The sequence below is a fragment of the Loxodonta africana genome, chromosome 3 (genome assembly GCF_030014295.1).
Source record: "Loxodonta africana isolate mLoxAfr1 chromosome 3, mLoxAfr1.hap2, whole genome shotgun sequence".
NCBI lineage: Eukaryota > Metazoa > Chordata > Mammalia > Proboscidea > Elephantidae > Loxodonta > Loxodonta africana.
This window is the reverse complement of record NC_087344.1, coordinates 23,385,462-23,525,480: the sequence shown is the minus strand read 5'-3', so window position 1 is coordinate 23,525,480 and position 140,019 is coordinate 23,385,462. Positions and strand designations below refer to the sequence as shown.

At 48.9% G+C, this 140,019-nt stretch overlaps 5 protein-coding genes across 7 annotated transcripts in view; 1 reads left to right on the top strand and 4 right to left on the bottom strand.

Moving 5' to 3' along the window:
• The window catches only part of SHFL (shiftless antiviral inhibitor of ribosomal frameshifting), a 4,556-nt gene extending 2,598 nt beyond the window's left edge, over positions 1 to 1,958 (bottom strand). Inside the window, exons 1-3 of the mRNA XM_003413383.4 lie at positions 1,852 to 1,958; positions 1,269 to 1,392; positions 1,038 to 1,087 (exon numbers count right to left, since the gene is read on the bottom strand). Coding sequence (XP_003413431.2) covers positions 1,038 to 1,087; positions 1,269 to 1,392; positions 1,852 to 1,872 — 195 coding nt within the window. The 5' untranslated portion in view covers positions 1,873 to 1,958. The remainder of the gene's footprint in view (positions 1 to 1,037; positions 1,088 to 1,268; positions 1,393 to 1,851) is intronic.
• Positions 1,959 to 30,025: 28,067 nt separating this feature from the next.
• Positions 30,026 to 35,887, bottom strand: LOC135230658 (complement C3-like). Of its 2 annotated transcripts, XM_064280622.1 has the most exons (4): positions 35,304 to 35,887; positions 35,127 to 35,216; positions 34,874 to 35,009; positions 30,026 to 34,253 (listed from the first exon to the last, which is right to left on the bottom strand). In XM_064280622.1, exons 1-4 carry the CDS (start codon positions 35,374 to 35,376, stop codon positions 34,121 to 34,123), a joined length of 432 nt encoding a protein of 143 aa, XP_064136692.1. In that variant the 5' UTR covers positions 35,377 to 35,887; the 3' UTR covers positions 30,026 to 34,120. The 2 variants fall into 2 exon arrangements, with proteins under 2 accessions (XP_064136692.1, XP_064136691.1); XM_064280621.1 differs by having other exon boundaries at positions 35,127 to 35,887.
• On the bottom strand, positions 35,679 to 52,494 carry LOC104846206 (complement C3 alpha chain-like). The gene is made up of 19 exons (XM_064279891.1): positions 52,270 to 52,494; positions 51,886 to 51,971; positions 51,665 to 51,804; positions 50,952 to 51,020; positions 49,888 to 49,939; positions 49,646 to 49,732; positions 47,780 to 47,855; positions 47,308 to 47,476; positions 46,407 to 46,496; positions 46,102 to 46,255; positions 44,789 to 44,961; positions 44,460 to 44,618; positions 41,666 to 41,725; positions 40,425 to 40,515; positions 38,664 to 38,735; positions 37,234 to 37,460; positions 36,823 to 36,909; positions 36,390 to 36,534; positions 35,679 to 35,830 (listed from the first exon to the last, which is right to left on the bottom strand). Exons 1-19 carry the CDS (start codon positions 52,491 to 52,493, stop codon positions 35,679 to 35,681), a joined length of 2,313 nt encoding a protein of 770 aa, XP_064135961.1. The 5' UTR covers position 52,494.
• Positions 52,495 to 71,950: 19,456 nt separating this feature from the next.
• RDH8 (retinol dehydrogenase 8) lies at positions 71,951 to 78,489 on the bottom strand. The gene is made up of 6 exons (XM_003413100.4): positions 78,387 to 78,489; positions 74,876 to 75,037; positions 74,166 to 74,345; positions 73,095 to 73,188; positions 72,349 to 72,532; positions 71,951 to 72,261 (listed from the first exon to the last, which is right to left on the bottom strand). Exons 1-6 carry the CDS (start codon positions 78,487 to 78,489, stop codon positions 72,046 to 72,048), a joined length of 939 nt encoding a protein of 312 aa, XP_003413148.1. The 3' UTR covers positions 71,951 to 72,045.
• A 1,551-nt stretch (positions 78,490 to 80,040) lies between these two features.
• Positions 80,041 to 122,646, top strand: COL5A3 (collagen type V alpha 3 chain). Of its 2 annotated transcripts, XM_064280619.1 has the most exons (67): positions 80,043 to 80,380; positions 84,691 to 84,852; positions 84,936 to 85,125; positions 85,200 to 85,356; positions 86,369 to 86,473; positions 86,820 to 86,966; positions 88,907 to 89,110; positions 89,227 to 89,373; positions 91,237 to 91,284; positions 91,360 to 91,401; positions 91,708 to 91,770; positions 92,303 to 92,377; positions 92,462 to 92,545; positions 92,736 to 92,792; positions 92,885 to 92,938; positions 93,123 to 93,176; positions 93,810 to 93,863; positions 93,947 to 94,000; positions 94,191 to 94,244; positions 94,572 to 94,616; positions 94,717 to 94,770; positions 94,950 to 94,994; positions 95,176 to 95,229; positions 95,386 to 95,430; positions 96,378 to 96,431; positions 96,528 to 96,572; positions 96,718 to 96,771; positions 98,436 to 98,480; positions 98,598 to 98,651; positions 98,782 to 98,889; positions 99,314 to 99,367; positions 103,302 to 103,355; positions 104,419 to 104,463; positions 104,733 to 104,786; positions 104,908 to 104,952; positions 105,347 to 105,400; positions 105,501 to 105,554; positions 105,643 to 105,696; positions 105,821 to 105,928; positions 106,077 to 106,166; positions 106,447 to 106,500; positions 107,799 to 107,906; positions 108,025 to 108,132; positions 108,220 to 108,273; positions 108,855 to 108,908; positions 109,547 to 109,654; positions 109,730 to 109,783; positions 109,980 to 110,033; positions 110,145 to 110,198; positions 110,345 to 110,398; positions 111,063 to 111,170; positions 111,830 to 111,883; positions 112,064 to 112,117; positions 112,351 to 112,404; positions 112,745 to 112,798; positions 112,994 to 113,101; positions 113,269 to 113,322; positions 113,959 to 114,012; positions 114,195 to 114,302; positions 114,622 to 114,675; positions 114,757 to 114,792; positions 115,202 to 115,255; positions 115,895 to 116,114; positions 116,195 to 116,307; positions 116,983 to 117,051; positions 121,350 to 121,589; positions 121,684 to 122,646. In XM_064280619.1, the coding sequence occupies exons 1-67, from the start codon at positions 80,293 to 80,295 to the stop codon at positions 121,828 to 121,830; spliced, it is 5,337 nt and encodes a 1,778-aa protein (XP_064136689.1). In that variant the 5' UTR covers positions 80,043 to 80,292; the 3' UTR covers positions 121,831 to 122,646. The 2 variants fall into 2 exon arrangements, with proteins under 2 accessions (XP_064136690.1, XP_064136689.1); XM_064280620.1 differs by lacking the exon at positions 88,907 to 89,110 and having other exon boundaries at positions 80,041 to 80,380.
• Positions 122,647 to 140,019: the final 17,373 nt, after the last annotated feature.

Here is a 140,019-nt window from a genome sequence, read left to right as displayed (position 1 = left end):
TGTGAGCACCCCATCCCCAGCGCACGTTTGCTGGCATGGTGACAGGTCTGCCTCTGGGGCTGTGCTCCTTTAGCTAAGTGCTTGGGCTCTGGATTCAGACAGACCTAGGTTCAAATCCCAGCTCCACCACTTCCAGCTTTGGAACCCTGGGCCATAATGAGGGGCATCTCAGAGCCCAGGCTCTGGCTCTTAGGTGGTTAGGGTTCAAATCCCAGCTGTTTGCTGTGTGAACCTGGCAAGTGACTTCATCACTCTGTACCTCAGTGTCTTTGTCTGTAAAATGGGGAGGACACCTAATAGGCTCTATCTTGTGGGGTTGTGGGGTTGTTGTGAGATTGTAATCTGTCAACACTTATAAATCCTTCAGCCCCACATATGGGAAGTGCTCCGTCAGTGCCCCCCTTTGCTATTATTTTTATCACTCGTCAACAACTCTACGCCAGGCCTTTCAGCAGGCAAAATCCCCAGTCCACCAGCCACCAAAACCATCTTTCTAAAAGGCAAAGCAGCCAGGTCACACCTGTGCTTCAAAGCCTTTCATTCATTCACTCATTCAACACAGGGGCTCCCTGCTGCACTTCCCCTCCCCCGCCCCCAGTCTGCTCATTCGCAGCCTTTTCAGGTGCCCCTTTCTCACCTTCCAGCCTTTGCTCAGGGCATTCCCTCTTGCGTCCCCTCCGCTTCCCAGGGCTCACTCCTCTCTGTCCTTTAAGACTTGGCATTACCTCCTCCAAGAAGCCTTCCCTGACCTCTAGGGATTTCCCTTATTGACATTAATGCTGGCTCGAGTCACTGCCTACTTTTGTATCTCTCTCTCTCTGATTTAATACAACCAGCATGTATCGAGCACCTCCTGTTTGCCACCTCCCTGGCTGGACGCACAATAGAGAGGTGAATACATGAATGAAGTTGGACCAGGAGTGTGGACCGGCAGTGCCCAGTCCCTCCTGCTCCCTAGGGAGCTCTCCGTGGGTGGGTGGGGGGATCCTCTCTGTTCTCCCTCTTTACCCTGTTCTTGAGGGAAGGGGGCAGGTTACCTGGGCAGGCAGGCCATTACTCAGTTCCTGTCCATCTTTCTGCTTTACCTCTGGTGGAGAGAGAACTCGTAAGTGAAGGGCCCCTGAGGCGCTGTGGGAGTTTCAGGCCCCCAGAGCCCACTGTAGACCTTTCCCGAGGCTGGGGATCCACAGGAGGTGGTCTCAGCGTTTCTTTCCACCCTCGGCGCTCCCACACGCAGCCTTCCAGGCCCGGGACCCCCACCGGCTCACCGTACACGATGGAGCGCCCCACTCCAGTGTGGTCGCTGCCAAACTTCCTCATCAGAGCCCCTGCCTTGCGGGAGGACACCTTCCCATGAAACTTCTCCCGGAGGCGCCGGACGCTCTTCTCCAGCTTGGGCGCGGATAGAGGGGCTCCGATGGGGGAGGAGAGGCGCAAACGCCCCTCCCCCTCCCCCTGGCACCAAGCACCAGGCCTGAACTTGACCCTCGGGTTTGGCCTCTGCCCACCTCCCCCACGGCATTTCCTGGAAAAAGCCAAAGTCCCCACCGGACATTGGGGAATGGAGCGGGGAGGGACTAGGGCAAGCGTCCCACGGTAAGGCGAGGCCGGCCAGGTAACCTCTGGCCTTCGAACCCTGACCCAGCAGCCCCCGCTTTTTCTCGGGGAGGCCGCATTTCGTTCTAGGGTATGTGGGGGATCACTCTCCTTTCCCACAGTGGCGCGCGCCGGCCAGGGGGAAGGTCTGGGCTTATGATGGGGATTCCCGGGAACTGCGAAGCCACCTCCGCACCCCCTGCCCCTCCCCGGCGTTTCTCGCGGGCCCCCGGCGCGGCCGTCGCCATCTCCTACCTCCACACCTTCCTGAGACATGGTGGCGGCGGCGCAGGTCCCCGCGAGGGTCCGCACGCAGCGCCGGCCACCCAGCTACCTGGGCGCGCCCGTCGATCCGGCGGCCGCGCAGGGCAGGGGGCGGTGCCTCGGGCCAGCCCGCCCTTCCTTCCTGGCCCCCTCTTTCGCTTTCGTTTCGGGGGGGCGGGGCGCCTTGGCTCCGCCCCTGTTCCTGCGCCCCAAACCCAGGCGGGCGCCCCTGGTCCGCGCCCTGCAGTGGAGCGCGCAGACCTCGGGTGGAGGGGGGGGGCGGCGCGGCCTCTGCAGTCGGTCACATGTCCCCACGCTGCGCGGGGTCCGCGTCTTCACGTCCCATGTGGGGGCGGGGCTGCATCGGAAAGCCGCTGCAAGTCTCCGCACCTCCACAGCTCGAGGGGACCCATCGGTCGTCACCTTCTTTCCTTTCCTTCCCTCTCTCTCCGGAGGAATCAGGCGCTAATTAGGACCTGGGCCTCTTGGCGCTGAGTTGGTGGACAGGCTATGACCCCTTCCTTGGACCTCAGTTTACACTTCTGTAAAATGGGGATGATGGTAGTGGCTACATTCTGGTGGGGGGTCAGGAGACCTCGGGTAGAGCACTGAGCAGCACCTGGCTTGCTGTGGGCACGCTAATAGTCTTTGAGTCGCGTACTCTGTGCCAGGTACGAAGGGGCGGGTGGGCTACGGGAGGGATACTTGTTAAAAATACAGACCCCTGACCCGTAGCAGCTCTTTGGAATCAGACTATCTGGGGCTCCGGGGCACCTGCATTGTAAATCTGAAGGTCGAGAGCCCTATGGGTCAAGACAATTCTAACCCAGCGCACAGGGGACTGGAGGAGTCCTTAAGAGGGGCTCTGGGCCAGCAGGGGGCGTCAGGGATGGTTTGTCGGAGGAGTTAAGGGTTAGCACAGAGTGCCTGAAGCTTGAGGCCTTAGCTGGTGCCTGAAGTTTGAGGCTGCTCTGTGAATTGCAGGCTGTTTAGCAGCATCCCCGGTCTCTACCCACTTGATGCCAGTAGCATCCTGCCCCAATTGTGACAATCAAAAATGTGTTCAAGCATTGCTAAATGTCCCCTGGAGTGCAAAATTACGTTAGGGTAAACGGCTCCAATTTTTTTTCCCCCGATTTGTACACCCTATCAGGAAAAAGAAAAAGTCCCCGGGTGGTGCAGACTGTTGGGGCTAGTCTCCTAGCCTAAGGGTTAGTAGTTTGAACCTACCCAGCAGCACTGAGGAAGAAAGGGTTGGCAATACGCTTCCATAAAGATTACAGCCAAGACAAATCTATAGAGCAGTTCTACTCTGTAGCACATGGGGTCACCATTAGTTGGAATCCACTCGACGGCATCAAGTGTTGTTTTTTTAAATCAATAAAAATGTCGATTCTCTGTCTCCCATATGGATACTTAATTTATAAATATGTACTAATGTTGTCGTTAGGTGCCATTGAGTCGGTTGCGACTCATAGCGACCCTGTATACAACAGAACAAAACACTGCTCGGTCCTGCACCATTCTCACAGTCGTTGTTATGCTTAAGCCCATTGTTCCAGCCACTGTGTCAGTCCATCTGATTGAGGATCTGTCTCTTTTTTGATAACCCCCTACTTTACCCAGCATGCTTTTCTTCCTCAGGGACTGGTCCCTCCTGACAACATGTCCAAAGCATGTGAGAAGTGCTCTCGCCATCCTTGCTTCTAAGGAGCATTGTGGTTGTACTAATAAATTCTGTATATTAGAAAAAAATGGAGATTTAAGAGTATACGTGTTCTAATGTCTTCTACTTGAACACCAAAAGTTGGTTTGTAGAGTGTGTGTTTCCCACTCTGAAAGCTACCCTGTTAACAATTGCAAGCAATTCATGGTTCTTAGTAGCTGAATAGGATCAGGGAAGACCAACACCACCACCACCACTGCCGTCGAGTCGATTCCGACTCATAGCAACCCTATAGGACAGAGTAGAACTGCCCTGTAGAGTTTCCAAGGAGCGCCTGGTGGATTTGAACTGCTGGAGGGGAAATGATATTTGAGGACAGACCTGAAATTATCAACAAAGCGAAGAGACAACCTACAGATAGGGAGAAAAATTTTGGAAACCATATGTCTGATGAGCGCTTAATATCCAAAATATGCAAAGAACTTGCACAATTTAACAACAAAAAGACAAACGACCCAATTAAAAAATGGGCAAAGGAATTGAACGGACGTTTACCAAAGACAATACGCAAATGGCCAACAAACACATGAAAAGATGCTCGAGGGGAAACCTGAAAGAAGGGAGGGTGGGAGCTATCTGGGAGAAGATAGTTCCAGTCAGTAGAAACAGCACGTGCAAAGGCCCTGGGGTGGGAGCATAGAACTGTTATCACCAGTTCTATTTGTTGTTTATTGCTGCACAACAAATCAACCCAAAACTTAGTGGCTTAAAACAATAAACACATGATCTTATATAGTTTTTGGGGTCAGGAGTATAGGAGTGGCTTAGCTGGGCTCTTCTGGATCAGAGTCTCTCATAAGATTGCAGCCAAGATGTTGACCAGGACTGCAGTCATCGAAGGTTTGACTGGGATTGGAGGATCTGCTTCCAGGGTGACTCACTCACATGGCTGGCAGGCTGGTGCTGGTTGTTGGTGGGAGGGCCCAGAACAAGCATCCAAGAGACGGAAAGCCAGGTGGAAGTTTTTGTGACCTAGTCTTGGAAGTCACATCACATTATCCCACTACATTCTACACCTTAAAAGCGAGTAACTAGATCCAGCACACATTCAATAAATAAAAATAGTTCAGGGAGAGGGAAATAAATACTCCAGCCTCTCTCTCCTCCCACCCTCCCATCTTCTGCTAGATTCTCTTATTGGCTGGACTCAACTGGAAGCCAGAGGGCAAGAGTACCCATTGGTGCGGTCAGCCTCTTAGGACACAGAGCAGAGGAGTGGGCCCCCCTCACTCTTGCCTTATTCACAACAAGTCCCCTCTTGTCTAGGTTAGGAAGGGATCTCTCCAGATTCCAGTTTCCCCTATAACAGGGATTAGGATTTTCCTGGGGTGGGAGGGGTAGGGACAAGGGAAGGTGGGTGAGAGTAGATCTGGAAAGACAAGCAGAAGATGTGACCACATTATTGAATGTTGGCATTTGTAGATCAACAACAACAACAAAAAAAGACAACAAGCATTTCCACCCATCACACGGGGGCGCTGCCTACCCACCCACAGTTCTGTCTGAGCTTTGTGACGGTCTTGGTCTGGGCAGATGTGCCTGGCTTCTGTAGTGAGCATTACTGCATTTTATCTTTTGTTTTTATAAAAGGGTGTGGGAAGGAGAAAATGGAAGCGCTGAGACCAGTGATAAGAAGTGTAGCCTCCAACACTTTAGTATAATTGAGTCAAAGGTAGAATTCATTAGATTTCTCCTTTCAGTTTTCCTCACTCATATCAAGTGCAGGCATGGTATTGGGTACGTCCAAGAATGAGACACTGTTTCTGCCCTCCTGGAGTTCATGGTCTTCGTGGGAAAGAGAAACACGAAGCAGAAGATATTGTAAGTAAATGTTTGATTATATTTGTGATATATACCAAGTGGTAGACTTGTAAGCATTTTAGGAGGTAATACATGATCAAGAACCAATGGTACTGAAGGAAGAAGTCCAAGCTGCACTGAAGGCATTAGCGAAAAACAGGGCTCTAGGAATTGACGGAATGAATACCAATTGAGACGTTTCAACAAACGAACACAGTGCTGGAGGTGCTCACTCATCTGTGCCAAGAAATTTGGAAGACAGCTGCTTGGCCAACCAACTGGAAGAGATGGATGTTTGTGTCCATTCCAAAGAAAGGTGATCCAATTAAATGCGGAAATTATCAAACAATATCATTAATATCACACACAAGTAAAATTTTTCTGAAGATCATTCAAAAGCGGTTGCAGCAGTGTATCAACAGGGAGCTGCCAGAAGTTCAAGCTGCTTTCAGAAGAGGACGTAGAATGAGGGATATCATTGCTGATGTCAGATGGATCTTGGCTGAAAGCAGAAAATACCAGAAAAATGTTTACCTGTATTTTATTGACTATGCAAAGCATTCGACTGTGTGGATCATAACAAATTATGGATAAGATTGGGAATTGAGGAACACTTAATTGTGCACATGAGGAACCTGTACATAGACCAAGAGGCAGACGTTCAAAGAGAACAAGGGGATACTGCATGGTTTATAATCAAGAAGGTTGTGCGTCAGAGTTGTATCCTTTCACCATACCTATTCCATCTGTATGCTGAGCAGATAGTCCAAGAAGCTGCACTGTATGAAGAAGAATGGGGCATCAGGTTTGGTGGAAAACTCATTAACAACCTGCGTTATTTGGATGACACAACCTTGCTGAAAGTGAAGAGGACTTGAAGCACTTACTGATGAAGATCAAAGTCTACAGCTTCAGTACGGATTACACCTCAATATAAAGAAAACAAAAATCCTCACAACTGGACCAATAAGCAATATCATGATAAACAGGGAAAAGATTGAAGTTACCGAGGATTTCATTTTCCTTGGATCCACAATCAATGCCCATGAGCGCAGCAGTCAGGAAATCAAATGACCTATTGCATTGGGCATATCTGCTGCAAAGGACCTCTTTAAAGTGTTAAAAAACAAAAGTGTCACTTTGAGGACTAAGGTGTGCCTGACCCAAGCCATGATATTTTCAATTGTCTTGTATGCATGCGAAAGCTGGACAATGAAAAAGAAAGACTGAAGAAGGAATCGATGCTTTTGAATTATGGTGTTGGCAAAGAATATTGAATATACCATGGACTGCCAGAAGAAAGAAAGAGCAAATCTGTCTTGGAAGAAAATACAGCCAGACTGTGCCTTGGAAGCGAGGATGGCAAGACCTTGTCTCATGTACTTTGGACATGTTGTCAGGAGGGACCACTCCTTGGAGAAGAACATCATGTTTGGTAAAGTAGAGGGTCGGTGAAAAAGAGGAAGACCCTCAACAAGGTGGATTGACACAGTGGCTGCAACAATGAGCTCAAACATAGTAATGATTGTGAGGATGGTGCAGGACCAGGCAGTGTTTCATTCTGTTGTGCATGGGGTTGCTATGATTTGGCACCAACTGGGCAGCACCTAACAAAAATAACAACAATACCAAAATAGACTAATTGAGGATGCCACTAGAGGGGATAGGAAGGATGGAAACCTGACCTGGGCAGGGTGGTCAGGAAGGGCTTCCTGGCATAGTTGCCCTTTGAGCTGAGACCATAACTCTTTGTAAATACCGTGTCAAGTGCTTTAAACTGTGGATCTTATTTAATCCTCACAGCAACTCTTTGAGGCGGGTAATATGATTACCTCCATTTTACAAATGGGAAAACGGGTTTAAAGAACCTGCACAAAGTCCCTCTGAAGAATAAATAGGAGTTACTAGGGTAAAGAAAGTTTCAGGGAGAGACCAGCATGTGCAACGGCCCTGAGGTGAGAAGGGTCTTGGTCCGTTGTAGGATGCGAAAGACCAGTGTGGCTAGGGCTAGCAAACAAAGAGGAGAATGGAGGGTGGGAAAGCTCGTGTTGTGTGTTGACCAGCCAAAAGCAGCAAAACTTGCCCTTCAGCTGGACCCTTTCAGGCTTAACCTGGGCCACCACGTGTTTAATTGTGGAAGAAAAGCACACAGTTGGAGCATGTGTGATTTTCAGAAACTAGCCCATTTTTCTCATAGTTTAACCAAATGAGAAAGATTGGGAATGCCTAGAGCTGGGAAGAAGGTGTGGGGAAATGGGAAATTTTCACATGTTGGAGGGAGGGTCCTTTGATAGAACCTTTGGGGAGGACAATGTGGCAAAATCTACTAAGATCTTAAATGTGCCTACCCCATGACCCATCAGTTCCACCTCCAGAGCTACTCACCCATGGACGCAAAGCTGCATGTGTGCACTGTGCCCTTGTTGAAACTGGCAAGTGTCCATCCAAAGGGGGCTGCTCAAATACATTAAGGGCGTCTTATACAAAGCAGTTATTCAAAAGAATAAGGTAGATCTCTTTGTACCAACATAGGGAGCTGGTCATGATATCTAGATAAACAAAAAAAAAGCCAGTTGCCAAACAATTAGTTTGATCTGTTTTTTTTTTAAACTATTTATACCTTTTCTTCACTTACTATCTCATTATCCGATGTTTCACATTTACAACAATAGTTTAAAAAATCTACCATTTGACTATTTTGTGCTCTCTAACAATGTCCTTTTGAAATTAACAAACACCGAGGTGCAAGGTGAGAGTAATGCTGGCTTTGATGGTTAATGTTATATGTCAACTTGGCTGGGCCATGATTCTCAGTGGTTTAGCAGTTATGTAATGATGTGACTTGGCAGTTATGTAATGATGTAACTTTGGCAGTTATGTAATGATGTAGTCATCCTCCATTTTTGCACAATGCCCTGATCTTTGGAGCCTAACTGTGTTGATGAGGAGAGGTTATATCTATATGTTATTGTTGTTAGTTGCTGTTGAGTTGGCTCCGACTCGTGACAACCCCATGTACAACAGAACCAAACATTGCCCGGTCCTGCACTATCTTCATGGTCATTGGTCCGCTTGAGTCCATATCGCGGCCATTGTGTATTCTGAGTACCTTCCAACCTAGGGGCCTCATCGTCCAGCACTACATTGACAATATTCATCGGCTAATTTTTGGGAAGTGGATCATCAGCCTTTTCCGTCCTAGTCTGTCAGACCCACTGAAACTTGCTCACCTTGGTGACCCTGCTGGAATTTGAAATACCACTGGTATAGCTTCCAGCATCATAGTCACATGAAAGCCAGCAGAGTATGACAAACTGACAGATGAGTGGTGGATCTATACCTCTACCTACATTTGTATCATGAAATGTATGTTGATTTGTGCACAGGAAAAGGTCAGAAGATATATGACTCAGACACTTGTGCGTGTGGATCTCCATAGCACCTTGACTTTCCAGATTGCATATTTCTCTAGCACTTGATTTTTTTTTTTCGCAACAAGCATCCATCACTTTTTTAATCAGAGAAAAGCCCCGATATGCTGACTCTAATTATTTTTTTTTAAATGACACGTATGGAACCGTGGCAATATGTCTCTGACAATGATGCCTAAGAGTTAAGAAGCAATTTGGGATTTTATGATTTGTTTAGTCCTCAGTGGATGAAACATCTTTATAGCATGGAGATCTATCGTCTGAGTTTTCCAGGAAAGCGTTATGTGCAAAAGTTGGGTAACCTGTTTGGGGCTCTGCTCAAAAAAACAATGGGTGAGTGGAGAAATCGTAGTGGCTAAAATACCAGTGGTGAAGACTATTGAATATACCACGGACTGCCAAAAGAACAAACAAATCAATCTTAGAAAAAATACAACCAGAATGTTCTTTCGAAGCGAGGCTCGTGAGACTTCGACTTGCTTACTTTGGACACAGCATCAGGGAAGAGCGATCGCTAGACAAGGACATCATGTTTGGTAAAGTAGAGGGTCAACGAAATGAGGGAAACCCTCACTGAGATGGACTGATACAGGAGCCACAACAATGAACTCAAACATACTGATGATCATGAAAATGGTGCAAGACTGGGCAGTATTTTATTCTGTTATATGTGAGGCCACCGTGAGTTGGAGCCAACTTGACAGCAGCTGTCTAGTTATCCAGTGCTGCCATGTGTATTTGTATATAAATATATATATATAAACAAATACCACAGGTGGGTAGCTTTAACAAACAGAAATTTATTTTCACACAGTTTAGGAAGCCAGAAGTCCGAACTCAGGGTGTGGGCTCTAGGGGAAGGCTTTCTTTCTCTGTCGGCTCTGGGGGAAAGTCCTTGTCTCTTTTCAGCTTCTGTTCCTTGGTTCCTTGGTGATCTTCATGTGGCTTGGCATCTATCTTCCCCCATCTCTGCTTGCTTGCTTGAGCTTAATCTCCTTTATTATATCTCAAAAGAGATTGATTTAAGACACACCCTATGCTAATACTGCCTCATTAACATAACACAGAAAGCCCATTCCCAAATGGGATTATAACCACAGGTATAAAACAAAACCAAACCCACGGGTCGATCATAACAACCCTATAGGACAGAGTAGTACTGCCCCATAGAGCTTCCAAGGAGCACCTGGTGGATTTGAACTGCCGACCTTTTGGTTAGCAGTTGTAGCGCTTAACCACTACACCACCAGGGTTTCCAACCACAGGTATAGGGGTTAGGATTTACAACGTATATTTCCTGGGGACACAATTCAATCCATAATAGGAACTAACAACAACAACAAAAACCCAAAATACCCTGAGTGCATCTGGGGCTTGCCGGCTGCCAGGCTTTCTGGGAGATGTGCCCTGGGCCTTAGCCTATCGAATCATTCTCCAGCCTCTGGTTTAGGGGCCATTGTCTACCTTTATGGATGAGGAAGCTGAGTCTCAGATTAAGCAAATCATGTGGGGCACTCAATTTATAAGTGGCAGAGCCAGGACTTGAACGCAAGGCCAGCTGCCTGCAACACTCCTTCAAGCTGGAATTGAGGTCGAGAGATATAAAGGTCAAGGGGAACGAACGGAACCCTGCGCGGTCTTGCACCATCCCCAGGATTGGTTGCAGATTGGACCAGTGTGAGCCATAGGATTTTGATTGTTTGATTTTTCAGAAGTCAATCACCAGGCCTTTCTTCCTAGTCAGGCTTAGTCTAGAAGCTTCGCTGACACCTGTTCAGCATCATAGCAACATGCAAGCCTTCCACTGGCAGGCAGGTGGTATCTGTGTATGAGGAGCATTGGCCGAGAATCGAAGCCACCTCTCTGGCTTGGAAGGTGAGAATGCTACCACTGGACACCTACGGCTCCCCAGCATGACTGCTAGAAATTAAATGACATATGTGGCTCCCATTACATATCTGCTCTGACTTAAGACCCAAAACTCATTACCACTGAGTTAATGGCGACCCTGTAGGACAGAGCACAACTGCCCTGTAGAGTTTCCAAGTCTGTAATCTTTACGGAAGCAGACTGCAACATCTTTCTCCTGAGGAGCAGTTGGTGGGTTTGAACCACCGACCTTTTGGTTACCAGCTGATCGCTTTAACCACTGCACTGCCAGGGCTCCCTCTGATTGAGGACATACAAGGCAAATAGTAACCCTTCAGTGAATATGTTTTGTCACCACACTACTTTGGTTTATGTTGCTTTTCCTAAGGTGTAGCCTGTGGGGAAACTGTGAAACTATCCTTTGCCTCAACCCCTGCCAGACTGGTTCGGCTGTACTCCTGGCAGCTGAAACACCTACAAAAAAAAAAAAAAAAAAAAAGTTGCCATCGATTCCGACTCCTAGTGACCCTATAGGACAGAGTAGAACTGCCTCATAGAGTTTCCAAGGAGTGCCTGGTGCATTCAAACTGCCGACCTTTTGGTTAGCAGTTGTAGCTCTTAACTACTACGCCAACAGGGTTTCCAAAACACGCACAGTTAATCATTAATCCTGCATTCCATCAGGAACACCAAGGCCCAAAGACTCAGGGAAAGTGTCAGGAAACTGCCAGAGGTGCTGACACAAGACCCTTAGCTCTGGGAGCTGGGGTGGCTGGAGGACTTGCCCTTTTTATATTTGATATTTCCATTTCGTGAATAACTTTCCCCCTCTAAACAGGTCACTGTGTCCTTTCTTTTTCTAATTGCAAAAGTAAAACGTGCTTGTTCTAAAAAAAAAAAAAAGAAGTTAAATATTAAGCAATGTTTGATTTAGAAAGAGGCAGATAAAATGTTAAATTTTAGTATGTGGGCATTGTCTGCAAACATGGAGGAAAGGGGACGCAGGGGCGCAAGCAAACTGTGGACAGTTCTGGTTTCTGGGGAGGGGAGGGGACAGGGTAGAGGCTTGCACTGGGGAAGTGTCACATTTTCTTTTCTCTGTGTCTGCCTTACTTGGATCTTTCTATAAAAATGTCTTCATATATCATTAGAAAATAATAACAAGAATAAAAAGAAGGTGGTGGATGACACCAAATGGTCAAAAATGACTGTAAAGCAAAGATGAGAAAGTTAAGAGGCAGGGAAACTAGAGTACTAGAAATGGTACACCAGAATGGAATGAATGAGAATGAAGGCACATTGTGAAAAATGTAACCAGTATCACTGAATACCTTGTGTACAAATTGTTAAATGGGAACCTAATTTGCTGTGTAAACTTTTGTCTTAAACACAATAAAATATTCTTCAAAAAAAAAGAAGGTGGTGGGACCTCTTCATTGCCCTTGCCCCAGGATAACCCCTGTCAAGTTTGATGTCTAAAATGGGATTGCAACATTCGTGCATCTTATAGGATTAAATGAGTGAATTACACACACAGGATACACCCACTGTGGTGGTTAATTTCATGTGTCAACTTGCCTAAGCTGTGGTTCCCAGTGGTTTGGCTAAACACTAGTCTAGTTGCAGATCCATGATATAATGTAACCTGATCATCTAATCAATCAGTCAGTTGAAAGGGGTGTTTCTTTAGACTGTGTTCTGCCTCCAGACTATAGATATTTTTGCAGAACTCACTTTCTCTTTATTCTGCACTCTATCACCTGACCTATGGATTTTGGACTTGTCAGCCCCCACAATTACGTGAGCCAGTCCCTTAATGTAAATCAATCTCTCTCTCTCTATACATATATAAGCCCACTGCCGTCAAGTTGATTCTGACTCATAGTGACCCTATAGGACTGAGTGTTGTTGTTGTTGTTGTTAGGTGCTGTCAAGTTGGCTCCGACTTAGAGCGACCGTATGTACCACAGAACGAAACACTGCCTGGTCCTGTGTCATCCTTACCATCGTTGTTATGCTTGAACCCATCGTTGCAGCCACTGTGTTAATCCATTTTGTTGAGGATCTGCCTCTTTTCCGCTGACCCTGCACTTTATCAACCATGATGTCCTTCTTCAGGGACTGATCCCTCCTGACTATGTGTCCAAAGTGTGTAAGACACAGTCTTGCCATCCTTGCTTCTAAGGAGCATTTTGGTTGTACTTCTTCCAAAACAGATTTGTTTATTCTTTTGGCAGTCCATGGTATATTCAATATTCTTTGCCAACACCACAATTCAAAGGCGTCAATTCTTCTTCAGTCTTCCTTATTCATTGTCCAGCTTTCACATGCATATGATGTGATTGAAAATACCATGGCTTGAGTCAGGAGCACCTTAGTCTTCAGGGTGACATCTTTGCTATTGGGCTGAGTAGAACTGCCCCATAGGGTTTCCAAGGCTGCAATCTTTATGGAAGCAGACTGCCACGTCTTTCTTTCATGGAGCAACTGAAGAGTTTGAACTGCCCAGCCCAGCGCCTTAACCATTGTGCCACCAGGGCTCCTTCTCTCTCAGTCTCTCTCTACACACACACACACACACAAACACACACACATTTGAACCCACCCAGAGGTGCCTTGGAAGACAGGCCTGGTGGTCTGCTTCTGAAAGGTCATAACCTTGAAAACCTTATGGAGCAGTTCTACTCTGCACACATGGGGTCCCCATGAGTCAAAATCAACTCCTCCGCAACTAACAGCAACAACAGCATATCAATTATATATATATAATCTTAGTCATCTAGTGCTACTATAACAGGAAGACTGCAACTTTTTAACAAAGAGAAATTAATTTTCTCACAGTCTAGTAAGCTACAAGTCCAAATTCAGGATGTCACCTCTGGGGAAGGCTTTCTTTGTCGGCGCTGGAGGAGGTCCTGTCATCAGTCTTCCCTTGGTCTGGGAGCATCTAAACACAGGAACCTTAGGTCCAAAGGAGACGCTCTGCTCCCGGCACTGCTTTCTTGATGGTATGAGGTCCCCTTGTCTCTCTGCTTGCTTCTCTCTTTTATATCTCAAAAGAGATTGGTTTAAGACACTAATATTGTAGATCATATCAATATAACTGCCACTAATCCATCTCATTATATCATTGTGATAGGATTTACCACACATAGGGAAATCACATCAGATGACAAAACTGTAGACAATCATACAGTACTGGGGATCATGACCTAGCCAAGCTGCAGATATTTTGGGGGACACAATTCAATCCATGACATTCCACCCTTTGGTCCCCCAAATTTCACGTTCTTGCCACATGTAAAATACATTCACCCCATCATACAGCAAAAGTCTTAAATCAGCTCCAAGTCCAAAATCAAAAAACTCTTCCTCATCTGTGAAATCTAGAATACAAGTTATCTGCTTCCGAAATACAATGACAGAACAGGCACAAGGTAGACATTTCCATTACAAATGGGAGAAACTGGAGAGAAAGAAGGGATAACAGGCACCAAGCAAGTCAGCAGAACATATTACATTAGCTCTCAAGGTTTTGAAAATAACTGTCTGTTCTCTGAGACAATTTACACCATGGCCCTGCCCTCCAGACTCTAGGAATTGGCCACGCTCTCCGGATTCTGAGTGGAGGCCCCTCAGCCCTGGGCTTCAGCTCTACCTTCCAGACCCACCAGGGCAGCAACTCCGCTCCCTCGGCTTTAGGTGCACCATTCTCCTAGTCTATCTGAGTGGCAACTCCACCCTTAGAAACACCAGAGGCCATGGCTCCACCCTTTGAAACCCCAGAGGTCCTGGCAATACCTTTTGAGACTGAGGCAGCTCGGCTTCCTGTGTTGCTTGTCTCTTCAGCTTGTGCTTCCTGGTTCCTTGGCCTCTCGGCCCCTCAGGCCTCATGCCCACATCTGTTCTGCTGGGGCAAGTGTTCCAAAGCTCTGTAGCTCTACCGATAGGTGCTCAGAAGCACCCCACTCTGCCAGTAAACTTCAGCAGGAACTCACTCAGCTTTCTGGCTCTGTGGATCAGCAAGCCTAGTTCCGCTGATAAGTGCCCAGAGGCACCCCACTCCACCAGGAGGCCTCCTGCACACAGGCACTCAGCTCTCTCGCTCTGTGGGCTGGCTCCAGTGCTGTCTGGTGCTGGTCTCCTGGTTCTGCTGTTGCCAGTTCTCTGCTGCTGCCGGTCCTCTATCCATTCACAGTTTCAAAACCATTTCCACATTTTAGGTATCTGTTAGAGCAGCACCCCACTCCCAGTACCAAATTCTGTCTTAGTCATCTAGTGCTGCTATAACAGAAATACCACAAGTGGATGGCTTTAACAAAGAGAAATTTATTCTCTCACAGCTTATACTCACAGCTTAGTAGGCTACAAATCCAATATCAGGATGTCAGTTCCAGGGTAAGTTTTTCTATCTCTGTCAGCCCTGGAGGAAGGCCCTTATCATCAGTCTTTCCTTGGTCTGGGAGCATCTCAGCACAGGAACCTCAGGTCCAAAGAGACACCCTGCTTCCGGCACTGCTTTCTTGGTGGTATGAGGTGCCCTTGTCTCTCTGCTTGCTTCTCTCTTTTATATCTCAAAAGAGATTGGCTTAAGACACTATCTAATATTGTAGATCTCATCAATATAACTGCTACTAATCCATCTCATTACATCATAGTGGCAGGATTTACAACACATAGGAAAATCACGTCAGATGACAAAACTGTAGACAATCATACAATACTGGGAATCATGACCTAGCCAAGTTGCGGATATTTTTGGAGGACACAATTCAATCCATGAGAACACATAATATTACCATCACATCATTATAGACCTTTGGGTGACTGATAGAAGTTTGCCATATTTGAGTGGAACAGAGAAACTGAGTCTCCTATGACAGTGAAGAGTAAGTTGGGCTCATTGTGGGACTGATCTTAAACACAGAGGGGCTGGACAAGACCCAGGTGGTGGCAGGCTATATTTTCCAAAGAAGGCTACTGGATTTAGTAATGTTTTATAGTTTTCAGTGTCCAAATCTTTCACCTCCCTGGTTAAACTTATTCCTAGGTATTTTATTCTTTGAGATGCTATTGTAAATGGAATTGTTTTAATTTTCTTTTCAGATTGCTCATTGCCGATATGTAAAAACCTATCTGATTTTTGTGTCTTGACCTTGCATCCTGTCACTTTGCTGAATTTATTAGCTCTAGTGGCTCGAGGGCATTGGGTTAGTGGCTTTCTGTGGCTTCTTTGGGATCTTTTATGTATAGAATCATACCATCAGTGAAGAGGGATAGTTTTACTTCTTTTCATATCTTTTATTTCTTTTTTCTAGAGCAGCAAAACCAGAAATAAAATACCTTTTATTTCTTTTTCTTGCCTAATTGCTCTGGCTAGAACTTCTAATACTGTATTGAATAGCAGTGGTGAGAGCAGGCACCCTTGTCTTGCTCCTGATCTTAAAGGGAAAACTCTCAGTCTTTCTCCATTGAGTAAGATGTTACTTATGGGTTTTTCATAAATAATTTTTTCATATTGAGGAATTTCCCTTCTAGTCCTAGCTTGTTGAGTGTTTTTATCATGAGATGGTGTTGGATTTTGTTAAATGCCTTCTCTTTGTTGATTGAGATGATCATGTGGTTCTTTTCCTTTATTCTGTTAATGTAGTATATTAATTTGATTTATTTTCTTGTGTTGAGCCATCCTTTCATTCCTGGGATAAATCATGGTGTATAGTCCTTTACGCATTTGTCAGTTTAAATCATGTAGAGCACAACAACTAGAATTGCAAACCATAAAACTGGCCTTTGTGTTTGCCCATAAAATTACCTTTACCATATTTTTTCTCTTTGCACGACTTCAAGCTGCTGGTTAGTGTCCTTCCTTTTGATCTGAAGGATTAACTTTAGTGTTGCTTACAGAGAAGGTCTGGTCATAACAGACTCTTTCAGCTTTTGTTTATCTGGGAATATGTTTATTTAATCCTCGCTTTTGAAGGACAGTTTGGGTGGATATAAAATTCTCGTTTGACAGTCCTTTCTTTCAGCACTTTAAGCATGTCATTCCACTTTCTTCTGGTCACTAAGGTTTCTGAAGAGGAATTGGCATTTAATCTTAGAAAAGGTTCCTGGTATGTAACTATTTACTTCTTTCCTGATGCTTCTAGGATTCTCTGTTTAGCTTTGGTTTTCAACAGTTTGATTATAAGGTGTCTCAGAATGGATCTCTTTCATTTTAACCTATGTGGAGTTCATTGGGCTTCTTGGATTTGTAGACCTGTCTTTCCGTGAATCTGGAATGTTTTTTGTTATTTTTTCTTCAAATATCCTTTCTGTCTCTTTCTCTCTCTCTTCTCCTTCTGGAATTCCCATGATATGTATGTTTATTAGTTTGGTGAAGTCCCACATTGCATTGGCTTTGTTCAGTTTTATGTTCTGCTACTCTTCAGACTCAAGAATTTTGATTGCCTTAACCCTCTAGTTGGCCAGGTCAAATCTGCTGTTGTGTCTCTCCAATGACTTTTTAAAATTTCGGTTAGGTATTGTATTTTTCAGTTCCAATAGTTCTGTTTGGTTCTTTTCTATAGTTTCTGTCTCTTTATTGAAATTCTCATTTGTTCCTGTAACATTTTTCTGATTTTCAAGTTGTCAGTGTTTTCTTTTAGTTCTGTGAACATATTTAATATTGTTGTTTTAAAGTCTTCTAATCTGTCCATCCTGGAAACCCTGGTGGTGTAGTGGTTAGGTGCTACGGCTGTGAACCAAAGGGTTGGCAGTTCAAATCTGCCAGGCGCTCCTTGGAAACTCTATGGGGCAGTTCTACTCTGTCCTATAGGGTCGCTATGAGTTGGAATCGACTTGACGGCACTGGGTTTGGTTTTTTTGGTTTAATCTGTCCATCAACAACCTGTCTGTCGGCTTGTTGTACTGTGGGGGCTTGTGTGTTGTGGTGATACTGGAAGCTTTGCCACTGGTATTTCAAATACCAGCAGGGTCACCCTTGGAGGACAGGTTTCAGCAGAGCTTCCAGACTAAAGCAGACTAGGAAGAAGGACCAGGCAGTCTACTTATAAAAAAATGGCCAGTGAAAACCTTATGCATAGCAGTGGAGCATTTTCTGATATAGTGCCAGAAGATGAGCCCCTCAGGTTGGGATGTGCTCCAGATACAACTGAGGAGAGCTGCCTCCTCAAAGTAGAGTTGATCTCAATGATGTAGATGAAGTCAAGTTTTTGGAACCTTCATTTGCTGATGTGGCACGACTCAAAATGAGAAGAAACAGCTGCAAACATCCATTAATAATCGAAACGTGGAATGTACAAAGTATGAATCTAGAAAAATTGAAAGTCGTCAAAAATGAAATGGAACACATAAACATTGATATCCTAGGCATTAGTGAGATGAAATGGACTGATACTGACCATTTTGAATCAGACAATTATATGGTTTACTATGCTGGGAATGACAAAATGAAGAGGAATGGCATCACGTTCATCATCAAAAAGAACATTTCAAGGTCAATCCTGAAGTACAATGCTGTCAGTGATAGGATAATACCCATACGCCTACGAGGAAGACCAGTTAATACAACTGTTATTCAAATTTACACTTCAACCACTAAGGCCAAAGATGAGGAGATTGAAGATTTTAACCAACTTCTGCAGTCTGAAATTGATCAAACATGTAATCAGGATGCATTGATAATTACTGGTGATTGGAATGCAAAAGCTGGAAACAAAGAAGGAGGATTGGTAGTCAGAAAATATGGCCTTGGTGATAGAAACGACACCAGAGATCGCATGATAGAATTTTGCAAGACCAATGACTTCATCATTGCAAGTACCTTTTTTCAACAACATAAATGGCAACTATGTGGAAAACACAGGAGTCAAATTGACTGCATATGTGGAAAGAGACAATGGAAAAGCTCAATATTATCAGTCAGAACAAGGCCAGGAGCCGACTGTGGAACAGACTATCAACTGCTCATATGCAAGTTCAAGTTGAAGCTGAATAAAATTAAAACAAGTCCACAATAGCCAAAATATGGCCTTGATTATATCCGAGCTGAATTTAGAGATCATTTCAAAAATAGATTTGACATATCGAACACTAATGACTGGAGACCATATGAGTTGTGGGAGACATCAAGGACATCATATATGAAGAAAGCAAGAGGTTGTTAATAAGATAGGAAAGAAAGAAAAGACCAAAATGGGTGTCAGAAGAGATTCTGAAACTTGCTCTTGAATGTACAGTAGCTAAAGTGAATGGAAGAAATGAAGTAAAAGAGCTGAACAGAAGATTTCAAAGGGCAGGTTGAGAAGAACAAAGTAAAATATTATAATGAAATGTTCACAAAGACCCAGAGTTAGAAAACCAAAAGGGAAGAACACGCTTGGCATTTCTCAAGCTGAAAGAACTGAAGAAAAAGTTCAAGCCTCGAGTTGCCGTTTTGAAGGATTTTATGGGCAAAATATTGAATGACACAGGAAGCATCAAATGCAGATGGAAAAGGATATACAGAGTCACTGGACCATAAAGAATTGTTTGATATTCAACCATTTCAGAAGGTAGCATATGATCAAGAACTGATGGAACTGAAGAAGTCCAAGCTGCACTGAAGGCATGGGCAAAAAAACAAGGCTCCAGGAATTGACAGAATAGCAAAAGAGATGTTTCAACAATTGGATGCAGCACTGGAAGTGCTCACTCATCTATGCCAAGAAATTTGGAAGACACTTACCTGGCCAACCGACTGGAAGAGATCCATATTAGTGCACATTCCAAAGAAAGATGATCCAACAGAATGCAGATATTATTGAGCAATATCATTAATAACACACACAAGTAAAATTTTGCTGAAGATCATTCAAAAGTGGTTGCAACAGTACATGACGGAACTGCCAGAAATTCAAGCTGGATTCAGAAGAGGACATGGAATGAGGGATATCATTGCTGATGTCAAAGGATCTTGGCTGAAAGCAGAGAATACCAGAAAGATGTTTACCTGTGTCTTATTGACTATGCAAAGACATTCGACTGTGTGGATCATAACAAATTATGGATAACGTTGTGAAGACTGGGAATTCCAGAATACTTAATTGTGCTCATGAGGAACTGTACATAGATCAAGAGGCAGTCATTTGAAGAGAACAAGGAGATATTGCATGGCTTAAAATCAAGAAAGGCGTGTGTCATGGTTGCATCCTTTCACCATACTTACTCAATCTGTATGCTGAGCAAATAATCCGAGAAGCTGGACTATATGAAGAAGAATGTGGTATCAGGATTGGTGAAAGACTCATTATCAGCCTGCGATATGCAGATGACACAACTTTGCTTGCTGAAGGTGAAGAGGACTTGAAGTACTTACTGATGAAGATCAAAGAATACAGCCTTCAGTATCAATTGCACCTCAACATAAGAAAACAAAAATCTTATGGACCAAATAAGCAATATGATAAATCGAGAAAAGATTGACATTGCCAGGATTCCATTTTTCTTGGATGCACAATCAACGCCCATGGAAGCAGCAGTTAAGAAATCAAATGAAGCATTTGCATTGGGCAAATCTGCTTCAAAAAAGACGTCTTTAGCGTGTTCAAAAGCAAAGATGTCACTTTGAGGACTAAGGTGTGCCTGACCCAAGCTGCTGTATTTTCAATTGTTTCATATGCATTTGAAAGCTGGACAGTGAATAAGGAAGATGGAAGAATTGATGCTTTTGAATTATGGTGTTGGTGAGGAATATCAAGTATACCCTGGACTGCCAGAAGAACAAACGAGTCTGTCTTGGAAAAAATACAGCCAGAGTGCTCTTTGGAAGTGAAGATGGTGAGACTTCATCTCCCATACTTTGGACATGTTGTCAGGAAGGACCAGTCCCTGGAGAAGGACATCATGCTTGGTGAAGTAGAGGGTCAGCGAAAAAGAGGAAGACCCTTAAGGAGATGGATTGACACAGTGGCTGCAACAATAGGCCTCAAGCATAGTAATGCTTATGAGGATGGTACAGAACCAGGCAGTGTTTCGTTCTGTTGTACATAGGGTCACTATGAGCCAGCACCGACTCCATGGCACCTAACAACAACAATCTGTCCTTTATCTGTGCTTCCATAAGGATAATTTCTATCTCTGCTTTGTTCTTTTGATTGGCTCATCCTTTCCTGTTTCTTTGTATGCCTTGTAAATTTTTTTGTTGTTGTTGAAACTGGAACATTTGAATACTACAATGTAGTAATTCTGGAAGTTGGATTCTTCCCCTTCCCCAGGAGTTGCTCTTTTAAAAAAAATAATTGAAGGCTATACTAGTATGTTTGCTCAGCAGCCTGCCCTAATTATTTCTACTAAGACTGCCCTCCAAAATGTGTGTGGGTACTGAGGACTCTTATGCAGCTCATGCCCAACTAGTGTTTTGAAGGAAGTTTTCTAGCACTTCAGGAAAAAAACCAAAACGCAAAAACCAAAAAACACCTGATTCTCCCACTCCTCAGGGATTGCTATTGTTATTTTCTGAAGGCTGCAGTCAGCTGTTTGTTTTTGCAAAGCATATACTCAATTTTGTTATTTCTGTAATCAGTCAGTGTCCTGACACATCTCACACAAGCAAATGAAGTAAAATAATTGAAAAACAAAGAGCATGCTGGCATTTTAAATCTTCTGGCCAGAAGCTGCTTATGCAAGAGGGCTGAAACTGCTGCAGTGATCTGTAGCCAGTCTCTCAGGGTACTGCCAGACCAGACCGGTCGTGCAAACTGCAACCAAAAAACCTTGGAGGACAAGGTCCCCACTACCCATCCTGGTGCCAGCCAGCTGTTCTAAGAACAATAGCCACTGTCCACATCACCATGGTGGGGCTGAGGAATGAGAGATGCTAGCAGGTTGCGCGCATGGTTCACCTAGGAAAGATCAGTAGCTTGTCCCTTCATCGAGCACTCCCCTGGCTTATTCGAGTGTCTGATCAGGTTCCAGAGTTCCGAAATAATTGGTTTCTATTGCCCTTTCCAGTGCAGTTGTTGTTTTGGTGGAGGGATGGACCCCTAGAACATCCTACTCCAACATTTTTGTCAAATTTCTGTTGTTCCAGGCCACCCAGTTTGTTGTGATTTGTTACGGCATCTCTAGGAAACTCTCACATCATGTGTCAGTACTTCCTTCCTTTTTATGGCTGAATAATATTCCATTGTGTGTGTATACCACAGTTTATCTATTTGTACACTGATGGACATTTGGGCTGTTTCTACCTTTTGGCTATTGTGAATGGTGCTGCTCTGAACATGCATGTACATGTGTTTGTTTGAGTGCCAATTTTCAGTTCTTTGGGGTATATATGTAGGAGTGGAATTGTGAGGTCATATGGTAATTCTATATTTAACTTTTTCAGGAATCGGCACACCTACTCTTAAGTACCTCAGCCAGGAGGAGACCCACATGTCTATCTGCTCATATTCCATTGGCCAGGACCCACCCCATGGCTGCACCCACCTGCAGGGGAGGCTGGGAAATGTCAGGAATCAAGGAATGGGTTAGATGAACACACTCCCTCCCGGGCCCCTGGACCAGCTCCTATCTTTGAATGGGAGGAAGGAGGACCACATGTCGGCCAGCTGGTGGTGGATAACAGCAGCTATATTCAGTTTCTCCATGCTGCTGGGGCAGTGGGTCCATCCACAGATTAGTGTCCCTGTCAGTGGTGGTTCAACCCAGTGGCTGTGGCAGCTGTGTCTTCTCCAGAACTGGTTCTGTGTCTTTGAGACCTGCAGCTTCATGCTCCATCCTCTCAGCACCTCTGTGAGGTCCCAAATATTTGTTTAAAATTTTTTCAAGTACGCTTTATCGAGTTATGTTTTACACATCACAAAAATTATCCATTCCAAGTGTATATGTCAGTGACTTTTAGTAACTTTACTGAGTGGTATAACCATCACCACAACTCAATTTTAGAACATTTTCATCCCCCCAGTAAGAACACTTATGCCCATTGGCAGCCAGTTCCCCCATTCTCACCCCCAGCGTCAGTCAACCGTTAATATACTCTCTGTCTGTAGAGGTTTGCCTTTTCTGGACGTCTCATACAAATGGAATCGTACGATATGTGGTCTCTGAGTATGTCTTCTTTCACTTTAACACAGTGTTTTTGAGGTTCATCATGTCTTAGCATACATCAGTAGTTCATTCCGTTTTACTCCTGAAAAATATTCCATTGTATAGATATATCACATTTTGTCTATTACTCTCAAGTATTCTTTTTTTTTTTTTAAATACACTTTATTTTTTTAGAGCAGTTTTAGGTTTACAGAAAAAAAATGTGCATGAAGTACAGAGAGTTTCCGTATACCCCCCACCCATGCACACAGATTCTCCTGTTAGTAATACATTTGTTACAATCGATGCATTATGGTTAACTCAAGTCCATAGTTTACATTAGGGCTCACTCTTTATGTTGTACAGTCCTATGGGGTTTGAATGCATAGTGTCAAGTTCCACCACTACAGTACCAAGTATTCTTAAATATTTTTTTTTTCTGCTTCAGTCAGGCAAAGTTGGTTTCTGTGACTAAGCTAAGAACCTTTACTAATTAAAAAAAAATTCTATACTGTTCTTGTATGATTGACATGATTTAATAATGAAACAGATGTACAGAGAGAATAGGAGTGGGACATCATGCAGCCCCAGAGAGAACCAAAAAACCAAAAACCCATCGCAGTCAAGTAGATTCCGATTCATAGTGACCCTACAGGACAGAGTAGAGCTGCCCCATAGAGTTTCCAAGGACTGCCTGGTAGATTCGAACTGCGGACCTTTTGGTTAGCAGATGTAGCTCTCAACCACTACACCACCAGGGTTTCTGCCCCAGAGAGAGGACCTATAAATTTTATACAGGTAGGTATGTGTGGCAGGCACCTTTTGGTACCCTGCATCCCATCCCTTGGCCCACCCCAATGTTGGCTGCAGCTGTGATGGACGGTTCCATGCAAGCTCAAACTTACCTCCAGGTCAAAGGCTCCACCTCAAGAATGCATACATTTTTTACTCTCTTCCTCAGGGTCTCCTCAGACCCTAGGAAGTGTTGCTGTTAATGCCCCTGGGGAAAAACCCTCAGCTAATGGCAAACAGGGGCTGTCAGATAAATGCCCAGCCTCCCATCCTTCAGGTGGACGATGCTGGAAGATGTTCTGTTTGCTTCTGGTAGGCTCCAGTGGAACTGACACCATGTTGGCTGTGTCAGTGACTGATCTGGGCTGTCCCTCCTTCCCTGTCCCACTCTCCCTGTTCCTTCGCTCTTGCTTCCTGGGATCACTTAAGCCACTTGCACCCAAGTCCTTGTCTGAGGCTCTGCTTTGGGGGAGCCCAAACTAAGGCAATATATTTATTCGAAAAAATACTGAATTGTGCTACATAATCTTTTCTGAGCCTGAAAAAAAAACCATAAAATATGGTGGAGTAGAAATGTAAACTGCCAATACCCTTTTGGGGATGTAATTTGGTGTCTTCGTTATCTAGTGCTGCTATAACAGAAATACCACGAGTGGATGGCCTTAACAGTTTGTTCTCTTACAGTCTAGGAGGCTAGAAGTCCAAATTCAGGGTCCCAGCTCCAGGGGAAGCTTTCTGTCTGTGGCAGCTCTGGGGGAAGGTCCTTTTTATCAATCTTCCCCGATCTAGGACTTTCTCAGCACAGGGACCCCAGATCCAAAGGATGCAGTCTGCTCCCAGCACTTCTTTCTTGGTGATATGAGATCCTTCTCCTCTCTGCTCATTCTCTCTTTCATATCTCAAAAGAGATTGACTCAAGATACAACCTAATCCTGTAGATTGAGTCCTGCCTCATTAACATCATAGAGGTTAGGATTCACAGCGTTTAGGAAACTGCATCAGATCACAAAACGGAGGGCAACCACACAACATTGGAAATCATGGCCTAGCCAAGTCGACACACATTTTGGGGGTACACAATTCAATCCATACCATTTGGTAATATACATGAAAATTTAAAATCTGCCTACTCAGAGCCAACTCAATGGCCCAAAAAACCTCAAAATTAAACTCTTTGCTGTCAAATTGATTCTGACTCATAGCAACCCTATAGGAGAGAGTAAAACTGCCTCATGGGGTTTCCAAAGAGTGGCTGGTGGATTCAAACTGCGAACCTTTTGGTTAGCAGCCAAGCTCTTAAACACTGTGCCACCAGGGTTCCTCCAATGGCCAAAGATGGAACAATTTGAGCAGGAAGATAGAGTACTATTGGATTATAACCTGAAACATAGAAACATAGAATACATATCCACAAGTCCATACTGATGGAAGCAAATGATTGAATAGATAAATAAATGGGGAGAAGACAAGAATTCCAAATAATGTCTGTAGATACTATGCCCTCAAGAATATAACTCCCCATCCCTTAAGCATGGCTGTGTATAAAGACTTCCTTCCAACTGAATCCAGGACAACTAGATGGTGCCCAGCTACCGCCACTGACAGCTCTTACAGGGATCACAGTAGAGAGTCCCCGGACAGAGCTGGAGAAAAATGTAGAACAAAATTCTAACCCCAAAAGAAAGACCAGACTTGCTGGCCTGACAGAGACTGGAGAAACCCTGAAGAGTATGGCCCCCAGACACCCTTCCAGCTCAGTAACGAGGCTACTCCTGAGGTTTACCCTTCAGTCAAGATTGAAGAGGCCCACGGAACAAAATAAGACTAAATGGGCGTACTAGCCCTGGCACAGAGACTGGAAGGCAGGAGGGAACAGGAAAGCTGGTAATAGGAACCGAGGGTTGAGAAGGGAGAATGTTGACATGTCATGGGGTTGTTAACCAATATCACACAATGATGTGTGTATGAACTGTTTGATGAGAAACTAGTTTGTTCTGTAAACCTTCATCTAAAGTTCAATTAAAAAAAAAAAAGACTTCTTTCAAAGAGGATGGTGTGGAAAGGGGTGGGGTAAGAGTAACTGTTTAAGTAGGACTATACTACACTTTAACAAATGCAGGTTGAACCAGATGATCAAAGTCAACACCAGCAATCATAAATCATGTTGCTAGTATGTGCCTGTAAAAAACAGTGTGGGGGTGGAGTCTGACCTCCTCTAACTTCACAAGGGGGAAGGAGAACCAAGATCAACAGCCCAAGGCTGATTCCTACGATGGGGAGGTCAGACACTCCTTCTCTCTCCGCCGTCTTTACCAATGCCTACGACAACCGCCCCTCCCACCACGCTCTACTTCTCTGCTGAGTTTGATAGTTCATTGCAATGGCCACACAGAACTTACAAAAACTACTCATGATTATGGTGTTTACTAGAGAAGTAATAGTTACAATTCAGGCTCGGGAACATTCAGGATACAGTTCTTCCATCAGGACAGCCTCTTCCCAGCCCTCGGACTCTGCCCAAAGGCACTCAGCTTTCTCGCTCCATGGGCGGGGAAGCTCGCTGTGCAGTCTTTTCTGCCGGTCTCTCCTGCCAGTGCTTCTTGCCATCTTCAGGGTTACAGCTCGCTCTCTTTCTCTTGGTCTCCTGGTTCCAGGAGATTCTCAACACAGGGATCCTGGTCCAAAGGATGTGCTGACCCCTGGTTGTTCTTCACTGGTGATGGGAGGATCACCACTGGATAGATTCCTACGCTCCTCTGGGGTATCTGGGGAAGAGGGGTAGGGGAGGATGCTGGTGCCACTGTACAGTTCTTCCTCACATCACCTAAAATTGCTTTTTTTCCTATTGGATGCTGTGGTTCCAGGACCAGGGATACAACTTCGGATGTAGAAGCAGGGGTGATCCCTAAGCAAGAGATTGTAACTATACTCCTGAACATATATGCCAGAATTCCCAAGGGCCTGATGGGATGGATTGTACTTTTCCTGCATCTGGCACAATTGGGGTTGACAGTGAACACTGCCATATTGCCTAGTGGGTGAGATAGCCCAACTCGGGCTGTAGCTATGTAACCCTACCCAACATGAATGGGAGTTGACTGAGGGGGAAGCACTTGCTAGACTGGACAGCAATCTGGACTAGCACAGCAGCTGAATCTGATGTCCCTTCCCAAGGTGGAAAACTCTGGATAACAATAAATGACAAATGGAAGGAAGGAGAAATAATAGCTGAAGTTAAAGGAATAAATAAATGGGCTACTCAGTGTGGGAAATCTAGCATTATGCACCTACTTTGAGAGAGACTCAGAGCAAGAGAATAATCTTCTCTCAGTTAAATTTTATCAGAGGCCAGAAAGGGTGAAGACAAGACGAACTGTTGGAGAACCTGACCAAATCAGATGGATGCCTGTGGCAGACCTGAATGGCTGGTATCTGAGTAACCTCACCCTTTGGACTCTTGTCCTACTGAAGGACTAATCCTTAATACTGTTTTGGAATGATGAAATGATTGGGAGCAGGAAGTTAATCCTTCAAGTATGAAAGGGTCAATGGTTAGAAGATCCAGAGGGTGGCCTGCAGTACCAAATATGGCCCTTCTAGCCGTGGTCTTTGTGACTCACACAATGATTGAGTGGGACCATGCAAATAAAGTATACGGAACCTGCAGTGGTTGAGGTTATGTGTCAACTTGGCTAGGCCATGACTCCCAATATTGTGTGGTTGTCCTCCATTTTATGTGTTGTGGATCCTGACCTCTACATGTCGATGGGGCAAGATTGGTGTAGGGTGTGTCTTGGGTCACAGCCTTGCAGGATGGCCGGATTCAATCCCACCCTTACTCAAGTTATGCCCTTCCCTGGGATGTGGCCTGCATCTAAGATACTTGTGTGTGTTCCGGCAAGACTCTCTCTTTCTCCGTGTCTGGATCCTGTGCCTGGTTCGTGATCAATTGACCTCTGATTCTTGGGACTTGAGCCAGAGGCCTGCTGTCTGACCTGCTGATTCTGGGATTCACCAGCTTCCATCATCTGATCTGATTAGCCAGCTTCTGCAGCCTTGTGAGCCTGCAGCCTGTGGTCTGAGCTGCCGGTTTGAGTTCATCAGCCCCTGCAGCCACATGGGCCAGGAGAAGCCTAGCCTGACTCTTGGATTTGGGACTTGCCAGCCATCACAACCTCATGAGCCATTTCCTTTATACGGTTTGTGTGTTGTGTGAGATGTTGCAGCGAATTAGGGAACCCAAAGATGGGAGGGAAAGTACTGAGGGGAGAGGGAATAGTGATGTTAGAGATGGTGGATGGCACAGCAGCTTGGAAAGGTTGGGCATTTGGGGCATCTTTAACCTCCACCTCAAAGGAACCAGCTTTGTGCTGATCCTTATCAAAGAAATTATTCATTTAGTACCCTTGATACAGTGTGATGAAAATGTCACTTTATCTCTGGGATCCTCCCCCCAAAACCCCTAGCTCCATAAGTATAATCATGAGAAAAACATCAAACATCAGATAAATTCCAATAAAGGGGCATCCTACAACACACCTGACCAGTACTCCTCAAAACTGTCAAGGGCATCAAAAACAAGGAAAAGTCTGAGAAATTGTCAAAACAGAGAGGAGCCTGAAGAGACCTGTCAACTAAACGTAATGTGTTATCCTGGACGGGACATTGGAACGTTAAAAGCACATTAGGTAAAAAACCAAGGAAATCCAAATAAACTATCAACTTCAATTACTAATGATGTAGCAGAATTGGCTCATTAATTGTAACAAATGTACCGTACTAATATAAGATGCTAATAATAGTGGAAACTCTGCAGGGGTGTATGAGAACTCTCTGTACTATCTTCTCTATTTTTCCATAAATCTAAAACTACTCTAAAAAATAAGGTCTAGAAAGCAACCAAGGTATCTGTCAATAGGTGAATGGATATACAAACTGGGACATCATACAAGGGAATATTATTCAGATAAAAAGAAATGAGCTACCAAGCCACAAAAAGACATGGAGGAACCTTAAATGCATGTGGCTAAGTGAAAGGAGCCAGTCTGAAAATGTTACATACTGTGTGATTTCAACTATATACCATTCTGGAAAAGGCAAGAAGGCCAAAAAGTAGTAAAAAGATCAGTGGTTGCCAGGCGTTCGGTGTGAGGCTGACGGGGGAGGGATGAATACATGAAGCATGGGATTTTTAGGGCAGTGAAACCAGGCTGTAGGATATTGTAATGGCGGGCACACAACATTATGCATTTGTCAAAACCGGTAGAGCTATACAATACAGAGTGAACCCTAATGTAAACTAAGTCTTAGAGACTTTCTTCTAAGGTAGTAACTAAAATAATGTCGATACTAATGCATCAATATTGGTTCATCAGTTGTAACAAATGTATCACACCAATGCAGGATGTTAATAACAGGGGAAACTGTAAAAAGGTGTGGAGTGGAGGGGAGAGGAGGTGCATGGGAACACTCTGTACTTTCTGCTAAGTTTTTATGTAAACCTAAAACCACTCTAAAAATTAGTCTATTAATTGAAAAAAAATCCATTAAAAAAAACAAACCCAGCTTTTGCCCCATGGGACATCTGTGTATGGTGGATGAGTGCATGGAATCTGGAGCCAGACTGCATGTCAGATCCCAGCTCTGTCACTTACTAACGGTGGTGGGCAGCCTCCAAGATTCCTGACTCCTGGTCGTCATGCCGTGTAGTCCCTGCGCACACACCGGATACAGCTGGCTCAGGTGCCCAATAGGATATGTGGAAATGACGGTGTGTGATTTCTGAGGTGAGGTTATAAAAGGTGCTGTGGCTCTTTCCGTGCCCTTTCTCTCAGATTATTCACTCTGGGGAGCACCAACTGCCATATTGTGAGGATGCTCAAGTAGCCCTATGGAGCCACCAAGGGGAGGGACTGAGGTCTCCCACCAACGACCACCACCAACTTGCCAGCCACGTGAATGAGCCACCTTGGAGGTAGATCCTCCAGCCCCTTCCGAGTCTTCAGATGACTGCAAGCAACCCCAGCTGACTGTAACCTCATGTCACTTTAACTCTGGCCTCAGCCTCCCAAAACCCATAGCCCCATAAGTATAATCATAATTCTCTCTCCCCACCTTTCAGAGCCGGATCCACCCAGCTAAGCTTCTCCCAGATTCCTCACCTACCGAAACTTTGAAAGATAATAACTGATTATCGTCTTAAGTCTCTAAATTTTGAGGGTAATTTGTTTCACAGCAGTAGATAACTAACGTACTAACTCTAGCGTAGGCAAATATTTTTCTGTAAAGAACTAGATAATAAATATTGTTAGGCTTTGCAGGCCACATACAGTGTCCATTGCATATTTTTTTTTCCAGCCCTTTAAAAATGTGAAAAACATTCTTAGCTCCAGGTCTGTACAAAAACAGGCCATGAGTCAGCCTGCTTTCCTTCCTCCCTCCCTCCCTGCTTTCCTTCTTTGTGTTAATATTAGACACATATAAAGAGACACATGACAGCCCACTGCAGGAGGAAACACAGTCTCCCAGAGGGGGTCAGATGGTGAGACCACCTGGATATTAAGTGGGGCTTTCTTTGGATACAAAGCCCACTTCAACATTCAACAACCAAAAGGAGGAAATGACAGTTTATCACTTTCAGGTCCTGGAAGGGAGCACTCTCAAGGGCGGCATGCGGAGTTCACATGGGGGCTGGTGAGGGGAGAATCAGAGAGCAAACAGATGGACGTGGGCTCAGCCTTTAATAGGGTCCGAGGGGACAGTATACTTTCTTTCTCAGGCTTAGGAACTATTCTCTAATTTAAAGCAAGCGGTGGGAAACTGGGGGTCTGGGGATGCGAATTTGTCAGAGAGGGCAAGGGCTCCTTTTCTGGATTCCCCGATGTGACAGTTTGGGTGGGGAAAGGCAGAGCCAGTGAGGGCAGACACTGTCTCAGGATGTTATCTGGGATTTTGCATGTCGGTTTGAGTTGATTAGGAAGGCGAGCAGACCTCCTATTTTGAAATAAGTAATATTTAAGCAGAGGCTGGAACAAAAGGAATGTCGAGGCATCAGAAACTGGAGTTCGGGTTCTTTCCTTCCTTTCTCCCTCCCTTCCTCTCTTCCTCCCTCCTGCCTCCCTTCTTCCTTCTTTCCTTCCTTTCTCCCTCCTTCTCTCTCCTTCTTCCCATTGCCCTCATTCTCTTTCATTCATTTAGCAAATTGAGCATCTATTATGTGCCAGACCCTGAGTGAACTGCTGCAATTATGTCCATGACTCAGACAGCCTCCCTGCTTGCCAGAGGCCCCTAGCCCAGTGGGGGAGACAGGCAGCCAAGATGTAAGCAAACAATCTAGTATATACTTCCGTACTGTGACATTTGTTCTGAAGGCAACAGGCAGGTTGCTGGGACACAGAACCTGGGGAAGGGGCTGATCTCCTTTAGTCAGGGTGGTCAGGGAAGGCCTCTCTAAGTGGAGACTTGAAGGATGAGGAGGAAGCAGGAAAGAATGTTCTGGGCAGAGGGAACAGCTTATGCAAAGGCCCAGGGGCAGCAAAGAGCTTGCAGTGTATGAATACCATAGAGTGTAGCTGGATTGGAGTGAGTTGAGGGCGGGGCATGGGATCAGGGAGATGACAGGCAGACAGTGCAGGATCTTGATGGTCACAGCGTCAGAGTGATGGGAGCCAGGGAGTGTTTTGAGTAGGGGGTTGATGACCTGATTTTCTTCTCTGGCTGCTGGATTCTAGCAGCTCCATTCCCTCCCCATGGCCATCTTGCCTGGATCACTGATAGTAAGCCTGTTGTTGTTGTTAGCTGTTGTTGAGTCAGCACCTTACTCATGGTGACCCCGTGTACAATGGGAGTGGGCTGTCATAACCCACAGGGTTTTCATTGGCTGATTAATTGGGAATAGATTGCCAGGCCTTCCTTCCTAGTCTGTCTTAGTCTGGAAGCTCTGCCGAAGTCCCTTCAGCCTCACACAAGCCTCCACTGACAGATGGGTGGTGGCTGCACATGGGGCGTATTGGCCAGGAATTGAACCTGGGTCTCCCACATAGAAGGTGAGAATTCTACCACTGAACCATTCCTGCTAGATAGTAAGGCTTTGTTGTTGTTAGGTGCTGCCGAGTCACTTCCGATTCATAGCAATCCTATGTACAACAGAAAGAAACACTGCCCCACCTGGTGCCATCCTCACAATCATTGCTATGTTGAGCCCGTTGTTGCAGCCACTGTGTCAGTCCATCTCGTTGAGGGTCTTGCTCTTTTTTGCTGACCCTCTACTAAGCATAATGTCCTTCACCAGGGACTGGTGCCTCCTGATAACATGTCCAAAGTACGTGAGATGGTCTGGCTATTCTTGTTTCTAAGGAGCATTCTGGCTGTATTTCTTCCAAGACAGATTTGGTCATTCTTGTGGGAGTCAATATTCTTTGCCAACACCATAATTCAAAGGCATCAATTCTTCAGTCTTTCTTATTTGATGCAGGAAGCATCAAAAGAAAATGAATAGGAAGGCTAATGAACATTTATTGAACACTTCCCATGGACTGGGCACTCACAACAGCTCCAAGGGAAGTAATGTTTGAGATGAGAACACTGAAGCACAGAGAGGTGAGTAACCAGGCTAAGGTAACACAACCAGAAAGAGATGGAGGCAGACTTTGAACCCAGGCAGCCACCACTGTGCTATCCTGTGGCCCCACAGCCTCAGCCTCCTCCCCAGGCTTCCTGCCATCAATTCAGTTTCTATCCTTGAGCCAGTGGGACCTTTCTCCCTCAGGGCTGGTCAGTCTGTTTCCTGCTTAAACACCTTCTGTGGTTCCCTGCTGCCCTTGATAACGGTTAGGCCTTTTCGTCTGGAATACAAAGTTCTTTATGAAGTCAGCCTACCTCATAGCCTCCCCAGCCCCATCTCCCTCTTCCTTTCCCTCACTCACACCCTCAGTTGAAGCCTCTTGGACCCCTTACAATCACTGCAGTCTCCTTGGTGGCTCCAGATCCCCACACGGGCTGCCACCTTGGCTTGGCAGGTCCCCATCCCACAGCCCATGTGGGTAAAACTCATTCATCCTCCCCTGGCCCTCTTGGCCCTCCTGCCACCTGGGCTTCCCCCATCAAAGCTCCCATCACTGCAAGCTCCTTGAAGGCAGGGAACAAGTGTGAGCCTTCAGGGCGAGGTGCGAGTAGGGCGCCAGATGCATTCATTCATTTGGACGTTGGACAGTCATTCCTGAGCACCTTCTGTGCCCCAGCTCCTGCTGTAGGAACTGGGAATACAGTCCTGAACGAGACAGATATGACTCCTGTCTATAAGGAGCTGACTTTCTGGAAACACACATTTAACAATCAATCATTAAGTATGGTGTATGATGTACTTATACATACTATGGAGAGGATAAAGCAGGGCAAGGGGAAAGAGTGATGGGAGGGGGATCTATTTTAGGTACTGTTAAGGTTGCTTGTCAGTTTGGCTGGGCCATGATTCTTAGTGGCTCAGCAGCTATGATACAGTTTGGTAATCCTGTAGTGACGTAGTCACCTCCACGATGAGATTTGATATAATATGATCACCTCCGTGATGGCCATGATGGGATTTGTTGTGAGAAGCCAATCAGCTGAGGGCGGGTTTCCTTGGGAGTGTGCTGCATCCAATATAGATGGACTTTCTGGCAAAGCTTACGGGCTTTTGCTCACTCTGGATGCTGCAGCTGGCCCTTGTTCATCTGACCACTGGTTCTTGGGACTTGAGCTAGCAGTTTACCTGCTGATCTTGCCATTCGTCGGCTGTGATTCATCAGCTTCCACAGCCTGTGAACCTGACCTTCCGATCTTGGATTCGACAGCCTCTGCAGCTACATGAGTCAGAAGCCTCCAGCTTGACCCATGGACTTGGGACCTTCCAGCCTCTACAACCATGTGAGCCATTTCCTTGATATAAATCTCTCTCTCTCTCTCTCTCTATATATATATACATAGATGCTTCACTGGTTTTGCTCCTCTAGAGAACTCAGCCTAAGACAGGTATGTTATTAAAGGTCTCTTTGAGGAGGTGACATTTAAACAGAGCCCAAATAAGGGAAAAGTTTGCATGCTCAGCTGCTAACTGAAAGATTGGAGCTTTGAGTCCACCCAGAGGTACCTCAGAAGAAAGACCTGGCAGTCTACTTCCAAAAAATCAGCCGCTGAAAACCATGTGGAGTGCAATTCTACTCTGACACACGTGGGGTCACCATGAATCAAAATTGACTTGACTGTACTGGTATAAAAGCCAGGGAGATATCTGAGGGAAGCGTGTACCCAGTAGAGGGGACAGTGAGTGCAAAGGCCCTAAGGTGGGAACAGACTTGGGTGTTGGAAGGATACAAAAAAGGCCTGTGTGGCTGGAATGGAGTGAGCGAAGGGGAGAGAGGGAGGAGTCAGGCCCCAGCAGCATCAGGGCAGGTCATGCAGGGGCCCTGCTGAATGCTGGAGCAGAAACCATGTCAGAGTTTGGGTATGATATTCCATGCTCTTTATTTGGGGTCAAACTCAGTGGCCCAGGCCAGCTTGGAGACACTACCCTGAAAGCAGCAGAGGCCTCAGGGTCTCAGGTCTGACAGCCATGGGTGCTCATATATTCCGAAAATCCCTCTAGCTGAGCCAGAAATTCCTTCTTGCCCACATCCTGGTCGGCTGGCCAATGCATAAGGAACGTCTTCTTGCCCAGGACATGGGTGTAACTGTGGGAGGGAGACAGCAAAGAGGGTGAAAAGAACCTGGTGCCCTGGGGGGCTTGGGCACCCACTCTGCCTCGCCCCTCTGCCCTGCTTGGCAGCCTCCCAGAGCCTCGGCCTAGCCATACAGCTCCTACTTGGGCATTAGAAATGGCACCCCTTCCTCCTACTCTTTACTGCCCTCTTGGAAAACTGAGACAGTGAATAAAAAAAAGAAAAACCAAAAAACCCATTGCCTGGAGTCAATTCCGACTCATGAGGACTCCATGTGTTACAGTCGAACTGAGCTCCATAGGGTTTTCTTGGCTGTAATCTACAGAAGCAGATCGCCAGGCCTTTCTTACACAATGCCTCTAGGTGGGTTGGAGCTGCCAACCTTTAGGTTAGCAGCTGAGCGCAAACTTTTTGTGCCACCCAGGGAGAGACCTTAGACAGTGAATACCCACATCTAAAACATCTCCATGTGAATGGTGATCCTTGGAGTTGAACAGTGCACACCCTGCATCTCCATTCAGGGTGGCCCTGACAACCAGGGACCCAGCAGGAACTGAGGAGCCAAGAGCCAGGCCCAGGTATGGAAAGAGGCCCAGGCCTGTGGTCCCAGGGCAGCAGGAGCCCCCACGCACTCAGATCTGACTCGCCACAGGTCTGACGCCTGGCCCATGATGAGGTACGCCTCCTGTTCTTGCAGCCCCAGGGACTCTTGGCAGGTGGCGTGGGAGACAAATTTCTTCATGGTAAGAGGCTGGACAAGGTCTGTGCCTGGAGGAGACCCAGCGTCTGAGCCTGCAGAGGCCTGGCCACTCCTACATTGGGACCCCAGAGGGCAACGCCCCCCCAACCCCCACCACCACCCCCGACGCTGCCACGGGGACATACCACTCTTGATGATGGCTTGGAGCTGCATGTTGTAGTAGACATAGGGGTTGGAGTCGGAAACCTCCACAGACTCCAGCCTGGCCTTGTATACTGGGGGAGGGGCAGGAGGGGCGTGGTTGGCGTCCCGTCTGCGGCCGAGCCTGGGCCTGCTTACCTCCCGGCGCTCCCCACACTCACCGAAGTCCACGCCCGGCTCACAGGCCGCTACTTGGAGCTCCTTCTGCCTCAGCTGGCCCTTCCTTGGTGACATGCACTGTTCTGGGGGATCAGGAGGCCGCTGCCTGGCTGCACTGGGGGCGGGGTTTTCCCCCCCCCCCGGCCCCAGGTCCGCGACTCGCCGGTCTCGGGGACTGGTCTATCTGGTCTGGGGGACTCTAATCCACCCCCCTTCCCTTAGGTCTTTTTCATGGCAGTTTCTCCCATCCTAGGCTCTTTGTGTCTCTCTCCGAGTCTCCGTCTACTTGATCTTGGCCCTCACTAAGTGCGTGTGTTGGTCTCTGTCTCTCGGTGTCTCCTTTTCTCTGTCCCTCTTCGTCTCTGTCTTCCTCTCTGTCAGCTGAGCCCTGAGGGCAGACAGGAAGTGGCCCTGGCGCCCGTGTCCCCGCCAGCCTCACCCTCGGCACATCTGCAGACGTCTTTGTGGCAGATCTTTCGCAGAGACGAGTCCTCCGCGGGGAGGTTGTAGAAGGCGCTGCACCTCAGGGCTGCGATGGGGGTGCGCTGGGTGGGCTTGAGAGCCCGCGTTCCTGGGGACTGGGGGCCTGCCTGGCCCCGCCCCGGCAGTCTCCCCTACCGCTGACTCCGCCCCTCCTGGCCCCGCCCACTTATCCCCCTCCCCCCTCTCGCCCAAGACCTAGGTCCAAGCTCCTTCTTAGCCCCGCCCCGTCCCTGGCCTGGCCCCTCCAGGCCCTTCCAGACCTTTCCCACCGTCTGGTCCCGGCTTCTGCAGTCCACGTCATGCCTGGCCTTGCCGAGACCTCTCCTCGATGGGCACTGCCCCTTCCAAGGCCCCGCCCCTACCCCGCCTCATCCCCAGCAGGCCACGCCTCTCAGCCCCGCCCCAACCTCTTCCTTCTTAGCCCTGCACACCTTGACCCTCTCCCGTCCGAAATGCCCCACCCCTTCAGGCCCCGCCCCCACGGTCCCGCCCCGGTGCCCTTCTACCCCAGTTCTGGCAGCCCTCAGCAACGCCTTGACCCCTCTTCTTAGTCCTTTCCCTCGCTCCCTCCCCCCAAGTCCTGCCCTGTCCCTGGCAGGTCTCACTCCCTCGAGATGCCTCTCCAGCCCCAGGCCCCTGCTCACAAGGCTCATAGTAATCATAGACAGTGACCAGGGCGGCCTGAAGGAGCTCAGCCTGCAGCATCCTGTGAACCCGGAAGCCCAGCACCGTGTCTTCTTCGTGGGAGAGCTGGGGGAGGGGAGTCCTGCCTGAGTTGACCATGGGACGCTGACTCGTGGCACTGACCGCAGGGCATGACCATGGGTATTGGCCACGACCACTTGACTACAGGCATTGGGATGTTAACAAGGCCTCTTACCATGGGGCAATGACTTTAGTTATGGAGAACAGCTGATCTCAGAGGATGTGCCTCTTGTGGGATTGACCCCAGATGACACTACCCAAGGGACTGCCCTCCGATTCCCCGCCCCCTGGGCTGCCCCTAGGCCTCTGCAGAGGGCACAAGGCCTTCCTCACCTTGTCCAGGTAGAGGACCACGGTGCTGTCGCTGGAGCTTGTCTTGGTCTCATACTGGAAGGCGTACATCTCCACATCGCTGGTGAGCTGGGGCAGAGGAGGTGGTTGGGGGTGGGGAGAGACCCTCTGAGGTCCGCAGCCCTAGGAGCTCCAATCAGCATGAAGCAACTCCCAGGACAGACACCAGCTCTCATCCAATGAGCTCCAGTGTTGGGGAAATTGAGGCCCAATCAGGGCAAGGGCTTGGCTAAGATCATGCAGGGAGTCAGCAGAAGTGCCCATGGACCACGAGGCATGAACCCGGAGGCCCTGACATGGGGTAGACACTGCCCTGCACCCGCACAGGAGAGAGGGATGATGTCAGGGCACCCCCGCCCTGGATCACCACTGGGCATGTGGAGCGAGTGTTACCTGCTTGAGGTCATCTTTGTTGGGGTAGAAGCCAGTAAGCAGGGAGACCTCCATCATGGTCATTGTGGCTGCTCGATCACCCAGGAACCTAGGGATTTCACAGTCCCAGTCTCTCTTCCGACTGTCCTTCTGCCTCTCTCCCCAGTGTCCCCACTCTGCTCCCAGCTGCCACCGTCCCTCACCTGAGCTAGTGTAGTAGCCTCCTTCCAGGTGTCCCTGTCTCCACTCTACCCCCAACAGCAGGGAGCTTTAGCAATCACAGATCTGGTGTGTCACCTCCTTTACCAAACTCCTTGTCTCAGGCTGTATACCACTCCACCTCACCGCCTCTCACCCCAGCCTCTATTTGATTTCTCTTAAGTGTCTCTCTCTGTTCTGCCACAGGGCCTTTGCACATGCTCTCCATCAGCTTGGAACCCTTTTCACTCCTTCTTTGCCCTGAAACACCTCTTTATCTTTGCCATCCCAGCTGTCCCATCACTCCCTCTGGGAAGCCTTCACCACCTGTCCACCAGGCCAGTTCCTCTGATTTGCCCTTCCATGCCCTCTCTTTGCCACATTTAACCACAGTCAGATGATTACTTGGTTCTTGTCTGACTCCTCTGCTAGGCTGTGAGCCCAGCCAGAGAAGGGAGGGGCTGCCATGCTCACAGCTACGTCCCAGCTTCTAGAGCAGAGCCTGGCACACAATAGATGCTCAATCTATTCATCATCTTTCTTTCCAGTTGCCCTTGAGTCAACTGTGATTCACAGCAACCTCGTGTGTCAGAGTAGAACTGTGCGCCATAAGGTTTCCGATGACTGATTTTTGGGAAGTGGGTCACCAGGCCTTTCTTCTGAGGCACTGCTGGATGAACTCAAATTTCCAACCTTTCAGTTAGCAGCAGAGCACATTAACCGTTCGTACCCCACCCCACCCCACCCCCCCGCCCCGGGACTCCAGGTGCTCTATATATGTTTGTATCTGGGGCAGACCTGGGCAGGGATGCTTGAGGGACAGAGCTGGACTACGGAGGGAGTGTCTGCAGAAGATCAGGTCTGGGGAGAGCTTTGGGCCTTGGAGCCAGCTCTGGGCCTTTGGGTCACGGAGCATGTTGGTGCATTGGAGGCTGCCATTCTGGGACACATGTGCATGGCAGCACGGGGGACTGGATAGAGGGCAGGATGGGGGATACTCTGGGAAGGCAGGATGGGAGGCAGGATGGAGGGCAGGATGGGGGGCGGGGGGGTACTCTGGGGAGGCAAGATGGGGGCAGGATGGAAGACAAACATGGGAGGGCAGAATTGGGCACGAGATGGGGAGAGGGGGTGGGACAGGGTGGCGGCCTGGGGAGCCCCACACCCCAGGATTAGCTGGTCAGTAACCTCCATTCAGCACACAGGGCGGGCTGCTATGGAGTATGGATAACAGCATTGGGCCCTCCTCTCACCCCGTTCAAGATCCCAGTGTCCCCACCTAGTTTGCATCCGGAGCCGGAAGGTCTCCTCCCCTTTTTTATTCTCTGCAGAGAGAAAGCAAGAGTTTAGAGGCTGGATAGCACAGTGGTTAAGTGCACAGCCCCTGGAGGCAGCTTCCTGGGTTGAAATCCTACCTCTGCTGTGTGATTATGGGCAAGAGGCTTTAACCTCTCTGTTCTTTTGGTTTCTTCATCTGTAAAATGGAGATTACAGCAGTACCAACCCAACAGGGTTGTTGCAAGGATTAAATGAGTTAATATAAGTAAAGCACTTAGCACAGTGCTTGGTCAGTGCTATATAAGTGTTAGTTGTTGTTGTTATTACTATTATGAAGGACTGCGTCCTAAGCCAAAGCCTTGGTCACTTTTAGTCTTTAAAATTCCTGATAAGGCCTATCTTGACCCCCACAGGGAGCTTCCAATGGCAGGGTTCTTTCTCCTTCTTGGTACCCCAGACTGGGAACTCTAGAATGCCACCATCTCTGACCATCTCCACAGCCCCAGCCTGGTCAAGCCCTCATCATTTCTCGCCTGATCCTGTGCAATCAACTCCTCCCTGGTTTCCCAGCTCCACCCTCACCCCCTCACAGTTTGTCTCCTCCACAGCAGCGAGAGGGCGCCTGTGAATATCTGAGCTATGTCACATTTCTCATCTGCTCAGAATACTCCCTGGCTCCCACCTCACTCAGAGCAAAAGCCCAAGTCCTCACTGAAGCCCACACGTCTCCCCTCTAACTGTTTCTCCTACAACTCTCCTTGCTCTTCTGTAGCCACGCTGGCCTTGCTGGTCCTTATGAGCTCGTCCCTGCCACAGGGCTTTTGCACCTGCTGTTCCACCTGCCTGGAATGCTCTTCTCTCAAACCCTTCATGGCTCACTCCCTCACCTTCTTCATGTCTCAGCTGAAATGGCAGCTCTTCGGAGAGCTTCCGCTGCCTTTCCCTGCCTCTCCTCAAGTTTCAGAATCGATGGCAATTTTTTCCCCCTATTTTATTTTGTATGCTACCTATCATCACCTGTATTACACTATATATTTATTTGTTTATAATAAAGATATATTTATGTTATAAATAAATAAAAGCATGAATATAATATATTGTTAGCTGTGTATATTACTGTCTCTCCCTCTAGAATGTGAGCTCCAGGAGAAGGAGGGTATTTTTCTTGTTCGTGCCTGTGTTCCCAGTGCCAAGAAACAGTGCCTGATAAATGCTCAATAAATATTTGTTGAATGGCTGAATAAAGCAATAATAATAATAAAAAACATAGTTGTTTTATTGAATCGACTCTGACTCATGGCAATTCCACGTGTGTCAGTGTAGAGCTGTGCTCCGTAGGAGTTTCAATGGCTGAAATTGGGGAAGTAGATCGCCAGGCCCTTCTTCCGAGGCACCTGTGGATGGACTCAAACTTTCAATCTTGCTGTTAGCAACCGAACGTGTGTGCCATTTACACCAGCCAGAGACTCCGAATAAAGCAATAAGTGTGCATAATGCGTAGCTAAACTAGTGATCGATAGCTAAACGAAAGCTATAAAAAGGAATTGGGTGTTCCAGCTCTAGTGGCACAGTGGTTAAGAGCTTGGCTGCTACCTGAATGTTTGGCAGCTGCTCCATTGGAGAAAGATGCGGTAGTCTGCTTCTGTAAAGATTAAAACCTATGGGGCAGTTCTACTCTGTTTTATAGGGTCGTTATAAGTTGGAATTGACTCGACAACAACAAGGTCTAGGCTTACCTTCTGGGGCACTGTGGAGGGTCACATTCAGGTTGTATTGGTTGCAGGTACGATCCTCAGACTCCAGGATCCTGTGGTACATGGTCAGGATCTTCCCGGGCAGGGAAGGGGGGTGTCAGAGCCCATCCCCACCTTCTCCCCTTCCTCCTCGCTCCAGTCCTTGTGTACCCAGGTCTCTGCCCATGTGAGGAATTCTCAGCGCAGTCTGCCCCTCAATCCCGGCGTGCAGTGGCCAGAATATTCTCTAAAGTCTAGACCAGCTCTGTCTAGTGGAACTTTCCGTGATGATGGACATGGTCTCTATACGTGCTGTCTAGTATGGTAGCCACGAGCCATGTGTGGTTACTGAGCACTCGAAATGTGGCTAGTGTGACTGAGGAACTGGATGTTTTGTTTTATTTCATTTTAACTAATTTAAATTTAAATTTCACTGAGGCACAAGGGAGGGTGTGACTTGCCCAAGGTCGCATAATCAAGTCAGAGTTTCAGCCATGACTCCATATCCTGAACATTGCCAAAAGGCTGCCCTCAGTTTGATTAACAAATGGGCTATCCTCCTGGGCTAGAGGGTCTGGGGCTGGAAGATGTAGCAGGGCTACTGGCTCAAATTTTGGGGGAAGGGAAGAGCTATCATCTGGACCTTGGGAGGCATCTTGCAGGGAGAGTCTTCTCCTGGGGAGGCAAAGGAGACACCCCCTCAGGGACTCAGCATAGGAGGGGCAAGCCAAAGAACCAAACCAGTTCCTAGCAAGTTGACTCTGACTTATGGCCACCCTATGTGTGTCAAGGTAGAACTGTGATACATAGGGTTCTCGATGGATGATTTTTCAAAAGTAGACCACCAGGCCTTTCTTCCGAGGCACCTTTGAGTGGACTCAAACTGCCAACCTTTTGGTTAGCAGCTGAGGGCACTGTTTGCACCACCCAGGGCTCCATAGGAGGGGCAGACAAATCCCAAGGTATCTGGCCTCTACCTGCCCTGACTGTGACTTAGAACAAGTGAAGACTTTTCTGAATCTCCATTTCCCCACCTGTTGAATGGAGCCTATACCCAAAGCAATTTCCAGGGTGGTTTTGAGGTCTCCTTAGCTTAGTTCCTAGCAAACAGTAGTGCCCTAAATCGTAGCTACAATTACTGCTGATTTTGATATTGTCTTAGAGTCTGAGACTTGCCCCTACTCCTACTAACTAGGGGGCCCTGCCCTCCAGTTAAGGACCCCAAGGGTGGAATCTAGACCTACCGAGATGGTGCCTCTTCCGGTTCCACTGGCTTTGATCACTAGGTCATCCTGGGCTGAGAACTGTGGGAGAGGGGCAAGGGGAGGGAGGCTTGAGGGCAGAGGAAGAAGCAAAGTGTGGCTCAGCACGGTTCAGGTGCACTGGGGTGGGAGGCAAGCAGGCACCGGTGCCGGGGCCTCAGTGATTTCCCTGACTTTGTACTCTGGTGACTGCCCACCTCTCCCCATGCGAATGGTTTCTCTTTTCCTTCTTGATAGAGCATGTATGGTGCCTACATTGTCACAGATCAACTAGAACTGTGGATTCAGCTGTGTCCTAATGTAACCAGTAACCAATTGCTGTCGAGTTGACTCTGACTCATGGCGACCTCACGTGTGTCAGAGTAGAACTATACTCCATAAGATTTTCAATGACTGACTTTCCAGAAGTATATCGCCAGGCCTTTCTTCCGAGCCACCACTGGGTGGATCTGAACCACCAGCCTTTCGGTTAGCAGCTGAGCATGTTAACCATTTGCACCACCTAGGGACTCCATGTCCTAATGGTTATCTCTTGAGTGTGTCTGCTTTGCAGCATCTCCAAAATGCCTCATGTGTGGACCCCTCGAGAGACTTTTCTCACCAGTATCTACTCTTATTTCCCTTGTTTCATTATTCTCACATCAGCTAGAATGAATCTTTAAAATTCACATCCACCCAGATGCAGACCTCAAATTCTCCTAAAAAGACCAGACTTAATGATCTGACTGAGACTAGAAGGACCCCAGAGGTTATGGTCCCCAGACCTTCCGTTAGCCCAAGACAGGAGCCATCCCCAAAGCCAACTGTTCAGACAGGAATTGGACTGGATCTTATAGGATAGAAAATGATGCTGGTGAGGAGTGAGCTTCTTGGCTCAAGTAGACACATGAAACTATGTGGGCAGCCCCTGTCTGGAGGGGAGGTGAGAGGGCAGAGGTGGTCAGAAGCTGGCTGAATGGACATGAAAATAGAGAGTGGAGAGAGGGAGTGTGCTGTGTCATTAGGGCGAGAGCAACTAGGAGTATATAAAAAAAAACTTTTTTTTTTATATATAGCAAGGTGTATATAACTTTTTGTATGAGAGACTGACTTGATTTGTAAACTTTCACTTAAATCACAATAAAAATTAAGAAAAATTCACATCCAGTCACACCCCTGCTTAAGCCCATTTCCTATAGGATAAACTCCTGAATCCTTGCCATGGCCCCCAGCCCTCTTGCTCTGAGCCCTGCTGACTTCCCCAGCCTCCTGTCAGGCCACTGTCCTCTGTGCATCCTTCCCCCAGCCATTCCTGTGCCTGCCTTGGTCTCTATGCTGTTCCCTGTGCCAGGAATGCTCTTCCCCTGTCCCTGCGCCCTTCATCTCGAAAACTTCCTATTTATCCAGGCACCTCCACCGAAAGTGTATGTGACCTTGGACAAGCTATTTTACTCATCAATTCCTCCATTTCCTCATCTGTAAAATGAGGTCTATAATAGTACCAACTTTATAGCATTGTTGTAAGGAATAGAGGGCACACGAAAACAGTGACTGGTGCCAAGCTAACAAACATCAGTTGCTTCCATGTTGTATGCATCATAATTTTATTGTGATTATGGATATTAATATGGTGTAACTGAAACAGTATCTTGCTTCTGCTCAGGACCCTCTATGGCTCTCACCCCTCTGAGTGAAAACCAAAGTCTTCCCTAAGGCCCACAAAGCCCTGCATTACTTGGGGCATCACCTTCCCGCTCTCACCTCTATTCACTCCCCCCTCACTCCTTTCCCTCCAGCCACACCACCGTCCTTGCTGTTCTTGGAACATTCCTGCCTCAGGACCTTTGCACTTGCTGTTTATGCTGCCTACATATATACAAGGTTTGCTCCCTCCTCTTCCTAATGTCTTTGTTCAAATATTATCTTCTTGGTGAGACCTTCCCTGCCCACTGTATCTGAAATTGCAGCCCCTTGATGCCCCACCCCCTTCCTGCTTAATTTTTTTCCCCATAGAATTTACTGCCATTTTACACATTCTATTTTTTCTTTTTTTATATATTCTACTTATTCATTTCTTTATTGTCTGTCTCCTGCACTAAAATATAAAATTCTATAGGGGACAGAATTTTTTTGTCTTGTTCCAGGGCTGTATTCTCAGAACCTAGAATAGTGCCTGGAATACAATAAGTGCTCACTAAACATGTGTTGAATGATTGAAGCTTAGATGCCACACCCTCCATGGATATTTCCTTACCCATCCACTCAGATTATTTTCCCCTTTAAAAAAAACAAGCAAACTGGTTGTCATTGAGTTGACTACAACTCATGGTGACCCAATCTGTGTCAGAGTAGAACTCTGCTCCGTAGAGTTTTCAGTGGCTGAGTTTTTGGAAATAGATTGCCAGGCCTTTCTCCCCAGGGACCTCTGGTGAGCAGTTGAGCACGTTAACTCTTTGCACCACACAGAGACTCCATTTTCTTCTGTACACACCCATTTCTCTTTCCCTTTGTTCAGAATGCTTAAAATGGTATTATTTTTAATCTCTTTCCTTCTTTCTAGACTTTAAGCTCCATGAGGGCAGGGGCCACAGATCTCTCACAATGTGTCACCACTGCCTAGGGGAGTGCTTGGCACACAGTAGGTACTCAGGAAATATGCGGAATCAATGCATTGAAGTATAGCCAAATTTCCAATAGTTATGAGAGAATCTTGCGGAGGGAGATGGCAGAAACATGAAGCTTGGCCTCACCCCCAGCGACACCTGTGTGGAGTTCCCTCTGCCCCTCAGCGGGGTACCTTTGCTGATCGCTGCAGGTAGGCGTTGTTCTGGTCGATAAGCCACTCCACGTTCCTGGCTCTCTTTGGGGAGCTGATCTGGACGCGGAGATCCTGGGCACCATCAAAGTGAACAGCTTCGCGGAAGCGGGTCAGGGCCTCGAGAGCCACTACCGTGGTCTGGGTTTGAGAGAAGGGCCGCGGGTCAGCACCACAGACAGCGCCGCGGGCGCCCGCGGGCAGTAGCGTCAGCACCACGGAGAGTTCATCCCCGATTGGCCGTCCGCTCAGCACCCCGGCTAGCGCCTCCCCTGGGACAAGGCTCCCCCACCTCCCGAGGCCCGCGTCACCTGGGTGGACTTGAAGCCCCCTCCCAGCTCCCGCTTCTCCAGTAGCCACTTGGCGATGCCGTGTGTCTCATTGATCCGACCCAGCTCCAGCTTCTGCAGCAGCGCATAGGCTGTAGCCTCAATGGTATACAGAGAGTACCGGTCCTTCTGTTCTACTGGCCAGTGGGTTTTGTCTAGAAAAGGGATGCCCATCTTGTCACTCAGAGCTGGGCCCAATCACTTCAATCTGCCGGCTACTTGTGCCATCTGGCCCAATTGTTCTTATCTGTCATTTTATTGAGCACCTACTTTACGTGAAGCCCTGTGCCAAGGAGGCATATTGGCATTGCATTTTCAGAACAACTCTAGGAAACAGTGTCTTGAACTACTTAGAGATGTGGAAACTGAGGTTCAGAGATGCTCCTCCAGGTCCCTCCAGTCCCACCGTAAGCCAGATTTCCTTATCCCACTCCTCTTGACTTGGGGAATGGAGAGGACCAGATAAGGCCCCTTGTGGGTTGAGAAAGGGCAGGCCATGGGAGGCAGAGCCCTATCAGTTACCCGCCTCTGTCCATCCTTGACTATGCCAATCACATCCTCACTTCAGGGCGTTTGTACATGCTGTTCTCTTTGTTTGGGATAGTTGGGTCTTCCCATCGTTCATTCCAGCTGATGGGTCACCTTTTCATGAGGCCTTCCCAGTCCTCCCAATCCTTATCCCCCTCCCTTCTACCACGGACCTTGTTTGCCATCCTGTGAGCGCTTATCTCAATTTGTAATTATAAACTGATCTGTTTGTTTTCTGCTTGCTTCCTCCAGGGACTGTGGACCCCTGAGGGCAGGGACCATATTTGTCTTGTTCAACTTAGTGTCTCTGGGTCTGAGCTCAAGGGTTTGCATGCAGTGTTGTTAGCTGCCATCCAGTTAGCCTCTGACTCATTGCAACCCCATGGGCAATGAAATCAAACTGCTGTCATCCATAGAGTTTTCACTGGCTGATTTTTTCAGAAGTAGATCACCAGGCCTTTCTTCCTAGCCTGTCTTAGTCTGGAAGCTCCACTGAAACCTGTTCAGCATTGTAGCAACGTGCAAACCTCCATGGACAGATGGGTGGTAGCTCTGCTTGAAGCGCATTGGTTGGAAATTGAACCTGGTCACCCACATGGAAGGCAAGAATTCTAACACTGAATCACCACTACCCTCTGGCACAGAGTAGATGCTCAATTAACACTAAGTGATGAGTTGCACATTGCTCAATTTGAGCTCACACAAGCCCACCCCACCCCCCTGGCTGTGATTAACACACAGTTGGTTAAGAAGTGTTCTCTACCCACCAAGGCTGGCAAAGGTGTCCAGGCGGTCATTGGCTCGGGGGCTGTTGGTGAGGGCCAGTGCATAGGAGACTATGGCTATGGCAAAAGTTGTCTGAATGTCAGGAAGCTGTTTCTCCAGGAAGCCACGGGCTCTCTTGATGCTGCCAGTCAAGCTCTAGGGAGTCAGAGGGAAGTGATTAGAGGAAAGGGGTCTGGGAGCTAGAGGAGAGAAGTCTACTCAGAGGAAGGGAGTTAGGTGGGGGAGCTCCCTCTCCCAGGGGGTCGGCACCCTGAAGATTCTGCCCCCCTCTCTGGTTGCACAGTACTTCCTGGCTGCACAAATTCTTCCCCTGATTCAGGGAGATCAGGACAAGCGCCGTGAGGGATATGTCTGCCTCGGAGCCTTGGTAGCCACCCTGTGGATACAGAACGACACCCATTTCCCCCTCAGCATCTTGGGGACGTCTTCTCCAACCTCTCCTGCCTGACCTTGAAAAGCCCTCGGGTGCCCAGCTTGGAGCTGGTTGATGCTGAAGGTGGATGGGAGAGAGAGAGAAGAGGTGCCATCTTGGAGTTTGCCTGTGCCAGTTCTGCCCTACTGACAAAAGCTAACAGCCTGGAGGATGCTGTGATAAGCTCCCTACATTATCTCAGAGCATCCTCATGACAGCCCAACTTTACTGATGAGAAAATTGAAGATCAGAGAGGTGAAGTCTCCTTATTGTTAGTAAATGACCCCTGCAGGGTTCAAACTCCTCTTTGGTCTCCCAGTTTCCACCCTCACCCTTTGCAGTTTCTTCCTCCCACAATGGCCAATGGAACCTGTGCACACCTGAGTCATGTCCCTCCTCCGCTACAGCCCTTTCAGGGTTTCCATGTCGCTCAAAGGAAAAACTAAAGCCCACAAGGCCCTACACACTATGTCCCCATTCTCTCCCTGTCTGGAGGCTGGCGTTGAGGAGTGCTTGGTGAGGATGGATGTGTTGGTTGGGAGGACTCAGTCCCAGAGGTAGGAGGGCCAGGACTGGTGAATGCTTGACGTAGGGGTGAGGGAGAGATGGGTTCTAGGTGTTCCTGCCCCTCCTCACAAGGTAACAGAGCACAGGGTGGTCCGGAGCAGGGAATGCCATCCTGGGCATTCTTGTTCTCATTCTACCTGAGCCGTCAATGGTCTGGGATTCCCCCAGGGTTTCCCTTGACTGGCCCAGGCAAGGGGGCAGTAAGCACCTGCATGGATTTCATGATCACAGGGCCCTTTTCCAGGAAGTGCCCATCCTCTGCCTGCCTCTGGGTGATGATCCAGTGGGCAATGGCACAGAGAGAGTCCAGCTGGAGCATGCTGGTCGTCACCGTGGGGTAGGCCAGGGCAAAGATCCGGAACACGTAGCTTGTGAGCCTGGTGGGAAGAAGGGTGATGACTGGGAATGGCAGCCAAGGGGGTCCGGGGACAGGGGTGTTTACACCATCTCCAACCCACAGGGAACTCTACACCATGGACCGTACTGCTCCTGACCAAGCTTCCCCCTGCCCTGCCACGTCCAAAGTTGGCCAGTGTGGAATACCACTGGCCCTGGTGGGCTGATCCTTGGGCTGCTAGTCCCAAGACCCTGCAGTGTGGTCCATCCTGGGGGAATCAAGCCCCAGGCTAGCCCCTTGGCATCTAGGGAGGTGGTGGAAGCAGTAGTAGTGGCCATCTCACCAGGTGCTTCCTGGGTTTCCCTTGTGGATGTGGTAGGTGCCATCTGCATTCTGGTGAGTCAGCATCTGGGTGTAACCTGGGGAAAGAGGTGGAGGAAGACTTGCAAGAACAGTTGGTGTTCAGGTGTGGCCTGTGTTGGGGGGGGTCCAGTTATCAGGAATACTCTGAAGGCACGGTCTAGGTGAGATTTGGGGGTGTATCACATTTAGATATAACATGGGAGAAGAGATTCATTGTCCAGGTATATTAAGAAGGGGGCTTCTGAACCGAGGTGTAAATGAGGGGTTATGGTTTAGGTGTGATCCATGGGGGCGATAACATGCAGGTGTATCTTTGGGGAGGAGTGCAATTCTCCAAGTGTTGCTGTCTGGGTGTAACCTGGCAAACCGCCAAGCTGGGGTGCTTTGGGGAGGACCACTCTTTGGGTGTGACCTGGGCAGTTGCTGGCTGGAGTAATCCTGGAAGGTGTTGCCCAGGTGTAGCTTGGGAGATAGTGTTAGCTGAGGGGTCACAACCTGGGGGTTGTTTTTGGATGTAAACTTGGTTTAGAGATGAGAAAATGGAGGCACAGAGAGGTTAAGGGGCTTGCTTGAGGCCCTGGTGGTGCTGTGTGTAGACTATAGGAGGTTACTGCTGGGTGTAATCTGGGGGATACCTGTTGAACATATCCTGAGGATTATTGGTTGAATATTACCTGAAGGTTACCTTAGGGATTTATTGTTTGTGTATAACATTGGGGCTTACAGTGTCTGGGTGTCACCTGGGAGGTTACTGATTGGAAGAACCTGGATGGAGTGAAATTTAGAAGAAAGGCCAGTGTCCAAATGATATTGGGAGTCTCTATTTGGGGAACAATCAGGGGTGTGTGTTTCTGGTTGTTACCTGGGGGGTTTGGTTGTAATTTGGGGAAATGTCAGTGTTCAGGTGTAACAGGGATTATTCAGGCGACCACCTGGGATTATTCTAAGGATCTCTGCTTGCATGTTCTCTGGGATCACTTGGGGGTAATACTATCTGGGTGTACCCCTAGGGGTGTCACTGACTGGGACAGTGTCTGGATGTAACATAATCTGGGTGGTTGCTGTTTGGGGTAATCCAGGGAGTCTGTTGTCAGTGGTCTGGGAGAGGGGTCAGGGTTCAAAAGTAACCTGGGGTCACTGTTGGGGTCACCTGGGGGCTGGTATCATGTTGCAGTCTGGGAGAGGAGTGGGGTTCAGGAGTACCCTGGGGGTCATTGCCTGGGTGTAACCTGGGGATGTATCACTGTTGGGGGTCACCTGGGGTTGACATCATGTTTGTAATCTGGGAGAGGAGTCAGAGTTTGGTGTAACCCAGGGGTTTTATTGTCTTGGGGTCCCATGAGGGCCTCCCTCAAACCTGCGTGTACTCTGCCACCCACCCTGAGTCCCCAGAGAGCCCCAAGCACCCTCCTAGAGACCCCAGGAGAGGACTGAAGGCCACGCCCCAACACTCTCGCTCTCACCACTGACAATGTTCTTCATCACCTGGTCCCTGAGCTCCACCCCGACTTTCCCCCACTGGCCTGTGGTGTCCAAGTAGTGGGTCAGGATGATCAGAGGTGCCAGAGAGCTGAGCGTCTGCTCGGGGCAGCCAGTCGGGACCCTCAGCAGCTGCCACATCTCTGTGGGCTTCAGGCTACCCATGATTGTCTCGCCAAGAATGTCACCTGTTAGGCAGGCAGATGGGGTCACCTAGGGAATGGCCTAAACTACCTTGGCTCCCCAATCACTCCACAGACCCACCTCCAGCCCCTTCTGCCCTGTGCCAGGCAGATCCTAGAGTAGCCAGCTCCACATCGCCCATTCTGCCGCCCCATTCCCCCAAGACCAGGTCTGTCCTGGGCACCTTGGACGCTGACGAACACTTCCACCTCTGTGTCCGGCACCTTGTTCAAAATGTCCTGTCTTGACACCAACTCTGTCTGCGTCTGACCTGAGTAGGCACAACCTTCTGTGACAAGGAGGCTCTGGGGCTGGGGATGTGAGGGTGCATGGGGCATGGAGGAGCCTGGGCTGCCCACCTGGCCAGACCCTCTCCTCCCAAGAATGGCCCCAGGAAACCACATGCTCCATGCAGACCCCACAAACCTTGGGGGTTCAGGAGGATGCTATGGAACATTTGCTGTATCTGACCACCTGCCTGTGGGATGAGATGAGAAGGCGACCACAATGATAATAATAATGATACAGGAAAAGGCATCTCAGCTATTAAGAACACAGAATCTAGAGCCTGACTGAGTTCAAATCCCAACCTTTCTGCTTCCTAGCTGTGTGACCTTGGTCAAATTACTTAACCTCTCTGTGCCTCTGAAGGTGCTTTGGTGGTTAAGTACTTGACTGCTATCCAAAACGTAAGTGATTAGAATCCATCAGCTGCTCCACGGGAGAAAGATGTGGCAGTCTGCTTCCATAAATATTATAGCCTTGGAAACCCTATGGGAAAAGTTCTACTCTGTCCTACAGGGTCTCTATGAGTCAGAATCAACTTGTAGGCAATGGGTTTGGGTTTCTGTGCTTCTGCTTCCTCATCTGTTAAATGGGGGATAATAATTGTCCCTACCTTATAGGGTTTGGTTTGAAAATTCAATGAGTTAATATTCTTAAAGTGCTTAGAACTGTGCCTGACATATCGTTAAGTGCTAAACCCGTGTGTCTGTTAAGTAAACTTATTACTGATGGGTCAGACACTGGTTGTGTGTAATTGTCAGAGCTCTCTGATTATTTGTGAGTATGATTATTATCCACATCCTTCAAATGAGGAAGTGGGGGCTCAGAGAAGTTAAGTAAGCTGTCCCAGGTCACACAGCAGGGATAAGATTTGAACCCAGATCTGACTTCAAAGCCCCGAGGTGGGGACTCTGTGACCCCTTAAGCCAGTCTACCCACTGAACTTTCAAATCCACTCTCTCTAAAGCCTCACTCCCATCTAGGAGCCTGTTTATTGATCCTGCCCCTCCCACACCCGCACAGTCCAAGGCCCAGAGGACCAAGGGGTCTGGGTTACCCATTACCTGGACCGAGAGTGTCCTCTTCACGTGGTCCTGAATCCCGCCGGTGCCCACAACCTTGACCTCCACATCCACTTTGCCCATCTCAAGAGGGAGAAGCACAAAGTGCACCATCTTGGTGGAGGCAGGGGGCACGACCACCACTTGGCGAGATGGGGCTCCTGGCTTCGACGCGCTGCATAGGGGCTCTTTGTAGGGGAGCTCCACGCGGGCCTGGGGCAGAGTGGGCAGTTAGTGGGTCCTGCTGCATGGGGTGGCCCGGGGCCATGGGTCACAGCCCCTGCCCCAAGGAGCCTGAGTAGGTGACAGTATATATATATATAGCATAGGGTTGAGAGCACAGACCCCGGTGTCAGACCACCTGGGTTCAACTCCTCTGCCACTTACATGCTGTGTGGCCTCGAGCAAGCCCCTTAACCTCTCTGTGCCTCAGTTTCCTCATCTCTAAACCAAGGACAAGGAGCCCTGGTGGTACAGCAGTTAAGCACTCAGCAGCTAACTGAAGGGTCAGCAGCTCCAACCCACCAGCTACTCCGCAGGAGGAACATGTGGCAGTCTGTTTCCTTAAAGATTTACAGCCTTGGAAACCCTGTGGGGCAGTTCTACTCTGTCTGACAGGGTTGCTATGAGTCGGAATCAACTCAACGGCAATGGATTTGGTTTGGGAAGCCAAGGACAATACTAGTACCGACTGGTGGTACTATTGCGAGGTTTAAATGAGAAAAGATCTTAGAAGCTTTTCAGAAGGACCACTGCATCACTAACCTGTTGGAATAATTGATAGAGTCCTCCCCTTTATAAAACACACTGGCGCTCTGATTGATAAAACATGCCAGGAGAGAAGGGCTTAGGCTCACCCTGACCTGGCTGTCCTTGAAATTGTACAGCACAGCTTGGATCTGGACCTGCTCGTTCCTGACCACGGAGAGGGGCAACTTAAGGTCCACAAAGAACGATTTCATAACTGTCAGCTCAAAAGGGTCTGAGACACAGATTCCTAAAGCCAGGAGAATACTTGGGGTTAACCAGAGGCCACCTGGCCCCAGGCTGGGCAGGACCACTGGGCTTGTGGGATCACCTCGTCCAGCCTTGAGGCTGACGGCCACAAACTGCCACGTGGTGATGGTATCCGGCAGGTTCGTAAGGATGGTGTAGTGGGAAAGGCTGCAGGAAAGGGGGAGAGCATCACTGAGTTTGTGCTGCCTGGACAGAGCCACTGGCTTGCGAATCGCTACTGGGGCTCATTGTCCCCCCATTGACGCCACTAGAGACATCATCACTAAAGGATCATCATTTTGGGGGGCCCACTGGAATCTTTATTCCCATCCGGGGGGCTTCCTCTCTTGGTATTACCCTGGGAGGTTCAATGTCACCCCTGGGGTCATTGTCCATTATCAGAGTTCACTGATGCATAAGGTCCAGGGACCAGGTGCTGGCACCTGGCATGGGGCCATGGTCCTACCCTGAGTCACTTTTTGGCAGAGAAAACTTCCTCCAGAGCCAGCTCTCTGGGAACAAGGTCCGGATGGGCATGTTATCCTCTAGGAATATGTCGTCAAAGTCCTCTTCTTCATCCACTGCAGGGGGAATGAATGGAGATGTGGGCCCCCCATGGCGCCCTGTGTATTCTCCGTCATGTCTCTCCCATGGTCCTTCAGACTCCTCAGTGGGATCCTTCCACCCCATCCCCTCTCTATGGTTCATATCACCCCTGAGCTGGTGCCATGGTGCTCCATAGCTTCTACGTAGAGTCCATCACCCTGTGTCTCTTGCTGTGGTCGCCTCACTTGTCCCTAGAAGCAGCTGCTCCTCCCGGGCCTCCTGAGTCAGGGTCTCTGACAGATGGCAGCAGATCAGGAATGCAGCCACACAGGCTGAGCCGTGGCGGACGTGCCGGGTCCTCTCCTGGCAGGACAGCCCCACTGGGCTCTCCCGGAGCCCGGCCTCACAGCACCTTCTCTCCAGCTCTGTCTTGAACTCATTCACTGTGAGCAGAGTTAGAGCAAGAGAGGAGGGGCTGGGCAGGACTCTAGGAAGCTGGGACCCAGCCACCTTTAATCCATACCTTCCCTCTATTCAGTCATGACTGTCCTTGGGTGGTACAAACGGTTAACAGGCTTGGCTGCTAACAAAAGCTTGGAAGTTTAAGTTAGCTCAGAGGGACCTAGAAGAAAGGCCTGGTGATCTACTTCAGAAAAATCAGCCACTGAAAACCCTATGTACCACAGTTCTACCCTGACACATGTGGTGTTGCCATGAGTTAGAATCAACTCGATAGCAACTGACAACTGATTGTAGGCACTGTGCCTAGTGCCTTGCATGGATCTTCTCCGTGAATCCTCACACTGAACCCAGGTGGTGAATTCTGATGAGGATACTGAGCTACAAAGAGGTGAACTCACTTGCGCAGGGCCACACAGATTGCAAGTGGCAGAGCTGGGATTAGAATCCACCCAGCACCCAGGGCTGCCTCCCATCTTCCTGACCCCAGATACTTCCTTTTGTCCATACTCTGGCGTTGGGGATGGTGGGTGTGCTAGATGTTGTCAGTTGGCATGCAGCACTCATTTCTCCTCTTGTCTACCGTCCCTCCTGTGTCACCGAGGCTGTTGTTGTGCTAGCTGCTATCGAGTAAGCTCTTGACTCATAGTGAACCCATGCACAACAGGAGCGGACTGTTGTGATCCAAAGTTTTCACAGGCTGATTTTTTTGAAGTAGATGACTAAGCCTTTCTTCCTAGTCTGTCTTAGTCTGGAAGCTCTGCTGAAACCTGTTTAGCAGCACAGCAACATGCAAACCTCCCCTGACAGGCAGGTGGTAGCTGTGGTTGAGGTGCATTGGCCAGAAATTGAACCTGGATCTCTTGCATGGAAGGTGAGAATTCTACCACTGAACCACCATTGCCCTCATCATAGAGGCTAAGCATCTAAAAACTACACTTTCTAGAGGCCCTTGCTGTTAGGCTTCTGGCTAAGATTTAGACTGTGCCACTGAGATACTTTTGTGTAATACTTGGAAGGTGGAAGAGAAGCAAGACCACTTTCCCTGCAGTGGTGGTAGCTGATGGGTGGGCCTTAGTCCATGTGTGCTTTTGTATGGGCATAATTCCATGTTCCACTGTTTACCCACTAACCTCCTGAGAGACATTGGCTGCAGTTTCTTGAGATTTCCTGGATAGTAAAAACTGCAGCTGGTTGATCTTGAGGCCCAGCAAACAGCCTCCCAATTTCCACTCCTATAGCTCTTCTAATGATTTTATAAGCATTAAAGTCCCTTTATTAAGTCTCTTCCTGCTTGAAGTACCAAGAGAGGTTTCAGTTTCCTGTTCTAAGCCCTGATAGATACAGTACGTTGGGAAGCCAGGAGGGACATGTCCAGCTTCATCTCTGACCTGCATTCCTCTTCCTCTCCAGTCTCTTCAGAGAGCGGTGGCGGCGGCTAGGAGGGAGGTTTTGGGGGCAGTGCCAGTCTGGGGGTCAGGGGGGAGAACAAGAACTGAGAGGGCAATTGTTAAGATCATTTTCAACATCCTTGATGATATTAAATTGAATTCTTACTATATGCTCAGTGCTTTATATGCCATCACCTCACTTCATCCCACATTCTCTTCACATTCAGGATTCACCACTTAAAAGCTGTGTGCCCTTGAGTAAGCCACTTAACCTTTCTGGGCCGTAGTTTCCCTAGCTGTGTAAAATGGTTTTATAGCTTTATTAATAAAGTTGTGCATATAAAAGTACTTAGCACAGGGTCAAAAATGTAGTAAATAGAATTGTTATTAGTGTCGTTATTTAGAGCTAAAAGAAGACACTCCTAGTTGTCCCCAATATCCATTCTACTCACTCTTCTGTGGCAATTAAACCATCATCTTTTATATATTACCCAGAATAAGGACTACATTTCTCAGCCTTCCTAGGGAGGGCTGTGTGACTGAGTTCTAGCCGATGAGAAGTGAGAGAGTACCTTCCCTTTTTTCCTTCCATCCATCCTGCTGCCTGGCGTTAGGTCATGGTGTACCATCTTGGAATATGGCAGAACAACAAGCTAGAAGGAGCCTGAGTCCCTGGACTGTTACTAAGTGAGAAATAGACTTCTACCTTGTTTAAACCACTGTAAATTTGTATCTCTGATTCACATGACCAAACCTGTATCTTAATGAACACACAGTAAGTTATTTCTATTATCCTCATTTTACGGATAAAGACAATGAAACCCAGAAAGGGAATGTGGCTGGTCTGTGGTAAGGTGAAGGGTCTGGATTTTAACACATGTCTATCTGACTCCAAAGACCATTTTCCTAACCACTTAGCAGCACTTCCCCATCCCTGCCCTCCTCCTGTCCCTCCCTCCCAGTGTGTACCTGAGTCTGTCAAGGTGCCCATTCCTGTGCTGATCTTTAGGTCCAATCCAGCATCCTTGAACACAGCAAGTCTGTTTTTCCCACTGCCTGCTGTACAGCCAATGTCATGCTTCTCCACCACATCCCAGACCTGGGGGGTCAAGAGGGGAATATGGATTTGGAACCTGTTTTACCCCTCTAGGGAAGGAGCAACAGTGCATAGTAATTGCTTGCTCAAATAATAATTCTCACAGCATCTTCCATTTACTGAGCTCTTACCACCTGGCAGTTGCTATGCTGTGCACCATCTCCTTGAATCTTTACAACCATTGATGTTGCCCATTTTAAAGCTGAAGAAGCCAAGGCTACATCTAGAATCCCCAGGCAGCCTCTTAGCGCAAAACCCATATCCTCTCACCTTCTTCTGAGTGAGCTTGTGTTTGCTGTTCAAAACATACACAGCCTTGTCCACAGCCACTAGCCCCACTGTGGCCTCTGCATCACCTGTCACCTTCAGTTCCACCTGATTATTGGGCTCAAAATGATGGAAGATTCCTTCATTCTTCAAGCCAACCTTCAGCTGAGCCAGGAGAAAGAGAGGTGTCAGGGAGGGGGGCCCATAGGTTTCCTAGGGGCTGCCCCAACTCCACTTTCAGGTCATCCCCCCTACTGGGAACTCCATCAGGCGAATTGCAAGTCCACACATTTATTTGCATCTTAGTCATCCCCTAGGATGAGCTCTTAAGGCCACATCCCCCTTTCTTCCTCTCCTCTATCCCACAGACTGGGAACCCCTGAACTTGTACCGAACATATCTGGAGCTTTATGATGGTGAAGTACAACTTCGAGGCACTTGTCTCACCGTTCCCATGCATTTGTCATTCACATCAATCCATATGGAATCAGCCACCAGCTCAGGATCCTGGCTTGCTCCCCTGGGCAGTAAATAAAAGGCCAGGATGCGGAAGGAGGGCAGCATCTCTGGAGTCACATCAATAATAGTTGACGTGTAAACTCCTCCCTGGATTTTTAGCTGATGTTTGGTGCGCACAATCTGACCCTTACTCAGGACCTTGGAGACAAGGGAGGCCAAGATGAGAATAGTAGGGCCATTCCTTCCCTGAGGCTGTCTCAGCCCACCAGGAGGGTCCACAGTCCCTTTGCTTCAGCTCCTTTGTCTGAACCCACCCCAGAGTATTCCCACCTTCAGACCTTGGCTCATAATTCCTCCAACCTAGCTAGTTAGAGTTGTTCCAGAGAACAAATTTCTTGGCTCAGGCCCTGGTCCTAGTCCCTCACCAGCAGGGTGAAGTGGGTGATCTCGTCCTTGGTTTCAGGGTTGCGATGCCTTGTGTTGAGACTCAGCTGAATGCTGCTGCCAATTTCTGTGCCCAATGTCTTTACCTCGATATGCAGGAAGTTCCCTGACCCATCCTGAGTTGAATAAGGCTGAGCCGTCATGCTGGCTGATGCCTGCTCCTCTGGCCGGAGAGGCTCATCAGTTTTTACCTAGGAAGAGTGATGGACAAGTAAACCCCCACCTTTCCAGCTCACACAGCTCCAGTCCCACCATCCCTGCCCTATAAGGTTGGTACCTGGATGTGGAGTTTGTCCAGAGCTGCCTCTGTGTTGATGGTCAGAGCAGCCACCCCATTGGCTGAGGTGCGCACTTTCTGGTCTTGGCAGTGGATGAGGACTCTGGAGGCTGGGGACCCATCAGGGTCTGAGACAAAGACCTGGGATGAAATCTGGGGTGAGATGAAGGACAGGCCTGGTGGTGGCCTGGCATGAGAGGTGAGAACTAGGAATGCAACCTGAATAGGACTGCCTTGTACACCAGGAGTACCATTCCTATGAGAGTCTCTATGAATGGCACCCCCTGAAGTTTTTCAGTGCACAATTATATATGGGGCCCTGGATCTTGGTGTGCCCTGGGGAGAGAACTGAGGGTGGTGGGGTAGGAGGAGACATGGAGGACTGAAGAAAAATGGAATAGGATTGTCACCCAGGGATGGCTCTAGCCTTCCTAATGTCCCTCAGACCTCTCAAAGCCACCCCCAAATTAATGTACATGTAAAAACAGCAAACTTGCTGTGCAAGATAAACTTTCAAACAACACCCTCCAGCCTGATTGTGGCCCCTGAGCCCTCTATAGAGAAACTCTGGAGCCATCAGTCAACCCAGGGGGACCCAGATTAAGACTTGAGGGGACCTTGGAATTGGCCTGGGAAGAATGACAGACTCAAATTTCAGGCAGATTAGTTTTGGGGACAGACGATTCCAGTGTGGGTTTTTGTTTTCTGGGTGTCTGTTTTAGGGCGAGGGCCCTGAGTCCCTGGGTGGAGTGAGCCCAGACCCTGACCTTAAAGTGAAACGGCATCCCTGGCTTGAAATACTGGGGCGTCTTGACGAACTTGATGTTGTATGGGCTCTGGACAATCTTCACTCCCGAGGTCTCTGTCTGGACCATCTCTCCCCCTGTGGAGACAGGAGGATCATGGAGGCCTATAGAAGAAGCTTAATTTCCTGGGGAAGTGGCAGAGATGTGGTATGGGGTTCCATTTTGGTGAAGGTAGGAAAAGACAATAACACAATTTCAGCTCCTACCAGCTTTTCTAGTAACTTCCCATTGATGAGAAAACTAAGGCTATGAGATAGGCCAAGGTCATGTGGGCAGATGCCTGGGCTGGGAAGGAATGCAGATGTCCTGGGACCTCAGCCAGGGACCTGGGTGAGGGCGTCACCTGTGGAGAACACTGTGACGTTGACATAGATTGAGGCCCCAATGAAGTCTTCTTCCAGGCCCTGGAAAGCGGCCATCAGAATGTCTTTCTGTAGTGAGGCGTGGCCCAGGCCTTCGAGGACCTATTCTTAGCGCAGAAAAGTGGAAGAGAAGATGGTTTCTTGGGGGAAAGGAAGAGGGTCTCATGGCGGAAAGTGGGGGAGGGAGTGGGATTCAGTCACCTCCACCCTCTGCAGGGAGCTTTGGATGGGGATCCGGCGGGAATCCAGCTTCACCCCGAAGATGGCCAGAGCACGTCCATCCACCGGTTTGTTGAATATATACCTGGGGGAGAGAAGGCCATCTCACTGGCTCTGAAGCACCCACACAACTTCACGTGGCTGCAGAGATAGCCTATATGACATCACGGGACCGTGCAACTTTGCAAGAGTCAGAGATGATCCCTGAAAACTTAGGTTTCATTGCTGGCCGACAAAATCCTGGGAGGTGGCCAATATGTTCCATTCAGTCTCATTGGTTATAGATGTGGCCTGTGCAACTTCACAAGATGGCAGAGATGGGCTGTGTAACCATATGGAGCCACATACAGTCTGATAACCCATGGCAGAGGTGGCCTATGCAACTTCATCAGGCAGACTAAGTGGCCTGTACAGCATCTTAGAGCTGCAGGAGTTGTCTGTACAACTTCAAAGAGTGGCAGACATGGCCTGCACAACCTCTTAGACCCATGGAGATGGTCTGTAAATTTCGTAAGGCAGAATATGTGACATTTCCAATTGCACAGGGCTGCAGAGATGGTCTGGGCAACCTCATACAATGGCAAAGGTGGACCTTCAGAAATAATCTGAACAACCTCGTGAGGTGGCAGATGTGACCTGTACAGCCCTATTGGGTAGACAAGGAGACCTCTACCACCTCATAGGCCTGAAGAGATGGTCTGTATAACCTCAAGGGGAAACATAGGTGGTTTAGAGTGTCTCAGGGTGGCAAGGAGTGACTGTACCAGACTAAGTGCTACAGAGGTGGCCCTCCTCTCTTGCCCGTTCAGTTTCTTGATGTGTCTGGTCCTCTGGCAGGGCTGGGGGTAAAAGGGCAACTCACCAGGCCTGGATGTTGACACCCAAAGCCTCATCACTGAGGTAGAAGAAAGTCTTGTTTGGGGTCAGCTGGACCTCGAAAAATGGGAGGACTGGGTGGGATAAAGGCAGTGGGAACCATCAGCATTTCTACTCCACCCCTCATCCCCTCCTCGCTCTGCTCCTTCCTCAGTGACTCTGATGAACCCCAGGGGCTGGAAAATGTGGTCCAGCTCAGGCTGTCTCCTCTTGAGCCCTTCTTCCTGTTCCTAGCTCTGTTCCTTGCTTGCCCCATCTTTGCCTCCTGGTCACACCATTCTCACCATACTCCTTCACGTCAAAAGCTGTCTTGAACGTCTGCTGGGCCGCACTCTGGTAACTGGCTTCAATGCTCCAGGTCCCAAAACTGAGGCACACGTTACAAGAAATGTCTGAGAAGGCAGCCCATACCCCATGGCTAGGGCTCCCAGCTCAGCTCCCAGGTGCTCCAGTGGGGCTGGAAAGGCAGGGACAGGGCACCTGACAAGCTCTGGGAGGTGGAAGGTGCTTGCGTAGAAGCCATCCTTGGGCATCAGACTCTGGCTGATCACCGTGATCCCCTCTGGGTTCTGTGGGGACAGGGGGTGGGACTGTCTACTGCCCTCTGGGAGGGCCCTTGTGGCTCACACTCCTAACAATTCAGCAAATCTTGGGACATAATCCCAGTGTCTGGGATCCACCACCCATCAGGAGAGACCACCTTGATGTCCAGAGTGAATGTTCTGCTCACAGGATCCATCTTGTGGTCCACAGTGAACACTCTGTACTGAACTGGAGAAGTGAAGACTCTGAGCATGGGGCAGAGGGAGGGAGGGAGAGTTTGGAGAGGGGTGGGAGACCCAAGGACATTGGGCTGTGGGGGAATCCTGGGCAGAAGGAGGCCTTGAGAGGTGGAGAAGACTTTAGGGGCATTGGAGGGAGTTGGGGGGAGGAGTCAGGGCTTGCCCCAGGCCGAGTGCTGGGCGCTGTACCCAAGTGTTCAGGGGTGTAGATGGTCTTGTCTGTCTGGATGAAGATGTAGCCAGCTTGGGGAACCACCAGCACAATCTTCTCCATGAACGAGGAGACCGAAGTGGGCACCCAGTTTGCCCGGATGATGACATACTGCTGTCCCAGTTTGGGGGGGTATACCAGGCTCTCAGGAATCTGGAGAGAGATCCCCACACTCCTCAGGCCATGAAGGGGTCTCCCTCCCTGGAGGCAGGGCTGTGGGCCAGATCTTGGGGGAAGCAATCAAGTGAGGGAGCTCTCGCTCAGCCTTTGGGAGGAGGGTTGCCATTTACAGCTGTACAGGTAGCTCACTGCACAAAGGAGTGCTGAGATCCAGCTCACACTCAGCTCCCCAAGCCACCCAGAGGAAGGGGCGCTTTTCCTTCTCACCAAAGCACCATCTGCTTGCCATGCGCCCACCAGTAGGGGGCACTTTTCACAACTTGCACCAATACCAGTTGCTACTGAGTCAGAATCCACTCATGGCGATTCCGACTCATGGCGATCACAAGTGTGTAAGAGCAGAACTATGCTCCATAGGGTTTTCAATGGCTGACTGTTTAGAAGTAGATCGCCAGACCTTTCTTCCAAGGAGGCTCCGGGTGAACTGGAATCTCCAGTCTTTCAGTTAGCAGATGAGCATGTTAACCATTTGTACCACCCAGGGACTCCTTATAACTCACACAGAGACCCTCATATGGGCAAATGGCAGCCCTTCTTAGGGCCCAGTCTTAGGGAACTTTTGATTTCTAAATGGAGAGGACATGAAAGGAGCAGTAAGTGCATCCAGGCCTTGCATCTACTCTCCAGTGTCCCTCCATGGAAGGTTCCCTAGGGTCTGCCCCTTCTACCCTCATTGCTGACTCAGAGCCTCCCTTTATGACCACCCACCCTGGTCTGTCACCCACCGATATGGGGGCCTGGTCCATAAAGTGGTTTCCGGTCGAGAGAGTCAGCTGGTGATGAGCCACAATAGTACTCCTCCTGGGGAAGTCCCATATGGTGATGTTCACCTTCAGGGGCCCAGTGAGAGGCTGCTTGGAGTCACTGTGGGCCTGGACATGGATGTTCTCGGGGCTGCCGACCCGCAAGACTCGGGGGGTCACCAGGATATACCTGCCGGTAGACAAACACAGATGCATGCAGGGACTCACGTGGGGAAGCAGCAGTGACACCCGGCGTCACAGGCAGGGGATCACACGGGTGCCAGAGGTTCAGGAAGCCAGGTGAGCTCCCTCAGCTCCCCAGACTCACAGGGGCTCCGCATGGGTGAGGGGGGTCCCCAAGAGGAGTAGAATCAGCCCCAGGGGCCAGGGTATGTCCATGGCTGGTGGGAGAGCAATGTGTCTGTCCTCTTGCCTCACCAGCCCTAGCGTATTTGCTTTGGCCTGTCCTGGGTAAGTTAATATCTAAACGGGTGTGGGGAAAGATTTCCTGTAAATCCCAGGGGAGTGGAAGGGGCTGCTCCTCCCTCTGCTGCCAAACTTCCAAGGGGGCCTGGAGGACGGTTACATTGACAAGTGCCCCAGCTCCTGCCATCAGGGACCGGAATGGCAGAAGGATTACTCCTCCCATGATCCACAGGGGCCTGATCCTGAAACCCTCCACTCCCCCAACAAGGCTCCTAGGCCATGTGGACCCAGGACACTGAACTTCGAGCTCAGTTGGGATTGGCCGGGAGGGACAGGAAGACACTTCCCCCTCTCCTACCCCCAAGAGCTTGTCCCTACCTCTGTCCTTTTGAAACCGAAGAGTTTCTGAGGTGGCTGCTCAAATGGTGTTTCAATTTCCCAAACAGATTCCCTGGTGACAGTAGCCATGTGACATTTAGCTGTCTGGCCCCAGCACCCACCATAAAGAAACCTCTGAGAAAGTCCCCTTGCTGGGCCTCAAGGCTTTCTGCACCCAGCATGTAACACATGGTTCTCTCCCTTCTCGCAGGAGACAATTACACTTGGTGAATTGTGACCATTGTCCATTGCCCCTAAGTAAGTCACGCCAAGCTCTCTGGGCTCCTTTTCCAGAAGACGAATTATACATATTAAACAAGGGAAGAAAACACATCATGCTTGAAGCATTCCTGGAAGAAGGCTTTCTCTGTCTCCACATGATTCTCGCTGGCTGTTTAACGTGCCCATTCAAGAGAGTGTTGTACTGGCTCTGTAACGTCTGCCCTCTGGGAAGCCATCCCCCTGTGATCGTGGCCACAAGAACTCCGTCAGGATTGCAGAGAAGCCTGTCTGGGTCTGCTCTCTACTGTGAAGTCTATCACACTAGCTTGGGGAATTTTGCCTATTGGAGGGATCCAGAGCCCCCAAAACAATAATACATGTTATCAATTGAGTGATGTCCCCACAAAAGATATGTTGAAGTCCTAACCCCCCAGGACCTGTGAGTGTGACTTTGTTTGGAAATGGGGCCCTTGAAGGTGTTACCAGTTAACATGAGGTCATACTGGAGTAAGGTGGGTCCTAATCCAATCTGAGTGCCATCCTCATAAAAGAAGAGAATAGACAGACACACACAGAAGAAGATGCCAGGAGAAGATGCTAAGCCAAGGAATGCCAAGAAATGCCTGGGGCTACCAGAAGCTGGAAGAGACAAAGAAGATTCTTCCTCTCGAGCATGACCCTAAACTTAGACTCCTATTCTGTAAAAATGGAGCCTTGGTGCAGTAGTTGTTAAGAGCTCAGCTACTAATCAAAAGGTTGGCAGTTCGAATCCACCAGCCGCTCCTTGGAAACCCCATGGGGCAGTTCTACTCTGTCCTATAGGGTCACTATGAGTCAGAATCGACTCAACTGCAATGGGTGGTGGTGATGGATTCTCTAGAAATAGGAGCCCTGGTGGCACAGAGGTTAAGCACTCAGCTGCTCCACAGGAGAAAGATGCGATAGCCTTCTTCCGTAGAGATTTACACACAGCCTTGGAAATGCTATGAGGGCAATTCTACTCTGTCCTATAGGACAGAGTCAGAATTGACTCAATGGTGCACAAAAGCAACATCCTCTAGAACTGTGAGACAACATATTTCTGTTCCTTAAAGCCACTTATTTTGTGGTTTGTTACGGCAGCCCTAGGGATCTAGTGCAGTATGCATTTATCCGGTAAAGTTTACTAAGCATCTATTAGGAGCCTGTAGTCCTATAAAGCGCTAAGGGCAGAGCACAGAGCAACCAGACAAAACCACTGCCCATGTGATGGACATTGGCTGAGAACTTGTAAAGGGCCTAAGCGTACTTTCTCCTCAAATGCCACAGCTTTCCATAAGTGAGTGAGCCCCCACTTACTTTCCAGACTGCATCTTGGTGGAGGACTGGAAAACCAAGCTTGTTAGAATGGACTATGACTTGGAAACCAAGAGGGTGGAAGGAATCTAGTCATTCATTCCTCAGGCATTTGTTGAGCACCTACTACGTGCCAGACTCTGTTCTACATGCTTTATGTGCACTTGTGTAAGCCTCTCAGCAACTCTGGAGTAAGAATTGCCACCCCATAGTACAGGTGAGAAAACTAAGGCCCCAAGAGGATGGGAAACATTCCCATGTCAGGCAGCCAGGGAGCGGAAAATTTGAATCCAGGCTGAGAGGTTCTGACGATAAACAATCTCTTATGAAGCAAAGAATCCACAGAATCAAATTAAGGCCTGGCTCAGGGAAGCAGGGGAGACTCAATTTGGAAGGTTCTAGAACACTGGTGGAGCACTGATGGAGAAGTCGTTAAGAGCTTGGCTGCTAACCAAGAGGTCAGCAGTTTGAATCCACCAGCCTCTCCTTGCAAACCCCATGGGTAGTTCTACTCTGTCCTATAGGGTCACTATGAGTTGGAATTGACTCGACTCAATGGCAACGGGTTTGGTTTTTTGTTTGAGAACATTGGTGTCCATTTGTGGCCGCACATCTACTGCCATCCCCACCAATGATTTTGTTCCACTCTCCCTTGGCTGGGGGTGAGCTTTTCCCTTCATGTCTGTACCTCCCCACCAGGTGTCCCCATCCCCCTCTAGGACTGGAGGTTATCCAAAGTGTCTGTCCAAAGGAGTATCAAGGGCTCTCCCCTCAATCCCTTCCACTCTCACCTCCTCCTCCCAGTCTCAGCATCTCTGTCTCAGGGAGCAGGGATCCTTGCCAGGTAAGCAAGCACATCTAAGCCTTTCTGAAGGATGATGAGGCCTGTGGCACCTTTGAGGTTTTGTTATGACTTTGGCCTCTGCACAGGAAGGGGAAAACTGCCCTTGGGTGCCCAAGAGCAGCAGAGGAGGCAGGAAACACACTGAGGACAAACGAGGACAGGCTTGCCACTCGATGAGTGAGTAGGTGAAGGTGTGAGTGGGTGCAGAATGAATGAGTGATATCAGGAGCTCACATCTCACACATCTATCTCCTCCCCCACCCCAGCCCTACACCAAACCAAACCAAACCCCTTGCCCTAGAGTCGATTCCTACTCATGGTGACCCCACGTGTTACAGAGTAGAACTGTGCTCCATGGGGTTTTCTTGGCTGTAATCTTTACAGAGGCACTTTGCAGAGACTTTCTTCTGTGGCACTGCTGGATGGGTTTGAACTGCTAAGCTTTAGGTTAGCAGCTGATCACAAGCTGCTTGTGTCACCCAGCAGGGGCAGGTTAACCAGTTAGCAAAGTGCACATGGATTTACAGTAAGCAAGGTAGGTATGGGCTTACTTGTGTTTGCTTATTAATCTGTAGTGCACAGTTCCGCACGGTTTCAGCACATCTTTGATTTACTGAGCAGCTACTGTGTACCTGGCCTGGCTGTAGGCGCTGGGAACACAGCAGTGAGCAGCACAGGGGTCCCTGCTGGACGGAGCAGATATTTGTTGAGCTCTTACCCTATTTGGGCTCGCCTGGATAAAAAAAAAAAAAGTCTCTTTTAATACTCTCAGCAACTCAATGAATTAGGGGCTGCCACCGACCCCACTCTGCAGATGAAAATCGTGCAGCTAGGAAACTGAGGCACAAGGAGGATAAGTGACTTGCCCAGAGTCACACAGAAAGTTAAGTGATGGAGCTGGGCTCACAAACTGGGGTTTGAGTGGGAGCCCAACGAGGGTAGGGATTGGGAGTAGCTGTCGGACCCCATCCACCCAGGTTCCCTGGGACTGTGGCCTGGCCGGACCGGGGATTAGTGGACAAGGCCAGCCTCTCGCACTTGGCCACGAGAGGGCGCCAGCGAGCCTTCCTCCAGCCAGGGAGAGGCGCTCAGCCTCCCACCTCAGGAATGCCGATGGTGGAGGGAGGGGACCTTGGCAGCAAGACCAGAGCAGCTGCTGCGCTGCTCAGATTCCGCCTGCCTTCCCTTTCCTGGGACCCGGCTGGCCCCACCCTCGTGTGCGCCGAGGAGGCTGGGGTGGAAGGGACGAACTTGCCGGGATGTGTGGCCCCTGGTTTCTCCCCCTTTCCAAGGGCTTTGAGCCCAAAACTTCAGGGAAAGGCCGGACAGGACCCAGGCGGCCAAGGGAAAATACCAGTATCAAACTAACAATTAAAGGCCGTTATTTACTAAGCACCTCCAAAGCCCAGACACTTTGGACTTTCTCCCCAGCAACAATTCCGTTTTACAGACGAGAAAACTGAGGCTCCGAGAGGTGACATTTCTGGCCCCGGTAGGAGGTGTCGGAAGCTTCTCAGCTTGGACTGGGCCTCCAGGACGTGCAAGCTTGGCCACTCCCAGTCCCAGCCCAAGCTCCTCCAGTCTCTTCCCAGTCCCTGAGGTCTTCTGTGATCACCTCAACCGCTTTCTCCAAGGCTCAGGAGCTGGCCTTCTCCCTGACCTCTGAGGATATCACGCGCCTCCCCTCCTGGACCAAGGAGTCCTCTGCTGGTGAGAATTTTAAGGAGAAGCCTGTTGCTAAAGGGAAGGAAGGATCAGAATAATTTATCAGCATCCTTTAGAGGAAACGATTTGGACCTACGGTGACCCCACGTGTGGCAGATTAGAACTGTGCTCCATAGGGTTTTCTTTTTTTAAACTTTATTGTGTTTTAGGTGAAGTTTTACAGTATAAATTTCTTTTTCATTAAAAAATTTTTATACGCAAATTGTTTTGTGACATTAGTTGCAACCCACAAGGTCTTCAATGGCTGATTTTTCAGAAGCAGATCAGCAGGTCTTTCTTCTGAGGTGCCTCTGGGTGGACTTGAACCTCCAACCTTTTGGTTAGCAGTTGAGTGCATTAACTGTTTGCGCCACCCAGGGAGACTCCTTGGAGTTGCGTACACGGTGTTAATACCATGAGTCTGAAAGCACCATGAATTGAGAGTGATGTCCACCCTCAGAGAGCCCACAGCCCACTCAGCTCGAGGAGTCAGGGAAGACTTCCAAGAGGAAGTGGCATTTAAGCTGAGACCTGAAAGATAATGTCAATCAGGCGAAGAGTTGGGTGGGAGAGCAAAGATGATTCTGTTTCAGGTGGAGGGAACAGCCTGTGGAAAGACCTGAAAGGGATATGGAGCATGGTACTTTGGGAAACTGAAAGAAATAAAATTTTAATTGTTGTAAAAATATATATAACACAGCATTTGTCAATCGAACTTTTTTCAGGTGAACAATTTAGTGATATCAATTACATTAATCACGTTGTGCAACCGCCACTCATAATCATTGCCATATTTCCCATCACCATAAACACTCACTGCTTCCTAAACAATGGCTCCCTCTTTCTTTCTCCCTCCCACCCCTGGTTACCACTAATAAGCTTTAGTCTCCGCATTTGCCTATTCTTATCTTTTCATGTACATCAGGTTAACAGTATTTGTTCTTTTGTTATTGACTTATTTCATCGAGTGTCAGGTTTTGGAGGTTCATCCATGTTGTAGGATTTCGTTTCTCTTACTGGCTGTGTAGTATTCCATTGTACATGTGCATCATATTTAGTTTATCTGTCTATTCATTGATGGACTCTTAGGTTACTTCTACTCTTTGGCTATTGTGAATAGGGCTGCAATGAACATTGGTGTGTATGTGTCTCTTTGTGCTGCTGCTTTCAAAATCTCTTAATCCTGATTAGGTCAAGGAGATAGTATTTGGTGCACTCATTCACCCACTCATTCATTCATTTAACAGAAACTTATTTTGCCACAAACTGTTGTAGGTGCTGGGTATACAACTGTAACAACAATCCCTTCCCCATAGAGCTGACATTCTGGTGGGTGGAGACAGGTAAGAGACAAATAAGTGTAGCAAATATTGGGTGATTAGAAATAAAGCAGGTGAAAGGGAAAGAGTGGCAGGGTGCTATTTTGTGGTGATCACAGAGGGCCTCTCTGAGGAGGTGACATTTGAGCAGAGACCTGAAGGGGGTGAGGGAGCAGGTCACGTGGACATCTGGGGAAGGGCATTCTAGGTAGAGGGAATAGCAATTGCAAAGGCCCTGAGGTGAGAACATACATGAAGTGTTTAAGAAATAGTGAGGAGGTCAGTGTTGCTGGAATGAAGTGGGCGATGAGGAGAGATAATTTGAGACAAATATTCATGGGTTAGATCATCTAGGTGGCCTCATAGTTATGGATTTGAATCTAAGTAAGATGGGAAGCCAGTGGGGGGTTATGAGCAGAGCAGCGACATTATCTGACTTCTGTTTTAGTAGGATCAATCTGGGTATGTCCTTTCTTACTATGACTTTACATCCAAATGGTTAAAAAATATTAGTAATTCCACAATATAAAAATAAGCAAATTGGGAAAAAGTGTTTGAACTTCATAGCAGACTCCAAAATATATATATATATATATAAAGAGCTTCTAGGAATTGATAAGAAAAATATCAACAATCCAACTGGAAAAAGTGAGCCAAAGATGTGAGCAGAAAGTCCACAAAAAATGTGACACAAAATGTTCTTTCACATACAAAAAAAATTTGGCCTCACTCATAATAAGAGACATGCAAGTTTAAACCACACTGAGATACCAATTTTTACCCATTAGATTGGCAAAAAAAACTCAAAACACTGTTAACACACTGTCGGTGGGGTGGCAGAGAAGCCAGTGTGCTCACATATGGACATTGGTCAACCCCAAAGGAGATGAATTTTCATTTTCATAAAAATTACAAATGCATAGATTCTTTGGCCAAGCAATCCCCCTACAGACATACTTGCACACGTGTGAAATGACATATGAACATAAGGCTATTCATTGCAGACGTTTAAAAAATAGCAAAAGATTGGGAAGAGCTCAAGTACCCATCAGTAGGGGGACTGATTGCATAAATTATCATCCATCTACCGGAAGGACTACACTGCAGTTCTCCAAAACAGTGAGAACGTTTGCTTGGGCTGATAAGGAAAAACCTCCAATATATATTATTCGGAGACCTGGCGGCACGGTGGTTGAGAGCTACGGCTGCTAACTAAAAGGTCAGCAGTTCGAATCCACCAGCTGCTCCTTGGAAACCATGTGGGGCAGTTCTACTCCGCCCTCTAGGGTAGCTATGAGTCGGAATTGACTCGTTGGCAACGGGCTTGAGTATACATTATTCAGAGAAAGAACCAAAGTTCACACTTATGTGTATAATATGCTGCTTTTTTGTGGAAAAGGAAAAAAAATGTATATCCTCCACTCCTCTGTCAGTTTGTCATACTGTGGTGGCTTGCATGTTGCTATGCCACCGGTATTTCAGATACCAGCAGGATCACCCGTGGTGGACAGATTTCATAGGAACTTCCGGACTAAGACAGACGAGGAAGAAAGACTTGGCAATCTGCTTCCAAGATTTAGCCAATGAAAACCTTATCAATAACAACAGAATATTATCTGATGTAGTGCTGCAAGATGAGCTCCTTGTGTTGGCAACAATGGACTTAAACATACCAACAATCATGAAGATGACGCAGGACCAGGCAACATTTTGTTCCATTATACACAAGGTAGCCATGAATTGGAGCCGATTCAGCGACAACTAAAAACAACGCATATAGAGAGTAGAACTGCTCCATAGAGTTTTCTTGGCTATAATATTTATGGAAGCATCAGGCTTTTCTTTTCCAGAGCCACTGGGTGGGTTTGAGCTGTCAACCTTTAGGTTAGTAGCCAATCACAAAGCACTTTTGCCACTCAGGATTGGCAAAAGCCAGAACACTGATAACATGCTATTGGTGAGTCTGCAGTGAAGAAAACATGCTCACATGTGGAGATTGGTCAGTGCCAAAGGAGATGAATTTTTATGTTTATATACACACAGTTTTTTTTTTCCTTGTATAATCAGAAAGAACACCTAGAAAGACAGCTCAATCAATTTATAACAGGCAGTGGGCGAGGGCATAGGAATTAGGCAGTTGAAGGACAGGGGTAGGTGAGAGAATGGTTTTAAAAATATCTTTTAATATTTTTGGCTTTTTAAACATGATGAATGTATTACCTACTCAAAAGAAGTTTTTGAAGGGTCCTCTTGGCTGATGTGCGGAGAAAGGATTGCAGTGGGGCAGAGGCAGAAGGTGGGAAATGGGGAGGAGGTTGGTACAATAACACATGTGAGAAATGAGGTGGCTGGACCAAAGGGAGGACTGGGAAAGTGTTGAGAAATGGTTGGTTCTGAATATAACTTGCAGGTCAAGTGAATAGGATCTCCTGACAGGTTATCTGTGAGATATAAGAGAAAGGGATTAGAGATGATTATGAGATTGTTGGCCTGGGCAACTAGAAAGACGGATTTGTCTTTGCTGAGACGGGGAAGACTAGAGGAAGGGTATCTGAGTTAAGGGATAGCGTGTCTTTAACACCTTTTGAATGTTGGCCAGCGTTGGTCAGTGATAGCTTCCAGCTAGAATTTAATAACAGCTTTTTTTCCCCCACTGTGCTTGTTTTTACAGTTGCCATCTGGATTGGTGATGGTTCTTCCTTGCATGCAACAGAAACTGACTCAGGATAATTTAAGCCACAAAGGAATTTGTCAGATGGATACTGGGAGCTCATGGAATCATCAGCTTTGGAAACTGCACAGGAGCAAGGTGGGCATTCAGGGCAGCAGTTAAGACCACAGCCTAAACCAGCTGTCCCTGATCCCTGCTGCCGCCACCTGCTTCTTCACTCCTTCCTAACTTGGGTGGCAAGCTTGCAATTCTAAATCCTGATGTGTGGAGCCTGGGTCACATGCTCATCCTCTAGCTGCAAGGGAGGTGGGGAGAAGTGCCGGTGTTTTTTCCCACCAAGAGTCCATGAACAGGGAGTTTCGAATGCTGAACGTTCCGCCTACAAATAAATATTGTATGGCTTCTACTTATGGCAACTGATGAAGGAGAGGTTCCTAGAAACTGGAGCTGGGGCCTTAGATAGAGAGATTCTGCTAACCTACAGTGGCTCTGCATGAGGGGAGCTTAGGAGATAAATAACCTGGTCTTACTCTTTCCACCCTCTGATCTCCTGCTGGTGTCTCCCATTGGCAGAACCCAACACAACTAGAAGCCAGTTGGTGTAATCCATGGGGTAAGCCAAACCCAAAGACCTCCCACACAATTGTGCTTCATATATTCTTTTTAAAAAAATCAATTTAAAAAATGTAGATATACTTCATATATCATAAAATTCACCATTTAAAAGTGTTTAATATATTCCTAAGGTTGTGCAACCACCCCCACTATCTAACTTCATTTATTGTTTTGCAGGTATTCCAAGATTGCTTCAAATTTCCTACTGGCCAAAAAAAAAAAAAAAAAAAAAAAATCCAGTTGGGTTGCAGGGGGAGGAGTTGATTAGACAAAAAATATCAAGCAAATAATTGCACCCATTATCTCTGCATAGACTCAAAGATGTCGCTTTCTAGGGTTCCAGACTCAGTTTCCCTTTTCCTAGAGGAGGCCACTAATCCACCCAGTTGGTATTTAGTCAACTCCGACTCATTGGTTACCCCATGTGTGTTAGAGTAGAACTGTGCTCCATATGGTTTTCAATGGCTAATTTTTCGGGAGGTAGATCGCTAAGTCTTTCTTCTGTGGTGTCTTTGGGGGACTTGAACCTGCAGCCTTTAGGTTAGCAGCCTAGAGCGTTAACTGTTTGCACCACCCACGAGACCGTTACAGACCTGCATAGACCATGTGTGATGTGGGCTTGGCAGTTGGACAGACCTGGGCTCAATTCCTGGCCCTCCCACTCCACTCTCCACAGCCTCACTCTTCGTCTGGTTTCTTCATCTATGAACTGGGGAGGTTGTGCTTGCCTCCATCTCATAAGGAAGAAATAACACAAATAGAAATCCTTCTCCTGGAGCTTGGCATTCAAGTGGTAGCTGAGCACCAACTACTACAAAATCCTCAAGTGAAATGGAATAGTGAATGAGGTCTTTTCCTGTGGTTGCCACACTGTCATTTCCAGGGTCACCCTATGAGCAGAAGCAGAGCCAGCATTGGAACCCAGAGTCCATTTGCTTCCAGAGTCTTCCGAAGAGAGCCAAGAAACACAGGGATACCATCCATGGGGGCCCAGGTGGAACACCACTGGTTTTTATTTATTTATTTTTTTAATATAAGAGTTTGAGAATGATTGCTAGTAGTTACAGATATATATTTTATGAAAAAATGTACATTGCTGGTGTGTGTGCAAGCATATTTTGCAGATGGAGATGTGTGCTGAGGAGTTTGGAGACCCCTTGGTCAGACCAGCTCTGGGTGTGTGTTGAGGGGTGGAGTGTCTGCATCCTCCCTGTATTCCCAGGCCCAGTGTAATGAGGTTAGGAGGTTGAATGAAGCAGTCTGTCTCCCCCTTCAAGGACCAACGACAATGCCCCCTTCTCCAGGAAGCCTCTCTCGCCTTCCCAGACACAGCTCTGGCTCCCTGCTCCAGAGTCCTCAGTCCACAGGTCCTGGGGGGTCTCTCTGACCACCGCCTGGGGAAGACCAGTGTCCTGGGGAGGAATCGGCTGGGGGCTGAGGCCGCTCTGGGGGATCTCAACATTGCCCAGGTAGAGAGCGGGTCAGGCAGGGTTTCCTAAATGAATGAATGAACGAATGAAACGAATGAAGAGTCTGCAGGACCTCAGAGACGGGTGTGTACTGAAGAGGCCTGACTGTTCAGGAGCCCGGAGGGTCAGCCTTGCGGCTGCTCACCGGGGCCACACCCGGGTTCCTGGGCAGCCGCAAGCCAGGAATCTAAGGCAGAGGTCGAGGAGGCGTGGCCAGCGGAAGAGAAGGCCATGAGCGATTCGCACATACAGACGACCCGAGGGGTCAGCGGCTTTGAGCGCGGTCAGCAGGGTGTAGCGGGCGTTGGTCTGTCGGCGCAAGGGTGGTCGGGCGGAGCCGATGACCTTGACGATGGCCTGTGAGGCGGAGCCCTGAGCCATGGGACCCAGAAAGGGGGGCTCTGCGGGGCGGGGTCCCACACTTCCGAGCCACCTCCCACTCACCTGAGCCACATCCTGAGGTCTCTGTCCTACTGATCTAAAGATCTCCCTGGAGGCTGGGAGGTAGATGTCCCGGAAGTAGCACAAGGTGTCAGCATCAGTGCCTGGGAACTCGGCCCTGGAAACCTGCTCCAGGAGCTTCCCCTCAAAGTCGGTGGCCACCGGGCCTGGCTCAACCAGGGTGATGCTGGGGACAGGGATAAGAGGTCTGGAGTTCCAATCCACCCCACTCACTGCCCCACTGTGCCCATCACTGTCCCACTTTCCTACTCACACCTCATTTCTCCCATCATTATTCTATTCCTTCTTTCTGCCCCACCCCTCCCACTGCCTCTATCCCCCAGCGTTGCCCCACCTCTCCACTGCCTCTGTTCCCCAACATTTCCTCACCTCTCCACTGCCTGTATTCTCCAACACTGCCCCACCCCTCCGCTGCCTCTATTCCCCCAGGGTTTCCCCACCCTTCCACTGCCTCCATTTTCTCCATAACTGCCTCCACTTCCCCATCACTGCTCCATCCTCCTCTACTGTCTCCAGTTCCCTCATTATTGACTCCATTTTCCCATCACTGCTTCCATTTCCGCCATCATTGCCCTCACCTCCCCCTACTTCTTCCATTTTCCTTCACTCAATTTACCCCATCATTGTCCTTATCTCCTCTCTTCCTCTTGTTATTTCCAATTCCCCCTCACCGCCTTCGCTCTCCCCTCACTGCCTCCCACTAGTCACTGCCCAGGTCCCCGCCTCACAAAATGTTGAACTGCAGCAGCTGGATAGCGAGACTCTCGAAGAATCCCTCCAGGGCAAACTTGGAGGCGGCATAGACTTCGTTGAACATGACACCTGAGAGGATTGGTGGCAGGAAGGTGTTTTGGGGGTCTGGGTGATAGGTTTTGTGGGCCCAGAGTGATAGGGTCTTTGGGAGACAGTGCAAAGTGGTTTTGAAGATCAGAATGGAGGGATGTTTGGGGCCAACATGATGGGGTATATCGCATGGTGGGATGGGAGCACATGGGGTCAGGATGAGGTTGTCTTGAGGTGCCAGGTGCCACCTCTTCCCAGCAGTGCCCCACCTACCCTCAGCTCAGGAAACTCCCCCATTTCCTTCCTTCTTCTAAATCCCTGGGGCCACCTGGGTATGGGGCTCCCAGGGCCCCTGAGGGCAGACCTCACTCAGCAGGGCCCTTGTCAGTCCTTGTTAAGCAGTGAATGTGGCCCTAAGATCATGAAGTGCAGCAGGAAGAGGGGCCAGAGATGGGGCTGAGTAGATGCAGCATCTACATGGCAGGGTGACAACTGGGGGGGGTTCCTTAGGGAACTGCTGAAGAGGGAACAGATCCCAGGGAATTTCCAGGGGGAGGACTAAGAATCTAGAGGGGTTCAAGGAGGAAAGACCCAGAAGCATGGATGGCAAGTAGGGGGTTTCCGTAGTAAGCCATGGCAGACATCATTAATCAATTACTGCTCTCTGCTGCTCTCACAGGCCTTCTAATTCTAGCCATCTCTGGGATCTGGTGGGTGCCATTCGGCAGGAAGGAGTCTCAAGAGAAGGAGTTCTGGTAATTCCTTTGGATTTTTGGGAATGATTAGGAGAGATTCTGGGCATTCATACCACCACTGCCTATATCTGCATCATGACAGACATAGTTAATCTGCCCCAGAACTTCTTCCTTATGAGTTTCAGAATCCTCGAAACAGCTCTCCAGGCTCTTTTGGAATATGAATTAACTAAAACTTATTTGCCATCCTTCCACACTACGGAGGGTGAAATATGGGGGGGGGGGGGGCGGGGATTTCCAGGGCTGGGTCCTAGGGCTCACCCTGCAGTCCCATGACACTGCTGACCACCACGATGTGTCCCTGTCGCCTCCTCTTCATGCTGGGAAGCACGGCTTTGACCAGACGGACAGCCCCAAAAAAGTTGGTGTCAAACACGTTCTGCATGGTGGCTATGCTGAGCCCTTCCAGAGGCCCCACCAGGCCCACTCCAGCGTTATTCACTATAGTGAGGGGAGCTGAGGGTCACCTTGAAGTCATCCCAGGCCCACTCCAAGCCCAGGACCATTCTGGGGTGGGCAAATGTGAAACCTTGATGATCTTAATCATAGTTTAGCATTTGTCAGAGGGCACCCTGAGCCTTGGGGGGAGAAGGGGCCACTGGGAACAGTGTCCCCTTTGATGCATGAGCAATTCAGCTCTGATCCCAAATGGCATCAACACAGCCACACCCACCCTCCTCAGAAGACACTTTAGGGACCGGGAGTTGTTTCTTCATCATGCTTTATTCCCCAAGTGACTCATTAAAGTAATTTTCCCAACCATATGTGGCTCTCTCCATATAAGAGAAATTCTATTCGGTAAAATCCATCCCACTCCCAGGTCTCAGTTTATTTCTAATGTCCCAAGATAATTGGTTTCCTGGGCTCTTGGCCAACTGGTCTTAGACACAGGAGGGACTTTGCTGTGATGAGCTGTGCTTCCATTGGGAGGGGAGAAAGGGCGGGTGACCGTGGGGGCTGATCGGTCTCACCCAACACATCCACTTCCTCTCCCTGGATGGAGCTGAGACACTGGACCACTGACTCATCACTGCACACGTCCAGCTGGGCCACGGTGAGGGTCTTCCCCAGGGCCTCCCCGGCAGCTGCCTCCAGTGCCCCCTTCTTTCCCAGGTCCCTCATGGTGGCTACCACTGGGGGCAGAGAGCAGAGGTGGGCAGGGATTGGGCTCCCCCCCCAGGTGTGGGCTTGAGCATTTCTCTGATTTTATCTGTGCAGTCACAGAGGGATGGAGAGGAGGCCCACAAGTTTACACACCCACATTCATCACATACGCACAAACGCACACTTATATACACACATTCAAAAGCCCTCATATCCATCCATTCAACAAACATCTATTGAGCGTCTACTACACACCACGCCATGTTCTAGGTGCTGAGACTATTGCATGAAATAAAATAGACAAAGTTCCCACCCTCATGGAATTCATAGCCTAGTAAGTAAAACCAAAAAAACCATTGCTATCGAGTCAATTCCGACTCATAGCAACCCTATAGGACAGAGCAGAACTGCCCCATAGGGTTTCCAAGCAGCACCTGGTGGGTTTGAACTGTCCACCTTTTAGTTAGCAGCTGTGGCTCTTAACCGCTATGCCACCAGGGTTTCCTAGTAAGACAATAAAATAAATAAATATAGATCATATTGTCATGAGAAAAAATATGCATACACACCCGGAGCCAACATATATGCACACAAAGGTATCAATAGCCACATTTATTTCATGAGCATAATCAGTTCCCATTTACTAAACATCTATTATGTGCCAGGCACTGTGCTAAGCAGTTTTTCTCAGCAATACAGCATTTAGTCCTCACAAAAACCCTATGAGACAGGTCACTGATTTATTTTCCAAAGATGGCCACATCATATCTCCCTTCCCACATGCTCTCCTAGAATGTTTCCACATTCCCGTTAAGACATGAAATCTAATTGTCCTCTCCTTCTCCCTGAATCTTGGGACTAGCTGGGAACCAATAGGACATGGTGGAATTGACACTGTGTGGCTTCTGAGATTAAGCCAGAAAAGGTGCTGCAGTTTCTGCCTTGCTCAGTAGAACAATCATTCTTGAAACCTTCAGCCATCATGCGGCAGCTTGACTGTTCAGAGGCCACCACGTTGTAAGGAAGCCCAAGCTGGCCCAGGCAGAAAGACCACATGGAGAAGCCCTGAGATTGCAGGAAGGGAGAGAGATCCCTGTCTAAAGGCCCTTTGTTCTAGCTGCAGCTATTGACCCTGAGCCAGAAGCGCACAGCTGAGCCCTTCCTGAACTCATAGAAACTGAGAGATACACAAACCACTACAGTTTAAAAAAATTATTGTGGTAAGATATACGTAAGATCCCAGGTGGTGCAAATGGTTTGCGCTTGACTGCTTAGCTGAAAGGTTGGTGGCTTGAACCCACCCAATGGTACCGCAGAAGAAAAGGCCTGGTGATCTGCTTCCGTTAAGATTACAGCCGACAAAGTCCTGTGGAGCAGTTCTACTCTGTCACACACTGGGTTGCCATGAGTTGTAATTGACTTGACGGCAACTAACAGCAAAATATATATAGCAAAATATTTGCCATTTTAACCATTTTTAAGTGTACAATTCGGTGACATTAATGACACCATATTGTACAACCATCACCATTATCCATTTCCAAACGTTTTTCATAACCCCAAACAAAAACTTGGTACCCCTTCAGCAATAATTGCCCATTTCTTTCTCCCCCTAGCCCTTGGGAAGCATTAATAAATTTGTCTCTCTGCATTTGCCTGTTCTAGATAGTTCCCATAAGTGGGATCAAAAAAAAAAAAAAAAAAAACTTGTCCTTTTGTCTCTGACTTATTTCACTCAGCATAATGTTTTCAAGGTTCATCCATGTCATAGCAAACATCAGAGCTTTATTTCTCTTTGTGGCTGAATAACTTCCCATTGTATGGACATACCACATTTTGTTTATCCATTCATCTCTTGATGGACACTTGGGCTGTTTCCACCTTTTGACTGTTGTAAATAATGCTGCAAAGACCATTCATTGTAGTTGTTTTAAGCCATGAATTTTGTTATCCAGCAATAGTAACTAAGACAGCTAGGTAAAGTTATTATCCCGATTATACAGATGAACCAACTGAGGCTTGGCAAGGTGAAGTTCCTTGCCTGCTCACCCCTAGCAAGTGTTATAACTGAGATTTGAACATGGGTTTGTCAGAGTGCTGAGCCCATGCTCTCAAGCACAGCCTCACCACGTGTACTGTGTTTGCACACACCTGCGTACACATTTACGCACACCCCATGCATGCACCCACAGCAGCACGTGCATATTGTGAGCAGGTCTGTCTGACTCGGGGACCCTTTGTGGATCAGTGGGCCACACACATCCATCCACATGCAGTGTAGCTTGGTGGTGAAGAGCATGGGCCCAGGAGCTGGGCTGCCTGGCTTCAAACCCCAGCTCTGCCATTTTCAGCCGGGTAATCTTGGGCAAGTACCTTTGGAACTCTGTGCCTCAGTTTCCTCATTTCTAAAATGGGGCAAATGATAGTGCCCACCTCAACTGGGTGATGTGAGGATTGAATGACTTGCTAGATGCAAAACACTTAGAGGGGAACCTGGCACATCGGAAGCACTCAACAAACGTTACGCTTTAGCAGTTTTCTACACTTATCCGCTCTCCCCCAGGGACACACCCAACACAAGGACTTGGCACTCAAACTCTCACTCCAAGCTGTGTACGTCTCTAAGACAGAGGGCTGGGAGAAACGGCTCTGCCAACTGGGGTGATGGCTCACTCCCAGCAGCCTTCTCTTAAGCAACAGCCCTTTGCCCACTTCAGACTCCAGGCTGCTCTGGGTCAGGGGTGTTCATGGTTTGGGGTGCAGGTCAGGGCAGTTTGCTCCAGAGCAGCGGGAGGGCAAGTTCCTAGGCCTAGAGGCCCTCACTAAGCCCCCAAGGTCAGGGGCACATAAGAGGCTTATGGTGGCCAGTAATCTGGGGCCGGCTGGGGGAGCTAGAGTCAGGGAAGTAGTTCTTGCATCCTGGGGAATACGCAAAGGAAACCTTCTCAGGGAAGCCTTTCCAGCAGGCCAGCCCTTCTAAAAATATCACCCCCCACTCCCCCATCAGGCTTTATTTTGCTTCCAGCACTTATTACTGCCAGACGCATTACTATTTCTTTTTGTTTATCTGTTTATTATCTTTCCCTCCCCCGCACTCCACCACTACTGAGGGCAGGGATTTTTGTCTGTTTTGTTCACAGCTCTGTTTCCAGCACCTAGAACAGTGCCTGGCACCCAGTAGGTGCTCAAGAAATATGTGTTGGATGAAAGGATGATTCATGGGGGGAAGTGGAGGGGGACCTCCATGTGTCCGCAGATCTTTCCAGCCCCACACTTGAAGCTGGAGAGGATGGGCTAGAGGAAGCACAGCTAGGGGCGGAGGGTGCTCCGGAGCCACGCCCACCCCGGCCCCTCCAGGCCCCGCCCAGGGCCCCTTACCCTGGTAACGCTGCCGGGGGTCAAGGGCCAGCCGCACTGCGAGCTCCAGGCCAATTCCGGAGGAGCAGCCGGAGATCAGCACAGTCCGGGGCGCGCCGGCCATGTTGATCGCCTCCCTGGACGCGTGACCTGCTGGGCAGCGCCTGACTCCCCCTTCCGTCGTCGGTTCAGTCGGTCATCCTAAGTGCGTTCCCACTGATCGCCTGCAGGGGGAAGGGGCCCCAGAGACCCTGATTCTGGGCAAGCAGCTAGGGGAGTCCCTTAATCTTTCTGTAGCCCATTTCCTTTATCTGTCAACTTCTTCTCCCCACCTGCAATACTGTCTGGGAGCTTTTTATTATAAGTTATTCAGGGCTAGGGCTAGTTTCAGGGAGGGGTGGGGGAAGGGGGTATTCCCCTGCTGTGTCTAGTCTGGGCGAGGAGTATCTGACTGGAAGGAGGGGAGGAGATGAGATGAGGGAGAATGTGGTCCAAGAAGGGTCCTTTCAAAGAGGGAATGAGAATAGCACTGTCAGAAGACCAGATTAGACTGTTGGAAGAACTTCCCAACAGGGCAGGGCAGGGCAGGGCAGGGACTTTGTGAGAGCCTTTTAGTAGAGGCCTCAACCTCTGAAGTTCTCCGGGAGGGAGAAGGGGTTGTTGGGGGGAGTTCCCTCTTTTCTCTGCTGGGGGCTCCCATCTCCCCCCTCAGGCCAGATAGGGCTCCTCCCCTCCTCTCCAGGGATACAGAGACTCTTTGTCTGAGGAGCCAGAAGCTGGGAGGGAGGTACTGCCCGCTTCTCCCCTCTTCCCCATGGGGCGGGTGCAGTTAAGGGCCCAGGATACGCCCCTTTGGTTCCTTACCCTCTGGGAAAGCTCCCTCATATGCATGTCTGCGCCTGTTCAATCGCACAGACAGCGCTACCTGACACCCTGGGGCCTCTTCGCACTGGGGGGAGGGGTGTCCCAGGAGAGTAGGGGGCTCTGCCTCACCTCAAAGATGTCAGGAATCCACCCTGCCCCTCTGTGGGGGCAGTGACCTGCTTTGGGAAAAGGCCGGAGTCCCCCATTTGTTGGGGGGGACATGTTAGGATTTGGAATCAGGGCTGGGCTGTCCATCTGAGGCCTGAATGGGGGAAATGAGGGTTAGGGGTGTTTTGAGGATTGAGAGTTTGGGGTGACAGTGGGAGCTGTGTTTTGGAATCTGTGGCGAAGGTTTGGGGATGTGGTCAGGAGACCCAATTCTGGAATTTGGGTGGAGAGATGAGGGTTTGGGATAAGGCTGGAAACCCCATTGTGAGATCTGGGGTGAGGTTTGAAGTGAGATGGGGACCCCTTACTTGGAAGCCTGGGGGAAGGGCTTGGAGTGAGACTGCTAACTTCTATTGTGGTGTTAGGGGACTGAGGTAAGACAGGTGGGTAAAAGTTGGGGGCAAGGCTGGGACCTCATTTGGGGACCTGGGTGAGACAAAAATGATTTCGTATAAAGATGTACCCTCTATTTCCAGAGCCTGGATGGAGGCTGAAGGTCTGACTGAGGCTAAAACCTCCTTTGAGGGGGCCTGAAAGGGCTCGGGGTAAGTCTGGGACCCAAAATCTAGGGGTGGGTGGAAGAGATCCTCCTCCTCCTTCACTGTGGGGTGGGGCAAGAACCGCCCAGCTCCCGGCCCGGGGCGCCGCTCCAGCTGGCCAATCAGAGCTCAGCACAAACTTTCCCAACTCCCTCACCAGCTGTCAATTCCCCCCCACCCTGCCAGCTGTTCCTCCCGCCGGCGCTGGAGAGCAGGGCGAGGCTGTGGCGGGGTCTCGAGCAGTCTCCTCCAGTTCCCGAGTGCAGCCGGCCGACGGAGCGCGCTGAGCCGGTGGAGTCGCCGCGCTCCGCTGCGGCCCGTTCCGGTCGCTTGCCTTGCGTGTGGGCCCCGCGCGGATGGGGAGCGGCTGGGGCCTGGGCCAGCCGCGGGCCGGCCTCTGCCTGCTCTTGGCTGCGCTGCAGCTTCTGTTCCGGACGCAGGCTGGTGAGTCGGGAGGGAGGCGACAGGGCCCCAAGTGCGGGATCCAGCGAGGCCCCAAAGACGGGGTGGAATCGGGAATGGCGGCGTGCGCTTCGCTAAGGGCGAGCGTGTGGCTGCGGTGTGATGTGGGAACCGAGTGTCTAACTCTGGGCCACTTGTGGGTGTGACAGTTGCGGGGGTTAGGGATAAGCGCGGCGGTGTTTTACGCAGCAGGTATGTGGGAATGGTTGCAATTTATAGGGGTGTGCGTATGTGTACAGAGTTCTGTGTGTGGCCATTTGGGGTGAAACTGTGTTTCTGTGCTAGGGTGTGGGAGTTGTTGGTTGTATGAACGTGGGTGATTGTCGATTCCCTAGGAGGGTGTGTGGTTGTGCAATGTTGGGTGTGCAAGTGTGTCTCTGTGTGTGGTTGATTTTGAGAATAACTGTGTGTGTGTTAAGGGTGTGATTGTGTGGCTCGGGGTGACCCTATAAGGGGTGCGGTTGTGATTCTGGGCTGGAACTAGTTGCCTGTGAGGATGTAAGTGGCTGATTCTGAGGGTGATAGTGAGTGGGAGAAAGTGTGAGAGGGGCTATTCGGGGGTCCAGAGCTCCCTTTGCATCTTCCCTAGCGGCTTCACCACCATTCTCCCTCTTTACCCGCCATCCATCCTTCCCTCCATCTAACCACCCCACCCCCGCCCCGAGCTCCCCAGAGCCAGGATCAGCACCATGGACAGGGCCTCAGGAGGCCAGCAGTGAGGGGCGAGGCGGGGCGGGGCGGGGAGGGGGCGGGAGTGGAAGTTGCTCCCCGCAGCTGCGCGAGCCTTGGGTGTTTTTCCTGAGGAATTTCTCAGGGGCCCCCTAGGGGTCCCGGGGGCCTCCAGGCGGGTGAGTCAGCGCTGACGCATGCCCAGCTGTTAGCATCTGGCTAGAAGCCACACCCCGCCCTGCAAGGTTTGAGGTGGGGGGTGCCCCGGGTGGGGGTGGTTGTGATTCTTCAGGAGGTGGTTGAGCGGACTTCCCTGATCTGTAAGACCCCAGGCCAGGTCCTGCCTGAAAACCCAACAGGAGCACCCACCACCATCGCCTCCACCACCATCGCCATCTTTTCTCAATTTCTCTTGAGTCCGGGGAGGTGCCTGCCCATGTGGGTAATCCCAAATTAGCTTGTGCCCATTCCCACGCTCACACATGCACATGGTGTGCAGTCTCAGGCATCCACTCAGAATATAAGTCCCCTGGGATGCCAGGAATGTTAAACACCGATGTCTGCGCCCACACAACCCCATCGGTGACCCAGCACATGGTCACAGCTTTTGTCATCTTCCTACACTTTCAGGCTCTCACACATGTTCCCACAGGCACACATGCAAATGGTCAAGATTCACAGCCAATACCCTATTCCCTGCCTTGGTCACACTCTAACACATAACCACACGCCCCCATCACAAGCCACGGGCCATCACAGGCACAGATTCACCAGACTGCCCCATACGACCACCAGCTCACAGCCAAGACCTTGGCTCCCGGTCACACTGCTACACTTAGAAGCAACTGTCCCTAATCTCACCATCACAAATCAAATAAATACTTCCATACATTGACACATTAACAAATTATATGCCCAGCCATTCCCTGTTTCATTCAGAGTCACACATCCTTGCACGACCTTACACACTTAAACAATAGCACACACACACATCTGCATGCACACTCACACCCATGTGCTCCCACATACCTGGGGGATCCCAGCCATGTTGTAGCCTAATCCCTGCCTGCCTCCGTCCACATCTCAGACCCCACCCTGTGTGTCCCTGAGGCCCTGACCAGGACAGGCGAAAGTCTGTGAGGGAAGGGCAGCTTGGTCCCTGATAGACCCCCACCCCCTGGCCCTGCAGGCAGGACTCAATGCCTCTTGTGTGTCTCCTTGTCACGAAGCCAGCCATGAAAAGAAAGGGCAGTCAGTTTCTGAAAGGTCATTACAGAAGGGACACAAGATTGAAGCAGGAGGCATTTGGGTTAGATGCTGGAAAGGACTTTTTATGTATGAGTGAGCGGTGGTAGAGGGGAGACCCCTTCTCACTGCATAGAGGATGGGGTCTGGGTAGAGACAGCCTGAGAGAGCCACTCTGGGTCAGGTCAGGGATCACAGCTCTCTCCTGGGATAATGGTTCCATGGGGGAGTGACCTTGTGGTCAGCGGAGCCTGGGAGCCCAGATCTCAGCCCCAGGGGGCTCTAACCCAAATACCTCTTAATGATAGCCCAGCCACAGAACAAGCAATTAGAGACTGGGTCTGGTGGGCGGGGAGTGGAGAAAGAGTTGGGGAGGGCAGTAATCCACACAAAGAGATGGAGATAGAGAGCCCCAGAGAGAGTGAGAGGTCCAGAGATAGAAAGGTGCAGAGAGAGAGAGATGGAAGAACCAAAGAGATACCAAGAGACAGAGTCAGTGAGAGAGACAGTGAGAGTGAGAGCAAGAGAGAGAGAGTGAGACTGAGAGGCTCTGAGTTGGACACAGAGAGAGATCTGGAAAGACTGACAGAGAAAGTGGGACAGAGAGGGGGTGAGGAGGGGGAAGATGAGAGAGAAAGAGCTGGGTGGAGTTTGGAGCAAGAGGGAGTAGAGGTTAGAGTCAGGCTCTGTAGAGTGTAGTTAATGAAGGACTGGCAAGGGGGTCTGTCATCTGAGCCCCTATCTCTCCCAAGTCTGGCCCCCCACCCCAGCTCCCAATGGTGAGGTCAGCAGAGCCACCTCCAGGGGTGAGGTCATGGCAGATTTTGCAGAATCTGGCTCCTGCCAACAGGCTGGGTCAGGGGGTCAGTGGGACAGGAGGCTGGTGGGGGTGGGGGAGGGAATAAGGCAGGGGCTTTGGTCCCAGGGGAAGCCCCCACCCACCCCTGCCCAAGCCATGTGGTTCCACTTAGTGCTGGCTTGTCTGCCTGGGCTGGGCTGGTGGGCTGGCCTGGATTTGGATCTGGTTGGGCCAGACAAGTTCCTTCCTTTGCTGGGATGAGAGAGGGAGAGGGTCAGAGGAAGGAGGTCAAAGGGTTATCAGAGAGAGGTGGTCAGAAGGAGGAGGTCAGAAGTGTGATTAGATGGGGAGGTCACAGGGTAGTCAGACAGAGGAGACTGAGATAAGCAAAGGGAGGAAGTCAACAGGTAGTCAGAGGGAGAAGGCCAGAAGAGTAAATCAGAGAGAAGGCAGATAAAGGAGGTCTAAGGGGAATGTCAGAGGGAGGAGGTTGGGGTCAGGTAGAGGAAGGAGGTCATAGAAGATGATCAGAGGGGGAGGATTGTAGAAGTCAGTAGGAAAGGTCAGAGAAAGAGTGGTCAGAGGGGGAAGTCAGAGAGGTGATTCAAAGTGGTAGTAGTCAAAGGGAGGATATTGGAGGTTGTGGTGGTGAGAGAGAGGAAGTCATAGAAGATAATGGCCAAGAAGGTGGTCAAAGGAAAAAAGTCAGGGGAGGTGGTGATCAGAGGTCATGGGTGAAGGTGCTCGAAGGAGGAAGCTAGAGGGAGGAAGTCATAGGTAGAAGTTCAGAGGGAAGAGGTCAGAGGGGTTGATAGTCAGAGGGAGGAGACCTGAGGGAGGAAGAACATACTTAGGAGCCCTTCCTCTCCATGCCAGTTTCCCCTGGCAACAGGTTCAGATTACCCAGTAAACAAGGTAAGCAATGACTTAAATGTGCTTACTTACTAATAAGTAAGTAAGATTTGTACAGAAGCACAAGTAAACCTGTGCTCACCTTGCTTACTGGGTAATCTGTTCCTGTCAGGGATAGTAAATTTGAAAAGAGGCTTTGACTCTGTAGGAGGGTGCTGTGGGGGTGGCAGAGAGACAGATGCCAGCCATAGCTAGAAGCAGAATCTTTGATGTGATGAAAAATGTGAAATTGTTCACTGCAGATGATCTGGTAAGCATGGTAAACACTGTGCTTACCTTGCGTATTGGATAGTCCACCCCTGCCTGCCAAGGGGGCACCAGGCTCAGAAAGCAGCCCCAGAGAGCCTGTGCGGAGGAGTGGGGAGATGGGGACAGTCAGGCACTGGGGCTCTGGCCAGGAAGCTTTGATTCATCCCAGAACTAGGTCAGCTTTTTTTCTTACCAAACACTAAGGGGGAAAAAAAAAAGAAACAGAAGTCAACAGTCTGATGAGGCCGGAACAGCTGCGGGGTGGGGAGAGGGGGATGCTGGTTCCAGGCCTGTTCCTTTTTTCTGAGCCACAAACATGAAGAGGAACTGACTTCCCACCCCGCAACCTGAGCCACTCACATGGAGTCTGGGCTTGCTCTAACTGTCCTCCACCCCCTATCCCGGCTTCTCTCTGCAGCAGACCTGGTGGATGTACTGAAGGCTCTGGGCGTGCACAGAGGCCAGGCTGGGGTCTCCGAGGGGCCTGGCTTCTGCCCTCATAGGGCCCCAGAGGGAGACCGGGCATTCAGGGTGGGTAAGGCCAGCACACTGAGTGTCCCCACGTGGGAGCTCTTTCCAGGTGAGTCAGGGTGGGAGGGACTGGGGCCATCCTGGGAGCATGGGTTGTGCCACCTGAGCTGCCCCTTTCCCTCTGCCCACCAGATGGACAATTCCCTGAGAACTTCTCCGTGTTGGTCACTCTGCGGGGCCAGCCAGCCAGCCAGTCCATTCTTCTGTCCATTTATGATGAGACAGGTGCCCGGCAGTTGGGACTGGTGCTGGGGCCGGTGCTGGGCCTCCTAGGTGACCCTGTTAGTCCCCTTCCCCAGCAGGTCAACCTCACAGATGGCAGGTGAGTGTAGAAAGGGTGGGGGTCCAAGAAGGGGTGAGGTGAGAAGCACTTCCACTGAGGCTGTCCCTCTGTAGGTGGCACCGTGTGGCAGTCAGTGTGGATGGCAGAATGGTGACCCTGGTTGTTGACTGTGAACCTCAGCCCTCCATGTTGCACCAAGGACCTCGATCCATCAGCACAGCTGGACTCACTGTGCTGGGGACCCAGGACCCGGGGGAGGAGGCTTTTGAGGTAAAGGTTCAGCAACAGGGGAAACTGAGGCAGAGGACAGGACGGAATTTTGTCCACAACCTGAATCTGGAGAAGGGGTTGGGGAATGGGGAGATCTAGGTTCAGCGTAGTCCCAGGAAGCTAGGAAAGGGAGAACCATGCTTGAATGCATTGTCACGGTGAGGGTGTGAAGTTGTAGGGCCACAGAACTGTAAGTTGTGATGGTGCACACTTGGCCTGTTTCGGGAGGATAAGGTTGTGATGTCTGACTGTGAGGTGGACGCCTTTGCCTGTCACAGCAAGCATGGCTGTGATTTGCCTCTCTGTAATGGGTGCTGTGGTTATTGTGATGGTGTGTGATTGACAGAGGTGAATTACCCAATAAGCAAGGTATGTACGGGCTTCCTTGTGCTTATTAATCTGTGGTTCACAAAACTCATGTGAAATTGTGCACTACAGCTTAGTAAGTAAACACAGGTAAGTCCGCGTGTACCTTGCTTAACGTAAACTAGTGCTTACTGGTTAATCTGCCCCTGGTGATTGTATGGAGTGTGGTTGTGACATTGGGTACCAGCAAGGTGTGGTGTTGTGTAGCTGTGGGTGTGGGACAGCTCTGATTTTAGTGTGGTGGTGACTGTTGCCAGTGACTGTGCTGTGTGTGGTTGTGATATGTATCACCTCCAGGAGTCTGGGGACCTCGTTTATCTTCTTCCCTTCTTTATCCCTAGGACCCAGAAGGGCACTTGGCACATAGTAGGAGCTCACTATTTGCCTTAGAGTAAAGGAACAAATGTGGCCTTAATGTGACAGATGTTGTGGGGTGTGGTTTGTGGTTGTGTGACCCTGATAGAATTTTTCCTTCTCTCAGTTTCAGGGGGTAGAGGTGTTGCTGTAATGGGGCCAACCTCTCCCTATACTTAGGGTGCTCTGGGTGGAGAAATATCAAGCCTTGGTGCTGGGAGGTGGGCAGGTTATCCCAGGGAATGGGAGTCAGAGTCAGCCTGTGTCTCCCTTCTCCTACCCCCTACTCCAGGGAGATATTCAGGAGCTGCTGATATTCTCAGATCCTCAGGCTGCCTTCCAGGCCTGTGAGCAATACCTTCCTGGCTGTGACAACCTGGACCCCTCAGCCACAGCAGTGAGTGAGAGGCTGCGTTACTGCTGACCTGAGGCCACAGGCTGAGTCAGTTGGCTTCCAGGTCTCAGAAATGAGTGACTTCTGAACCCCAAGCACAGGGCTAAGTGACCTCTGACCTCAAATAGTCAGAGGCCTCCCTAAGTGACCCTTGACTCTGGGTGGAATGTATGATTAACCTTGACCCCAGGTCACAGGGCTGAATGAGCCCTGGCCTCAAAACGCAGGAACTGTGGACTCCTGTGAACCCCCTGCCAGCATGACCCCAGGTGACCTGAGTGATGGGGTTTCCACTAAGAGAGTGGGAAGTTGAAGAGGGCTCTGGACCTGATTGAGGCTTGCTTCCCAGGCCCCCCAGGATGAGCCAGAAACCCCTCCCCCTAGACGGAAAGGGAAGGGGAAGAAGAAAGGGCGTGGTCGCAAGGGGAAGGGTAGGAAGAAGAAGAACAAGGAAACTATGACTTCGAGTCCAACTTCTGCCTCCCTGGAGAACCAGGTAAGGAATCAGCGACCTCTCATCTCTGCTCTTTGACTGCCTGATGTCTGGCCTTTGATCACCTTTGGCTGACCTTTGGCTCTTCATACATGATCCCCACTTCTGGTCTCCGGTCCCTGATCTCTGCCTTCTCTTAGCCAATTGATGACTATGTGGAGATTGGTCCTATCTCAGGAGCTCCCCCAACTCTGCTCACCCCACTCTCAGTTCTGGGGGACATACTAAGATAAACCAAACCCAAACCCAAACCCGTTGCTCTTGAGCCAATTCTGACTCATAGCGACCCTATAGGACAGAGTAGAACTGCCACATAGAGCTTCCAAGGAGCACCTGGTGGATGTGTACTGCTGACCTTTTGGTAAAAAGTCATAGCACTTAACTACTACACCACCAGGGTTTCCATACTAAGATAAGTCACCTGGTTATTAGGGAGTTCTTGGTGGGGATCACTGTTTAGATGTCATTAGCTGGGGGGATGGACAATGGGCTCGTTAGTGTCATTGTTTGGAGTTCACAGCTTGGGGGTCACTGATGAGAGGTATTAACTGGGAGAGTCACTAATTAGAGGCACTACTTCACCTCACTGTTAGGAATTTCTAGCTGAGGGTCACTGTTGGGGGATATAAGATGAGATCAATCTTTGGGGCTTTACCAGTTGGGGTTCACTGTTGGAGGTCATTGATGGGGGGTGCTGTTGGTGTTACCAGTGTCACTAGGTTAGGGGTCATTCAAGGGAATCATTAATTGTGGGACTTCTTAGTTAAGGGTCATTGGTAGAGGGTTATTAGTTAGGAGGTGATTGATGGTAATTAGATGCAAGAATTACTGATTGGGGGTCATTGATTAGGGACACTATTTGGGTGACTTAGGTTATTCACTGGTTAGGGGATCACTGATTGGGGGAATAATTGATTAGGAGTCACTGATGAAGCTTATTAGTTGGAGGGTCACTTGTTACAGGCTGTTGCAGGGGATCACTGGTAGGGCTCATTGGTTGAGGACTAATTGGTTGGGGCCAATGATAGAGGTCATTAATTGGGGAACCACTGATGAGTCAATGGTTGTAGAAATAATTTGGTGGGGGCCATTCAAGTGGGTTATTATTTGGGAGTCAATGATTAGGGGTCCTTTGCATGGGTCACTGGTTTGAGGTCTTTAATGGAGTCACTGGGGATTATTTGTTGGGGGGGGTCACTGGTTGTGGGTCACTGATGGGGATCATTAATGAGGGGTCACTAGTTATAGAAATAATTGTTTAGGTGCCATTGATGTGGGTCATTAGTTGGGGTTAACTGGGTAGACGTACCAGGAGAGGTCACTGGTTAGGGGATCCTAGGTTGGAGGGGTTTCACTGGTTGCACTAGCTCTGCTCTCAGCACTTGTGGGGCAAAGAGGTTATGACTTCAGGCCCAGGGCACAGATGCCAGGAGCAACTGGCTCCGCCCCATCCTCCTCCACTGCCTCGGCCCCTCACCTGGGCCCCTACTGCCTTGACCCAGTTCCTCTGCAGCTGTCCAGACCAGGGAGCTGCCACTCCCTCTCTGACTTCGGCCTGGCTGGCTGACCGCTGAGCTCGCCTTGGGACAGGACATGTGGGATAGGCTTCCGGGAGTCTGGCCCTGAGTGCTGGACCTTGACCTTGACCACTGGACTCTGGAGCCAGTTCCCCTCTGTCTCCCAGGCTCTGGGACCAGACCCAGCCTTGCCTCTCCTCCACGCATAATGGCTGCCCCTGCTAGTTTCTCTGGTCCAGCCAGCACAACTTTGCCTTTGCCTCCACTGGCCAGACCCCTACCCCTACACCCTTTTGATGTTCCTTGGGAATCCTCTGTCCCCTTTCCTAGACTGGGAGCTCCCAGGGGCAGGGCCTGTCCCCTCCTTTGTCTTGATTACCTGACCCCTGCATCCCAGACCTGACACAACCTCTTTCCCTGCTCCAGACCTCTGCTGACATCCCCACGACAGCAATGCCGTCCCAAACTCTGCCTCTAACCCCCACGTCTCCTTTGGTCATCACCACCACTGTGTCTACTGCTGACATCCCCACGACAGCAATGCCGTCCCAAACTCTGCCTCTAACCCCCATGTCTCCTTTGGTCATCACCACCACTGTGTCTACTGGCCACAATGTCACCATTCTAGAGGTTGGTGGGAAGCGAACAGGGCTGGAATGGAATGCTTGGGATGGAGTGGGGCAAGGGGTTAGTAGCAGAAAATGAGGAGGTTAAGGTCAAATTTTTATATGTCCCAATGCCTTCAGGGGGGTCTGGACCCTGACAACGGAACAGAGCCAGAAAGCCTAAAGACTGAGGCACCCATGGAGGATGAGGAATCAGGTAGCCTCACCATGGGTCCCATCTTCCGGGCAGTGGAGCAGCCATCAAGGACCCAGTTCGAGATCTTTCCTGTGAGTCTGGGTAGCTGTGTTATGTGCAGGGGAAGGGACTCCTACCTGGATTCACACAGGATCACATTCTTTCTCTTGGCTTCTGTTTATCTTGTCTAGAATGCCTTCCTACCATCCCAGTACATTTGATAAATATTTATTGAGCACCAACAGTGTGATAGGCACTGCGCTCATGGCTGGCTCTGTGGGAAGAGTGATGAGTTTGGCTTTTAGTCTAAGCACGGTAGGAAGCCACTTATGATGGAATTTGATGTGATTTGCACTTTTAAAAGCTCCATCTGGCGGCTGAGTGGCAAGTGAACTGTAGGGGGAGCCAGAGCGGCAGCCGAGAAACCTATAGACTAAAAAAAGGTGAGAGAAAAAGTCCCTGCCTGGGTGGTGTGAATAGTTAACAGGCTTGGTTGCTAACCTAAAGGTTGGCGGTTTGAGTCCACTCACACGTGCCTCAGAAGAAAGGCCTGGCAATCTGCTTCTGAAAAATCAGTTATTGAAACTCCAGTGGAGCACAGTTCTGCTCTGACACACATGGAGTGGCCATGAGTTAAAATCAACTCAACAGCAATCAGTTAGGTGAGAGACAGCGGTGACCTGGAAGAGTGTGGTGGTGACGGGAATGGAAAGAAATCGGTGGATTTATGACACGCTCCATTTTGGCCTTGCCGCTGGTTGAAGAGCAAGATGCAAGGATGGCTGGGTAGATGCCCGGTGGGAATATTGATTAAGATGGGGAACCCAGAAGGAGAGAGAGATGGATAGTGTCCGGGATCCCTTTTTGCACATGTTAAATTGGAGACACCTGTTTAGCATCCTCATAGAGATGTCAAGTGAGTAGTTGGTTAGAAGATTCTGGAGTTCAGGATTCTGCTCCAGGCTGGAGATAAAGACTTGGGACTCATTAGTCAAGAAATGTCATCTTTAGCCTAAGGACTGGATGAAATTGCCCAAGAAAATAACACAGACAAAGGGGGAAATGGAGAACAGAATTTCAAATTCTCATGGAATCCAAACTTTACAGAGCTATGGAGGTTGGATGAACCCCTGAAAATATTGCCCTGAGGTAATCTTTAAACCTTAAACCAGAAATACTCCTTGAAGTCTTCTTAAAACTGAACACTAATTTAGTCTAACTAGTAAAGAAGGTGTGCCTTGAGCATGTACTCCTTTAAGTTCTATCTATTTGGGATCAGATTGACAACAGCAACTCCAAAGATTAGACTGGAACTTAGAAGCAAGCGAGTTTATGTGAATGGGGGAGGAACAACTTGGAAAAGGAGAGTGCGAACGGTTGCATAACTTGAAGAATGTAATCGATGTTGCTGAATTGTACATGTAGAAGTTGTTGAATTGGTGTATGTTCTGCTGTGTATATTCTCAACAACAGCAACAGAAATAAAACAAATTATAAAAAATAAATAATGCAGATAAAGAAGGGGACCCAGCTTCGGTATTAGACAGAGGAGGAGGTGAATAATCACGACTAGCTTACCCTCAGTGTTTTCTATATGCCAAATGTTGTTTTAACTCATTCGTCTTCATATGGGGTTTATATAATCATTATTCATTCACCAGCTTTACAGATGAGGCCAGTGGAATCGAGTAAGTTGCCCAATATCATCACTCAGCTAGTAAGTGGCAGATCCAGGATTAGGACTGGGGAGCCAGGCTCTAGAGTTCACACTCTTCACCTCAATGTAGCTTTGCCAGGTTGATGCTGGTTGAAGAAAGGATGGCAGAAGCAGCTCTGAGGGTGGTCCCTTCATGTGTGGGGAGAAGGTGTAGAAGATGAGTGTGAGGTTACGTTGCTATGGGTTCCATGATGGAGTTCCAAGGTTCACATCTCTTCTTTTCACTCCCCTTCTCTAGGTAGCTGGAGAGAAGGGAGCAAAAGGAGAGCCAGCAGTGATCGAACAGGTGAAGAGGCTTGGGGTTGGGAGGAGGTTGAGAAGCCTGGACTAGGATGGGGATCACACTCATCTCTCCATTCAGGGGCAGCAGTTTGAGGGGCCTCCAGGAGCCCCAGGACCCCAAGTAAGTCATGGTGGTGTTTCCCTTGTCTCGTCTTTCCCTTCCAGTTGAAGTGCTGTGTCCTTGGGGTGGGAGTTGGAGTGTAATGTTGCCTGATTGTTTAACATCTGAGGCTCAATGGATGAGTCAAAACAGGCACTGGAGTGTAAAATTGAGGGTTTAGTGTGTGTCAGTATAGCACTGAAGGCTCAGGGATGACTAATGGTGGAGTTGAGGGGCCAGTGTAGGTTCAGGGGCAGTAGCGGGTCAGATGTCAACCTGGCTCAAACCTTGGACTTCCTATGACCTCTGCTTCTTTGTCCCTAACAGGGGGCGGATGGCCCCTTGGGCCCTCCTGGCCCTCCAGGATTTCCTGGGGACCCTGGCCTACCGGTAAGAAACTCTCCCTGGGTGTGTCTGTTTGAGGAGGTGAGGTTTTAGATTGTAGAACTGAGGTTGGGAGCAAGGAGGTCTGAACATTGGTCTGAGGGCTGGGAGTGGGGACACTGTCCTGGGGCTCCAAGTGACCCCTCCTGCTGACCTCTCTCCCAATCCATGAATTATCTCTCTGGTTCCTTTTTTGTCTCTGAGCATTTATCCCCTGCTTTTCTCCCTCTGTCCATCTCTGTCTCTGAGTATCTTTCATTTCTGTCTTCCTCCTATGTCTCGGTACCTCTGTCATCTATCCTCTGCCTCCATCTCTTTGTCTGCCTTGGTCTCTGCCACTGTCTATGACTCTTTCTCCCTCCCTCTGTTTCTCTGTTGCCATCTTTCTCTCTGTCTCTTCCTGCCTCCCTCTCTCCATCTCTCTGCTTCCATCTTTCTCTGCCTCTCTCCTTTTCTGTCTTCCTCTCCCCCTCCATATCTATCTCTCATCTCTGTTTATTCCTACCTCCATTCTTTCCTCCTTATCTCTGTCTCTCAGGGCCCTGCTGGCCTCCCAGGGACCCCTGGCGTTGATGGGATCCGGGGTCTACCAGGCACTGTGATCATGATGCCGGTAAGAAGGAGATAGGGTGGCATAGACCTAGGGGGTGGAGTAGGCTTCTCCTTAGGGATTCCCTCACCATTAGTTGCTCCCCAGTTCCAGTTTGTAAGCAGCTCCTTCAAAGGACCTTCAGTCTCCTTCCAGCAGGCCCAGGCTCAGGCAGTACTGCAACATGCTCAGGTGATTGGGGAGATATTCAGCGGACTGATGGGAGAGGTCGTGGGAGGACAACTAGGAGAATGGCAGGGATGGGGGTTAAGAAAGGGCCGTCAGAATACAGGGGTGTATTTGTCTCCTGAACATGCCTTTGTGGGGAGTGTTGGGGGGTCTCGTAGGAGACCTGAGGCTCTTTTTCCTTTTGTATCTACAGCTCTCCATGAAAGGTCCCCCTGGTCCAGTGGGGCTCACTGGGCGCCCAGGCCCCATGGTGAGTAAGGAGGCTGCATGGAGGAGGGGGGTGTGTCAGTGGGGAGGGATCATCTCCTTCTAACTGAACTCCCTGCTCTTTCCTCTTCCAAGGGTCTCCCTGGGTATCCAGGTCTGAAAGGAGAGATGGGAGAAATGGGACTACAGGTGAGATTGGAGGGGCTAGGGACAGGATTGGATGGAAAGGGTCTTCCTCCAGGGCCAAATGATAAGGTGCTTGGTAGGGAAAGTGCCAAAGGGACTGAGGATACCCTCACGATTACTGCCTTCCTAGGGAATGACTTAAAATAAGTCTTTCCTCTTACTTATTCTCCTTTCCTTTCTTTCCTAGGGTCCTCGAGGCCTTCAGGGCCCCCCTGGTCCCACTGGCCGAGAAGGCAAGATGGTGAGTGACTTCTAGGTCTCCAGGTCGCCCCTTATACATCTCTTAACTCCCAACATGAGCCTTGGCACTATGCCCCAGGGTCTGTTGCTGTCATTGGTGGGATAAGAGCACTGAGGGAAGGGAATGGCTCCAGCTCTTTGAGTTTAAGACAAAGGAATTTGGCTGGGTCAGAGAGTCAGGAAGGACTTGCCAGAGGGAGTGATGCTTGGATTGACATCTGAATATAACCAGGTGAACAAGAGAGGTAAGAACATTCCAAGCAGAAGGAACAACATCTACAAGGGAAGGACCTGGCACATTGGAGGAAATAATGAACAAGATGCTTCCAAATAATTATACGTGCAATAGTTATAAGTACAATGAAGTTGGGGGTTCTTAATTTTGGTGATGGTGGTGGTTTGGATTAGAGCAAGGACACTGGGGATAAAGAATATTGGATGAGTTTGAGTTATATTTGGGAGATTAAATTGGTAGACAAAGGAGCCCCCAACCCAGGATTCTGCATGAAGAAGGTGCTCAGTGAATAGTATTAGGTATCTTGATGATGTTATTGATAATGTCATTGAGTCCCTAATCTTGGGTAGGATTAGAGGTAAAGTTGATCCTTGATCCTTGGGCACACCTCTTCCATAGGGCCGCTCTGGAGCAGATGGGCCTCGGGGCCTCCCAGGGGACACAGGACCCAAAGTAAGTGATGGGGCCAGGATTGGGACTTGGGGGAAACTGTCAGGATCAAAGGTTTGAGGTTCATCTGCTGTCTCCTTGGACAGGGTGACCGAGGGTTTGATGGCTTGCCAGGGCTACCTGGTGAGAAGGGCCAAAGGGTGAGTGTGTGAGTCCATCCCGCATACCCAAGTTCCCCTCTTAACTTCCATGCCCTACTTCCCATCCCCAGTGTCAGAACCTTGATCCCTGTGTCCAGGTTCTCACCCCTCATGCCTGAGCTACTTTCTTGGGTGGCTGGAATTCACACCCACCTTTCCACTCTGAATTCCCCTCTGTTCCCCACTCTAGGGTGACTTTGGCCATGTTGGGCAGCCTGGTCCCCCAGGAGACGATGGTGATAAAGTAAGTTTGGAGGAGAGTTTGGGGAGACATTGGAGGCTAGGAAGCCAGAAAGAGTCAGAGAGGAGTAGAACAGTCAAGGGGTTGGATGCAGGATGAGGGGCCACATGGAGGATCAGGAGGCTTGAGGGATATTTTTGGAGTTAGGAGGTGAGACTGGGGACTGCGGGATTAGGGTCAGGGACCAGAATGGCATCACATGTGCTCTGTCTGCTGGATCCTGCCTCAAGCTCTGACTCAGATCCTCTGGGAGGGGCTGTCCAGATGAGGGAAGGTGGTTTTCTGAGGGTTGTGTCTCCCTCCTCTTCAAGTGATGACGCTTTTCCACAGGGAGCACAGGGACCTCCAGGGCCCACTGGCCAGGCTGGGGAGCCGGTGAGTATCAGGGACCCCTGTACTGCTTGTCTGGTCTAGGGGAGAGAGTCAGGACAGGGACTGGTGGTGATGCTGAGATAATGCTTCTACTTCCTTGCAGGGTCCTCGAGGACTGATTGGCCCCAGGGGCTCCCCTGGCCCCCCAGGACGCCCGGTGAGATGTCGCTCTCTCTGCACACTTGCCTGTGTTTTTCTCGCCTCTCTCTCCTCTGCATGTCCATTTCTGTTCCCTGGTTTCTCTGCCCACTCACCTTTCCACTTGCGCTTCTTTGTGTCTCAGACTTGGGTCCTGTTTTTCTCCCAGTCCTGGTCTCACACCTTGTCTTCCCACAGGGTGTAGTTGGAATTGATGGTGCTCCAGGTGCCAAAGGAAATGTGGTATGTGTCCTACCCTCCGACCTCTGACCCTTTTGGACACCCTGGCCCCATGACACTTTACTGATCCTTTTTTTCCCCCTGTGAATATCCATATCCTTGTCCACTCTCATGACCCCCATTTCAACTTCACTAACATCTCAATACCTTGAACCCTTCCACTGAACAATTACTTTCTCCCTAGGGCCCTCCAGGAGAACCAGGCCCTCCAGGACAACAGGGAAACCCTGGGTCCCAGGTTTGAGCTATCTTTCCCAATAATGGGAGGGAGAGGGGGAAGATGGTCAGCCAAGGCCTTAGGTGAGCCACAGTCTTCCCAGCCTCGGAGGTTACTGCCCCTTTCTCATGCCTTCCCTTACTCTCTCTCTCTCTCTCTCTTTTTTTATGTCTCTAGGGAATTCCTGGACCCCAGGGACCCATTGGCATTCCTGGGGAGAAGGTGAGTGACAGCTTTACCTATGACTCCCTCATGTCAATGCTCCCTTTAGCTCTGTCTCCAGGAAAAGCTCCCCTCCAGGACCTTTCCATTAGCTCTGAGGCTAATAATAAATTGCAGCATTCCCTAAACAAGCCCAGAATTACAAAGTGTCATTGTTGGGGAAGGATAGATTGCAAGAATCAGAAACTCACCAAGGCCAGCTCACATAAACAGATACTGTCAGATTAAAGGGAAAGCCACAGGAGCCTGTCATAGAAAGCATTACCATGGCTCAGGTGACAGAACAGCCCTTTGTCTGGGGCCCTATGGTGTCATCTTTGTTCCGCTGCCCATCTGTTTCCATCTCTCCAGGAAGATATGCTTCTTTCTGCACACACTTTAGTTTGTCCTCACCTGCACCTTCTATTTCTATATGAGTCTATACTGCCTCTTCACCATTTCAGGCCCCAGCTTTGCATGACCTTGTAGTTTCAAATCCATATGATAATAGTTTCTGTGTCTCTTAGCTCAAAATCTCAGGAAAGAATCTGATTGGCTTAGCTGGGCCAAACTGCCCACTTCTGGGCCTGTCAACTGTTTGCAGGACACAGGGGTCCCCTCATGCTGTTTAGGTCTATCCCTTTTCAGTGGGAGCTGTGGGTAGGAGGCATTTCTAAAGAAAGGGGTGTGGCTGAGAATCCCACACCCCAACATGTCTGTCACACTGCTGTTACATCCCTTCTCTCAACCCTCCTAGAGGCAGAGATTTCTGAAGCTCGGAAATGGAAGGGGGGCTTATCCAGGGTCACACAACAGGTCTGGGCAGAACTGGGGATAGATTTCCTGAGTGCTGGGATCTGCTTGCTCTCTAACCTTGAAGTAGCTGCATGTCTAAGTAGAGCTGTTTCTAATGGAGTGTGGGGCTCTGAGACCCTCCATCTCCCCCCTCATTGTTCATCTTCTTTCAGGGTCCCCCTGGGAACCCAGGAATTCTAGGTCTCCCAGGAGCTGATGGCCCTCCGGTGAGAACTGGGAGCTGGGAGAAAGAGAAAGGATTGGCTTGTGAATCTGGATAATAAATCTAGGTCCCTGAATAATTTAAAATGTTTATTCTCTAGGGTCACCCAGGCCATGAGGGCCCCATGGGAGAAAAAGGGGCCCAGGTGAGTAACCTAGGGAGAGGTTGGATTGGGGATGAGGGTCGGTAGGCAGAGCCAGGAGTCAGGAGGTCATAAGGGGAGAGAGGGGAGAGCATTGAGAACTTGGAGGGGGGAGGACAGGATGGCACTGACCTTATCTCCATCTCAGGGTCCACCAGGGTCAGCAGGCCCTTCGGGCTATCCTGGACCTCGGGGTGTGAAGGTAGGTGGTACTTGGGGCCTACAGGTGGGGATGATTCATCAGTGGTTTTAGGAAAACGGCTTCATCAGAATTTCTGAGTATGTGGAGAGAGGAATTAGCCTGCCACACAAGAAGTGTGTCTTGTGTCTGAGCTACAATATACAGAAATGTATGTTACTTTGGAGCTAAACAGCCAAAGGACAGCATTACAGTGTAGTTACAATCAGTTGCCTTGTATTTGATAACAGCTTGGCCCCTTAAAGGCTGAACACAATTTTACCGTAAGCACACAAGCCACGTGGGAGAAGGATGTGGCAGTCTCCTTCCATAAAGATTTACAGCCTTGGAAACCCTATGGGGCAGTTCTACTCTGTCCTATAGGGCCACTATGAGTCAGAATCAACTTGACAGCAGTGGGTTTGATTTTGGTTTTACACAAGCCACATCATAGTCAGGTCAGCGCATTGTAGCTAAGTGAAGGGCTGTGCTCTCACCCTAGCCCAGAGCCACATTGTTTTATAAGCACAGTGATGCTGAGACAAATCAAGAGCTGCACTGTGGCTCAATAGATCTACACTGTTGATCAAGGGCAGGGACGTTAGGGCTAAGTCCAGTAACATGTAGCCAACTACGGATACAGGTTACCTGTGGTCTAACAACAGTTTTGTGGTAGCCAGGAACTGACTCCTCACATTTTCACTTTGTAGGCAAGCTTAATTACACTCTAATCAAACAACAATAACAAAACCAACCCCGTTGCCCTCAAGTCGATTCTGACTCACAGAGACCCTAGAGGACAGAATAGAACTGCCCCATTGGGTTTCCAAGGAGCGGCTGGTGCATTCAAACCGCCAGTCTTTTGGTTAGTAGCTGAACTCTTAACCACTGCGCCACCAGGGCTCACTCTAATCAAGGAAGCGGCTAAATTGCAGCTGGCCACAGGCCTGCTGTTGTCCAAACTTAGAGTTATATTCTAGCCAAGCATAGTTACATATCACTTAAGCCTGTGTTATAGTTGAATCCACTTATGTAGTAGCCAAGGTCAGATAACAAGCTTAGTTACATTGTGGTTCAGTGAATTGCACTGTGTCTGGACACAGATGTGCTATTGTCCAAACACATAGTTATATGGTATCCAAGTACAATTTCATCGGAGTCTCTGAGCTCAGTTATGTTGTATCCAAGTGCAGTTTTCCCTGTGGCCTAAGTCCAACGTTTGGTGTGAGTGGAGCCCAGACTTGCGCTGAGCAGTCACACTGTAGCCAAGCATAGAGTTGCGGGGTTGCCAAGCACAGAGTCTCATTGTAGCCAGCACAATGGGAAACATTCCTTTGCTTTTAGAATGAGACTGGAGCCCGGAATGTTCATCTTCTTTCTCCTGCCAGAAGGAGCTGTGGACACAGTGTCCCTGGGAGACGGGAATTAGTTACTTGGAAATTTGGCCTTCCCTGCACACCCCCACACAAATGACCTTGGAAGGCTGCCTGTTGGAAGGGAGGGGGGAGGCAGACTCTTGCATACCACACCAGCAGGCTTTGGGGAAAAGTTATTTCCTCTGAGGCTGCCCCAACCCCATCATAGTCCAGTGTCCTCTTGGGACTGTTCTGGCTGATTTGGGGCAGGGAGGCTAAGTTTGGGGCCTTTCTTAAGCAGGGAAGGAGCTTGAGTGCTTTTTTATTTCTCAGGGCACCTCTGGCAACCGAGGCCTCCAGGGGGAGAAAGGAGAGAAGGTGAGAAGGAAGGGGCTTCCATGTGGGAGGAGCGGAGGGGAACCTTAGTAATGGGACCCTGGTTGTACCCCTTCCCTGAGGCCCTGGCCTCTAACCTCTGTGTTCTCTTCCATCCAGGGAGAGGATGGCTTCCCAGGCTTCAAGGGTGATGGGGGGCTTAAAGGTGATAGGGTAAGATGAGCTTCTGATGAGAGGTCTTGTGTGTCTAGGGGGCTTGGGGAAGGCAGGGAGGGGGTGAACTGGGGCTAAGGGAGCAGGAGTGACAATGTGACTGACATCAGGGCCTCTCCTTTTATTCCAGGGGCACCCCGGACCCCCAGGTCCTCGGGGAGAGGATGGCCCTGAAGGGTTGAAAGGGCAGGTGGGGCTGGCTGGCGAGGAGGGGCCCCCCGGCTCAGCTGGGGAGAAGGTAGAGGACCTTGGTCACCCTCTCCACTCTCCACCCTCCAGTTAGCTTTCCATCTGGCAGCTATCATGTTCCCAGCCCTTTGCCTTCTGACCTCTGCCCTTTCACGTCTGACCTCAGGAGGCTGCTAATACCCTTGTCATCTTTAACTCCTCGGCTCAGGTTATAGAGCAATTCCACGCACATTATCTTATTTTTATCCCCACAGCCACATGTAGTAGGAGTTTCTATCCTCATTGTACAGACAAGGAAACTGAGAATTGAAGTGGTTGAATTACCTGCCCAAGGACAGGTCCCCAGCAGGCAGGAGTCAGGACTTGAACTCACATTCCTCTGACCCCCACCCCCATGCCACAGCCATCCCCGACCTTTTCCCTCTGATGTCCAGACTACAATTTCTGACCTTTGCTCCATTATCTCTCTGCAGGGCAAACTTGGGCTGCCGGGTCTCCCAGGTTACCCAGGACGCCCAGGCCCTAAGGTAAGAGGTGGAGGGATTTGGGCTGGACAAAGGCAGGGTTCAGAGGCTGCTTAGCATCCAGAGACCCAGTCTGGTCATTGAGAGATGGTATAATGTGTGGGCTGAGGCATAAGTCCGACCTGGGCTCAAATACCCTCCCCTTTACTTGCCATGTGACCTTGGCAAGTCTCTGATACCAGGTCCTCAGCTGCAAAATGGGGATACCAGTAGTATCTACCTCACCTATTATAATAATGCCGATGATGCTGATAATGAAACTATACGATCCTTCTTATTTGGTGTGATTAAGGTTGGTTCATCAGTTAAGGAGGAGAATCATAAAAAAGTATATCTCTGACATAAATTATTTATGCAAAGTATACTTACATAAAAATGTACATCTGTTTGCCAATATTTTGATGAATAGGGCTACTGATTAGATTCAGCTTTCTTGCTTAACCACACCCATATTACATCATTGGTGATTTCTGTTTGTAAAAAGTGGGACAGAACTAAGGCACTTGGGAAGAAATCTGAGTGCAGAATCCTCCCGGAGATCCATACTTCAACCCTTTTGATCCGGTGCAGTTCTCTTGCCCACACCTAATTTGATGGCTTTTTTTTTTTTTTTTTTGTGCTTTAGGAGAAAGCTTACTTGCAAATTACTCTCTCACTCAAAAATTTATACACAGATTGTTTTATGACATTGGTTGCAATCAATCCCTGCAATGTGTCAGCACTCTCCCCATTTCCCTTTACACCCCAGGTTTCTCGTGTCCATTGGTCCAGTTTTCCTGTCTCTTTCTGCCTTCTTGTCTTTGCTTTTGGGCAGGTGTTGCCCATTGTTGTTGTTGTTGTTAAGTGCTGTTGAGTCATTTCCCACACATAGCAACCCTGTGTACAACAGAATGGAACACTGCCCGGTCCTGTGCCATCCTTATGATCATTATGCTTGAGCCCATTGTTGCAGCCACTGTTATCAATTCATCTCGTTGAGGGTCTTTGTCTTTTTTGCTGACCCTCTACTTTACCAAGCATGATGTCCTCCTCCAGGGACTGATCCCTCCTAATAACATGCCCAAAGTATGTGAGACGAAGTCTCATCATCCTAAGGAGCATTTTGGGTGTAGTTCTCCCAAGATAGTTTTTTTCTTTCTTTCGGCAGTCCATGGCATATTCAATATTCTTCACCAACACCATAATTCAAAGGCATCAATACTTGCTCATTTGGTGACAGCAAATTTTTAAGTGACTTCCTCTTATATCTGATCTTTTCTATTTAAGGGAGCCCCTGGGTGGTGCAAATGGTTAACACACTTGGCTGCTAACCAAAAGGTTGGCAGTTTTTGAGTCTACCCAGAGGCACCTCGTAACAAAGGCCTGACAATCTACTTCCAAAAAATCAGCCATCAAAAACCCTCTAGAGCACGGTTCTACTCTGAAACATGTGGAGTCACTATGAATCAGAGTCAATTCAATGGCAACTTTTTTTTTTCCTATATAGCTGAATTTTTTTTTTTTTTTAGATATTTTATTGTGTTTTTGGTGAAGGTTTACAAAGCTGTTTATGCTCCCATTCAACAATTTCTACACAAGTTGTTCAGTGACATTGGTTACATTCTTCACAATGCGTGAACATTCTCATTATTTTTGTTCTAGTTATTCCATTTCTATTAATCTAGTTTCCTTGCCCCCTTACACTCTCATCTTTGTTTTAAAGTAATTGTTGACTGTTTGGTCCCACATATGTGATTTTTTTTTTTTTTAAAGCATCACAGTATTTACAGGTGATATTCATCATTTTTTGAGCCAATTTGTTATTTAGCTACAAGGTGACCCCAGGGGTTAGTTTCAGTTCAAGGTTTGAAGAGTATCTCAGAGCAGTAGTCTTGGGGAGTCCTCCATTCTCAACTAGTCCAGTCTAGTAGGTCTTTTTTTTTTTTTGGAATTTGGGGTTCTGTTCTACATTTTTCTCCCATTCTATCAGGGCCCATCTATTGTGGCCCTGATTAGAATGGTTGATAGTTGTAGCTGGGCACCATCTAGTTCTTCTGGTCTCAGGGTGGATGAGGCTGTGGTTTCTATTTAATGTAGCTATGATAGATATCTTTCTTTTCTTTTTTATATTGCACCAGTTTTTGCAAAATTTCATTAAATCATGTGACTCCAATAGCAAGTGCAACTGACATAAACAAGTTTGGGAATAAACTCAAGGTACCATAGCTAAGTATATAAGCCCAAACTATGGAAGCTAAAAGTTTATGGGAGTTTAAGAAAGAAACCTCCTAGCCAAGACCAATCGGAGAATCTTAGGCATCGAGCAATGTGTTTTACAGGAGGCATAGTGTGTCAATTAAGTGGAGGTCAGCAATTAAAACAATAAATAACAACAATGGCAGCTAACATCTCTTGAGCCCGTACCACATGTTAAACACCATGCAAAGTGCTTTCTATGTATCATTCTATTTAACCCTCGCCAAAACCTTGGGAGGGTTAAATATTCCTAACCTCAGGTTAGGAATAAGGAAACTGATGCTCAGAGAAGTGAAGCTACTTGTACAGAACCACACAGCTAGTCTGGCGGTGGGTCTGGAATTCAGACTCCCATGATACAGGCAAAGTCCTTGGCATGGTGTTGACCAAAAGTAGGTAGGTGTCCAGGGAAGGGAGATTTTGATCTATTGCAGAAGTAGTCATATTACCAGGCATGGCTGGTAAAAATTGAGTCATCAATAATAAGATATTAGTATTAGCAAGGCCGTGTGTGTGTGTGTGTGTGTATGTGTGTGAGTGTGTGCAGGACCCTTGAAGAGCACAGGGGCCGTGGGGCCCCCAGATGGGAAGGAAGGGGAGAGGACCTGGAATGGGCATTCAGGCTGGACACCACCACAAACTTGTTGGGTAACTTGGGCAGTGTCTCTCCTGAACTGGACTCATTCTGTATGGTGAGGTGGGTGATAGGCTATCAGATCCCTTTGATGTCTTCTGCCTTGTGTGAGGACGGTCCCATCTAGGTGGACAGGACAATATAGGCTGGAGTTATTTAGGTAATGTATATTGAGTAAGCATCAGCTAGGCAGTGATGGCTCAGTGGTAGAATTCTTGCCTTGCATGTGGGAGATCTGGGTTCGATTCCTGGCCAATGCACCTCGTGCACAGCCATCACCTGTCGTCAGTGGAAGCGTGTGTGTTGCTAAGATGCTGAACATATTTCAGGGGAACTTCCAGACTCAGGTGGACTAGGAAGAAAGGCCTGGTGATATACTTTGAAAAGCAGCCAGCAAAAACCCTACAGATCCCAATGGTCCAATCTTCAACGAATGATGGGGCTGACTCAGAGCTGGGCAGCATTTCATTCCATCGTGCGTGGGGTTGCCATGAGTTGGGGGCTGACTTGATGGCAGCTAACAACAAACAATAGGCAGTGGGAAATAGGACCAGCGGACTATGTCCTAGTGGGAAAGACCAACATTCACTAAGCAAGCAAGTGACCAAGGTCATTTTAGTACAAGTATCATGGGGAAAACAAAAGAGGACAATGTGATCAACAGAGGGTGACTTGGAGGACATGTGGTTAGGATGGTGGCAGAAGGCCTCTCTAAGGAGGTGACATCTGAGTGAGCTCTAAATGGTGAGGAGGCTGGTCTTGTGGAATCCTGGGAGAAGAGCATTTTAGGCAAAGGCAGCAGCCAGTACAAAGGCCCTGAGGCAGGAGTGTACTGGTGTGAGGAGGCCAGTGCGGCTGTAGTGGAGTGAGTGAGGGGGCAGAGTGGGAAGAGATGAGGGCAGAAGGCTGCCTTGGAGGAGGCTGGGGCTGGAGGGACCAAGGAAGCTTCTGGAGTCAGTGGCCTGGAAAAGGCCTCAAAGGATAATGTGGCTGGACTGGGTGAGGGGCTGCTCTACCTGTTGCCACTGCCTTACCCTCATCTCTCCTCTTCTGATATTCTCTACTCAGGGATCTATTGGGTTTCCCGGGCCTCTGGGTCCCGTAGGAGAGAAAGGAAAGCGGGTAAGTTGTGATCCAGGGCCAGGGGAGAGGGAAGGTCCTGCCTGAGGGCAGCGTGTGTGTCTATGCTTGGAAGCACCTGCACACATGCATATTCATGTGTTAATGTAGCATACATGTAGGGTATCACACACTACATGTAGGGTATTGCCATGGATATGTCTGTGAGACCAGGTGTGCAAGTGTACAGCAAATGTCTATCAGATCAGATGGGGCCTGGGTGCTGCTGCCTGCAGGCCTGTGTCTGGGCGAACAAGGCCACGGACCTGCATGTATGTGTGTCACATAGGCATGTGAGGGGCAAGTACACATGTGTGAAAGGATATGAACATACACATATGTACATGTACTTCTGTGTACAGTGAGTGGGTGTGTACACATACATGCGTGTGTTGCTATGTGTATATTGTGACTGTGTGTAAATGGACACTGGGTATATGCTCATGGGTATATGCATATTGGAATCCCTGGGTAGTGCAAATGGTTAATGCACTCAACTGCTAACCAAAAGATTGGAGATTGAAGTCTACCCCGAGGTGCCTCGGAAGAAAGGCCTGGAGATCTACCTCCAAAAATTTTCAGCCATTGAAAACACTATAGAATGCAGTTCTACTCTGCACAGATGGGGTTACCATGAGTTAGAATCGACTCGATGGCAGCTGGTTGGTGTGTTTATCAGGACTATACCCTCATATGAACCCAAGCATCTATGTGTTCACACTGTGTACACATGTGTGCAAGGGACAAGGCATGGCAAGACCCATGTGTCAACTCGAGGCTGTGGCAGCATGCAATGATGTGTGTGTACACTGTGTGGCTGTGATGAGTTGGGGTCTTTGTGGACATCTAAGTTTGAATGTTTGGACCTTGTAGGTGTGATTGTATGTGTCACTAGGTGTCTGTGATCATTGTGTAGTTTTGTGTGTAAGTGGTGCGTTTGTGCATGTGAATAAATGTGTGCAAACATCTTTTTGAGTCTGTGACTGTGTGCATTTGTGTGTTTGCATCATGCCCTTGTACCATAACTCCCTTCTGCTTCCCCCCGCCCACCCAATTTCCTTTTCAGGGGAAGGCGGGACAGTCAGGGCTGGAAGGAGAGCGAGGACCACCAGTAAGAGAATGCCCTGTGGAGAGAGCTATTCCTCCCCACCCCCTGCCTGCTGGGCCTGGAGGGGGTAGCAGGGCTGCAAAGGAGGGACTGGAGAGAAGGAGTGGTGGGGAGGTCATGAAGAGAGGTTGGGTTATGTCAGCATCCCTGGTGGGGCAGGAGGGGGCCTCCTGGAAATGATTCATCCAACCCGGAGGACTTGGGCTCATCTCCTAGGCTCCCTCCACTTCTCACTTCTAATCTTTGCTTTTTTTTTTTTTTGGTCTGCTCAGGGTTCCCGTGGAGAGAGGGGGCAACCAGGTACCACAGGGCATCCAGGCCCCAAGGTATGGGGTTGGTGGGTGGTCAGGGCCCCATGTGACCCCTCTGCCCCAGACTCACCTAGTCCCTCCCAACCCCTCCCAGCTGGGTTTGTTCTGGGCCTGAGTCTCATTCATTCTGTCCTAGGGAGATGTGGGCCAGGATGGGGCCTCAGGAATCCCTGGAGAAAAGGTTAGTGTGTGTGTGGATGAGAGAGAGAGAGAGATTCTGGGTGGAGATGAGCTCAGGGGATGGGGAAACATTTTAATGCAGTGGAAAGAGCACAGTCTCTGAAGCCAGAGAGCCATAAGTTCAAGTCCTAGCTCTGCCACTCATCGGCTGTGTGACCTGGGCAAATCACTTAACCTCTCTGTGCCTCAGTTTCCTCCTCTGTAAAATGGGAATAACCACAGTCCTAACCCTAAAGGGCCGCAGCAGTGAATGAAACAACTTACTATGTGTAGAGTGCTTGGCCCTATGCCTGGCATACAGTAAGTGCTCAAGATGAGCAAGCTTGTTGTCACTGGGTGAGGCTTAAGGGGCCCAGGCAGGAGGGATTAGATTACGACTTCTGGTTCCATTTCAGGGCCTCCCCGGTCTGCAAGGACCTCCCGGATTCCCTGGGCCAAAGGGCCCCCCTGTGAGTGAGCTCACCATGATGGAGGGCTGGGTAGAGGGACACATGGAAGGGGGAGCGACCCCGTATCTGTGCCCTAACTCTCCTCTACCTCATCCTCCAGGGCCCCCAGGGAAAAGATGGGAGACCTGGGCACCCTGGACAGAGAGGTGAATTGGTGAGTGACCCCCTGACCTCTGATTTCCTGACCCCACGATGTCCTCCCTTTCCTCCCTCCATGTGACACCACCACTTTGTCTCCCCAGGGCTTCCAAGGTCAGACAGGCCTGCCTGGACCAGCTGGTGTTGTGGGGCCTCAGGTCAGAGTCACCTGCCGGCCTCCCCAGTTTTGCCCCACTTGGGGAAGATTTTGGGGAACACCTGGGATCTCAGACAGACCCCCACAGGCCACTCCAATTCAAGAGGAGCCTTCTTTCTCTCCAGGGAAAGACGGGAGAAGCGGGGCCTCTGGGTGAGAGGGGGCCCCCAGGTCCACCTGGACCTCCTGGTGAACAAGGTCTTCCGGGCCTGGAAGGCAGAGAGGGGCACAAGGTGAGACCCTGCTTCAGGAAGATCTTGATTGAGGGCTCCCTCAATGGGCTCCATACCAGCTCAGGGCTTGAATCAACCTCATGGGGGAAGGGCCCAAACTCACAGACCTGGGGAGACACCCTGACTTCCCTCCTCTGCATTCCTGCAGGGGGAACTGGGACCACTGGGACCCCTCGGGAAGGAAGGGCCACCTGGACCCAGGGGCTTCCCTGGGCCCAAAGGAGCCCCTGGGGACCCGGTGAGTAGCCCTTGGAACCCCTCCTATCAGGCGCCTGGCTGGGCTGGGAGGCATAGAAGGAAAGGGGGCTCAGAGGGGCAATGGTGATGGCAGGCTGGGTGGGGGCAACAGTGAGAGTAAAGGAATGGCAGCTGGAGAGCCCTGGAGAAGGCAGACAACCCCGCTTCCCCCACCTCAGTGCCCAATCCCAGGAAGGGGATGGGGACTGTGAGCCTCCCATAGAACAGAAAAGACCTGGGGGCAACCTGGGACCTCTTAACTGCATCCTCTTCTCCCTTAGGGACCAACCGGTTTGAAGGGTGACAAAGGCCCCCCGGGCCCCACCGGGGCCAACGTAAGTGTAACCATTTGCTAGGTGGGGGTGGGGTGGAGGGGCCTTGGGGTATCTGGGAAACATTGTCTTCAGTTTCCTCATCTGTAGAACAGGAGCAATGACAAGCTCCAACTCATAAAAAAAAAAAAAGATGATCGTAAACCTCAGTGAAATGATCCATCTTCCCTCCCAGAGCTTACATTCTAATGGAGGAGACACTAGAGTCAGCCAGCGACTGATGATAGATCGGTCGATTGATCGATCAGGCACAAAACAACATAGAGCAAAGAAGAGGAGGGGGGCATGGGGGACAGCAATTTAAATAGGCTGACCAAGCAGGGAAGATCTCTGGAGGAGGTGACATTTGAGCTGAGACCTGAAGGGGGTGAGGGAGGAGCCCAGTGGGTATCTGGGAGAAGAGCATTCCAGGCAGAGGGAACAGCAGATGCAAAGGCCCTGAGGCAGGAGTGCGCTTGGTGTGTTTCAGGGACGTGGAGGAGCCCAGTGGGGCTGAAGCAGAGCAAGCAAGACAGGGGTACTGTGGGAGAGAAACAGTGCAGGACAGTGATTGGGGCAAGATGTGCAGGGCTTTGTGGACCACAGGAAGGAGGCTGACTTTTCTTCTGAGTGGTAAGATCCAGCGTAGGGCTGTAGGCAGAGGAGGGACTGATTTGACTCAGGTGTTCGCAGCGCCCTCTGGCTGCTGAAGGGAGGAAAACAGTTGAATATGATGCGCGTAGTGGTTAAGTGCTACGGCTGCTAACCAGAGGGTCGGCAGTTCAAATCCGCCAGACGCTCCTCGGAAACTCAATGGGGCAGTTATACTCTGTCCTATAGGGTCTCCATGAGTCGTAACCGACTCGACGGCACTGTTTTTTTTTTTTTTTATCATGTCACTGTGCCTAAGAAACCCCGGTGGTGTAGTGGTTAAGTGCTAAGGCTGCTAACCACAAAGCTTGGCAGTTCGAATCTGCCAGGCGCTCTTTGGAAACTCTATGGGGCAGTTCTACTCTGTCCTATAGGGTCGCTATGAGCCAGAATCAACTCAATGGCAATGGATTTTTGTTTTTAATTGCTGTGCCTATAAAAAAACCATTGCCATCGAGTTGATTCCAACTCATAGCGACCCTATAGGACAGAGTAGAACTGCCCCATAGGATTTCCAAGGAGCAGCTGGTGGATTCGAACTGCCAACATTTTGGTTAGCAGCAGTTGCTCACTGTAGCTCTTAACCACTGAACCACCAGCGTTCACTAGAAAACACTCCATAAATGAGAGCTACTACTATGGTTATTATTCCTGACTTCATCCATTTTCAGGGCCCCCCTGGTGAGCGAGGTCCTGTGGGCCCAGCAGGAGGCATTGGACTTCCTGGCCAAAGTGGAGCCCAAGGCCCTGTTGGCCCTGCAGGCGAGAAGGGGTCCCCAGTAAGTGACCTGTCTGCCCCATTCCTCAGGACCCACCGTACCACATATCAGGACCCACAGGGTGTTCTAGCCCTGGCCCCTGACATGCCCTTTTCCATTCCTTCCATCTCCCCATCAGGGTCAACGTGGTTCCCCAGGCCCCACTGGCAAAGATGGGATCCCAGGGCCTCTGGGGCTTCCTGGACCCACTGGAGCTGTTGGGCCTTCTGGCGAGGAAGGGGACAAGGTGAGGGGCTCATGGAGAGGGAGGGTCCAGGGGAAGAGGGGAGGGTATGGAAGGGCTGAGTCTTCCCTCATCCCGTTTCCTCTTCAGGGTGAAGTAGGCGCCCCTGGTCACAAAGGGAGCAAAGGTGATAAGGGGGATGCGGTAAGTGGGGGCCCTGGTTGGGGCTTGCTCCTCAGGGAAGGGGAGGGGGGGTCTGGGATGCGAAAGACGGGAGGGGGTGGCCACAGAGCTTCCTGCCTTCCTGAGCCCCATCTTGACACCTGCAAAGAACAGAAGCCCCTCAAGCTACCTTGAGTAAAGGGGGTCACAGAACCCAACTGCAGACAGAGTAGCTGGGGACCCAAGAGAACTGGAAGGTTACTCTCTCCTCTCCCTTTCCTTGGTGGCACATACTTCTCTCTGCATGTGTCTCTGGCTATGAGGCATCTTGCCCCAGCTCTCCTCCAGGAACTTCAGGTCCAGGGCCCAGCAGCAGTGAGCCAGCTCAGTCTTTGGGTCTTGGTGGGATTTCTGGGGAAAGGCCTGGATGGGCCAAGTTGGGAGCAGATGTCCATTTCTGATCCCACGTTGGTTTCTAGGAAGATATACGGTTGGGAGGATATAGCTACCTCTTCTTGGTGGGGATAGTTTTTCTAATAAAAAGGTGTCTACGAGGAGGCAGGGACTGACATTTCTAGTGCCCCTCCTTAGTCTTGAACCTGAGGGGTTTTGGATTTTTTCAGGGCCCACCTGGACCAATAGGGGTACGAGGTCCTGCAGGACACCCAGGCTCCCCGGTGAGTGCTCCGAGCTTTGTGACCCTTTCTGGATCCCTGACGGGAAGTAAGAGTGTTGTCGACCTGACTCAGGTCCAACTTCAACCCCATCCCTGATCTACCACTCAGTGCCAACACCCAGTATAAACTCAACTCTTGAACTTAACCCAGTCCCAACCTGAACCCCAACCTTGAACCCCATCTCAGCCCCAACCTCAACCCTGCTCATGACCTTAACTTCAGTCCCAACTCCAAACCTCATATTAATCAAACCCTGACTCAGTCCTAACCTCACCCCCTAGCCCTGACCCACCTTCCAAAGCTGACTACAAACCTGGACTCCAACTTTGAATCTGATCCTGGCCCCAACTTCAAACCCAACCCTAAATCCATATCAACCTCATCAGAACCCTGTTCATGATCTTAACCTCAACTCTAAACCTGACTCACCATCCAATGCCAATCTCAAACTTTGACTCAACCCTTGACCTCATTCCCAAAACCTGATCCTTAACCCAGACCCCAACTCCAAACCCAGTTCTGACCCTCACCAAACCCTGACTCCAGTGCTTAACCTCAATCCTGACCCTTGAGCCTAACCCCATCTCCAGCCCTTGATCTCAATCCTAGCTGTGCCCCTGCCTCTGTCCTTCTCCCAGGGAGCAGACGGAGCTCAGGGACGCCGGGGACCCCCAGGTCTCTTTGGACAGAAAGGCGATGATGGAGTCAGAGGCTTTGTGGGGGTTATTGGCCCCCCTGGCCTGCAGGTGAGCATCTGAATTACAGGGTGGTGCCTCTGGTTCCCCTACCTTGTGCTGTAATCTTGCTTCTTTGTCCCGCAGGGGATGCCAGGCCCTTCTGGAGAGAAGGGGGAGGTTGGCGACGTAGGGCCCATGGTATGGACCTCCAGGGAAAGGTGGGAAGGGGAGTCAGGGTTACAGGATGGGGATAGGATTCATTTGGGGGGATTACAGGGCACCATGGCCATTTCAAGTGTCATGTGAATCACTAGCATCAAGGGTAGCGTCTTTGGTCACTGGAGGCTTTCAGGGGACCGTGGGATCACTGGATGCTATTCTGACCTTCTCACAGGGTCCCCATGGACCTCCAGGCCCACGGGGCCCCCATGGACCCAGTGGATCAGAGGTGAGAACTCTGGGGAGGGGGGGTAGGATGCCTCAAACATGGGGAACACCCATTTCCCAAGAACAGGATGTCTGGATTCCACAGTCTCACCTCTACTTGCTGTCTCTCCAGGGCCCTCCAGGGCTGCCTGGAGGAGTTGGTCAGCCGGGCGCTGTGGGCGAGAAGGTGAGAGGGAGAGAGAGAGAGGATGGATTGGAGGCTGTACAGGGTGGTGGTGGGAGACAAGTTCTGATTGGTGGTGGCTCTTCTGGGGAGCCTCTCCCTGTCTGCCAGGGTAGGACTCTTCCCTGCTCCCATTCTGTTTCCTGCAGGGTGAGCCAGGGGAGCCTGGAGACCCAGGACCCCCAGGAAAACCAGGCATCCCGGTGAGTGACTGTTCTCTGGCACCTGCACCCATCCCGGGCACTCAGAGCCATCTTAACCTCTGTGCAGTCCTAGGTCACTCACTGACCCCTGACGTATGATCATCCCTGGCTTTCTTGATGAAAGACCCCTGAGAAGTCTCAGATAGGCCTTCTACCTAGTTTTGTAGGCTGTACACTGCACAAAGGTTCAAGGCCAAGGGGGGAAGTGGGGCTCAAATCCAAACCATGAACTCTGGCTTGGGGATGAGTCACTCAGAACCCATTGCTGCCAAGTTGATTCCGACTCACAGTGACACCACAAGACAGTGTAGAACTTCCCCATAGGGTTTCCATTCGAACTGTCAACCTTTTGGCTAGCAGCTGTGGCTCTTAATCACTACGTCTCCAGTGTTTCCAGTCACTCAGAGGGGGCCGTTTTTCTAATTCACTCAAATGTGGCATATACCACCCTTGCCCATGACCTCTGGGCAACTGGACCAATCTGATCCCTGGCCCCTAGAAATCCTAAGTCTCTATGACCTCTAATCCTTGGGCAACCTAGGCTACTGTGACCCATGACCCCAGGGAAGTCCTAGACCACCCTTATTCCTGAATCCAAGTTTGCTAACCCTTGACCCCTGGAGGGTCCAGGCCACTCTGACCTCTGACCTCTGTTTCTGCAAAGGGTCCCAAGGGAGAAGTTGGTGAAAAAGGGGACTCAGGCCCATCTGGGGCTGCTGGACCCCCAGGCAAGAAAGGACCCCCTGGAGAGGATGGAGCCAAAGGGAGTGTGGTGAGCTCTGGGGGCAAAGGGAAGGTGGAGACAGAGAGGGGGTGGACATGCCTGCACACTCCAACCTGCTCCCAAGCCTTTAGCCAGGGGTCTCAGGTTTGAATTAATGGACCCCATGAGCAACCCAGAATGTGGCTGAATAAATGAATGCATGAATCAATCAATCAACATAAAAATACAGTGGCTATACCTTATTGTATGGAGTATAATTTGCTTTCCCTTTGAATCATCCTTACTGTGTTGGAAAGTTGAGGTCAATGTTAGGTCAGAGTTGGGGTTGAGGGGGAGATTTGGCATGGGGTGGAGGTTTGAGGCCCTTCCGCCATAGGGGTCGGGGAGCACTGAACCTCCAGATGGAGGCAGTGAGGAGCCTCACAGTCTGTGGGACCTCAATTTGAATCTCACCCCCACCCCTCACTTTCTGTGTCCCCCTCTCTGAGTGATGGCTCCCTCTGTGAGTCCTGAACTGGGGACTGCTGGAAGGACGAAGTGAGGAGATGTGTGTCACCATCTCAGCTCAGTGCTTGCACCCATTAACCCCTGCAACGTGCGCTCTGCCAGGGCGGGGATTTTGTGTTTTGTCCCCAGCACATAAATTAAATGAATGAATGAATGTTCAATAATTCAGAGAAGTGATTGTTAATTACTCTGTGGTCCAGGGCCCCACAGGACTCCCAGGAGACCTAGGACCCCCAGGAGACCCTGGCACTTCGGTGGGTATGACCCTGATCCCCTACCCTGCCCCACCCTAAGCCCAGCATCTTCCCTAACTCTGTCCCCATCTCCATAGCCCACAGACTGGGGCAGTGTTAGTAGAGGGAATCACCCTCATTCTCCTCCAAATTCTTATGTACTCTCATGACCAGTCCCAACTCTATTCTCCCCCCACCCAGGGTATAGATGGCCCCCCAGGGGAGAAGGGAGACCCTGGTGATGTTGGCGGTCCGGTGAGTGGGGAATAGAGGCTTGGTGCTGGGAGAGCAGGGTTGGGGGAAGTTGAGTGGGTGAGCTGGAGGGCCTTTCTGGAGCCTCACCCTGAATGTGAGCAACCAGGGAAGGTGGGAGATGGCTGGTGTTGGGGTTGATGTTTGGGGAAAGCTAACTAAAGGCATCCTGAAACATAGTCATGCACAATCAGTGTTAGCTAAGGTGAACACTGTTGCTGTTATAATCTCTGTAGGGCCCACCTGGTGCTTCTGGGGAACCGGGCCCCCCTGGGCCCCCTGGCAAGAGGGTGAGTGACACCCACTTCCTGGCTGCCTTGGGTCCCACCTTTTCCCACTCACCCACACAGGCCCCCACTCACCTGCACAGGCCCGCACTCACCCCCACAGGCCCCCACTCACCCACACAAGGGCCCCATTCACTCACACAGGTCCCCCCTCATCTTCGCATGGGCCCCCACTCACCCACATAGGCCCCCACTCACCCACACAGCTCCCCACACTCACCCGTACAGACCCCCACTCACAAGCACAGCCCCTAGTCACCCACACAGGCCCCCACTCACTTCCACAGGCCCCCCCTCAACTCACCCATGCAGATCCCTGCTCACACTGTCTTTCCCTCCTCAGGGTCCTTCAGGCCGCATGGGTCAAGAAGGCAGAGAAGGGGAGAAAGGTGCCAAAGTGAGTACCCCCATCCCTGGCAAGGGTCCCTGTGCTGATCTTTTGGCCAACAGTGGTACCATCAGGATGGAGAGGGGCCTGTGACCACCACAGGTGGTCCAATCCCCTCTCCATTCCTGATGGTTCTTCCCTGGGGTTAGGAGGTAGATATCCCCTGACTCTATTTCCCCCCTCCCTTGACCCTGTCTGTTTCAGGGGGAGCCAGGCCCTGATGGCCCCCCAGGGGGGATAGGCCCAGCTGGGGCTCGAGGGCCTCCTGGGCGTGTCGGGCCTGAAGGTCTACGAGGAATCCCTGGCCCTGTGGTGAGTGGAGTGGGAACAGTGGTGGACAGAGGCCGGTGCAGCAGATGTGTGCTACCATTACCTAATTTTTCATCATAATTGGGAGGAGCTGACCTTGGTGGTGGGTGGGGTGTCCACACTGGGTTCTGGCAGGGTGGAACCTCCCCCATGTTCTGTTTCATCTTCAGGGTGAACCAGGCCTCCTAGGACCTCCTGGACAGATGGGCCCTCCTGGCCCCCTGGTAAGAGACTTCCTTGCCCCTGAGGTCCCAGCGCTGACGACCACACTTGGCATCCAGTGATTGTCAGTGCTGATGATGCAGGCTGATCCCTCATTGACCATCTATCTGACTGTCCACCCTGACAATCTATACTCTGATTACCCATCCTGATGGTCTACACTGACCACCAGACTGACCATCTGTCTCAATGGTCTATGCTAACCACCCACACTAACCCTCCATCTTGATGACCTTCACTGACCACTCACTCTGACTCTCCGTCTTGATGATCTACACTGGCCACCCACATTGACCTTCCATTTTGGTGGTCTACACTGATGACCACACTGACCCTGCATCTTGATGGTTTGCACTGACTACACCTACCATCCATCTTGATGATCTACATTGACCACCCAGTCTGACCTTCCATCTTGATGGTCTACACTGACCACCCACAGGGACCTTCCATTTTGATGGTCTACACTGATCATCCATACTGATCTTGACCACTGACCATCCTCTAACCAAGTGGCTCATCAACCCCTCCTTTCTCCTGACCATCCCCATGACCACATCCCTAGTAATTCCATCACCCACATAGACCTCAAGATTTTGCATTTGAAAATCACTGACTGACCCTCACTCGCCTTCCAGGGCCCCTCTGGCCTTCCAGGACTGAAGGGAGATGCTGGCCTTAAGGGGGAAAAGGTAAGTGTACCTTATTCCCATTTTTCATCTCCCCGATCAACTCCCACATTTACCTCCCTTCCTGGCGGAGAGGTTGGGAGATCAGAGTCTCCTCTGCTCCCAAACTCATTACCCCAGGGATCTAGGAAAAAAACCCCTAGCACCCCCACTTCTCCCTTCCGCGTGCCCCTTTTGTCCTCTAGGGCCATATTGGATTAGTTGGCCTCATTGGTCCTCCTGGGGAAGCTGGTGAGAAAGGGGATCGTGGATTTCCAGGCGTGCAGGGCCACCCCGGCCCCATGGGAGATCCTGTGAGTGTGTGTCCTGTCCTGAATGGGAAGAGTCTGTTCAAAGGAGGGGGCAGGTGGGGAGACAGAGAATGGGCTTGTGTAGAAACTGGGGATGTGGGGGCTTGGGAAGCCCCCCGGGTTCTGACAGAGTGGAGAGATAGGGGTCTGGAATGATGGAGGTTATATCTGGTGAAAATGGGGGGTTGTATCTAAGGACTTGTGGGTTGGAGGCTGTGTCTAGTGGCTGGGAGTTTCTCTCGGGGAATTGGAGGCTAGTCTGGGGGTGTCTGGGCAGCAGGGATAAACCTCATCAATGCTGATTCTAATGTCCTTTCTCCAGGGTCTCCCTGGCCCCATCGGCTCCTTGGGTCACCCTGGGGCCCCTGGTGTGGCAGTGAGTATGGGGAATTGGTAGGGTGGTGTCCCCCCAGAGGGCCAGTCCAGGACTCCAGCTCTCCTTGTGTCCACCCCACAGGGCCCTCTGGGACAGAAGGGATCAAAGGGGTCCCCGGTGAGTACATGATGCTCCCTTGGGCTGCCACATCCCAGCTCCTTCCCCTTCACTTCACGGGACCCTTGATACCTCTGCATTCATTAATTTATTCATTCAATCATGTGTTTAACACATATTTAGCAAACACCTACTATTGTATTTCATCAAATCTGAGATGCCATCAGCTGTAAGATGCATCATTGTTTTATAAATGGCCAAGAAAACAATTCTGTCAAGTAAACAATCATTTGCCAAAGACATTAAGATGCATACTGATTTCAGAGATGTTTAAATAGGAAAAGAAGGTGTGTATCTTGGTGCTGAACATTGTGTATCCTTCCCCCAAAGCTCTGTGTGTGTATGTTGGTGGTGGTGGGTAGGGGCCAGGTCTCCGCAGAGCCACCCCTCAAGTCACCTCTCTCTACAGGGATCCCTTGGTCCCCGAGGAGACACTGGCCCCCCAGGGCCTCCTGGGCCCCCGGTGAGTTGCCCAGGACTGGGGGGGGGAAGGACAGGGATTATGTCTGGAGTGTCTCCACTGGGTCCTCAGTGCCCAGCATGGGTGGGGCAGTCCCTAGTGCTCAGAGGATGTAGGCAGGGAGGGCGGTTCCTTGAAAGCCCAGGGTGGGTCTGAGCTCTAAGAAGGGTGGGGCAGGTGGGTGGACAATCCTCCTACAGGAACAGTGACCTGGGTCTTATCTTACTTGGTTGTTTCCCCTACCCCACCTCTCTCTGTCTCTCTCCCTCTCTCCATCACTCCTGGCCTTTTCTTGTTTATTTGTCTGTCTCAATACTTTTTCCTCACTATCTTTGTTTCTCTTTTCTGCCATCTCTCTCCCCTCCCCTCCCTTCCCCTCCCCTCCCCGCCCCCATCTCTCTTTCATTGTCTTACTACTTTGGCCTCTCCTATCTGTGGGTCTTTCTGTCTTTCCTTCCTGGGTATCTCTGCCTCTCTATCTCTTTCCTTTTCCTGTCTCTGTCCCTCTTTTCTGTCTCTCTTATCCCTCTTGTTTCTCTCTGTCTGTCTTCTGCTTCCCATGTCTCCATCTCTCGGTCTCTGCCTGTCTCTCTCCCTGTTACGCCTTCCCCACCTCTGCTCTCCTGCTCTCCCCACCCCCAGGGTTCCCCAGCGGAGCTGCACGGGCTGCGTCGGCGCCGGCGCTCCGTCCCGGTCCTGGGGACACCGGAGGAGGCCTTGGCGGGCGGCATGGAGGAGGTGCTGGCCTCGCTCACGTCTCTGAGCTTCGAGCTGGAGCAGCTGCGGCGCCCGCCGGGCACGGTCGAGCGCCCGGGCCTCGTGTGTGGCGAGCTGCACCGCAACCACCCGCACCTGCCGGACGGTGAGGTCTGCCCCTTCCCGGGTGGGCACGGGGCCGTCGGGCCCGACCCAGCTCACCTGCCCCTCCTGGCTCTGCGGCAGGGGAATACTGGATTGACCCCAACCAGGGCTGCTCGAGGGACGCACTCAGGGTTTTCTGCAACTTCACGGCGGGAGGAGAGACCTGCCTCTACCCGGACAAGAAGTTTGAGACCGTGAGTGCCTCGGGGGTGGGCGGAGCAAGGACCTGGAGGCCCCAGGGGCGGGGGTGTGGGGGGGAACAGGGCTCTTGGAACCACCTCCTCCCGTTCCCCAAGAAGGGCTCTCCCCTACCCACCCCCGCCCACACCAGGCTTTGTCTGGAATCTTATCCTTCCTTCAGCCAACATTTATTTAGTGCCTACTGTATGCCAGGACCTGTCTGAAGCGCTGGGTACAAGCAGAGAATCAAAAAGACAAAATCTGTGATCTCATGAAACTCACCTTCTATGGGGGAGACAGACAAGAAAAACTAGTAAAGAATTCAACAGTGCTGGGCAAAAGTACTCCAACAGTGCTTTTATGTCCAGGCAGGCCTGTTCTAAGCACTTTGTTGCATTAATTAATTAAGCCCCAACCACCTGATGATGGTGGCTTTATTATCATCCCCCAGATGAGAATACTGAGGCACAGAAATTCTCCATGGCAGTCTGGCTCTGAGTCCCAGCCCTTAACCATGCGGATACACTGCCTCTGACTTGCTATCTTTTGAGTCCCACCTGTCCTCAGACTGCAGGCTGGGAGGTGAAACCACGTAGTCCCTCAGAAATCCTGGGGTTCTCCATCAGGGAGCCCTAATCTGGCTGGGCACCAAGAGCATCTGCTCTAGTGACCCTCGCCTTCTACCCCAGGTGAAACTAGCCTCCTGGTCCAAGGAAAAGCCAGGAAACTGGTATAGCACATTTCGTCGAGGGAAGAAGGTGAGTCAAGGTGGGGGATAGTATGAAAACTAGTGGGGAGTTTGGGGAGGGATTCTGAGGGTCGACATGAACAGGACAGACAGGTCTCTGCCTTTATGAAGACTGAAGGCTGGGGGCGAGGGGGGAGCATCAGAAGAGTAATAGACAGTTACCATTCAGAGTGCTGGTGCCATAATGCAGGAAGCACAGGGCGTGGTGGAAATCCAGAGGCAGCTTTGGAAGTACTGAAGGCCTCCTGTTGGAAGATTTGGGTTAGCAAGTTAGGGAGGACAAGGAAGAGTGTTCCAGGTAGAGGGAACAGCATATGCAAAGGCTTAGAGTCAAGAGAGGTTTGATGAATTTGAAGAAGCCCCTCGTTCTGCCAAAGAGAATATGAGGGAGCTGTGGCAGGAGAAGAGCCTGGCGAGGTGAATGAGGGCCAAGCCATGAAAGACTTGTGTGTCGTGGAACATGTTTCAATGGGGGCGGGGGACCTAGGTCAAATATCTTTGTTAGAAAAATACCTCTGGGTTGATGTGAGGAATGAACTGGGGGCCTTGAGACCCAGAGGCAGACTGGTGTGTTGGTCCAGGAGAGCAAGGAGGGGGTCTAGGCTGAGGCTGGTGCTGCTGGGATGGAGAAGAAGGCAAGGCTTGGAGTAACATCTAAGAGGACAAGTCAACAGGACTTGGTAATTGTTTAGATAAAGGGCAAGGGAGGAGTTGGGGATGATGCTCACGTTTCTGGCTTGGGTGACTGGTGTCTGAAGATGCTCTCTGAGATGTGAAAATGAGATGAAGAGCAAATTTGAGAGCCTGGGAATATTGGGATCATTTGGAAATTCATTTATTTAGCATGTATTTATACGGGGACATTTTAACATGTATAACAATGGGGATGTAGCAGCAAATACAACGCAGCTCCTGACTTCATGAAGCTGATATTCTAGTGGAAGAGACCGACAATAACCCAGAAAACAATTAAAGCCATACTATTATGTGAGGAGGTGTCTTGGTTTGAGTTCCTCCAAAGCAGGCCCTGAGACAAGAATTCAATTGCAAGTAGTTTATCTGGGAGGTGATTCCAGAAAATCTCAGTTGGGGAATGTGGAAATGATGGAAGAGAAGGAAGCCAAAAAAGATGTGTTATTAAGCCAATTATCTTAGGTCTGTTATATTTTAATGGTATAGTTTAATTAACCCAATATAACCAAAATATTGGTGTCTTGATACGTAATCAATATTAAGGCTTATTGAGATATTTTACTTTTTTTTCATACCAGGTCTTCAAAATCTGGTGCATATTTTACGTTTACAGCGCATCTCAACTCAGATGCTAAATTTCATTGGAAATACTTGATCTACTTTTAGATTTCATAAAACCTACAGATGGAAAAGTAGATTCACATATCCGAGTTGTTCCAAGTTGATAACTGGCTTGAGGCTCAGTTGTTAGGTGTTCTCCAGTCGGTTCCAACTCATAGCAGCTCTGCGTACAAAAGGATGAAACAATGCCTGGCCCTGTGCCATCTTTGCAACCGCTGCTGTGCTGGAGTCCATTCTTGCAGCTGCTGTGTGAGTTCATCTTGTTTAGGGTCTCCCTCTTTTTCCCTGCCTTCTACTTTACCAAGCCTGATGTTTTTCACCAGGGACTGATCCCTCCTGATAACAAGTCCAAAATACATGAGACGAAGTCTCGCCATCCTCCCATCTAAAGAGCATTCTGGCTATACTTCTTCCAAGACAGGTTTGTTTGTTCTTCTGGCAGTCCGTGGTATTTTCAATATTGTTCACAAACACCATAATTCAAAGGCATCAACTCTTCTTTGGTCTTCCTTATTCATTGTCCAGCTTTCAGATGCACATGAGGCGATTGAAAATATCATGGCTTGGGTCAAGTGCACCTTAAGTGACCTCTTTGCTTTTTAACACTTTAAAGAGGTCTTTGGCAGCAGATTTGTCTCATCAGTATGTTGTTTGATTTCTCAACCGCTGCTTCCATGAGTGTTGATTGTGGATCCAAGTAAAATGAAATCCTTGACAACTTCACTATTTTCTCTGTTTATCATGATGTTGCTCATCGGACCACTTGTGAGGATTTATTATTATTATTATTGTGCTTTAGGTGAAAGTTTATAGCTCGTTAGTTTCTCATACAAAAATTTATGCACGCATTGTTATGTGATCCTAGTTGCTATTCCTATAAAGTGACAGCACACTCCCCCTTTCCATCCTGGCTTTCCCGTGTCCATTCAACCAGCTCCTATCCCTTTGTGCCTTTTCATCTCGCCTCTGGACAGGAGCTGCCCATTTAGTCTTGTGTATCTACTTCAAATAAGAAGCACACGCTTCTCGAATACCATCTTATGTCTTATTGTCCAGTCTAATCTTTGTCTGAAGAGTTGGCTTTGGGCATCGTTTTAGTTCTGGGTTAACAGAGAGTCTAGGGGCCGTGTCTTCTGGGGTTCCTCTAGTCCCAGTCAGACCATTAAGTCTGATCTTTTTATGTGAATTTGAGTTCTGTATCCCACTTTTCTCTGTCAGGGACTGTCTGTTGTGTTCCATGTCAGGGCGGTCATTGGTGGTAGCTGGGCATGTTTTCTTTATGTTGGGGCGTAATCTTTTATCTTCATCAGTAAGTGCTTAAAGTCCTCTTCACTTTCAGAAAGGAAGGTTGTGTCATCTGCATATCGCAGGTTGTTAATGAGCCTTCCTCCAATCCTCGTGCCATGTTCTTCTTCATATAGTCCAGCTTCTGGGAATATTTGCTCAGCAAACAGATTGAATAAGTATGGTGAAAGGATACAATGATGACGCACACCTTTCCTGATTTTAAGCCACTCAGTATCCTCTCGTTCTGTCTGAATGACTGCTTCTTGGTCTATGTACACATTTCTCATGAACACAATTAAGTGTTCGGGAATTCCCATTCTTCATAATTTTATCCATAATTTGTTATGATCCACACAGTTGAATGGTTTTGCATAGTCAATAAAACACAGGTAAACTCTTTCTGGTATTCTCTGCTTCCAGCCAGGATCCGTCTGACATCAGCAATGATATCCCTCATTCCACGTTCTCTTCTGAATCTGGCTTGAATTTCTGGCAGTTCCCTGTCAATCTACTGCTACGACCACTTTCGAATGATCTTCAGCAAAATTTTACTTGCATGTGATATTAATGATATTGTTAGATAGTTTCCGAATTCTGTTGGGTCTCCTTTCTTTGGAACGGGCGCCGATAGGGATCTCTTCCAGTTGCATGGCCAGGTAGCTGCCTTCCAAATTTCTTGGCGTAGATAAGTGAGTGCTTCCAGCATTACATCTGTTTGTTGAAACACCTCAGTTGGTATTTCATCAATTCCTGGAGCCTTGTTTTTTTTTGCCAATGCTTTCAGTGCAGCTTGAACTTCCTCTTTCAGTATCATCGGTTCTTAATCATATGCTGCCTCCTGAAATGGTTGAACGTCAACCAGTTCTTTTTGGTATAGTGACTCTGTGTATTCTTTCCATCTTCTTTTGATGCTTCCTGTTTTGTTCAATATTTCACCCATGAATCCTTCAATATTACAACTTGAGGTTTGAATTTTTTCTTCAGTTCTTTCAGCTTGAGAAATGCTGAGTGTGTTCTTCCCTTTGGTTTTCTAACTCCAGGTCTTAACACATTTCATTATAATACTTTGCCTTCTCAAGCCGCCCCTTGAAATCTTCTGTTTTACTTCATCATTTCTCCCATTGGCTTTAGCTACTCTATGTTCCAGAGTCTCTTCTGACATCCATTTTGGTCTTCTTTTTCTTTCCTGATTTTCAATGACTTTTGCTTTCTTCATGTATGATGTCCTTGATGTCATCCCACAACTTGTCTGGTCTTTGTCATTAGCGTTCAGTGCATCGAATCTATTTTTGAGATGATCTCTAAATTCAGGACACAGTGGATATAGAGTATTCAGAAGATGGTTGGCTTTATAAGTCTGGGTCTTACAAGAGAGTATTTTGGGCTAGAGGTGAAGTTGTGAGTTCTGTGTATAGATGTGGAAGTTAAAAACCATCTAGAGATGGTGGACCAAGAGACCAAGATTTGGGTGGTCAAATGGGCTAGGCATAGGGGTCTTCTTGATGAGGATGGGGGCAGATGAGATGTGAAAGGTTACTATTAGAATTCTGCCTTGTGTGACTGGGTGGGTGGTGGGGCTGCCCCCGAGATGGGGACATAGGAGAAGTGGCAGGTCTGCCAGGTGGATGGAGATTCTGGGAGGTGGTTTCCTCAGAAAGAGTAGGGGCTAATGGAGTACCCCAACCATCTGCTTTGTCCCACCCCCAGTTCTCCTATGTGGATGCTGATGGGTCCCCGGTGAGTGTGGTACAGCTGACTTTCCTGAAATTGCTAAGCGCCACTGCACACCAGAGCTTCACCTACTCCTGCCAAAACTCAGCCGCCTGGCTAGATGAAGCTGCGGGTGACCATGGCCGTTCCCTCCGCTTCCTCGGGGCCAATGGGGAGGAGCTGTCCTTCAACCAAACGGCAGCGGCCATCATCAGCATCCCTCATGATGGCTGCCGGGTAAGAGGGAGGGACAGGGCTGGCCAGAGTGGGGAGGGGAGGCCTCAGCTGCCTCCCCCCCCTCAACTCACCATCCATGTCTTCCCATGGGCAGCTCCGGAAAGGACAGGCGAAGACCCTCTTGGAGTTCAGCTCTTCTCGAGTGGGATTTCTGCCCCTGTGGGATGTGGCGGCTACTGACTTTGGCCAGACAAACCAGAAGTTTGGATTTGAGCTGGGCCCTGTCTGTTTTAGCAGCTGAGAGTTTTGGGGGTGGGACAGACAGTGATGGAGCCCCAGAAGGGGCACATTTGGTGCTGAGGCTTTGAAGCCACCATATTTATCGTCTCCTGTGACTGTGGAACCAGGAGAAGGTCTGCTCGGTATGGTCAAAAAGTATTTCTTCTCCCTTCCAGGGGGATGGGGACTGCACTCTTCTGGCCCAAGGATCCACCCTCCCCACCTCACAGGTGGCATAAGTGTAACCTGGCTCTTTTCCCCCTCTATCCCAACATAGCCCTTGACTCCCCACACCTGTGACTCCATGCAATGAACTTCAAACTCAGAGCTGATGAATGCCCCCCATGCCTGCCTCCCCTCTCCTCAGTCAGTGCCCTCGATGCCCGGTGGTGCTACCCTTCCCCATAGTTAAGCACTGGATGTCTCCTGATCCCATCCCCCAAGGCTGCGATCCCTTCGCTCATTCCTGTTCCCAGGTTGGGTCCACAGTGAAGGGACCAAAGTCAGACTATAGAGGGAAGTGGGACTTCCCCTGGCTGAGCTGAGGTCTCCTTCTACTGCCTTAGCCCAGCTCTGGATACTCCGCTATCTGCCCAAGCTCACCTTGCCATGCCAGGTGGTTTGGGAACCAAGATGGTGGAGATAAATCCGGATCCTAATGGTGCTGCCCTATTTATACCTGGGTTTAACACAAAGGGAAAATCCCCTATGTTGTGTATTTAATCTGCTTCCTCCTTAGGGAGGGCTGGGATATGATGAGAGAATTCCAGCACCCCTTCACCCCAGGCCATAGGGCATAATTGGCATCTCAAGTCTGAGAATAAACCAGTGAACTGTGTCCCTGTCCCTGCCTACTCCTGTCTTTCATCTGGTGGTGGCCATATGTCTCCTAGGGTCTGAATCTTGTCTCATCTGAGCTACCTACAACCACCTGTCTCAATTGATTTGGTGTGTCCTTTGGTGGAGGTGGCTTTGGGGGATCAAGTATAATGGGACTCGTTGGAGGTGGTGGGCCTTGAAACTAGCCAGCCTTTTATGCTGACTTTGATTGGTCCCAGGGTCTCTGACTAGGCTGAGGGGATGGATCAAGAGGTGATATGGGACATGGTTTGGTTTTAGGTGAATGACTAGGGGATCAAGGGTCTGGGTGACAAGTCAGAGGGTGAGTTGAGAACAGAGTAAATTGAATTAGGAGTTGAGTTTTGGGGTGAGCTGGAGGTTGATGAGTTAAGTTGTAGATGAGTTGGTTAGAAATGGGTTTGGGGAAGTTGAGTTTGGGATTGTGGATTAATCATACCATGAGTTGAATTGGAGCCTGGATGATGGGTGGGTTAAGGGTTTGGACTTAGATGTTGGATTGAATTGCTTTCGGGTTGATTTGAGAAGTGGAATGAACTGAATAGAGGTAAGTAGGGTGTTGGCAGCTTGGTTAGTCAAGATGGGATCAGTTGTGATGAGAACTGAGTTTGGGGTGACTTGAATTGGAGATTGAATGTTGGGTTGAGATTTTTTCGACAGCTTTATTGAGATATAATTTATATACCATACAACCCACCCATTTATAGTATACAAGTCAACTTTTTTAGTATATTCACAGACTTGTGTAACCATTATCTAATGTAAATAAATTTTAGAACATTTTCATCATCCCAAAAATAAGCCCTATACCCATTAGCAGTCACTTTCCATTCCACTACCCCCTCTCCCACTCCACTCTAGCCATAACACAACAACAACAACAATAAACCTGTTGCCTTTGAGTTGGTTCTGCTCATGGCAACCCCAGGTGTTACAGAGTAGAGTTGCTCCATAGGATTTTCTTGGCTGTGATCTTTACAGAAGCAGATTGCTAGGCCTTTCTTTCATGGTGCATCTGAGTGGTTTCGAACTGCCAGCATTTAGGTTAGTAGTTGAGTGCAAACTGTGTGCACCACCCAGGGACCTTACCCCAGCCATGTTGTTGTTGTTGTTGTTGTTGTTAGATGCCGTCAGTTAGTTCCCACTCATAGCAACCCTACGTACAACAGAACAAAACACTGCCCGGTAATGCACCATCCTCACAATTGTTTGCCACGTTCAAGCCCATTGTAGTAGCTACTGTGCTAATCCATCTTGCTGAGGGCCTTCCTCTTTTTTGCTGACCCTCTACTTTACAAAGCATGATGTCCTTCTCCAGGGACTGGTCCCTCCTGATAACATGTCCAAAGTACGTGAGACAAGGTCTTACCATCCTTGCTTCTAAGGAGCATTCCGGCTGTACTTCTTCCAAGGCAGATTTGTTCATTCTTCTGACAATCCATGGTATATTCAATATTCTTCGCCAACACCATAATTCAAAGGCATCAATTCTTCTACAGTCTTCCTTATTCATTGTCCAGCTTTCACATGTGTATGAGGTGATTGAAAACACCATGGCTTGGGTTGGGTGCACCTTATTCCTCAAGGTGACATCTTTGCTTTTTAACACTTTAAAAAGGTCTTTTGTACCAGATTTGCCCAGTGCAATACATTGTTTGATTTCTTGCCTGCTGCTTCCATGGGTGTTGGTTGTGGATGCATCTAAAATGAAATCCTTGTCAACACAGTATTTTCTCTGTTTATCATAATGTTGTTCGTTGGTCCAGTTGTGAGGATTTTTATTTCCTCTGTGTTGAGGTGTAGTCCATACTGAAGGCTGTAGTCTTTGATCTTCATCAGTAAGTGCTTGAACGAGGTTGTATCACCTGCCTATTGCAGGTTGTTAATGAGTCTTTTATTATCAATATCTTTATAAATCCGATTTTTATTTGTCTTTGGGGGTTGGCATGGGAATGATAACATCAGCAAATCACGTGCTGCAACATTGTGTGTAGTACATATTACTAATGATAAGATGTACAAAAGAGAATGGACGATCGTAAGCGTGGTTCATCGTAACTTGAATACATCATCAGTCAGAGACTACCTCTATACTGTGATTTCAGGTAGTAGCAATTGTGAAAGAAAATCAAGCAGATTGTGTGGTACAGAGTGATGGAGTAAGGGACTATTTTAAATAAGGTAGTCAGGGAAGGTTTCACTGAGGAAGTGACATTTGAGCAGAGACCTGGAGGACATGAAAAAATTATGTGGAATCTTGAGGAAACATCTCACATACGGGGAAGAAACTCTCAAATACCAATGAGGGCTCCTGAGAATTAGGCTTTCTCTTGGTCACTTCTTTGCCTAGTTTGTTGCTTCTGCTGATTTCTTCACTCTGTGTTCTCTTCTGTCAACCCAAATGTAGACCTGAGCCTTCTTTCCTTTCGGTTCCTTCCTCAAAGATCCTTAACGCAAGAATGCATGTGATAACAACAATGCAATGCATTATTTTCCCCTTCTTAGGTGCACATACTTGAGAACACATTACCCGGCTTCCTTTGCAATTAGGTTTAGACCATGTGACTGAGTCTTGGCCAATCAGATGTGGGCGATTATAAAACCCTCCCATGATTCTCCATGCTCTTTCTTTCCTTTCCATGGTGATCTTGGAGGTCACATATGTAAGATGGGAATGTCATAAATGGAACAAGAAAAGGGCCTGGCTCCCTGAGTCACTGTTTAAAGGAATGCTGCCAAGGAGACCCCCATGAGATTATGTTATGACCAAGAAATAACTCGATTCTTTTAAGCCTCAGATTTTTAGGGTTGCTTGTTACAGCAGCTATCATTAATTATTCTAATACAGTGAGTGAACCCAACTTTTACCAAAGGTTGGCAAGTAAGTAGGCATGTGAACCAGGTCTCATTGCAGGAAAATCCACAAATTAAAATTTAACATTGAATATTCTCCTCAAAAGTCCCCCACTGTGAATTTCTCACTGGAGGTGTGCTCTTCCTAAGTCCTGATCTCCCATCATCTGCTACCTCCTCTCTCCTCCCCCTCCCTGAAATATCTCCTTGCCCTCCCTCTTCACCTGCTTCCTCTAAGGCTATCTGTGCTAAAATCAAGTTTATCTCACTTTCTTATGAAGGACCAGTCACTCAACCTTTCATTTTGCTCTCTCCTTAGAGACCAGTTCCTGGGCATCATCTTTATGCCCACATGATCCATGATTAGTTCAACTAACACAATTAATAATGATGATGATAACAGATAGATAGCTGGATAGCTGCCACCAAGAGAACTCTTGACTCATGGTGACCATGCGTATAACAGATTGAACTGTTGCCTAGTCCTGCACCGTCTTCCTTATCATTGGTATGTTTGAGTCCATCATTGAAGCTATTGTGCAAATCCATCTCATCAAGGGTCTCCCTCACCCTTATTGGCCCTCTACTTCACCAAACATGATGTCCTCTAGCGATTGGTTCTTCCTGATGACGTGTCCAAAGCAAGTGAGTTGAACGATGTTCTGTTGTGATCTATAAGGTTTTCATTGGCTAATTTTCAGAAGTAGATCACTAAGCCCTTCTTCCTAGTCTGTTTTAGTCTGGAAGCTCTGCTGAAACCTGACCACCATTGGTGACCCTGATGGTATTTGAAATACCAGTGGCATAGCTCCCAGCATCATAGCAAGACAGGCGCCACCACAGTACAACAAACTGACAGACATGTGGTGGATAATGATAATAGTTACCATTTATTGAGCACCTACATGTCAGGCGCTGTCCATCAGGTGTTTTACCTGGATTAATTTATTTAATCTTCATAACAATCATAGAGAAAAGTTCTATTTATTGTCCCCATTTTGCAGATAAGGGGACTGGGGAACAGAGAGGTGGCATAACTTTTCCAGAGCCTAGAGCTGGAAATGATGGAGCCCATGAACAAATTTTGCTAAATGAAATGCTATCTTCTCCCTTAGGGGAATTTTTGACTTTTTTTTTTTTTTTTTTAATATTTTATTGTGTTTTTGGTGAAGGTTTACACAGCAGTTTAGGTTTCCATTCAACAATTTCTACACGAGTTGCTCAGTGACTTTTTTTTACATTACCTCCCTGGGTAATTTACATATAAGCACTTTACATATATTCTTTTTCTTCATTATCACAGCCCACTTCGTGGTAGCATCTCTCATCTGCATTTTACAGAGAGGGCAGGAAACTGAGGCTGAGACAGGGAAGGTGGCCCGCACCTACCCGTGCCAGTAGTTTTTGCAACTTCTACCCCACCCTGGTGCTGGCTTTTGTTGGGAGGGTGAGGAACAATTAATGAGTTATTTAATAAGGACTCTTTAATTAGGCAGAAGCTCGTTGAAGAATTAGAAACTGGGCAGTGCTAAATTAAAGGGTAATTGACAAAGGTGTGAGGAGGGAATTCTGGGCCTCCCTTGCTAGGCCCCCTGTGAGTACCGGAGTCTCTGCCAGAGCCCTGGCGGCTGCTGGGAAACCCCTCAGCTGATTTGCATATTCAGCGGCCATAATTAATCTCACTGCCAGAGCTCGCAGAGCAATCACCCACCCCCACTGTTCCGGGCAGGGGGGCGGAGCGAGGCTGCGAGTGTGGAGGCCGGATCCAGAGACGGTTGTAGGCGGTGGGTGTAGTGGGGAATTGTACACATACCACAGCGACGGAGACACTCACAGACCACGGAATTCAGACTCACGGAATCAGACCCTCCTCGTGCCAACCCCTCCCCCTCTAACACACACACACGCACACACACACAGCTGCCAAGTCACGTCTGGGCCCGCCTTAGACACACCCTTAGAGCCTCAGCCAGATTCAGACACGCAGACAAGCGTAACAGCAGGGCACATACACAGAGGTGCGCGCGCTTGTGCACACACACACATACACAAACACACGATTGTGTTCACAAACCACACCTGGAGAGAGATCCCGTTGTCACACACAGAACTATGGCATCCTGGGGCCTGGCACATGCCAACGCTGCAGGCACACAGCCCCACACAGAGAAGGACCCCACCAACACATAGAGCTACAGACACAGGCCCAGTTAAACTCCTTCATGAAGGTATGAGAGAGACCCCTCTCCTCCCACATCCACTCATTCACTCATTCATTCAACTAATATTCATTGAGCACCTACTGTGTGCCAGGCACTGTTCTAGGCTCTGGGGATACCCGAAAAAAAACCATTGCCATCAGGTTGATCCTGACTCATAGCAACCATATAGGACACAATAGAGCTGCCCACACAGGGTTTCCAAGGCTGTAAATCCTTATGGAAGCAGACTGCCACATCTTTCTCCTGAGGAGTTGCTGGTGGGTTTGAACTATGGCTTTGAACGACTTTGTTCCTGTTGGAACCCCTGCTGGTGTAGTCGTTAAGAGCTGTGGCTGCTAGCCAAAAAGTCGGCAGTTCAAATCCACCAGGCACTTCTTGGAAACTCTATGGTGCAGCTCTACTCTGCCGCTAAATTGACTCCATGGCATTGGGTTTGGTTTTTGGTTTTGGTTTTGACAAGTTCCCAGGTGATGCTAATGCTGCTGGTTAGGAACCAATTCTGAGACCCACTAGTACAGCAGTGGTTCTCAAAATTTATGATACATAAGAATCATCTGGGGACCTTGTTAAAATGTAGATTCTGATTCAGTATTTCTGGGGTAGAAATGCAAATTCTCAGCAGGGGTCTGCCGACCTTTTGGTTAGCAGGCGAGCATTTAACCTTTTTTTTTTTTTTTTACCACCAAGGCTCCTAGGCACACATTATGTATAATAAAAAGAACTGATCTTAAATGTTCCATTGGATGAGTTTTGACCCTTGTCTACACACATATACCTACCACCTCAAACAAGATGTGGTCTGTTTTTAAAAACCAAACCAAACCTATTGCTGTTGAGTATTTTCTGATTCATGGCAACCCCACGTATTGCAGAGACTGTTTCCAACACCCTAGAAAGTTCCTTGTGCCTCTCCCATGACCTCTTCGAGTCACAGCCCCTTCTCAGATACATTCTTAGTCTTACGAAACTGATGAATGAAATATGGAAAGCGGATGGAGGCAGCACGTTGTAGTGGTTAGAGCCAAACCACCTGGTCCAAATGCCAGCTCCTCTATTAGACAGGTGTGACCCTCACCCCCTGAGCCTTGACTTCTACGGCTATAAAGAAGGATGAATAATAGCACCTATAGCATCAAGTTGGGTGACGGTTAAATTAGTTAAGATGGATAAAGCACTTAGAAAAATGTCTGCCATGTAATAAGTACCATAGAAGCATTGCTATGATAAAACCATGGAGTCCCTGGGTGGCACAGATGGTTAAGCGCTCACTTACTAACAGAAAGGTTTGAACCCACCCAGAGGCACCTTGGAAGAAAGGCCTGACAATCTACTTCAGAAAAATCAGTCACTGAAAACCCTATACCCATTGCCGTCAAGTTGATTCCAATTCATAGTGACCCTATAGTGACCAATTTTACTCTGACACACATGGGGTCACCATGAGTTAGAACTGACAGTTGTAATTGACAGTTACATATTAGAGAGAACTCTTTAATGAATGCTCCTGTGTCCACCACCAAGCCTAAGAAATAAAGCCTTGCACACACACAGTTGATGCCCTCAGATACATTCCTGCCATTACGTCCTCTTCCTTTCCCCACCAGGGGTAGATGTGGGGGTTATTGTTCTCAAATGTTTCTCCACTTTAGTTGTATTTGGGGATGATCCCACACAACATGGTGTGGCAGGTTTTCACGTTGTCTTTAGCTGGTACCATATGGAGCACGTCCTTTTTTTTTTTTTTTTAGCTCAACTGGAGGTTTTTGTGTCTTCTGCATGTAGATCACTCGCTTCTCCATGTAAAATGCTCCTTAGAAGCGAGGATGGTGAGACTTGGTCTCACGTACTTTGGACATGTTATCAGGAGGGATCAGTTCCTGGAGAAGGACACCATGCTTGGTAAAGTAGAGGGTCGGTGAAAAGGAGGAAGACCCTCAAGGAGATGGGTTGACAGAGTGGCTGCAACAATGGGCTCAAACAGCAACAATTGTGAGGATGGCACAGGACCAGGCAGGTCACTATGAGTTGGAACCAACTCGACAAGCACCTAACAACAACAATATAACAACCATGTAGATACAAGTATCTTAATCCAGCATTTTTAATTGGAGCGGTGACCTTGCCTACATGTAGTTATCCATTCTCTTACTCATGAACTCTTAGGAGTTTCTCACTTTGCTCCTGTGTAAACATCCTGCACCTGTCTCCTTGGGCACACGGGTAAGTGTCTCTGGGTGTCTATACACCTAAGAATGGAAATTCTGGATCATACGAAGACGTGTCTTCAGCTGTCCTGGGTATAATCTTCATGCTGGTTGCTTATTAAATCTCACTGTGTCTCTTTCCTTTACAACTCTTCGTTGGCCCCAAGATAAAGTTCGAGTCCTGGTGGCCCTGGCCTCTCACCATCACTCACCAGGTGACACAGCCCCCAAACCTTGTGGCCTCCAGGTTGTTGTGTCTCCTCTTCTCTCTGTCTACTGTGCCCTGAGTTCCTTGCCTTGTCGCTCCCAAACCCTATGTCCCACTCTAGATCAGCACCCTCCCCCTCAACTTCCCATCTATGCCTACACCACACCCCTAACTCTGAGGTATTTGAGGACCAGGGCTGCCTTGTTGTTAACCATGAATCCAGTGCCAGCACTCCATCTCCACTTGTGTGTTGGAGGAGTCCTTGCATCTACCTGGGACCAGGGGTAGGGGCACCACAAAGACCTGAGTTCGAATCCCAGCTCCTCCACTTATTAGCTGTGTGACCTCAGGCAAGTGGCTTAACTTCTCTGAGCCTCACTTGCCTCCTCTGTGACACCCTCACAGGGCTGTTGTGGGGGTTGAAATGAGCCTGGGCCAGACCTGGCTCAGGGCAGATCACTCTATGGTAGGAACTGCCGTGGATCTGAGTCAAGTTCCAGCCCTGTGACCTCAAATAAAGGCCTTGCTCCTTCCTGTCTTGGCAGGGCTAGGAAGTAATGTTGGGTCTCCTTGTCCCGCCAGCTCATCCCTCAATTCCCAGACCCGTAATGGGAACCACATGCACTGGACTCTCGCCCGCCCTCCTTCCCTCCTCTTCCTCCCCCAGAGAGGCCTCCTGAGTCATTGTCCACCCTCTCACAGCCTCATTCCCACGCTGTCCAGGCCTGGGGTTGGTTGTCAGAAGGTGTCTGTGTCATGGGTCTTTGTGGGTGTTTGTGTGTGAACTCTCTCCCTGTACTGTGCGTGTGACTCTGTGTCTGAATTGTGGATCTGTGCATGTGTTTACACAAACCGTGTGCCTCTATTTTGTGTTTCTGTGAGTGTGTGTTTGTGCGTGAGCCATCTGCCTGTTTTTCGTGACTGTATTATGGGTTTCGGGATGTGTTAATATATAAACTATGTGTCTGTATTATGAATCTGTGTGTGTGAGCTATGTGCTTCTATTTGGTGTGTGTGTGTGTGTGTGTGACTATATTATGGGTTTATGGGTGTGATCTTTGTGTGTGAACTGTGTGCCTGAATTGTGGGTTTGTGTTTGTGTGTATGCATATGTGTGTAAACAGTGCCCTAGATTGTAGATCTGTGTGTGTTTGGTTAACTATATCCATGAATGTTCTCGGTTAACTGTGGTGAGTTGGTTTCTGGCTGTCTACCATCTGACTGTGGGGGTACGTGTCTGTGGGCCGGTGTGCCTGGACTCTATATTTGGCTGTGTATTGTGTGTTATTATGTGTGCTGGTTCTGTGTGATTGTTCTGCCTGGGTCTGTGTATTTGGTGTGTGGTCCCAGGGAGGCTGTGTGCTGGTGTTGTGTGTCACTTCACTTGAGAGCATTCCTGGGTGACTAGGCAGCAAGTTCCCACACCCATAGCTGGGTCATTCAGTGTGTGTGTGTGTGTGTGAGTGAGTGTGTGTGTGTGTGTGATGTCTGAACGGAGGGAGTCCCAGTGGTGGAGCAACTTGACAGGGTGGGGCTGAATGGTAGAACCAGAATGGGGAACCCTGAGGATTGAAGTTTGAACTCAGACCTCCACTGGAGGTCTCTTCTAGGACTTGGAAGATGGACTGTGCTTCTTTCTGTGTGAGTACTTGGAGGGGTAGGATTAGGGGACCTGCACCCCATGGGGACCAGGGAGAGCTGGAGTTGATGCTCACCTATGCGGGGCCAAGCTTTCATGACACACATGGATACTAGAGAGCCTGGTCCAGGCATTCCCATGGAACCGCAACATACAGCCTCATGTTCCCCTTCTGCCCTCCAGGCTCTGGAGTCAGACACAAATCAGGTTACAGTCCTAGCTCTGTTATACATTGTGTATGTGGCCTTGGTCAAGAGTTTTAATCTTTTTGAGCCTCACTTTCTCCATCAGAAAAATGAGGCCAAAGCAGACGCTGTTGGTGTGCTGCCTGCATTCTCTCAGCACTCACCTGTTCCTGTACTCACTTCTTAACTGCCTGAGGGGCATCTCAGCTCACATGCAGGACAAGCCAGAGCTGCTGAGGAGCAGACGCCCCCTGGGAGCAGCCCTCACTTATGACATATAACCCACCCACTGCCGTCCAGTCGATTCCGACTCATAGTCGACCCTACAGGACAGAGTAGAACTTCCCCATAGAGTTTCCAAGGAGCGCCTGGCGGATTTGAACTGCCGACCTCTTGGGTAAGAGCTGTAGCACTTAACCACTACGCCACCAGGGTTTCCTATGACATATGCAAAAAAAAAAAAAAAAAAAAAACAAATCCAGTGCCGTCGAGCTGATTCCGACTCATAGCAACCCTATAGGACAGAGTAGAACTGCCCCATAGAGTTTCCAAGGAGCGCCTGGCAGCTTTGAACTGCCGACCCTTTGGTTAGCAGCTGTAGCACTTAACCACTATGCCAACAAGGCTTCCTCTATGACTTATAAAAAAAACTGGAAAATAAACACCCACCTCCCTCATCCTCGGGTGGGACAGCTCCCTGGCAGGACAGAGCCTTGGTCGCCCACACAGTCACCTGCTTACTTCTGGACCCTGTCCTGGTTCCTTCTTTTCCCAGGTTCACTTCTCTCCCTTTCTGATGTTTCCTGGGATCATCTTCCAAATAAGCCACTTGCACTTGAGCTGTGCTTCTGGAGGACCCCAGCCTATGGCAGGTTGTGTCTCCTACCAGGGAGGTTGAGAGATTAAATGAGGTGATGTGAGCAAAGGTCACAGTGATCTGCTTGTATGTGGTAAATGTTCAATGCCTGGTCCTACTGTCACTTCTTGCTCTGACAAGAGTGGACATCAGCTGCTGGACTGGATTGGATTGAGAAGGAAAGCAAAGCCTTCTGCTCCTCTCTGGCTGTAAGCTAAGAATGGTTGCACCCTAAAAATGCGCCCTTGGTCATTTTTGTATCTAGACCAATGGTTCTCAATGGTGGTTGCTTATTAGAATCACCTGTTAAAGGATGGCATTCTACTTTTTATGTGTGACACAAAACTTAGATCCTTTAGAAGAATGATAAATTTGACTAAAAAAAATTTCTACATGGCTGAAATCAGTTTAAGAAGGGGAAAAAGGCAACAAATTTGGGGGTGATTTTCAATTCATATCACAGACAAAGGGCTAATTTCTCTAATATATAAAGAGCTACTACAAATCAATAAAAGGGCATTTTTAAAAATCTTCTCAAAAGCAGACAAATGATATGAACAGGCATTTTGTGGAAAAGGAAATACAAATGACTATTAACAAATGAAAAGATCCTGAGGTCCCTCATAATAAAAGAACTGAAGCACAATCAGATACCATTTCACTCCCACTTTGGGCGATGGGTCAGGATGACTAAGATTAAACAAACAAACAAAAAACAACAAATGTTGGTGAGGATGTGGGGAAATTGGAACCCTTATCCCTTGCTAGTGGGAATGCAAAATGATGGTACAGCCATTGTGGAAAACTGTGTGGCGGTTCCTAAAAAAACTAAAAATAACCAGGCAATTCCACTCCTAGGTATATACTCAAAAGAGATGTGTACACCAATGTTCACTGCAACACTATTCACAATAGCCAAAAGGTGGAAACGACCTAAATGCCCATCTACAGATGAATGGTTAAACAAAATGTGGTACATACATAGAATACTACTCAGCCAGAGGAGAAATGAAGTCTTGATACATGCTACAGTAAGGATAGAGCTTGAAAGCACTATGCTGAGTGAAATAAGCCACTCACAAAACGACAAATACTGTATGACCTGGCTTATATAAAAAGACAAGAAAAGGCAAATGTCCCAAACTCTCGTAAAAAGACCAGACTTAAGAGTCTGACTGAGACTAGAATGACCCCGGTGGTCATGGTCCCCAGACCTTCTGTTAGCCCAAGACAGGAACCATTCCCAAAGCCAACTCTTCAGACAGGGGTTGGACTGGACAATGGGATAGAAAATGATACTGGTAAAGAATGAGCTTCTTGGATCAAGTAGACACAGGAGACTATGTTGGTATCTTCTACCTGGAGGGGAGATGAGAGGGCAGAAAGGGTCACAAGTTGGTGGAATGGACACAAAAAGAGAGAGTGGAGGGAAGAAGTGTGCTGTCTCATTAAAACCCAGTGCCGTCAAGTCGATTCCTACTCATAGCGACCGTACAGCACAGAGTAGAACCGCACCATAGAGTTTCCAAGCAGCACCTGGCAGATTCAAACTGCCGACCCTTTGGTTAGCAGCTGTAGCACTTAACCACTACGCCACCACTATCTCATTAGGAGGAGAGCAAATAGGAGTATATAGCAAGATGTATGTAAATTTTTGTATGGGAGACTCTTGATTTGTAAACTTTCACTTAAAGCACAATAAAAATTAAAAAAAAAAAAAAAGCAAATGTATAGAGAACAAAGTTTATTAGTGGTTACCAGGGATGGAAGGGAGGGGGAAATGGGGGATTAACAAAGATGGAAAAATTACATTGATTAAGGGTAGGGTTGCACAGCCAATTATTGTGTTTTTGTTATTGTAATTGCTGTCAATAAGTTGTATTGTTGCTGTTAGGTGCCATCGAGTCAGTTCGGACTCATAGCAACCTGATGTACAACAGAAAAAACACTGCCCAGTCCTGCACCATCCTCACAATCATTGCTATGCTTGAGCCCATTGTTGCAGCCACTGTGTCAACCCATCTCATTGAGGGTCTTCCTCTTTTTTGCTGACCCTCTACCAATCATGATGTCCTTCTCCTGTATGATCATTAAGGTTGTGTGTCAACTTGGCTGAGCCATAATTCTCAGTGATGTAGCCTGGCAGTTGTATGATGATGTGATCACTTCTATGATGAGACTTGATACAGTGTGATTACCTCTATGATGGGATCTGCTGTGAGTAGCCAATCAATTGAAAGGGAGCTTCCTTGGGGGTATGCCCTGAATCGAATATAAGAGGACTTCCTGGCAAGGCTCAGTGGCTTTTGCTCACTCTGGATCCTGCAGCTGGCTCCTGTTTGTCTGACCTCGGCTTCTTGGGACTTGAGCTAGCAGCTTACCTGCCGTCTTGCCTGCCGCTCTTGGCATTCGTCGGTTTTCACAGCCTGTGAGCCAAAGCCCTGCTGTCTGACTTGCCAGTCTTGGGTTTGCCTGCCCCTACAGCTGTGTGAATCAGGAGAAGCCTCCAGCCTGATCCACGTTGCAGCCTCTACAACTGTGTAAGTCATTTTCTTAATATAAATCTGCCTCTATATATATTTATACACTTTACTGGTTGTGCTTCTCTAGAGAACGCGGCCTAAGACATCCAGGAACTGGTGCCTCCTGATAATATGTCCAAAGTAAGTGAGGTTAAGGCTTGCAGTCTTTGCTTCCAAGAAGCATTCTGACTGTACTTCCTCCAAGACAGACCTGTTCATTCTTCTGGCAGTCCATGGTATATTCAATATTCTTCACTAACACCATAATTCAAAAGCATCAATTCTTCGGTCTTTCTTATTCAGCGTCCAGCTTTCACATGCATATGAGGCAATTGAAATACCAGGCTTGGGTCAGGCATTCCTTAATCCTCAAAATGACATCATTGCTTTCAACACTTTAAAGAGGTCTTTTGCAGCAGATTTGCCCAACGCAATATGTTGTCTGATTCCTTGACCGCTCCTTCCATGGGCATAGATTATAGATCCAAGTAAAATGGAACCCTTGACAACTTTAAGCTTTTCTCTGTTTATCATGATGTTGCTTATTGGTCCAATTGTGAGGATTTTTGTTTTCTTTATGTTGAGGTGCAATCCATACTGAAGGCTGTAGTCTTTGATCTTCATCAGTAAGGGCTTCAAGTCCTCTTTGCTTTCAGCAAGCAAGGTTGTGTCACCTATATCTCACAGGTTGTTAATGCACAATAAGTTGTACACCTGTAAAACGCTGAGTTGGCAGTTGTGTGATATAGATATTTACAACAACAACAACAAAAGAGTAGCTCCTGAGGCTGCTTATGTACAACCAAACACCTCATGGGATTTGTCTCCTTGGTTTGGAGGTTTAGGGTCATGGTTTCGGCCATCAAGTCTATTCCAACTCATAGTGACCTTATAGGACATCTCAGTTAATTGGCCTAATAGTGCATTTAGTGCTTCTGTCCTACCTCCTAGTTCATTGCATAGTGCCTGGGGTCTTAAAAACTTCCAAGCGGCCATCCAAGGCACAGCAATTAATCTCTATTCACCTGGAGCAACAGAAATTAAAAAAAAAACTGAAAAAGTATCAAGATACCATTTTTCACCCATTGGGTTGTCAGTGATCAAGAAGCTTGATAGTCCACAGAGTTAGCAAGGGTGTGAGGAAACAGGCACCCTTATTCATTGTGATGAATGCTTATTGGTACAACCTCTTTAGAGGGAAATTTGCAACATGCACGTACCATATAACCCAGTACGTCCACTTCTGATAATTTATCTTCCCAGTCTACTTACACATGTAGGAAATAGCACACACACCAGGTTATTCACTGCAGCATTGTAATAACAAGATTGGCATTAATCCAAGTGCCCAGGTATAGTGACTAAGTAAATAAATTATGAAATACATCCATATAATGGAATACTATATAGCCAAGAAAAGGACAGTGAGGCTTTTTATGGACTGATCTCCCAGATATATTGTTGAATGTTAAAAAAGAAAATACAGGACAAAGGGTATAATAGGCTACAGTTGTGAAAAAAAGGAAGGGGAGAGAAAATTTAAAGCATTGGTTGCCTCAAAGGAGGGGTCTGGTGGCTCAGGGAAGGAGTGAGTGGAGACCACTTTTGTACCTTTTGAATGTATTACTTACTTGGTAAATAAATTTATTAAATGAAACATCCACAGCAGTTATTCAGATGCTTGGGTCTTATTCCTGGAGATTTTAATTTGTTTGGGTTTTAGTCTTAGGAAAGAGATTTTCAGGAAACACCCCAGGAGACTCTGGTCTAGAGCCTGATGGGTTGCTTTTGGGTTTTGGTTTTGTTTTTGGTCATTTTTTTGCCCCCACAATTTATTTGACAAGAACTCGTGGAAAAATTTCCACCCCCCGCCCCCTCAGCTGAACAAAGAGGATTGTTCGAAACTTGGTCAAGAGATGAAGGCAGATCAGAGCACCCCCAGATGTTGAGTGGGGTGATAAAGTTTCCTGAGTTCAAGTACTGGCCTGCAGAAATGAGCTAGGGTTGGTCTCCACTCCTGAGGAGCTCCTGGTTTGATGGGGAAGGAAAGATGTACAGCAATAACCTATTGACCGTGGAGGTCAGTAAGTTGGCTGGAGTCAGATGGGACGGGGTTTGAATCCTGTGTCTGTTGACTATAGCTGGGTCAAGTTACCTAACCTCTCTGATCCTCGGACTTTTTGTTCTTAAATTGGGGATACTAATGTCTATCTCAGGGTTCTTGTAAGAATTCCAGGAAAAATGCATGGAAATGACTTAGTCTGGTGTTAAAGCTCAATAAATGGGAAGAGTCATTATTAAAGAGATGTTTCCAGGGTGCTCTGGGAGGGAGCACTGAGTAGGTAATCGTGCCTAGCCTGGAATATTACAGCGTCATGACTGATGAGGTACTCTCTAGACAGATAAGGGGAAGGAACATTCCAAGCATATGTCAATCAGGATTTAGCTGTAGGAAACAAGACCAGATCCAGAGAGCTGTTGGAAGGCTGAAGGATCTAGGGTTCTAAAAATAAAAAACCAAACAAACAAACAAAAAAAACAAACCCACTGCCCTCGAGCCGATTCTGACTCATAGCGACCTTAAGAACAGAGTAGAACTGCCTCGTAGGATTTCCAAAGCTGTAAATCTTTATGGAAGCAGACCGCCACATCCTTCTCCCACGGAGCGACTGGTGGGCTCAAACCTCCGACCTTTTGGTTAGCAGCCAAATGCTTTAACCACTGTGCCACCAGGGCTCCTTTCTAGGGGTCTAGGCTGGGCCTATAAGATGACTTGCTACAGAACAGCACCTTTGAACTGACCCACCCCGGAGCTTCTGGCTCTGTTACTAGCAGGAAGGTGGAGAGTCACCAATTGGGAACTGTTAACTTCAAGAATACTCAGCCGCTGTTGTGATTTAGAGATTTGGAAAGTTGCCATCATTGTCACTGCAACCACTTTTCATCAAGAGCTGATGACGTTGGTTACTGGAAACAGGAATATCCCTGCAGGAAAACCCAACATCTCCACAACTGTGCTTGCCAGCTTGCCACTGCCAAGGCAGCAGGAAGATGGCCCCCATTTACTTCACCCACACATATCTCATGGTTCTAATTGATAGAACCTAATCATCATCAGAAGTCTAGCTGCAAGGGAGTCTGGAAAACATTTTTTTTTAGCTTTGCAGCCTCTGCAATATAGGAATGCATACTAGGAGGTTGGAATGGTGCCAAGAGCCAACCCACCATCTTTTGTTTTTGCTTGCACAGCATGCTTTTCCTCTTTTGATGGTAAAAATGCCACACTCCTCCTCCCTCCTTATTTTCTATCCAGCGCAGTTTAGGTGAGGCTGACCTCACTGTCTGGCTTCAGGAGGGTGATAAATGAGCCAGGTCTGGTCAATCCACATAATCAATTTCATGATGGGTACACGGCTTGGGATAGACCAATGAGAGTCATTATTTTGCAAGCAAACTCTGCTGGAGTTGCTGAGGTTGGAAGACACAAGCTTCTGGGAACCATCTTTGTCACCTCTTGGGGATAACTTACCTGAAAGGGAATCCCTCACAGAGAATAATACAGATGAGAAATACAGAGAGACAGAATCATAATGATAAAATAGGACCCCAGGATCCAGCCATGCTTGAATCGCATTATCCCTGGATTTTTTTTCAGTTATGTAAGCTAATAAATACTCTTTTTTGCTTAAACCAGTTCAAGTTGGGTTTCTGCCACTTGCTACCAAAGGAGCCCTGAAGGATATAGAAAGGGATCAGCAAGAGCAAAGGTCAAGGTGCGGAAATGCACGGTATAAGTTCATTCATTCATTAAAACTTTCTTCATCATTTTCTCTATGTCAGGCCCTGTGCTGGGTGTGGGAAAACAGAGGCCCCAGGTCAGGGCTTGAGTGCTGTTCTTCTGAAGGGACCACAGGAGAGCAGAGCTGATGACTGAGCACCCATTGGGAAAACACAGTGGTGGGACAGTGAGAATGGGTGGATTTCCAATGCCCCTTCACTCTGCCTTCTGAACATTGTGGAAGGTGGCCTGTGTCCAGTGCTAGACCTTGAGGCAGCTGGTCCATCAGTTTTGCCACATGAGGTGCTTGAGAAGCTGATCTCTGCTTAGCGATGATCCGTAATACTGACCCCTACACTGATCACAGAGGAAGGAAAATACCATGCTCATCATAGCATTGATCACAATTCTGACCTTGAAGCTGACAAGAGTGCAACCAAGACACTGAGCATGACCTTGACCACAGCGTGACTTGATTATAACTTTGATCATAGCAGGCCAGGTCACTCCCAAAGAAAGCTCAGAACAATGATCACAGCATGACCAGGACATTGATTATGACACTAAGCACAACACAGCCAGGAAACTGACCACAGTGCTGGCAACTACTTTGACCACAGCACAACCAGAAATGACCAGAGGTCACAATACTGACCACACTGCTGATCCCAGAGAGCTGGGGTGCTGACAGCAGTGCAGATCACAGTTCAATAAGACACTGACCACAGCATAATCAGGACACAGTGCCACTGGCCACAACACTATCATAACGATGACACTGAATGTATTGGCCAGGATCCAGTCAGAAAAACAGAGCCATGCCAGGTAGTTAAACAGAAGGAATTTAATATGAGATATTAGTCACAAAGGTGGAGGTAGGCTTCAA

What these genes read in the sequence shown, in the direction of transcription:
- COL5A3 (XM_064280619.1), top strand. Translation starts at nt 80,293, where the DNA reads ATGGGGAGCGGCTGGGGCCTGGGCCAGCCGCGGGCCGGCCTCTGCCTG. An exon ending in AGCCAGCAGTGATCGAACAG is followed by an intron (nt 91,285 to 91,359) that starts GTGAAGAGGCTT and finishes CTCTCCATTCAG; the next exon opens with GGGCAGCAGTTTGAGGGGCC. An exon ending in CAGGAAAACCAGGCATCCCG is followed by an intron (nt 110,399 to 111,062) that starts GTGAGTGACTGT and finishes GTTTCTGCAAAG; the next exon opens with GGTCCCAAGGGAGAAGTTGG.
- LOC104846206 (XM_064279891.1), bottom strand. Translation starts at nt 52,493, where the DNA reads ATGGGGTGGAAGGATCCCACTGAGGAGTCTGAAGGACCATGGGAGAGA. An exon ending in ACCTGCAGCGATCAGCAAAG is followed by an intron (nt 41,726 to 44,459) that starts GTACCCCGCTGA and finishes CCTCTCCCACAG; the next exon opens with TTCTCAGCCCAGGATGACCT. An exon ending in CCGGAAGAGGCACCATCTCG is followed by an intron (nt 40,516 to 41,665) that starts GTAGGTCTAGAT and finishes CTGCCCGGGAAG; the next exon opens with ATCCTGACCATGTACCACAG.
- LOC135230658 (XM_064280621.1), bottom strand. Translation starts at nt 35,376, where the DNA reads ATGTCACCAAGGAAGGGCCAGCTGAGGCAGAAGGAGCTCCAAGTAGCG. An exon ending in CCAAGCCATCATCAAGAGTG is followed by an intron (nt 35,010 to 35,126) that starts GTATGTCCCCGT and finishes GGTCTCCTCCAG; the next exon opens with GCACAGACCTTGTCCAGCCT. An exon ending in CTGTGGCGAGTCAGATCTGA is followed by an intron (nt 34,254 to 34,873) that starts GTGCGTGGGGGC and finishes TCCCTCCCACAG; the next exon opens with TTACACCCATGTCCTGGGCA.
- RDH8 (XM_003413100.4), bottom strand. Translation starts at nt 78,489, where the DNA reads ATGGCCGGCGCGCCCCGGACTGTGCTGATCTCCGGCTGCTCCTCCGGA. An exon ending in CTGCTGCAGTTCAACATTTT is followed by an intron (nt 72,533 to 73,094) that starts GTGAGGCGGGGA and finishes CCCTGTCCCCAG; the next exon opens with CATCACCCTGGTTGAGCCAG. An exon ending in GACCTCAGGATGTGGCTCAG is followed by an intron (nt 72,262 to 72,348) that starts GTGAGTGGGAGG and finishes TCCGCCTCACAG; the next exon opens with GCCATCGTCAAGGTCATCGG.